Consider the following 121,896-nt stretch of genomic DNA (forward strand, 5'->3'; position numbering starts at 1 on the left):
GAGCATACTGAGCTTCTCACTGAGGCCAGTTAGAAAGGGAGAGGGGAGGGCTGCCTGGAGGAGACATCGAGGGAGGAAAAGCAAACCAGACAGACAGGGATGGACAGAGTGGTATGCAGACCTACATGAAGGACAAAGATAGAGGAAGGTCTCCCTAGAGGCCACTCCTTTAGGAGGTACCAGGAACTCTTTCCGGTGTTGTTAAGGCTGCGGAGGGCAGGGTGCTGAGCATGTCAAGTACTGGCAGAAGTGATGAGTGCAGACAGGGCGGAGCCCTGCTGTGCCAGGCTTGGGGCAGAGGCAGTGCTCTCTCCACCTGACCTGCCTGGAGGAACAGCCCTCTCCCTCCCCCCACCCCCACCAATTTTGCTAATTTTCCCCCTTTGGCATTAACCATTTAAAATCAATAAGAAGCTAAAAAAAAAAAAAAAAAAAAAAAAACCTCATCCGGTGTCTGATGTAGCTCCTTCTAAACCGAGGCCTCTTGGTTGGCAAAGCTTGAGCCAAGAAGGAAAGAGAAGAGACGGAGACAGAGAGAGAAAGCAAAGATCTCTACAAGGAAAATATATAATTCGTCTTTAAAAGTGTAAGGCTTTGCTTTAAAATACAGTTGAGAACTGACACGTTAAAGTCTAACAAGACAAACATTAAACTGGTTATTGACTTGCATAAGAAATAAAACAATTGAGGTAATGCATTATGTTTCCATGGGCAACCTTATCTGATTAGAAATAAAACACTTCCTCCTCATCCTTGGGGTTAAATCCACTCAGGCACAGAAGAAATACAAAAGACTCGTCCTCCAGTTAATGGGAAGGGCTCGGCTACTAAGAGACAGTTTTCCCTTCAAACAATCAACAGAATGTAAAAAGTCAGTATTTACAGCTTATAGAACTTCTATGTCACTGATCTTCACAGTGATGAAAGACACCTGCCCTCGCCCTCCGCTACTTCCTGCTTCTGCCTCAAACGCTCCGGTGGGCAGACTTGCCCTGCTTTGCTTTCCACCCAACGACTTTTCTTCGCTGTGCTTATAAGCTCCTTCCCTAGCTAGTGAGGGAGACCTTACTGTGCCCTCAAACAAAAACTGCATTCTTACTAGGCAGCAGCCCTGACTCCTGTCCCCACTTTGATCCAACTCTTGAAAACATTTCTAGCTGTGCCCCGGGAGACACCTGCGTGGGGCTGTGACTCCCTCCACATGGCCATGTATCCACTTGTCTGTGAGAGTGTCGATGTATGTGTTATCATGGGCATGTGTGGTTAGCTGTGTATGTATGCATGCGTGGACACATGACTGCTAGTGGCATGAGTGTGTCTGGGCATTGACAGGGGAGTGGCGTGTGTGTGTGTGTGTGTGAGTGTGTGTGTGTGTGAGTGTGTGTGTGTGTGTGTGTGTGTGTGTGTGTGTGTGATGCTGAGTGCTCAGCTGGCAGGGGGAGCACAAGTCCTCCAGTTTCACCCAGTGGCAATAGAACACTGCTGCAAGGCTGCTGGATTACAAGTTTTAGTTAACCAGAGTTTCCAGTACCCGACTTGCTGGTTTGTAAGGAAACAGATCATATACATAGCACCATGTCCTAGCTCTGCAACAGAAGACCACTCCACCCTCAGTGGTCACAGGCTTGCAGAGTTCCCAGGAAGTGGGACGCCACCTGGGGCAGAGGACCTCTGGGTCCAATCCTTAGTTAGGGTGGGAGGTTAGAAGGCATTTCACAGGTCCTTCCTCCCCACAGGGGAGCAGGAGGAGCACGGGACAGTTGCTGGAGTCAGGTGAGTCTGCTGTGTCCCACACTGACCTAATTGCACAGGAGGTGGGTGGTGGGCGTTAGAAAAGACTGTGGGTCACTCATGAGTAAGCACACCTGGATGAGGTTCCAGGCAATAGTCCTGTCCCTTGCTGGCCTACCTGGTTCACCCGAGCCCAGGTGTGCAAAGAGCGCAGGAGGCGGCGGTGGGCCTCGAGCAAGGCTGGGTCCCACAGGCTCACCCAGCTCACAGCGTGCTCAGGTGTGGCAGCGAGTCCAGATGCCCAGTGCGGCCCCTCGCAGCTGCCGCCGACTCCACCCCACGCAGCCACTCGGTGCACTTGCGCACGAGGCCCTCGTCCACCACCTCCACCTCCTCCTCGTACTCCTCATCATCATACTTGTGCTTCTCATTGAGCAGCGACACCTTGAGCACTGGGCGCAGGCTGGAGGGGCGCGGGCTGGGCATAGTGGCCTGCAGACCTCCTGGCAGCAGCGAGGCACGGGGTGGGCGGCTGCTGACAGCCACAGCTAGAGGCGCGTCGGGGACACTGGTGGGACCGCCCCTCCGCAGGGTCGAAGACCTGGTCCGGGGACAGGGGACCAGTGGGCGCCGCGGATCAGCCGAGGGCGCGGGGAAGGGCCTTCGGGGTCGCGCCAGCAACTGCTTCTCCAGGTGGCGCCTCTGGATGACCAGGATGGCTTCTGGGGTGAGGCTCAAGGAGAAGCGTGTGGCGTCCTCGGGCCCAGCCCCCGCCCCCGCCGAGGTCCCCGAGGCGGTGGATCCAGCTGGGATGTGGCTGCAGGCGATCCGCCGGGGCGCGGAGCACGTGGCCGAGGTCCCCCCACGGCCTGGAGAGGGCTGGGGCGGGACGCGTGCGGAGGTAGGGGGCTGCGGGGTGCCGGGACCCAAGCCCGGGCCGCGCCGTGCCGGGGGCCTCTTCAGGGTGGCGGAGGGCCAGGAGCTGGAGAGTAGCATCTCGGGCGGCCTCCTCTTTTTCTCGCCCGCGGCGGCGGCCGCAGGGGCGGGCGGCGAGGCTGCCGGCGGCCCGCAGGGTCTCCGGGATAGCTGGCGTGCGGCGGGCCCCCCCTGGGTTCGGGCGGGCGGTGGTGGTGGCGGCGGCGGAGGCGGCATAGGCGAGAATGACATGACTCTGCCGAGCAAGCGGAGCATCAGTGTCCTGGAAGGAGAGGGGCGGGTCTCAGTCACCGCGAGCGGAGCCGCCCCACTGGCCCGGCGACCCCCGGCGCCTCCCCATCTGTTGCTGATAGCCGCGCGCTCCCCTCACACCCACCTGCCAGCAGCCGCAGCATCTCCCTCTCCCTCCCAGTCTCTGCAAGCGATGGCGCCTCCCGCCCCTCCCTGGACTCCGTAACCCCGGGAGCTCCCTCCGTGTGCTGAGCTGGGTCCTTCGGGCACCGCCAACAGCCGCCCCACTGCTGGAGAATCTGGATGTCGCCCGGTTCGCACCTCCGAGATGCGCCGGGCTGGGCCAGGCCGCAGGAGGAGGAGCGCGCGCTGGCAAGGGCTTGCCAAGTCCCGGGCTGCGCGGGGCTGCCGCTGTCGCCGACTGCTGAACACTGGAGACAAAGTGCCCAACATTCGCAGGGGCGGGAGCTGGTACCCAGTGCTCCTAGGCTCTCCTCTCCGGTTCTCCCATGGCCTGAGAAGTGAAGGATTAATCCATCAAAAGCCAGGAGCTAGGTCTCAAGGGAACCGGTGGCACCAAGTCACTGGTGGAGCCCTCCCTGCACGTTAGACAGAGAATCCTTTGAGATGGCTCAGGAGAGAAATTTGGAGCCAGGCTGGAATCACAGGGAAAGCAGCCAGTACCGGGCAGGCTGTTTCAGGGCTACCTAGGTTTCCTCAGCATTGCTGATGCCACTCCTTGGGAGTTGTTTACACATTAAAACCATTTGTTGTCTATGAATAGGCAAGGCGTTTTGTTATACAATAGCAACATAGGAAACATAAGATGTTCTGTTTTATCAAGTGACTTCCTCCAACGTGATGTGTTGTTATACAGACAAGGGAAGCCGGCTGTAAATACAGGGAAACAACCACTGAAAGATCCAATAAGCCGGCCATCCAACAATTATGAGACAATGCTCCCAGAAGTCAAAGGGTTTTACCAGGCACCTGTTTCACTTAAAGAGGAGCAACAAACAGCTAGAGTTTAAAAACTGCTCCCCAGCACAATGAATAGCTCTGGCCCAGGGCGAGCACGTGGGAAAGTGGGTAAGCCTCTGTGCCCTGTGCCAACAATCACCCCCACCCCCTCTTCTTCTGTTTGTCCTTTCCAGCAGCAACTGGGTAGCCAAGGAAACTTGGGTGGCGGAAGCTTTTCTCATCAGAACAGCCAGGAAGTTGGCATAAGGCCCCACAACCACCGCAGGCATCTTCATTACCTTCTCTCTATGCAAAGGCAGCCAGCTAGAATCCAGAGAGCTGTGAGTGGGGCTGCCAGGGGGCCCAGGGCAGTAGCCTCTGCCTTGAGCTCAGGCCAGAAGCACACAGCTTAGCTCCCAAGACACTGAAGCACGCTTGTGTTGTTTTGGTTCAGGTTCCAGTTTCTAGGTAGTTGTGGGGTAAGCATGGTGCAGGTTGAATATTAAGGGGAAGCAGTCAGGAACCATTTCTGTAGGTACAGCTGGGGAGGTCATCTTTGGAGGAAGAGTAACAAACTGCTGGACACCCAGATGTCCTGTGTGACAGTGGAAATGTGCTATGTCTGGAGGCCACTGCTCCCCCCCCCCCAATCTGTGTGTTCAGATTGCTTCCTAAGACTTCGGGTATTCAGAAGTAATGGTGTGGTTGGGGTGAAGGTCAGAGGTGGGGGTGGTAGGCAGTCTCATAACTTTGAGGGGTGACATATTGATGTACCTGGTCCATTCTACTGTGAAGGGGGTGGCACTTCCAGAGGCTCCAAAATGCAGTGAGAGACAGGACAAGACTCAGCACCTCGTAAAAGTCCAAAGCCAGAATGGACTATTACACTAAAGACAAGGAGGAGTCTGTTGGTTGGGGAACCCTCATAAGTGAACCCCCTTCTCATTGGTAGAGATTGGCATGTTAAAAGCCCAGAGGAGCAAGTGAACCATTACCAGGCTGACAGCTAGGTCCAAACTAGGTACTGGAATGTTCCATGTTACCTTAGCAGCTTGCTCTAGGCCAGGAGCCTTCAACCTGGGAAGCTGAGCACTCCTTCCCAACCCCCACCCTCACCCCCCAAGAACTCAGGAGGAATGGAAGCCGGAAGCCTGAGTCCAGGCATGACCTCAGGGGACTGCATTCCAGGACCTCATGCAAGATGCCTTAGCAGGAGCATTGCTCACTTCTGACTCAGGGAGCAGTGTCTACCCATCAGTGGCACTTGTCTGTCTGCCCCTCTCCCTCTGCTTCTCAAAAGAAGTTAGGAAGACCAGGGCACCTGAGAGGAAGCATGAGATGGGTATCTGTCTACCCTTGACTCAGTCACCACACTGGCTGTTATGGGATCCATTAACATTCCCTTTGGTGGGAGTGTTTGGCAGGTGACAGCTGGAACAATAAGCGACGGTGGTCAAATAAATAGACTTTCAAGGAGGAGTTGCAGAGTCTGGCAAGAGAGGATAAAGACACTTGCTGCCAAGCTTGATGATCTGGGTTCGAGCCCCGGAAGCCACACAATGGAAGAAGAGAACTGGCTCCTGTGAGTTGTTCCCCGAGCTCTATAAATGCACTGTGGCAGGACACAGCCAAATACATACAAAAGTAAATACATGCGAAAACAGTCTAAAGTAGGTTTTCTTTAAAAAACGAGATGCAGGGTTGGGGATTTAGCTCAGTGGTAGAGCGCTTGCCTAGCAAGCACAAGGCCCTGGGTTCAGTCCCCAGCTCCGAAAAAAAGAAAAAAGAAAAAAAAAGTGAGATTCGTGGTATATTGAAGTGATTAATTGACCAGTACACATTTTTACATAGTTTTAAAAATAATCATAATTCACTTGGAATTTCATGTAATATGGGGAGTGACTGAAGGAGCACCAAATCTTGTTACACAGCACACGCACATGCATGCACACACACACGCACACTGAGTGATGGTGTCCCCCCATAGATTTGAGTACCCGGTCCCAGGTAATGGCTGTGTGAGGAGGATTTGGAGGCGTGATCTTGTTGGAGGATGTTGGGAACTCTGAGGTTTCAAAAGACACAGCAGTTCTGAGTCAGCCCCCTGCTCTGTGTGCGGTCTGAGATGTGAGCTCTCAGCAGTTCTCGCTCTGACTCTACCATCAGAAACCCAGCTTTCTGGAACCTTCTGGAAACATACGCTTTTGTTTAGAAGTTCCCTCACTCATGGCGTTTTATCACACCAACAGAAAAGTACCCCGTATGCTCACTGAACTTACTAGCCTGAGGAAGCCATTTCATAGAAAAAAAGCCCAAGTCAGCAAGCCCAAACAGACACATATTTGGCTCAGTCCCAGTTCTTTGTCATCTTACCTTAAAATTAAATTAACTTGTTTTCCAGACTTCAAATATGATAGTCATTAGCACAGTCTTAAAAGTATTTTCAGAAGGAGTTAAGTGATTACATCCCGGTCCCATTGTCATGGCAGGTGTGTTTTGAGTCCACCTGCGGGGGCTTTGGCCTGCCCCCTTTACCCCAGTTTTAAGCAGTCTCTTAAGTCATTTCCCTGTGGGCTAGGGGCAGTGGCACTGCAGGAAGCAGGTCTGGATGGGATAAAGAACATGTTAATAACATCAACAGGCATCCCACCCATCCCGCCCTCTGTGCAACCAGGAAAAATCCAGCAGGAGCCACAGATGCTTTGTACAAGCATTAATATTCCAAAGCACCGCACAAACATCTTTCCTGATAGTTTTACACTTCAAAAGCTGGCTTAGGCAGCATTTAAAGGGAAGAGGTGAGCAGGGTGTGTGTTTGCTTAGGCCACACCAGTGTGGGCAAAGACAAAGCAGTTTGCAAACAGGGCATTGGATGCTTGCCTCTGCCCCACCCTGAGACTGGTCATTTTCGGGATCCTGCCAACATAACTCTTCTGGCTGTTGGAAACCAGTGCTGCCACAGTATAGGTTCCCAGGTCACTGTTGGGGATTATGACACTGGCACTACTTTTGATGGCCCAGGATGAGAAGCTGCCACAAGTCACATTAACCATGACTGTCATTTGCCATCAGTGAACACGACTCCACTGTCTCGTGCTGACAAAGTGGCTCATCTTAAAAGCACTCAGACCCCAGGGCATTGCATCTCAGACTCAGTGGAAAGTAAGAGCGTTCTCTGCCTTTTACCGCAGGCTCCTCCCACAGATGCCTGGGGCCTTTGTGAACGGTCTATGCACTGAGTATTGCCTACCAAGCACCAGCATGCCCTCGGGCCTTCCCGTACAGTAGCAAGCAGAGCCTGTTAACTCTCAGATGAGGAAACTGAGGCTGGGTGGAGGGCTTGCCTAAGCTATGAAGAGCCCACACCTTTGCAATGCTCAAACCTCCACATAATTGTAGTGTGGACATTCTGAGGGAGGGCCCAAATAACCTCTTTAGGACGTCTATGCCCGTTACTATGCATTCTGGAAAGGTAGCGGGAGACTAAAGAAAATACTTTTTTTTTTTTTTTTTTTTTTTTAGTGAGCTATGGGATCTCTGAGGGCCAGTCTGCAATGTCCATTCTCCTGATGTGAGCCCCACCACGGATCCAGGGGTTGGGGGCTCAGATCCTCTCTAGTGTAAAGTGATGTTAGCTGGCCAGCAGCTGGCAGATGCTACTACGTGTGCTACCAGGTGTGACCCTGGCTCATGCTGAGGAACTAGCTACACAACACGTGAGGAAGGCTGCAGGATGCTGGGTGAGAAAAGCAGGAGGGACAGATCATCCCTGCCCAAAGGACTGACCCTGCTGTTCAGAAACCAGACACAAACAAGTCACCAGAGCTCTAACCACACCACCCCACAGCCCGGCTTTAACGGACTACAACTTTCACACTGTAACAGCTGTGCCCTCCCCTCTATTCCCACTGAAGACCCAAACTCAGTCTGTCCTGTTCCTCTCATCAGGAGCCCTGCAAACTCTCCCGTCAGGATCAGGGCTGGAATGGAAAACTAGATTGGCTCGACTACTTCAAGATCAGTGTTCCAGTGCCCCACCTCTGCCTGCCTGCCCTCACACATCAAGTGTGCATGCCCCCTCACACCTCACTCTGCTGCAGGGCCTGTGCTCCCCAAGTTTGAATCCTTCCCAGCACCACCCCATATCTTGCAATGCCCATGCAGACAACACCACTCCTGCCATCTGGCCTGGGTAAGGACCTGTCCTATCTGGGAAGCCCTGAGATACCAGCAAAGGCAAAACCCTGTTGTCCAGGCATCTCTCCACATCAGTGGGCTTAGGATCCCATTTCGCCATCCTAAGGCCATTCTGCTGCCTCTGTGGATGTCATTATTCCAGTTACTCACCTTTCCCTGGGACCTGTACCAGCACTGACACCCCGCACCCCCACCCCGAGGACTGCTTTCTGTGAGCCACCCTGATTCTAGTGCAGGAAGAACTCCAAGGTCTATAGGGTAGGCTACCCAGATTCAGTTCTTCCAAATGGCCTCTGCTTCTTTCTCTCCCATGTTCCGAAAGACCCTTTCCTTGGGACTGGTTATACCCAACCGGGACAGGGTACAAGGTGAGCAGACAGCACCTGGGTTTTGAAGTCTACTTGGAGATATTTTTTGAAGGGGACCCCTCCCTAACCCCAATTGTGCTTTCTTCAGAAGGTATGGCTGACGGCAGCAAGGAAGAACAAGGTGACTCAAAGGTGCACAGCAGGGCGTGGCCCACCAGAATCTGGCCAACTGGACAGGACAGGCACTTGAGAGGAACCAGAAACCTGTGGGGAGCATGGCATGTGACTGTTCTTCCCTGAGCCTGAAATCCAAGCTCTTTCCCTCACTACCGTTGTATGGGAATTCTCTAAAACCTGTCTTCGGCGTTTAATCTGTAGGTGTGAGCCCAGCTGGTGCAGAGCAGAACAGCACATGTGCCACAGGGTGGAACCTCTGTGCATCCCACATTTCCTCACGGTCTCCAGAGCCTCAACTGAGCAAGGGTGTCTGTGTTCTCATCTGCTGCCTAGAGGCTCTAGGGTAGGCAGGTGAAACCCTCAGTCTGCAGGGCTATTTTACAGATTTATTTTTGTGTATAAGAGTGCTTTGTTTACATGTATGTCTGGTCAACGTGTGCATGTGGTACCTCTGGAGGCCAGGAGAGGACTCAGATCCCCTAAAACTGGAGTTAAAAGATGGTTGTGAGCCACTTTACGCGTGCATGCTGGGAATTAAACTGGTTCTCTGGAGAGAAGCAAGCATTCTTAGCGGAGCCATCTCTCCAGCCCCCAAGTCCACAGGGTGTCCCCAGCTGCCTGTCCTCTTCCACCATTTCTGTACTTTGAGACACTGAGTGGTGTGAACTGCCCACAAGCTACACCTTCTCCACCTTATACGGCTGATCCAGAAAATGTTACATTTCCAAGTGTTTATTTCAAAACTGTCAAGATACATATATTACTTTTTATTACACGTAATAAGTAATTTTGGGCTTAAAGTATATAAAGTTTCACATTTTTAAAGTTAAAAAACTCTTTAAAGTTGTGGAGCATTTAAAAAGGCTGAATAAGTGGGATATATCTTACAACACAGGTTTACACCTTAAATATTCACATTTCAGAAGCTGTCTGTAAAGATTAAAAACAGGGTAACAAGTATTTACAAGTGGCAATGATTACGATCTTGTCTTTGGAAGCAGAGGTTAACGGGCAGGGACCGGAGGGCTGCACAGTGAGGTTCAGCGGTCCACGGCACGGCTGAGACTACTGCCATCTCTGGAGTGATCACTGGAGCAGGCACAGCATCAGTTCCCAGTCACTCCTCCTGGGCAGGGACGACCTTCAACTCAGGATGGAGGAGCAGCACTTGAGCACCGCGTCCCTGGGGGAAGAAGAGAAAGGGCCATGGAGGAGCAGTGTGCAGGAGCAGCAGCAGCGTCCCACCGTGCATTAGCAACTTCCACGCAGGGCTGCACGCTGCTGCAGTTTCCAGGGAACCAAGGCTTTGCTGAGAATCACTCAGAACACCAGCAAGTGCCTTTAAAGTATTCTTGCTAATATTTGAAATGGTATTTGTCACAGGAATTTTCACTAGCACATAGCCCTAATTTTAATAAAAGAAACGACTCTCAATAACAAAATAATCCGGGAATTAAGTTTTTATACGATTTCTTTTTTAACTTGCATACCCATGCAATGATCACAACAGCCAAGCTATGGAATCAGCCTACATGTCCAACAGTGAGTGTGAATGGACAAAAATGTGTTTTTTTAAAACACTTTATTTTTGTGTATGTTGTATATGTCTGTGTGTCTGCCATGAATGTAGGTGCCTGCAGAGTCCAGAAAAGGCAAACAGACCCCAGGACAGATGGATGAGGCACCTGACGTGGGTGGTCTGGTCCTCCAGAAGAGCAAGCACTCCTGAGCCATCTTTCCAGCCCCCACAACGGAGTCACAGAAAGAACAGAATCCCGCAGCTTGCAGGAAACCAGGCTGACCTGGCACTGACACTGTCCTGTACACATGAGTCACATGAGTAGGAATCTCAGCTGAGGGGTTGGTGGATCAGACTGGCCTGTGGGCACGTCTGTGGGGATTGTTTTGATTATTAATTGATCAGGCAGGCTCAGCCCACTGTGGACAGTGCCAGTCCCCAGGAAGGGCTCCTCCTGAGCCTCACGGCAAAGCTGGCTACACTAAGTCCCCGAGAAAGGCAGCAAACAGTGATCCTCCATGGTTCCTGCTTGAGTTCCTGCCCTGACTTCTGTCGCTGACGGACCTGGAAACGTGAGCCAGATAAACCCATTTCTGGGTGGCGAGCTTCACTTGTGTTCTCTCTTGTGTGCAATCAGTCTGTGTCCTGGTTATTTAATAGTTGGGATCTGGCCAGAGAGGCAGGACATCATGGTGGCAAAGTGGGAGCAAAGCCGCTCACTCCAGAGTCCAGGAGGCAGACAGTGCATTTCATTGCTGCATCCTAAAAACTCCCAAAACCATGTGATGAACTTCATTCCACTTCCACATTTTCTTTTCTACGATCCAAGCCATCATATAATATGCTTACATTAAAAACAAAAACTCCTACTCAAAACACCCGCTAATAAATCTGAGATGCCTGCTGCCTGCTGCCTGCTGCCTGCTGCCTGCTGCCCTTCTCCTCTCGCCTCTGCCTCATCCACGGCCTCCTTCCCGCAGCCCACATTGCTTTGCTTTTTCTCCTTTTACGTGTTTGTCAGAAATAATCACTCACAATAAAAGATTGAGTAAAAACAATGTCTTCCACTGTTCATATTAGGCGTATTAATTCTGCTGTCTTTAAATATGTAAGGCATCTCCAAATTCCACAGAGACAAAGCCCTACTTCAGCAGAACTGTTTTTTCCAAATCTACCAGGTATAAGGTTGGAATTAACATTTTTCTTCTACAACTAAATCATCGCATTCCTCTAGAAAAGAACAGAGAAACAGCACAGCAGACCACGCTGGCTGCCGTGGGTCTGGACATTCCCCTATCACCCCTGGCTCCCAACCAGCAAAGAGTGAGCATTGTGCTAGCTAGGAACATTAATGTGCTACACCTTGACCCCTGACCCTAACTTCCCTTATCACTTTTCAAAACAGAATTATTCCTGCTGGAGTCTCTGCCTCCTGGGTACTGACCAGAACGATCCAGAAAACTGTTTTCAAATTCCCTGTTAGGGGGCTGGGGATTTAGCTCAGTGGTAGAGCACTTGCCTAGGAAGCGCAAGGCCCTGGGTTCGGTCCCCAGCTCCGAAAAAAAGAACCAAAAAAAAAAAAAAAAAAAAAAAATTCCCTGTTAAGTGTTCGTACAGCAAGGTAGGAGCAGTGCCATGTGCGGCAAGATGTCATTTACCTGAAGGCAGTGTATACACCCAGCTGTGTAGTCGTCCTTAAAAATAACTTTCTTAAAGCAACCAAGTCCACAAAGTCAACTAAAAAGCCTCCTGAGAATGCTATTGTCTCATTACGTAGGCCTGGGTGGCCTGGTACTCACTGTACAGACCAGATGAGCCGTACACTCACCAAGCTGTGCTACCATGCCCAGCCGTACATAGCTTAATATGAGAATTATTTAAACTTATGTCCAGGAGTATAATGGAATCCAGAGCTCACCTTGCATACGGGATGTAGGACAGACTATACCTGCAAAAGAGAGTCAAAGATGTTGACACTTTGTCTACAGCAAGCCCTATGCCCACTGGACACAGTGCCTACTGCAGCCACCTCAGCAGCCGAGCATAGGCCAGGGGTTCTGAGACTGTTAGGCCATCTCAGGCGATAGCACTGACTGGGAACTTGTGAAAGATCCTGACTTTCCAAGACCGACGGCCTCACAGGCAGCCTGTAAACTTTGCTGTACTGGGGATGTAACCTAGGTCCTCTGCCACTGAGCTACAAACACTGATAATATGTTCAGCAAACTTCAGGACTCTGGGGCTGTGCTGAGGCCTGCTGCACAAGTTACTCTCTTATTGTTCCAGCAAAAGCTAACATTACTAAGAATGGTGACAACTTCCTGGAGACAAGCCACCTGGAACACAGTAAAGGAAATGTGAGTCAGCCTACATTCCCATTTCAATGAAAAAGTCAAGTCACCTTTCAGGGTGAGTCTGAAACACACTGATGTATGTGTCGGGGGAAGGTAGAAACAGCCAGAAGAGCCAAGCCCAGCTGGGTGACAGTCAATGGGAAAGACACAAAACAATAAAATTGAGAAAGGCAAGGAATTTGCTCTGTAGTCTGAGGGGAAGCAGGGGAAGGAGTGGCTGGCTGGGGCTTTCCAGGCAGGTGAGTGGAGGCAGAATGAGTCACATGGGGCTGTGAGGAGGATGTGGCACTAGAAAGAAGGCACACAGCAACAGCGGGTGGAATCCCTAGGGGCAGCTGACACCCATGGGTGCACCGTGTGAGCTTCCTCTTGTGGGAATCCAGGTGGGTTTGTCTACATTTCTGATCGGTTCTCTTCCCACAGTAGCCTGCCCCCATAGCCAGTGCACCCTGACACCACAGCTCTCTCTTTCTACTACCAGGAGGCACTGCTCAGAATGGGCCTCACTCTGACTCTGCAGGAATCTGGCTCCAGGAATAGGCCTCTACCCCCCTTTCTAGGGCTCTCCAGAATCTAAATGATGCTTCTAACACCCTAGACAGTCTCCATTCTCTAACTGGTACAAGAAGAGACTTACCAGGTCATTGACAAGAACTGCAATATGCAGAAGAGTAAGGCCAGCCCCTTCTTCCGCCACTGGCAACAAACAACACATTTAGGGTTTTAAAAAGTAGCATTATAAGTCAGGTGAAATTCTTTGCTTTAAAATGGATAGCCTGGGGGTTGGGGATTTAGCTCAGTGCAAGGCCCTGGGCTCGGTCCTCAGCTCCCGGAGTTGGGGGGATGGAGGAATGGGTGGGAATAGCCTATTTATCAATTTTATCCCTATATATTTTAAAACTTTAAATATCACCCATGAAAGTACATTTCCTTTCCAATGCTACTTCTACTATCTTAAATGCTGTAAAACACACAGCATAAGTGACTGCTACAGTTATGCAAAGGCTGGAAATCGGAACTCTTGAAGGTAGCAGCTTGACGTAACTTTGATACTACCAAAGTGATGTAACCTTTCCTAGAATCAGCATTTCAACCCTGTAAAACTCCACAGAATTACTTATCCCGTGTCTCCCCCTGCCCCTTCTCCAGATTTTGTTCTTTGGGGATGTTTCGATACACAGCCCAGACTGGCTCTGAAACTATCGCGATCCTCCTGCCTCAACCTCCCATGTGCTGAGATTATAGCATGCACTATCATGCCTGGCTTCCTGAGGTTTTTGGGTTTGCTTCTTTTTTCTGAGTCAGGGTTTCTCTACGTAGTCCTGGCTGTCCTGGAACTCACTTTGGTATCAAACTTACAGACATTCTCCTGTCTCTGCCTCCTGAGAGCTGGGGTTAAAGGCATGCACCACCATCACCCAGACAGGGGTTTTATTTGCTTGTTGTTTAAGAGGACAATTAGACTACTGCGGTTTCCTGGGATAATATAAAGTTCCTACAATGCTCTAAGATAACTAACGTGAGAATTCTAATCTTGTGGGGGAAAAAGGTGGGCAGGTGCTGAGGGAGGGTCAAAACCAGGACTTGTCTCCAGCCGGACAGATGCTTTCTACCACTGAGCTACACGCCTAGCCCTGCCATTAAAGGAGAGACGAGATGGATCAGTGGGTGAAAGCAATTGTTTGCCAAGCCTGACATCCTGGCACCCACGTTGTGGAAGGAGAGAACTGGCTCTCGCAAATTGTCCTCTGACTTTCATTATAGCACAACCACACATGTATAAAGCCCTCAGCTGACCTGGAAGTTACTATGTAGAGCAGGCTAACCTCAAACTCAAGACAGCTGTCTGTCTCTGCCTCTAGGATGCTGACTAAAGTTATCACCACCACATGTGGTCCTGATGGAGATTCTTTTTAGTCGTGTTTGTTCGTCTGCTTGTTCTCTGGACCACCCTTCTCTGGGAGCTTTTCACACTGCTGCTTCCCCCAAAGTACAGAGTCTGCAGCAGGCAAAGCAGAGGACACCGGCCCAGTCTAGGATGCTGTCAGAGCAGCAACCTGGTCCCTAAGTGTGCTCACAGGGACCTACACTTAACAACAACCTCTGAGTAGGTTGTAGAGAGCAGACTCCACCTTACATCTGTTTCAGGGACACTGACTCTCTGGAAGGCTTCATGAAACTGGCCTCGGTTCTGTTCTCAGACAATGGTGGAGTGGGGACAGTGAGCAGATGTCAGCATAGCTGACATAACTTACCCAGAGAGCAGCACACAGGGTAAACACCAGGCACAACTACAGGGAAGGAAAGAGTGTGTGAAAAACCTGAGGTTCTTCAAGGGCTCATAAGAAACTACAAACTTCTGCACTCACCTGCTTGGATAGCAACAGAATAAACAGACAAATGGGACAGTGGGCTCTGCTGCCACCTTAAAGCCCAGAGAAGCGATACCCGCTGTCCCAGCAAACTGAAGCCCTAAATACTGTGCTGGTCAAGCAAAGGGAAAGACTGGAAAGTAAAGGTTAGAGCAGCAAGAGGCCACCCCTGCGCCTTGTGAATGCTCACAACAGTGCCAACAGCAGCGCCAATAGCGTCAGCATGCTCCACCATGTTTACAGCGTGGACAAGCTTCACACAGGAGACCGCATGAGCTTTACAGGACACTGCATGAGCTTGCTGCACACCCACTTCACCTGGACAGGCCAGGAGAACAGAGTGGGAGTCTAAGCTAGGAAGGCCTACTGTGAGCTCCATCTTGGGAGGGAGGGGGCTGTCTGAGGCTCAGCTTTCCTCTCTCTAACCAGAGAGAGCACCTGCACACTGCTTCATCGGCACTGGGGAAGCAGTTGTCTTCACCATACTGTGAGGCAGAATCTGTGTGTGCTGCAACTTAACATTTCCTGCAAACAGTGTGACTCAACAACCAGCACTGAGTGACAGCCACCGTAAGAGCCTGTTACAGGAAGGGACTCAACTCATAGCACTGCTGAGAAACTGTCCCACGACAACAGGCAAGTCAGCAAACAGCAGGAGACAGAAACCATACAAGTCACAATTCCCATTCTCCCTGAGAAGATTCCTATGAATTCACAAGTACTGCACTTTCACTCCCACGAGGAACAGATGTCCCAACATGTGTAGGCCTTAAAAATGAAATACAACAGCTGATTTTCCTAACTACTTCCAGCTATATAATACACACGCAACAGGAAGCATGTTCCACCCAGCCAATCATATTAGACAATGCTATACAACTCTTCAACGTTCTGTTACTATACACACACACACACACACACACACACACACACACACACAGAGCAATAATGCAGAAAAGGTGTACATTTATAAAATTAACATTATTTACTTACCAGCATAATAATTGTTGCAAGCAATCTTGTTGTTTCAAACATTTTCTTCAGTTGCTTCACAGGTCCCATTAAAAAGCACGTACTATTTGAAACAAAGTAAAAGATGGCTTTAGTAATTTGTCTGGCTATGCAGAAATAAAATTGCTATAAAATAAACTGTGTGAGTTGTTTTACTTTTTGCTTTACTCGTCTGTGGATCTGTTGTCTTTGTGACTGTTTGGGACAAAGCCTAGGCTGGCCTTAAATACCTTATCCTTCTGTACTGGGAACTTCCCCCCTAACTTAGTTTGTTGTTCCTTTGAGACAAGCTCTTTCTATGTGGCTCTGGCTGGCTATACACTCGCAATCCTCCTGCCTGAACTTCTGAGTACTACTGGGCAGTTACTTTCATTTTGTTGATATTTTGACACATGATTTTTCTACTAGCCCAGGCTGGCCTAGACTTTGCGATAGTTCTGTTTTCTCCTCCAGAATACAAGTATCACATGCATGTCCACCATACTTGGTTTTCCCCCTTACCTTAGAAAAGACACTAAAAGATATGCTATTGATTAACATGATATTGGTATGATGGTGTGAAGGGTGAAGAGACCAGACTGCCTCCCACTCTCACATGGGTGGAAGCAAGGCCCTAAGGTGAACCTCCAAACATGGGAGTGCATGCACCTCAGGGATACAGGGTGCAGCTCTCAGCAGACAACTGAGGTGCTGCTCTTGGACTCCCAGCCTGCAGAAACATGTTGTTAAAGCATCACAGGTGGCCTGGATGCTCTACTCATCCCCACAGCAATGCTCTCTCAGAAGATGCCCGGCAGCTCCAGTCCCTGCTGCTCACCAGCTTCCGTTCTCTGCACTGCACCAACACTGTCACATCTGCTCCTAGCTTCCTGTGTGAGCTCTTCCTCATAAAACCTTCACTCCACAAGAGCCAGTACTCAAGGGCGTAACTACACAGCTGGGCTCTGGAGCAGACTCTAGGCCAGGACCTAGCCTCTGTGCTCTGCACACTGCTGACCACTGAGTATCCCCGATACTCAGTCACACAATAGCAGTAATAGCATAAATTTTGCCGCAATATTGATATTATAAACAGTCAACAGAAGCATGCTACTTATAAAGACTTACGAGGAAGAAAATCTGGTACCAACAGCAAATAAGGCCTTTTGAGAAGCCAAAGTATATACATACCTGGCCAATGCAGCAAGGTTTCCAAGGGTATAAAATACTGCAAAGAGCTTCACGCCATTGGGAAGCCATAGCAACCCAGTTCCCTAAAGTAGAAATTATAGTTAGTTAGATAACAATATGATCTTCAGAGCCCAAAATCAGAAAGTTCTACTACAGTGGTTGATACTAAGTACTATACGGTAGTGCTTAAATAAAACTGTGTTAATATAGTCTCTTGTATCAGTGTATACAAATGTGCTCTAACAGAACTGTCTCCACGCTTGTCTGAAACTAAGTATTCATTTAAATGCCAAGTTAAAACAGGCTTACTAAAACACATCTAAATTACCGATTGTCTAGTTTTCTAGAAAAATTGGTGTTTCAAATACAATTTTAACATTTTCTCCAAGTTACCATAACATTAATTTGTTTATTTTTAATCAATCCCTACACATTTATTTAAGGTCACTGTATTCCATCAAAATAATCTAACATTTAGATAAAGCAGGCTATTTCTGCTGGTGCTTAATTAAAATATTCATTTAGAACAATATGACTATTAGAAGAGACAATGCCTTAACTCACAAGGATTGAAAAGAAAATGCCAGCAACAAAGCATATGACAAACCACTTCAACCTGGTGTTGAAACTCAGGGATGAGGCATCCAGGACCTTAGAAAAGAGAGACAGTTAAGAAAGTTAGATCAGTGTGTATACATCTCACTCTATACTACATTAAGCAAGCTTCTTTGTCTTTTGAGACAGGGATTCTCTCCGTATCTCTGGCTGTCCTAGAACTCAGAGATATGCCTGTCTCTGCCTCCTGAGTGCTGGGATCAAGGTGTGTGCCCCCATGCCTGGCAGCATATTGAGAACATGGACCTGACTCTATAATACAGTCACTTCTGTGGTTATAAGAACATCAGCTGACCCTGGCAAAGGGCCCGGTAAGTATAATCACAGTACGTTTTAGGCCTCATCAAGTCCTTGTGTGTTGGGTGCAGTACATGCATGTTTATCTAGGCAGAACAGCACGATGGCAGAAATGCATCTTTAAACCGAGATAAAGCTGTGGGCTGCATGCTGGGAACTGCTGAGGCTGGGTCTGCACACACCTCTCACTTCCGCCCGGCCTGAGGAGTGAGGCAAGGATGATCTCAGTGGAAACCTTTAAGGAAGCAGAGGAACTGGAGAGGGAAATGGAAGGTACCCAGCAAAGGTGTGCTTCACCCAGAGGTGAGCCTGTGTCCTCAGTGAACCACACTGCAATGGATGTCCAGCCTAAAGAGCAAGCTGGCTTCTGGGACCCTTGAAGAAACTAGAAATTTAGCTAGGCATGGCAGTGTGTGCCTATAATCCCAATACTTGGGAAGTAGAGGCAGGAGTTCAAAGGTAGCCTCAACCATACAGCAAGTTCAAAGCTAGAACTAGAATTTAATCCTAATTTTATCCTAAAATTTAAGTTTCTAATGGGCATTACCAAATACACTTTAAAAAAGTAACAACAGCAGCTCAGGACATCTTCAATGTTGAAATCCCAATAGAAATTTGTGGGCATCAGCTTGCAATCAATCCCCTTGGTCTCCACTCCTTACCTCAGCAGATCATCTGGAAATCCTTATGCAGCATGAAAGGCAGAGAAAAGTTGAAGTGTTTCATCAGTGCGACACATCACGTTTAATGTATCTTAGTGTCTTCGCACTTTAACATCCTAATTCCAACAATGCCACCCGCTACAGCCTAACTGAACCTGTGGTTGTAAATTGGGTGAACCCGAAGCCCCTTCTTACAGGGATGCATACACTACATTTTTTTAGTCACCAAATAAAACATCCCAAATGTGCACATCACTTCACAAGTAACCTGCTGTCACACATATCAGAACACCATGCTCTGCCATACATGTATACAATTTTCACTTTCTATTTTCAGGACTTCTTGCCATCACATGAGACAGTAAAGTCTTTGACCAAAGGGCACTGAGAAGACACAGCAAGGAATCAGGACTGAAAGATGAACCACTGTGGCAAGCTCCTCAGCCATACAGGCAGTGAGAACAATGGACACCACACAGTGACCCCTGTACCTGATGAGAGAGAGTAAGGCCCAGAGCCTTACCACCTGCAGGGCCGGGGAGAGCCACAGAGCCCAGAACCCAGTCCTCCAGAATGCTTGCTATGGCTTTCGATTAGCGAAAGCCCTAATTTCTGCATTCCCCTCCATTTCTCTCCCCAGATGACTGCATGTAAAAAGACAACAATCAACAGAGGCTGAAGGTCCTGCTCCTCAGAGCTATTCTTGCCCCCTTTCCTCCTGGGGTTCATATGGTAAAGAGTCACTTTGTCCCCCAATTGCCCCTGACCAGCTTTCAGGACTCCTGGCCACAAGGCCAGTCCCGCTGACATGGTAGGCCTCGCCTGTTCTCCATATTCAACATGGACTGCCCATCCGAATGTTCTTCAACCCATTTCCAGTGGCTTTTCTCTTTCATCCCACCTACTGACATACTGCCAAAGCCGCCTTCTTCCCTGCAATCCCTCTATCTCTGAAATCCTTGTTCAAAAACCCCAGTCTTGGGGCTGGGGTTCAGGAGTTAATAGCACTTTCACATACACTGGACCTGGGTCCAACTCCCAGCATCATTCCCAATTCAAGTTAAAGAGTATCCCATGCTGTTTTCTGGCCTCAGTGGGCATATAGTGCACATACATACACATACATGTAGATAAACAGTCACACAAAAGGAAATTAGTCTTAAAAAAAAAACAAACAACCAATATCCTAGGTTCTGTCTAAGCTCTGCTTCACAGTTACCTGGCAACAGCCAGGTATGCCTGTCACTATAAAAGGGGTTGGTTGTCCGCCCACCCCTGCCCCTACTCTCCTCTCTCTCTTGCCTTCCTGTTCCTGTTCTGTCCTCTTATCCCTTCCCCACCTCCCTCTCCATGTGCTCATGGGCAACCTCTATTTCTCTACTCTCTCTCTTTTTCTCTCTCTGCCCTTTTCTGCCTCTACCACCCTCTTGACTCCCTTCCCCATGCCTTGAATAAACTATTCTATACTATACTGTTGTGTGGCTGGTCCCACAGGGGGAAGGGATGTCTCACCACACCTCCACAGAAATACTCCCTCTCTTTATCTTTTTGTAAAGACATCACTAGGAGCTGCTGTCTCGCCTGCCCCACAGGCCTCTTATCAGGCCCTCAGCTTCTCCTCATTTCAGTGGCAATAATGTTGAGCACCACTCTTGGTCAAGCCTGTTTTCAGTCTCCCCAACCCCAACCTGCCTTCTTATTATAACTTCCTCAAGCCTCCTAGTTCTGCTTCAATGCTTCTCTCTGAACAGACAACTCCACCTACTGACAGCAGAGAAAACTGAAGGCAGCAGTGGGAGCTCAGGCTCCTGTGGTGGTTTGAGTGACTGCAGCCCCCACCAGCTCACTTACTGTTAGTGTTTGGCTCCCCAGTTGGTGGAACTGTTTGGGCAGGATTAAGGTGTATGGCTTTGCTGGGATGGGGGTGGCCTTTGAGGTTTTGAAGCCCCATGCCATTCCCAGTTAGCTCTCTGCCTCATATTGTGTCTCAAGATGTGAGCTCTCAGCTACTGCTCCAGAGCCATGCCCACCTACATGGTGTCATGCTCCTTACCATGATGGTCATGGACTCACACTCCAAAACTATAAGCCTCAAATAAACTCTTCTGTAAGCTGCCTTGGTCATGATGTCTTATCACAGCAACAGAAAAAAGTACCTAAGACATCCACTTACCAGAGCACCCAGGCCCCTGCTCTGGCTCCCAGGAAGGGACTCTTCCTACCTGTCCCAGGGAAGTACACACTGGTACACACACTAGCTGCTTTAGGGCCCCACCCCTCAGGCCTGCTGCAGGAACTACCTTGAAACAAAATCTCAAAAGATGTCTCTCTCCAGCCTCCACAGCCAGCCAGCCGGCCAGCCACTCCCTGATACTGAGAGCAACTATGTGTGCTTCTAAGAACTTAGGTGAGGGGCTCAGCTCCTGGTTACAAACAAACACTATATGCTGATCAGGCATGGTGGTACCTGTCTTTAATCCTAGCCCACGGGAGGCAGAGGCAGGAGGAACTCATGAGTTCAAGACCACCCTTGTCTACATAGTGAGTTCCAAGCCAGCCAGAACCACATAGACACTTTGTCTAACAAACAAACAAACAAACAAACAAACAAACAAACTAGTATGCCAGTACGCTGTAACAAAACACCACCATCACCACCATCTCCATGACTTCAACCACCATCACCACCTCTTCCTCATCTTCCTTCTCCTCCTCTCTCTCCTCCTCTTCCTCCTCCTGATTCTGGAAACTGTGAGCCTAAGATCAAGTGTCAGGAGACATGGTGTCTGCTGCCTCTGCACAGGATAGAAGGGACAAATGGTCTCCCTGGGATAACTTTTAAGGACACCCTCTCTTAAGACTATCATGCTGGGAGTCAGGCCTTAGTATATGGATTTGGGGAGAGTTCAGAATGCAGCACTGGATCTGACTGTTCGGGCATGACTATGAGCAGAGACATAGCCTCCTTGGGAAGCTGCCATTCCACATGGTCCTGGAGCACCATGGGCTCTGAAGGGAGCTGTAGTCCTGATCTTTTTCTGTGACTGTTCTAACCCTGCAACTACTTAGAGGCCCCAGCCACTAGGCAGCTCAAGAGCATACAGATGCAACTCAGAGACCACATGAATTTTTGGAGTTATGTGACCAAAAAAAGGTAACTGTCTTAGGTTAGGGTTTTACTGCTGTGAACAGACACCATGATCAAGGCAACTCTTATACGGACAACATTTAATTGGGGCTGGCTTGCAGGTTTAGAGGTTCAGTGTATTATCATAAAGGCAGGAACAGGGCAGCATCTAGGCAGGCACGGTGTAGGAGGGGCTGAGAGTTCCACATCTCCATCTGACGGCTGTTAGCAGAACACTGACTTCCAGGCAGCGAGGATGAGGGTCTTACAGCCCACACCCACGGTGACACACCTATTCCAACAGGGCCATACCCTCTAATAGTGCCATTCCCTGGACCACGCATATACAAACATCACAGTAACTAAATGTTTCACAGTACCTTGGCAGGTCATGTTCAGTCTTCTGAGAGCCACTGCGTGGCTTATGCAACAGGGTTTTTATTAATTACCATCTTCCCTGTGGCGACTTTGAAGGTGGAACATGGCAGTTTCCTTAGTTAACATGGACTAGTCATCCACAAGCAAATGACACACACCATGCTAGAATATGCACGCTGGTGCTCCCTCAAAGTCTAACCTTTCAGAAACTGGTGCTGGACACGGAACCTCGGGGACATGCAGACTGCAGGAACAGAACCTTTGGGAGTGAGATTAGTTTCCTTTCCCAGGGAATTCCCACACCCCTTCCACTGAAACTAGAGTGGTGCATCCATGGGCCAGAAAGTGGCCCTGGAGAGACACAGATTCTGCTTGTGACCATGACCTTGGGGCTGTCAGCCTCTAGAATAGTGAAAAATAAACTTCTGTGGTTTCTACGCTACCTAGTTTTTGAGTTCTGGTCAAAATCTATGAGCACACAGTTCATGGTAGAGACCTGTTAGACTTCAATGACAGGTCGCAAGACAGATGGGTCTTACATGCAAATGGGGAAGTCAACAGTGTTAACAGCAGCCAGAGCAAACAAATAGGAGGGTAACTAGGAACAGGACTGGTCTCTCTGAAGACACTCAATGTTGACTCTACTAGAAGAACCAGGTTGGAGCATTCCAGAAAGAATGACTTTGCTAAAAGACTGCCAAGTTGTACAGATAAGAAAGGACTCAGGCAAGGAAGCTGAGACACCTGAAGCACAGTTAAGTCCTGGCAGGTGGAGGAGGGGCCAGGTATGCACAGGTCTGAGAAGCTAACCTAGGTTTAACTCTAGAAGCACAGTGATGGGAGAGCAGGATGGGCTTCTCTGAGTCCTGCTTCAGGCCTTTCCCTCTAGGAAGATGTTCTAGCCACCTCCTAAGGAGGGCCCAGAACCCTAGCTTCTAGTAAATCCTGGGTCTCAAGCCGCTCAGCAGCAGGATGGGAGTAGCTCAAATTCCAGGGTGCCCAGACACCCTTGTCTAACCCGGTTTCTGGGCAACCATCTACTTAGAGCCCTATTCCATCCTGCAGTTAAGAAGTCACCACTCAGGACACCTTGCTGCCCGCTCACCCTGAGTACCTACAGTTGCAGAACACCTTGAACTCTCACAAACTTTCTGGTCCTCACCATCTTCTAAGCATCTCTCACCTTGTGACACGCGCTCTCCAGACATATCCTACAGGACAAGCAGTGGGCTAAGCACTCTTCCTTCCCTCTGGGCCCATGCTCCTTTCCAGGCACCTTCCACTTCAAGGTCACCATAACACTGTACCCCTGTCCCTCATCACTGTTACACCTCTTACCCTCAGAGAGCAAAATATTATACATATGAAGTAAAAACATATCTTAAAAAAATAAGAAACTTGGAGAACTGGATCAACATAGCTGAGGTTTCCCCATGAACAGGCTCAGGCCCTTACCCCCTTTTCTCAGGGGTGGAACTACTTTGAGAGGTTCTGGAAACTTGATATGCTAAGGCCTACTTGGCAGAAGCCACTCACTAGGGTTGACTCCTTCCTGAGCTGCAAAGCGAATCCCCTCTCATGTATCTATCCCGGAACTGTCCACCATGCCTTCCCCATCATGATGGACTAAAGCTCTGAAACTGAGAACTACAACATACCTCCCTCTTCTTGAGTCGTTTCTGCCAGGTACTGTGGTTAGTGACAGGAAAGTGGCTAATACTGTATCAATCACTCACTGTAAATTGAAACCCTCTCTCCACAGCCTAGGAAATGCAAGGGGACGTAGAGTCTTCCACCTCTTCTTGCCTGTCTTTGTCTCCTACACATGTCCCTCTTTCCCTCTGTCCCAGTCACTGTAACCGTACCTTTGGTTGAGATGTAAATTTTGTGCACCAGAGGCCTCCATCAGTCACTGTTATTACATCGACAGTGACAACTATGTAGAGACCTGAAGGTCTGTTGGATCACCGCCAGAGCCTTTGACCTTTGATTGAACTCTTCTCTACACAACTTTCTCTCCTCCAGAAACTACTTCAAGGAACAAGATCACTTCCTTGTCCCCAGGATTTACAAGAGCACTCCTTGACCACACTCTGGAATCATTCTGTAGGTGCAATCAATGTCTGAACAGTAGCCACTGACCCAAAAAGTGGGTTGTACCACTAAGGAAATAAATTCTAAATTTTAATCTTTAAATTTAAATGGCTACAAGTGATCACAGCTACATCACAGATCTAGAACAAAGAGTGGAGCATGAAACACTTGTTACTATCAAGCTGGTTGGATAAACCATATATACTGCCATTTCTGATGTTACTATGTATAGGCTTTTGTACTGCAATTACAATACAGATTAGAAGCAGGAGGACCTCTGTAGTTCCAGGCTAGCTAGGGCTACACAGTGAGACCTTGTCTCAGAACAAAAACAAAAAGAACAAATAAACAAAACACAATATAGATTTCACTTGTCTTAACACAGGCTACCTCAGTCACGCCAACAAAGAAGTCAGGAAGGAAAAAGGAACAAACAAAACATCTTCATGTAATACAAATTCAAGTCCATGTCTGTGCCAAGGCACACCAAAACGTGCTAGCATGCAAAACACAGAGCAGTTCCTGTTTGCCTATTTTAAATTCTTACTGGAGGAAGTTAAGTCTTTATCAAGTCTCATGTCTGGGTCACATGCAAACAACCAGGGCTCTGTTAAAAAAAAAAAACATGCATTGCTAAGGAGGGCTGACTTCACAGGCAACCTTTGGCATGGTGTAGCTTCAAGTTTATGTCTGAGACCTGGAATGCCCGAGGTGGCCACAGGCAGCCCAGCCCCAAGGCCTGAGCCTCAGAGCTCGCTTCAGGGTCTGCGGAACACGGGTGCAGGTGGGAAGGGCCCAGAGAAAGGCCACCGCAAAGCAGCCGGGGCCGATTCTCCGACGGCGGTTCGCGGCCCCCTCCCACCGTCGCCGCGGCTGGGGACGTTACCTGTGCCGTCAGGCCTTGCTCCTCGTCGTCTTGGCCGCTCAGGACGCGCCGTAGCTTCTCCATGGCCCTGTCCTACGGCCGAGCCTCCGGCCACTTGTTCGTCCGCCCCGCACGCCCACCCGGAAGCCAGGAACCCACACCCTCACGGGTCGGCCGGAAATCCGGGCTTCCGCTTCTTTCGAGCATGCGCACCTCTTCGCTCTTTTGCTGCTGGGGCGGGTTTGAATGCGTCACTTTCGGCGCGCCCACCGGTTCTGCACAGGGCTGTTGAATTGCTTTTTTCACCCTGAAGATCGTTCACACTGCCAGCAGGGAAGGATGCAGAGTTATAGTTGTCTGTCCGGCCTGTTGCAGAGAATCAGTGTTTAGTTGCATAATTCTCTGGTCACTGAATGATAGGTCCTGCCCCGATTGTTTTGTGTTGGAGAGATAGTAGTGAAAAGGTCTTCATTTTAACTACTTCACTAACAACTTCCTCCTCAAAAATTGGATCAAGAAAAAAAAAAGGGTTAATTGTCTATCATACTGCCTTTCGAAAGGCAGTCATTACAGGAACTCTAGAGAAGGAGATCCTGTACTGATGAAACTGCTTCAGCATTCTTAGGGAGTTGGAACTGAATGAAGTATGAAAACCCTGCCCCTTTGCCCTTTGAAAGATTGCAAAGATGATAACGAATGTACAATAAAATCGTCGTTGAATGTACAATAAAGTCGTTTTTTAATATAACGTTTTCCTTTTGAAGTATAGTAACTCTTCTAGATTAAAAACACTGACACCAGTAGAAAAGTCTGTTTTCCAATATATTTGAAATTGCCAGTACTCAACAATATAGTTGAAACCCCAACTTGAAAGAGTCAGTATGTACTTGAAATAATCAGTGGCAGTTCAGGGACAATGCTGACATATACATTGGTGGAAATGTCACAGTGAAACCCATTAATTTGTACAAATGATAGGGTGTCAATTATAATAACAAGAGTAAGCAACTAGATCCTAGAATGTGGTACCGAAAGCTATTTAGTAACCCAGGTTTGCCTGAGACTTAACCTCTAAGTGTTCTGTTTTGATATATAGGTAACCCCCCCTTCTGTCCTTTTTAAAAAACATTTATTTGTATGGATGTTTTTGCTTGCCTGTGTGTCTGTGTACCATATTCATGCACTGCCCATAGATATCAGAAGAAGGTGTCAGAGTCCCTGGAACTGGAATTAGGAAAGGTTGTGTGCTGCTATGTGGTGCTGGGAAACTGACTCCTCTGGAAGAGCAACAGCCAGTGCTCTTAACCGCTGAGCCCATCTCTCCAGCCCCTCTGTCATTCTTAAGACTGAGTAAGATCTTATGTAGAATAGAGATGCTGGACAAGACACATGTCTTGAAGTGTAAATTGCCTGATAAATTTAATTATATAGAACAAAATGTAATTATTAAAAACAAGGACTGAGGGCTGGAGAGATGGATCAGAGGTTAAGAACACTGGATGCTCTTCCAGAGGTCCTGAGTTTGATTCTCAGCACCCACTTGGTGACTCCCAACCATCTACAAAGGGATCTGATGCCCTCTTTTGTCATGTATGCAGGTGTACATGCAAATAGAGCATAATAAATAAATTTATTTATTATTTGTCATTATGTAACATTAATTTATATTATATAAATAAATAGAGCATAAATAAATCTTAAAAACAAAGTCTGAAATAGAGGTGGTGGCACATAGCCTTAGTACCAGAACTCAGGAGGCAGAGGCAGGTGGATCTCGAGTTTGAGGCTAGCCTGGTCTACAAAGTGAGTTCTAGGACAGCCAGGGCTACACAGAGAAAGAAACCCTGTCTCAAAAACCCACAAAACCAACGAAACAAAAGGTTGGTGTATAGGTTTCGTTGCTTTTTGTATCCTAGAAGCCAAACCTGTCTTCTGAACAATGCTACCAAGAATTTATTAGATCTATTGTTGGGATAATAAAATGAATAAAGGCCTAGGATCTGGAGAGAAGCTGTGGGTTAGAATCTTGCCCCACCCCTGTAACCTGGGGACTTGAGATAAATCACCACACACCTTGGTTTCAGATGTAGAAATAAGGAAGGAATAATGGTGCAAGCCTTTAGACCCAGCACTTGAGAGGCAGAGCAGTGGATCTTTATGAATTTAAGCCAGCCTGGTATATATAATGAATAGGAGGGACAGCAAGAGCTACATAGTCAGATCCTGTCTCTAAAACAAACAAACAAACAAGTGTGAAAATAACATCCATTCCTTCCTTACAGAGCTGTTAGGGAGACTAAATGAAAAAAAAAAACCAAAAGCAAAAACACTGAAACCATCCTCATTACCAACAGGTTCTGGGGTTGTAGATGCTACAAGTCACTCAACCCTTGTAGCATTTTCCAGGACATGCAGGTTCGGGGTCAGAGTTTTAGTGAACCTCAAGCCTAGCTGAGACACAGAGAGTGTGGCTGCCTTATTTCAGTTCATATTATAAACAAATTTCCCCTCTGGGCCCATTCAGTGCCCCTGTTTTCACATTGTTGTGCTGTTGTTGTTGTTTTTGGTGGTGGTCACTACTTGATGGGTCAGGGACCATCTGTCCTGCCCAGGCTCCTAAGTGCCTTCTTAGGAAGAGGTTAGAGAAGCCTCAGTCAGGCATAGTGTGGGAGCTGTGCATCCAACCTTAACGAATCTGTGTAATGCAAAGCAATCGAGGTTACATAATGATCAGCTGACAAAGATGTGACCAGGGCTTTTCAAGAACCCGATTGCATGAACTCAAGAAAATCGCTCTGTATACTCTGAGTCAGCACTTGTGGCGACTTTTCTGAACTTAAAGGATCCAAACAGCAAAGACCTTGTGTGGAAACACTCAGAACAGGGCTGGCACTCACTGACTGCTGCACAAACGTTGCTGTTCATCCTCCAGGCACTACTGTTCATCATGTACACCCCCAGCTCTGGATCCCCGTCTCTCTTCTTGTTTTAGTGTATTGCCCAGAAAACTAGAAGAACTTCCAGCTTCCACATTTTCTCTGTTCCCAAACACAGGGTTTCTCCAGGGGCAGAAAAATCCTTTCCAAATGCAAGGCAAGCCACATATAAAATAAGGCTGTAAGTGGAGAGAGGCTGGACCTCTGGAAAATCAAGTCCTTCCGAGGCACTCAGAAACATTCCTGGCTATTAAGCCAGGTTTGGTGGTACATACTTTTAATTCCAGCAGTTGGGAAAGGGAGACAGGTCTTTGTGAGTTCAAGACCACTCTGATCAACATAGCAAGTCCAAGCCCAACCAAGGGTACATAGAAAGCCCCATCTTTGATAAAGGAAAGAAGGAAGGAAGGAAGGAAGGAAGGAAGGAAGGAAGGAAGGAAGGGAGGAAGGGAGGGAGGGAGGGAGGGAGGGAGGATTTAGTCAGGAAAAGACATGGGACTCTTGAATGCAAAAGGCAATATCTATCAAGACTCCATACTGCACGATGTCATGTGGCATTCCAAAAAAAAAATAATATAAAACTAGTTACTGGTTTCTGAGATTGGGGTGTGTGTGTATGTGTGAATGAGTCAAATGGACACAGAGGGCTTCTGGAGCAATGGAACTGCTTCTGGATGTGATGATGGACATGGTGCAGTGGTCTGAATAAAAATGACCCTGTAGGCCCATAGGGAATATCACTATTAGGATTTGTGGTCTTGTTGGAGTAGGTGTGGTTTTGTTGGAGGAGTACGTCACTAGAAGGCAGGCTTTGAGGATTTAGAAGTTCAAGCCTGCCCAGGTTGCCATTGTCACTTCCTGCTTGTTGCTTTTGGGTCCAGATGTAGAACTCTCAGCTGTCTCTCCAGCACCATGTCCGCCTGTGTGCTGCCATGCTTCCATCCATAATGATAATGGACTGAACCTCTGAACCGTAAACCACACCCAATTAAATGTTTGCCTTTATAAAGAATTGCCAAGGTCATGGTGTCTCATCAAAGCAAAACCCTAAGACACATGGCAATATGTATCTGTTCCAGCCCACATCATGTTTAGCACCAAATGTGACTCCTATAATAGGCAATGAACTATAACAGAAACATGCAAGTTGGTTCAGTAGAACACCTATTGTCAGATTTAGGGGGATATTGTGGGGTAGGGCTAAAAGGATATTGAAGGGAAATGTGGAGCCCTTCTGTTTATGCTTCAAACTATTAAAAAAGATAAAGCTGTTAATATGAAGTAGTGATTCCCTATGGGTGTCCATTCCCACTTGCCCACTACAACAGAGCTGATAGCTGAGCCTCAGGGCCCTACAGGAGAGAGCAGCTATGGAAGAGGCTGGTGAGAGGAGCAGGCATGTTCAGAAGGACAGTGTGTGGGCTTTTGTTGGCACTAAGAGAGCTAGGGTGAGGGAGGAGCAAGGGACGAGTCAGGTTGCTGAGGGAGCCATTGAGACCTGTTTCAGGCCCATGTCCTTCACAACAGACAGGAGGACCACTGAGCTATGAGCTTAGGATAGAAGCAGGTTTGCATTCTGGGAAGTTCATTTGGGCTCAGGCAAGGAAGGTAGGTACTGGGCCCAGAAATGGTTGCACTGTGGCCTCTCAGAGGTGGTAGTGGGAGACCAGAGGAGGGCACAGAAGCTGTGGTGGGAACAGCCTGCAGAGGGTAGAAGGAAGCAGATTCTGTAGATAGGAACGGACACTTGGACGCTGTGGAGGTGGTGTGATGATGAGGTTACAGAGGGAAGGGCAGTGCTTGTGTCAGAATGAGTCCAGCGGTTGGCCATTGCACGTGGCCTCCACACACTGATGGTGTGATAGAGACTTGGAAGGCCAAGCTGGCAAGAGGCCTGGAAGTGAAGAACTTCCAGGAGGTTGTGGGTGCAGAAAGGGGCCTTTGGTGTTTGGTCACAAAAAAAACGAGAACAAGGGTGAGAGGGGAGAGGAGGAATGTCTTCAGTAATGCTGGCCTACTGAGGCAAAAGGCTAGGTCTTGTCTCTTTGGGGAGGTCTGTTTTCCAAGGGCCAGTGAGACCTGAAAAGATATAATTGATTTTGACATGACTCAAAGACAGCAGATGCCAGTTCTACTTCAAGGTGCCTGCAGACCATCACTGCTGACAAAAGCCCTGACAGTTTGCTATGTGTGGTGCAGATTGCCTTAGGCTGAACTTCTCTTCCCATTTCCTGAGCAGAAGAGCTGTTGAAGGACAGCAGTCAGCTCTTATAGAAAATATACAGGTCCCGTATTTGCTGATGCACAGCAACCCAAGAAAGACACCACGGTAATTTCTGTGCTCACCTGTGGCCTTTACGGTTTCCTGGGAGATCTGTTTTCATACCTCAAACCCCACTCTAAGAGGAAATGCCTTCCCCAAACCCTGTCCCTGAAAAGCTAGCAGGAAGCACTCTGTGCCTTAATGACAAAGTGCTTCCTTTTCCTTTTCCTTTCTCAGCCATGCTGTATCAAGGCAATCAGAGCCATCCTGTGTCTTGTGGCCGATGCCCTCAGGGACTGTCCAGCTGAAGCCTGCATGAGACTCATTTGCTAAAGCAACAAAGTAACCTTTATTGATTGATGCTTCAAACCCTTAAACCAACTACCAGGTGTGGGATGTGACTTGCTTAAAAAGCAAAAGTAAAATTAATTCCCCAGATCCGTGATTTTTATACATGTCATCAGCTTATAGAAACGTGACCAGCAATACACAGAAGAATTAAAATGTCCGTTTGTAGCCTCTCTGCAGCTACAGGTTCACAGAGAAATAGCAACTGTCAGTTTGTGTCAGGGTAACTTCATTTGACCTGATTAAGGATGACAGAATCCGGCAGGGGTGTAGCTCAGTTGAGTGTTGACCTAGAAGGCGCTAGGCCCTGGGTTCAACCTCTAGCACTACATGAGCCCAAACAAGTACAGGGCCATGTGCTTATAATCCTAGCACTCAGAACATGGAGGCAGGAGGATTTGGAGTTTAACATCATCCTTTGGCCTTGAATGTAGTGAATTCAAAGCCAGCTTGGGGTCCAGGTGTTAGCATATTTATTTCTTTAGCTATTTTATTGAGTCCTATTATTGGTCCACCTTCTAAACCTTATTCCACCTTAATCCCTTCCAACCCCTGGACACTAGGTAGGAGAGAAAGAAGGTTAGAGGAGAGAGGGGGCATAGACCTCTTTAGACTACTTCCTGCTGGTTAGGGGCATTGAGTTCCTCAGGGCTGGTCCAATCGTTATCATCAGGATATCTCCCACTTCTCTCCTGTGGGGCTGCCTGCCCGCCTCACTGCTGGCAATGCTGGGGCAAAGCTGGCACGCTGCTCAGGGAAGGCAGAATGCAGTCCAAGGTAGGGGGTCCCAGACAGTGTTTCCCCGAGTGAGAAACAGCGGGGGCTGGGAAGGATGCTGTGGTTCTCAATCTCCAGATGCTGCTGGGGACCAGAGGAGTTGAGAACAGTGGTCTGAGGCTCTGCCCTCCCCCTTCCTGCCAGGCAGGAAATGGGTGGCTGATTCCCAGACAGGGCAGTATCCAGGTCCAGTTTGGTCTGGAGTGAGTTCTGAGAATACTGAGGGGCTGAAAGAGAGAAGCCTTCTCTGGGAGATTCAGGTGCAGTTCTTTACAATGAACTGTCCCTGCCCTACCCCAGGCAATCCTTGATGAAGGAGATGGTCCTTGCTTGTCTGAACTGCTTTATTTTTATGTGGGATATGAATGCTATGTATGTGACCGAGGGACTAAGTACCTTTTATGGGAAGGGAGGCTCGGGAAGGGAGGCTCATTGCCTGAACACTTGGGGCTCTCTAGATACCTCATTAGCATGGAGAGCTCTAGGTTTTTGTGCAACATGATTGTCATGGTCGTCCCAGTGGTGTGTCATGGTTGTATGTTCCAGGACAAGCAGCACATGTCCCAGGTCCCCTGGGAGCTGGTTCTAGTGCTTGCTGTTCTCAACTATGAGATTTCCTGGGGTTTTTGAACCTGTTTCAGCCATACCTGTTCTTCTGTCTGGTGGCACAGTCCACTTGCCCACACCCTTCCCTCTGCTCATGACCCCTTGACAAACTCCAACAGCAGGGAGCAGGAACAGGGGGAGCAGAAGCTGCCTCAGAGCTTACCCCAGGCCCTCTCGGGGCTCTGGCTCTTATACCCTCTGAAGAATCTCCAGAATTCAAAATGTCAGCTATCTGCAGGTGGCAAAAATCACACTCCTCCCAGAGCACAAGACAACCATACTCAGTGTCTGTGGACAAACTGAAGCAGCCCCACACCAGGAATTAAAACAAAAATATATTCACATAACACAATTAGGTTTTAGTTTTTTTTAAGATTTATTTATTTATTTTGTATATGAGTACACTATAGCTGTCTTCAGACACACCAGAGGAGGGCATCGGATCCCATTACAGATGGTTGTGAGCCACCATGTGGTTGCTGGGATTTGAACTCAGGACATCTGGAAGAGCAGTCGGTGCTCTTAACCACTGAGCCATCTCTCCAGCCCCCACAATTAGGTTTTTTAAGGAAACCGAAGTTCTCACTATACCCAGACTCAAACAAATAGCAAAAAGAACAACAGGTCTTGTCTTTCAGAGTTTGGTCAATTAACGTGTACTTATGCATCCGGGGCTGGACTCAGAGAGGAAAACGATGCTGCCATTGCTCTTGGAGAGTTTATTGACTTGAAAACCTGATGAAAAAGGAACCAGAGTGAGCCTGCTTCCGCAGCCAACACCCCAGCCTTGACAGTGGCCGGCAGACCACCAGACTGGCTAAAATATGCAGCCCCAGGTCCTGCTAACGCCCTGTCAACAAAGGGCTCACGATCCCAGCTCAAGTCAGGGTACTCACAGAAGGTTAGAAGGCTACTAAAACCTCTTTATATCCCAGAGGTACAATAGGGACATGGCTGCCAAGGTTCAAAGACATGTGTGTGCCTTGCTGAGTTTCTCTTCCTTTCCACATGCCTCCTCCACTGAGAAAACCTTGACTTTCTGGGTTTTTGCTGCTCTCTCATTTAGCACTCATTGCCAAAGCACAGGCAAGAAAAGGCTATGACAGCACCTACATAAGCCAAGGCACGAGATGGTCCGGGGAGAGAGGAGAATCTTTGGAAACTCACAGGATAACTAGCATGATATAGGTGGTGATGAACACTAAGAGACACTTCTCACAATCATGTGCTCACATTAACACATGCACACACGTTTAAAGCTAAAAGGAAACCACCTGACCTAGTGGCACATGAAGGTCACATTTCTCTTAACATGGGTGGTCTGTGCTAATTTAACACCGAGATGAGTCTCGGGCTTTGTGCACTGTTCTGGACTGCTGGACTCGTGATCCTGTAAATCTATGAACCCAAGCTGTTGCATTTCCTAAGCTGGCCTTCAGGTGGTGTCCTTCCCATTGTTTTCTCTTCTCAGCACAGTCATGTGATGTAGGCATCCCACAAATATTTTTTGTGCGAATGAACAAGCAAAGCACTGTAATGGCAAAGTCCACTGAAATCATCTTGCAGCCCACATTATTCCTCTGAACAAGCTAAAGGCACAAGGGCTTTGCTAATGACTTTCTCCAAATTGTACAGTGGCTGGGAGCCTACGCTGAAGACCCTCAGATTGACCAGCTGTTTGTAGACAGAGCTTTTTCTTCATGGATGTGGGTGGGAGGCGGCTGAGGACAGGACACACAGCCTCCTTCCCACTACCCCCAGGTCTCATTGTAAACACTAATGGAGACAGGAGGTAAGAAGCACACCTGCCCTGTCCCCTTAAAGCATTAAGAACATGAGGCCACTTGTTAGTCACAGTCAGAGCTGGCTGAAGGCAAGAATGAAGTCCTCTGCTCGTCCCTCTTGCTCTAGTCTACCTGAACTACCTTACTCTAAGAGCTGAGTTTGTCCCAAGCTCTCATATAGGCAGGAAGGACATCCTTGAACGACACAGTTTTTGAAGACTTTCTTTTATGTCCCCTACCACAACTATCAGAGTAAACGATCTATTGTTGGTCACCTCCAAGTTCAAATTTTGCGAGACCACACAGTGGCATAATTTTCCTGCAATAGCTGCAAGCTTTACTGATAGATTTTATGGCAAGCTCAAAGTAATTAATCAAAGGTCGAGCCCCATCTAGCCTAAGCAGAGCCCTGGGAACCCCAATAATGCTGAGAACCCCAGTGTCTTGAAAACAGTCAAGGCAGAGGATGTTGGAAGAGTTTCTGCTGATATGTGACAACGTGTGCTCAAGTCCCAAAAAGGGAAGTCCAGTATACAGATGGAACTATACGGAGGCACACATGCATTCCTGCACACAGGCACACACGCGTGTGCGCGCACACACACGCACACACACACGCACACACACGCACACACACACGGTTACAAAGCCAGACAAGTCAACTCATTCATTCCTGCCTCTGTTCCTCTATCCCTCTTTTCTTTCCTCTCTCCATCTCCATTGCTACTTTTGTCCATGGCCTTGGAGGTCTGCTCAGGGCCTGATATACAGGAGTCCATGTAAAGACAGGGAACAGTGAGTCCCAGGTGCCATGCCTAGCCTGAAGAGATATTCAGGATTGTCTGGAAGGACAGATTCTTGTTAAACTCCAGCCAGACAGGTGCTACTGCTACTGTTGTGAATTGTAAGCTAAATTATTTGATATGTGGGATCTGACCCCAAAGAGGCCATGACCTACGGGTTGAGAAGCCCTCCCCTAATGGAACTGGCGACTTAGGGGAGAATTTTCAGTGGCGGCCAAAAGCTACCATGAGTCAGATGGGTGATCCTCTCAGAGCACTGGGGAATGAATGAGCAGGAAACCAGTGAGGTTTGGTGCCCGCCCGTAGGCCATGGAACATTGGCTAAACTGTTTGAGGTAAGGTGATTGTGAATTGTCTAGGTTTCATAATGAGAGTCAGGGAACACTCAGTCCATTATTGTTACAGGCGGCCTAAGAAGACAGGCAGTGAATCCTCTCCTCCAACGGCCCTTAGGGTAAAGGCAGGTCTGACTTCTAACCTCAATGGCTCCTCTCCATAGACCCCAAGGCCGCTAACTTGCCAGGCCTATTGCAGCTCCTCCGCCCTCACCTGAGATGCTGCAGTCTCGGTGTGTGTCTTCTATGCATGTGACTTTAGTAATCTGATGCAGTGTCAATGTCCCCAGGTCTTATACCAGCTTGTGTCCACGCGGTCATTCACTGTTCCTTGGTAAGCTCCACACGCTGAGCTAGACAACGCCCAAGAAATCTCAGGCAGAAACAGTCAAAGGAGGGTAACTGTGCTCAACTTGAGCACCTGAATGACCACTACCCAGAGTACAGTGTGACAAGGGGCAGAAGAAACCATGAGGAGTGTGAACAAAGAGCCTGCTGAGGTCAGAGAATTATGAAACAAAAGACCATTGATTTCCCCTCCAGTTTCCTCCACAGGAGCCTGGGCCACAGTCCCTCCAGCCCCCCCACAGGGCAGGACTCCCACTGTGTGGGGGGTACCCAATTGTACAAGGTGGTTTCACAATTGTCACCTCTGTCCCAGTACTCACAAGGCAGGCATGCCGCTTGAGATTTGACAACTGGAATCAGTATCCGCTTGTAAGTTAGTCACAATACTCATTTTGTTATTGGAAATGAAAAATACTTGTAGCCCTTAATTTTAGAGACGGGATAAAGTAACATGATTTTAAGTTTGTTTACACACTTTTGGGTGCTCAGTCCGGTTGTCAGTCAGCCTCGCTCAGTTTGCAGTTTATTCCACAGCCATTCTGTAAGGGGAGGGTCTGATACTATAGTCTAGTTCCTTAATTGATTCTTGATTTGTCAATAAAGGTCAGAAGCCGATTGCTGGACGGAAGGTACAGGTGGGACTTCCGGATCCCAATAGGAAAAGGGGAAATAGGGAAGGAGAGAAGGGGCCTTTCTGCCATGATTTTGGAGGAAGGAGGATGCTGCAGTCACTGGGAGAGCTAAGGCCTGCGGCCTGTAGGCCTCCACTACAGGTGGGTAGCCAAAGACGTTTGGCAGGGGCTAATTGGAACAAGCCACTAAGTTTATGGTGGAGGGATGGTGAGAAAAAATCGGTAAGGCACGCGTTTCCAGGCAGGAGATATTTGCACCCAACAATTGTGCCTAGTAGGCAAGTTGTAAAGTAATCGACCTATCTGTGGGTCTGTGTCCATGAATTCAAGGGTCTCAGGTGGGAGTTGGTGGTGAGACATCCCCTGCCCCTGAGCTGAGGTGGGTAGAGAGGCTGGTCCCAGGCAAAGTGGTAGCATGATTTTTAAAACTACATGCAACACCATTCCTTTAATGTCACCCTCTAGTTTCTGACACACACCACAAGGCTGAGGCCACAAGCTGTCCTGAAAAGGTTGGATCTGGATTCTAAGCCTTGAGATATACTCTCTGATCGTTTTAAAAATTAAATCCTATATTTATTTTACCCATTTGTGTGTGTGTGCACTCAGACACACTGAGGCTTGAGTTTGGATGTGGAGAACAATTGGCAGGAGTCAGTTCTCCTTACCTTGTGGGTGTGGGGAAGGTCTCCAGGCTTGACAGCAAGTGTCTTTATGCACTGAGCTCCTCACTGGCAAATAAATCTGTTTTCACTGGACTTCTGGCTCTCGTCTGCTCTTCTGTTGCTGTGTTTATGTAGCTCTGTGTTTTCAGTAGGACTCTTCTCCATGATTAGCTTTGGCAAGCTGCCTAGTCTTAAGTCACAACTTGCCCCAAAGGTTGAAAGAACAAGTCCCAAATCCATACATTTTGTAGGGGGGTGGAGGGAAGGAGGCTCAGCGGTTGAGAGCACTGACTACTCTTCCAGTGGTCCTGAGTTCAATTCCCAGCAACCACATGGTGGCTCCCAACCATCTGTAATGGGATCCGACGCCCTCTTCTGGTGTTTCTGAAGATATCTATCTACAGTGTACTCATATCCAAATATCCATTTGTTATTCTGTAACTGCACTTTAATTATATAAACAAAGCAGAAGAAATTGTTAAGCTCAATGAGATAACCCATGGCTCCCAGTGCTGGCTCTTCGGGTGTCTGAGCTAGGACAGCGGTGGACTGGCACCATTCCCAGTGGGGCTGTCTGAGCTGTGGCTGCAGATGCAGCTTGGCAGGTAGAGCCGCCCCCTCCCTCCCCTCAGGCTTGTGCACGGTTACAGCCAGGCCTGGAGTACTCTGCAAAGGAACAGCCCTCTACAGCTCTCCACTTCTGAGGTCATAGGAACAGTTTCTAGGAGCCCTGGTTTCTCTTGAAACTATTCTTTCAGACAATACTTCTGCAGTTTCCTAACCAACACAGCAAGAGATCCAGTCACACTCAAATAGCAAATATTTAAACCATTTATTGCCATTAAGTTCAGATCTGAATTACATATGGAAAACACCGCTACTTGTTATCACTGGAAATTATGTGTAGACATGTGACCAACTGAGGGTTATACTATAGTCATTAAAGAAAAAGTCAAGAATTTTGAGGACTTAAGTGCTTGTAGTTATAAAGTTTTGTTCCCTTAGATTTTTTATTACACAAATCCCAATAGATAATATACATATTACTACAGATTGCTATAGATAACATCATTCAAAATTATTAAATTAGCTGCATATTTTGAACTACTCCTGATGAAGACAAATAAAGTTTAGCATTGATAAGGCAGCCGAGAGTTGGTTTGGGGATTCTTGGCTATTCAATAATGTTGGCATGGTCATTAAAGATAGTCTTCCGTGTTTTCCCCTCAGCACGACTATTCATGCTGACGTGATCTGTGGCCGCAACAGTGGCTGGAGCACTGTCCCTTTCAAGAGCTGGTCCTTGCACTGCTATGCAGATGGCCGCTTACTCATCCTGGAAATAATTGGAGACAATTTCAATGAGAAACAACGTTTCTTGTCAGCCCCCGCCCCCCAGGCTCTGCATGGTTTTAGAAGACAAGTTTCTACTTCATGTTAATTTTTTATGTTTTTTTAAATTGAATTTCTCACCAATCCCTCAAAGCGATACATTAAAACCTGCTTACTCGTAGTTGATAAGTCGTCCTCCCTGAATGAGCTGAGCGACTTCGTTTGTCACATGGCACGCAAACAGAAGCCAGTTTCGGGGTTGTACCTTGTAGGCAAATCTCATGAATGTCAGAGAATAGCAACAGAGGGCTGTAAAAACACAAAGCACAGAACATGACTATCTAGGCTACCGGGAAACAACAGTCGATACATCTAATGCCACAGGGAAAAAGAACCTTTTCCACCTCTGCACCCCTTAGCAGCCATAGCATGTGCTGAGTTGTACGCAGGGGCTATGTCATGTGTAACACCCTCCTTTTCCTCAACGCGTTCTTACCGAAAGTCATCCGCCCACTGATAATCTCTGGAGATTTCTTCATGTCATTGATAGCAGCAATGGGGAGACCCCAGTTGGCAACTGGGCCCCAGAAGTGCTGCAGTAAAGGAGAGGGGAAGAAGGGCGGGGAAGTTAGAGAGAAACCAAAAACAGCTGCATCCCACCACTTTAAGCAACACAGATGTGTGAGAGGAATCCTCACCCTCAAGTCTTGAGCTAACCGACTTTCGACTTTCGGTTTCCCTGTGAGCCAGTTCTTTCAGGGTGAGCCCAGAGCTAAGAAGGATCCAGCTGTTTGTTCAGGCTCCTTACTAATTTCCACATTACAAGCCAGCAATCTCTCATTACCCACTTAGGGAACTGAAAAATGATACCAACTTCTTACATCATCTATTCCCACATAATTTAAACCTTGTTATAACTATTGTCTTTATGTTTCTATCTGTCAAAATGTGTTTTCCCAAATTTTCATTAAGTTATTAGTAAAATACAGAGCTTAAGTTGGATAACTTTTCTTTCCTTTTTTAAAATTAAGATTTATTTATACATATGAATGCTCTATCTGAATACATGCCAGCATGCCAGAAGAGGGCATTGGATCCCATTACAGATGGTTGTGACCACCATGTGGTTGCTGGGAATTGAACTCAGGACCTCTGGAAGCGCAGCCAGTGCTCTTAACCTCTGAGCCATCTCTCCAGCCCTGGCACTTTTTTCTAAAGAAATGATACATTTTAATTTTTTTAAAGGATACATTTTTAAAGATTGATTAATTTTTTTATTGTTGTTGTTTTCTTTTTCAAGAGCCTGGGCTTCTTCTCTGTGTAGCCCAGGCTGTCCTGCAACTCACTCTGTAGACCAGCTGGCCTCAAACTCAGATCCACCTGCCTCTACCTCCTAAGTGCTGGGAGCAAAGGCATGCTACCCCATCATGATGTGGCTTGATTTTGTTTATTTGAGACATGGTCTTACTATGTAGCACTGGCTAGCCTAGAACTTACTATGTAGACCAGGCTAGCACCAACTCACAGAGAACCCTGTTTCTGCTGGATAAAAGGCACACACCACCATCCTGACTTAAAAGATGTTTTAAAATTTTTGTGTGTGTATTTGTGTGTGTGGGAGGGGTATCTATAGAGCTAAGTGTGGGTGCCCTTGGAGTTCAGAAGAGGGCATCAGACACCCTGGAAACTAGTTACAAGTGGTTGTGGGCTATCCACCATGGACACTGGGAACCAAACTTAGGTCCTATGAAGAACACCTGCCTTTAACTGCTGAACCATCTCTATAGTCCAAGTAAACACATATTTTTTTAGCCTATACATGAACTTGAAAATCTACAGCCAGAGTCCCACACATGAAGACTGTTTGAAAATACTTTTGAAGTAATATTTTTAAAAAAGTATATCACTTTCCATTCTAAAACAAAATTAAGCCATTTAAGAGCAGCCATGCCTAATTTATTTTCATTTCTGAGGAAAGATGTATTAAACCAATGGTTTTTGTCAACAGAATTAAAATTGTTGCATAGAGTTTGAACACATTAAACAGTGAGACTTGCCTTCTGGCTGCCATAGATTGTGACAGATACAGGCTGTGAAATACATTTGCAATCTTAAAAATCCTGCAGGAAGTGGGGAAAAGGGCAATACAAGAAAAACAATTTAGGAGTACATTTAGCATGATACGAGACTACACTGAAAGGTAAGCTAGCATGTTTAAATGTAAGGTCTGAGACTCAGGCATAGCAAGGACTGCCCAACTTTCCTCCTTTCTTTCTCTACTGGGTCTATTTCTATCTCTCTCGTTAATCTCTTTCCACCACTCTGCACTGTATGATGGTCTTGATGTCTACTTTACCATGCACAGATTGTGATCAAAGCCTGTACAGTTATTCTAAGAGGGGCTTACCAGCCCTGACTACCACTAGGTATAACCTGCCTTCTGCCAAAGTAGGGACAGACAATGGCACAGATCTGAAGCCATCTAGAAGCCTGAAGGTTTCCTACTTAAATGAGGGCAAATTCAAGAATAAGAAGTTTTCAATTATATGATGATATAATTTGAATTCTGAAAGCTAAGAAACACCCAGAGAACTTTATCATTGAACTACATTTAAACACATTCCCTAAAAACACAAAGGGTGCTAGGTACGACGGTATATGCCTCTAAATCCAAGCACTCTTGGCATCTACAGCAGAAAGATGGTGAGCTCAAGTCAACGAACCAGGTATGGTAGTGCATACTTAGTCCTGGCTTTGGGAGGCAGAGGGAAGGGGAATTTCAGTTTGAGGCTAGCCTGGTCTACATATAAAGGTCCAGACCAGCCAAGACCAACCGTGTCTCAAATGACTAACTGGACAAACAAGCCGATAAATAATAAGTCAACTTGGTCTACACAGTCAGTCTCTGTTACCAACAAACACACATAAGGCAGAAACTATTTCAAAAATGAAAGCTTACAATGTATATTTGCTTTCTTTCTTTTTTAAGATTTATTTATTTTATGCATGAGTACTCTATCTGCATGTACGTCTGCATGACAGAAGAGGGCATCAGATCCTAGCACCATATGGTTGCTGGGAACTGAGCTTGGGACCCCTGGAAGAGCAGCCAGCATTCCTACCCTCTGAGCTATCTCTTCAGCCCTATAATGTATATTTTCTATCTGGTACAAAATTTTAATTCTCTCTTCCCTGTTCTAAGTAAGTGTCTGGTCTAGGCTGTCAGAGATTAAAGTCAATTTATAGAAAAATAAGGGATTTTTGTCATTAGTATTTATCAATTACATAAAAAATGTTTTTACTTTGCAATTTTTCTTTCTGTATCAGAAAGCAAGCCATGGGAACAAGTTCCCTGCTGTGGAAAGAACCACCTCAGTGTGCTCCTTCTCTGATTGGCTGCCAGTTTCTGAGGTGACTATTGTTAAGGAAGTATTGCAGGCTCCTTTCTAAACACAGGAGAGCTGTGGTCCACAGAGGCGGGACCCAGAAAAGTGCTTCACCTACAGCTTACCATCTACCGTGGGAGTCATCTCTAACTCTATGAAAGCAGAAAGTCCACAAATGCCCAGAATGGCTACAGTTTTCTTACCGTACTATTTTGTGGAGTCGTCAAGGTTCACACAGAAGAGACATGGAGGGAATAAAACAAAAAGAAAAAGAATCAGGCACTTCTAAATCATTCTAGTTCAGTTCAAACTCACATGCACTTAAGTTTTAGTCGCATGCTAGACACAGTTTGTTTTTGTCCGAGAATATAATAAATGATAGTTCACAAGTGTACTATGACACACTAACCCCCACACAAACAGTTTTTTAAAAGGAAACATATGTAATAACAGGAGAAATTAAATTTTATTCTATGAAAATAAGCTTCATCTTTAGATTTAGAAGCATAATAAAAATACAATGTGAATAAACACTTGGGCTGTATATATAATTAAAGTTTTCTGCAAGTCATCTTAACAAGACCAGGGTATGGGGTGCACATCTATAACTCTAGCACTCAGGAGGTTCAGGCAGGAGGATTGTCAATTAGAGATTACTTAAGGATACAAAGCAAGTTTGAGGCTTGAAGTACATAGTGAGACCTGGTGAGAGAGTGTGTGAGGGATACAAATTCTCAGTTATCCTAGTGTGTACACTTTAATCTGAATATGTGTCACCACCAAAATTACAATGAGCTATATACATACTTTTTGTGCTCATTGTTTGAAGTCTAGTGTGAGTCTACACTTCATGAATATCTCAGTTTGGACTTGCCGCCGTTCAAGTGCAGGCCAGTGTGGCCAGCACAGCCTTGGAAACACTGCTGAACTTTTATAGAAATGAACTTTCACTGTCACATATAAAGTTAGTTTCACCAAAGGTCTGTATTCTTCTGACAACTGAAATACCTAAAGTGGCACCTGGTGTGCAAAGCAATTGTTGAATAAATTAGTGAATGCATGAAGCTATGGTGGTATTTTCCTAAATGTTGAATTTTCTATCTTTAAAAAATAAACACAAAACTTATTTTATTTTCTGAGAGACTGGGTTTCTCGCTGTTCTAGAACTTGCTTTATAGATCAGGCTGGCCTCCAACTCAGATATTTGCCTGTCTCTGCCTCCTGAGTGCTGGGATTAAAGGTATGCACTACCACCAGCACCACCACCACCAGCACCACCACCAGCACCACCACCACCACCACCAGCAGCAGCAGCAGCAGCAGCAGCAGCACCACCACCACCACCACCAGCACCACCACCACCACCACCAGCACCACCACCACCACCATCACCATCTTTTAAAAAAAAAAGATTTTTAAAACAAAAGTTTTGTAGGGCTGGAGGACAGATGGCTTAGTTAAGAGCGTCTGCTGTTTTTACAGAGGACCTAGTCCCCAGTACCTGTATACAGGCTGACAACTCTAACTCCAGTTCTAGAGGAGCTATGCCTTCTTGTGGTCTCATGTGGGCACCTGCACACAGGTGCACATAGATCTACTTCTGCGGGCTCACAACCATACACATTTTTAAAAAAAAAACTTAAAAAATAAAACAACAAAAAAATCTGAAAAATGAGGGCCAGAGAGATGACTCAGCTATTCTTCTAGAAACCAGAATAACTAATGTTCTGTAAATCTAGTTCCAGGTGATCTAATACTCTTCTGGACTCTGCAGACACCCACACATTTAGTATACACTCATTATAGACTCACATAAAACAATTTAAAAAGTACATTCTAATGTTCCATCCCTCAGGTACATACACTTTATGCGTTCTGTATATATGAAAAGCATACTTGTCCCTCCGGCCATTATATAACAGTACATGCTCCAGACAAAGATAAATTTATAAGCAACATACACATTACAACTTGACTTCTGTGGAATAGTGGCAACCATGTCTAGTTTCCAAATTATATCTTAGAGCAGTAATGATAATCATGTGGAAAATAAGCTTGAGTTTCCCTTTATTGATCATCTGATTTACTTCAATTGAATATGAAAAAACCGCATTGCTTTCTTGGGTTGACACAGTGAACTCCAACTGTCATTGTAGAGAAACTGTTCTCTGGACTTGGAAGCTCTCTCAGACAATGTCACCAGTAGTTCTTCTGCCCTAAAAATTCTGCACTTTCTTTTTGCCCTTAACTCCTAATCCCTTTCCTGACTCAAATTTTGCCTTTCTCAGAATGTCATGCAATTGAATCCATTCTTGTTTGTTTTTTTGTTGCTGTTACAAAGAACATAGCCAAAAAAAAAAAAAAAAAAAAACAACTTGGAGAGGAGTTTATTCCATATCATGGCCTACAATATACCATGAAGGGAAGTCAGAGCAAAAACTCTGACAGGAACCTAGAGGCAGAAACAGAAGCAGAACCATGGGAACACTGGTTACTGGCTGCCTTCCATAGGTTGCACATTACTCACACAACCTAAGACCATGTGCCCAGGGGTGGCACTGCCCACAGTGGGCTGAGCCCTCCCGTATCAACCGGTAATCAAGAAAATGGACCACAGACCACTCTGATGGAGGAATTCTTCAAATGAGGTCCCCTCTCCCCAGTTGACCCTAGTTTGTGTCATTAGGCCTGAGTAAGGGTTCCCACAGGCCAGATTCAGCTACTTACAGCTCTGAGAGTCAACTAAAGATATGACATGAAACACTTTATTCCATATAGCTGAACAGAGGAACAGGGGACTATCATTTTAAGAGTGGGCAATAGGTTGAAGGTTCTATTGGTGAAGGAATAAAAGCAGAGACAAGATGCATTCATAACAAGCGGATGGTCAGTTGTGTTCTGGTTGATCGTTTTCTCAGGTCTGCCTCTGTATTGTCTTGCCGTGGAAAATTACTGTGGTGGGTGGAGGGTGTTCAGCTCTGGCCATGAACTAATTTCTCCCACTCGAGGGGGTTAGCCTCAGTTCCATCATTGGGTGAACTGTTGTCAAGTCTCATTGTTCCTGAATTTTTGAAAATATCTTAGTTCTCCTGATCTTGGTGTTCTCAAACTTCAGAGGGGAAGAAGAAAGATTAGGTCACTTTAGGATAAACCAGCCTTGTATTACTAGTTTTAGACTAACACTCCTTAAATAATTAACATGTTTACTTGCAGAGCTGGGCAGGAATCTGACCTCAAGTCTAAGGTAGCAAAGAAGATGCATGCAATACCAGGCAAAGATGTATTTCTGTGTGTGCATATACATGTGCACATATATGTACGCCAGAAGACAACTTCAACTATCATTCCTCAGGTGCTCCCCATCTTGGTTTCTTGTTTGCATTGGCACGGAGCTTGCAAAGTGGACCTGGCACACTGGCCAGCGAACCCCAGAAATCTGCCTGTCTCCTGCCCCAGTCTTGCAGTAACAGGGGTGCCACCGTATCCAGGAACCCCCCCCCCTTTTTTTTTTTTTGGTTTTTTTTTTTTCGGAGCTGGGGACCGAACCCAGGGCCTTGTGCTTCCTAGGTAAGCGCTCTACCACTGAGCTAAATCCCCAGCCCCCCAACCCCCTTTCTGAGACGGGATGTCTATGGTAGTTTGAGTATGCTTGGTCCAGCGAGTGGCACCAGCGAGAGGAAGTGTCACTGTAGAGGTGGGCTTTGAGAGCTTCCCACGAGCTGCCTGAGGATGCCAGTCTTTCCCCAGTGGCCTTCAGATAAAGATGTAAAACTCTCAGCTCCCACAGCACTATGCTGCCATGCTTCCCACCACACTGATGACAGACTGAACCTCTGAAACTGTAAGTAAGCCAGCCCCAATTAAATGTTGTCCTTTTTGAGAGTTGCCTTGGTCACGGTGTCTTCAACGGAAACCTTAATTAAGGCTGTCTCATTGTGCACCCTTGGCTAGTCTGGAATTCATAGCTGTTGTATACACCAGGCTATCTCTGAACTTGAAGAGACTCACCTGCCTCTGTAGTACTCCCAAGTACTGGGTTTAAGGAGGTATGCCTTCTACCCAGCTTCACGTCAGCTCTTTTTAATGTTCTAAAGATCAATTTTGTCTTAGTTAGCATTCGTATTACTGTGATAAGTGATAAATCACCATGAATACATGAATACACATCCAGGTAATGGTCCATCGATCCAAGGCAGTCAGGGAAATTCAAGTAAAGCAGGGGTCTTCAGTATAGGGAGGAGCTGGTGCAGAAGCCAGTCATGGAGGGGTGCTGCTTCCTAGCCTGTTACCTCTGGCTTGCTCAGCCTGCTTTCCTTTAGAGCCCAGACCCACCAGCCCACAGGTGGCTCTAGCCACAATAGACTTGGCCCCCCTACATCAATTACCAATTAAGAGAATGCCTTACAGGCTTACTCCAGCTGTGTTACAGAGACATTTTCTCAGTCAGGTTCCCTCCTCCAGCTTCTATTAAGTTAACATAAAAACTAGCCAGCACAAAATTCAACTATCACCCCAGGCGAACGCAACCTTTTATCCTGCTTTCAGTTGCCCACTGGACAGCTATTTGCAGACTAAGAGCTTTCAGCAAAAGCAACCCTAAATCCTGATTACAGACTCATGTATTATTTGCTATTTTCAAATTGACTTACTTCATTTAATAATCTGAGCTTAAATTTCCTACATGTCTTTTTTATTTCACAGCTCATTTCCTTTGGGCAGTAAACAATATTCTACTGTCTGGATGTACCATTAACCACTCACCCACTCCCAACAAGACAAATTGTTTGATGCTCAGTTTGGGCAATTATGCATAAAGCTGCCATAAACAGCCAAATGTAGATCCCAGTGTGAACATAAATCTTAAGTTCTCCATTTATATCAAGGAGTATGATTTCTGATGTACAATTGGAGGTCAAGTTTTTCAAGAAAGGCTGAGCCATCCTCCAGAGCAGCTGTACCATTTGTATTCCCAGGAGTGGTGGAGAGATCTTGTGGCTCCAACACAGCTCCAGGGCTTGCACGGTCAATGGTGAAAGATTGGGCAGCTATTACAGTAAGTGCATTGCCATATTTCAATGCTTTGATGTGCATTTACATGATAGCATGGACTGAGCAGCAACTTTTTGTGTGCTTATGTGCTGCTTTCTGTGCGCCTTTCCATGGTGTCTGTTAAAACATGTAGCCCCTTTCAATATAGTTGTCTTAGGAAGTCCAGATATTTTGGATAACAGTCCTTTATCAGTCTTTTTCAAATACTTGTTTTCTATTTCACATTTTAATTGTTTCCTGACACCGGGTCCCCTCCTGTAGCCCAGGCTCATTTGGAATTCGCAGTCGTCTCACCTCTACATCCCGAGTATGGCATTTACAGGCATGACCTGAGTGTCCAGCTGAGCACTGTAGTCCTAATGAAGGCTGGCCCACCCATTCTTTCTTTTATGGATCATGCCTGTGGCAGTCTATCTAAAGAGTCATTGCCAAATCCAGGTAATTTAAATTCCCTATAGATTTGTATTCTATAGTTTGCGTTTCATGTTTTAACCTATAAGTTGGGTAATTTTTTTGTTTAGGACATAGGATGTGTCTAACTGTTTTGTTTTAACTTGGATGACCAGTTGCTCAGTGACATTTGTTGAAGGTTATCTTTGTTACATTGTTTTGTCTTTGCTCCTTGGTTAATGTTTGGTTGACTGTACTTCTGTGTGCTTACTTATGACGTCTGCTTCTGTGCCACTGACCTGTTTGTCTATTCCAGTGTTAGAAGCACAGACTTGACTTGTACTGCACTGATTCTCTAAGTCAGGAAGAATGGACATCCTGAAAATAAATAGTCTTTCCATCCATGGACATTGAGTAGTTCCTCTCCACTTGATACCTTCGTTAAATAGCTCTTACATATCATTTTGCTAGATTTTTATCTACATCTATTTCATTTAGGGACAAGGTATGTAGCTTAATGGTAGAATGCATGTTTAACATGCACAAGGCCCTGGACTCATCACTCTCCAGCCTTTGAATGTGATAATGTAAATTACATTGTATTTGAACTTGAAATTGCATTTATTAGTTGAAAATATGCAGAAAAGCAATCGATGACTGTTCTGGCCTTCACAGGCACATATACTCAGGCACACGTGAAACACATAAAATAAAATAAAAAAAAAACAAAACAAAAACAAAACCGAGGGCTAAGGGTATATATAATTTGTAGGCCTTGAAAGGCACAGGACCTGAGTGTGAGCCTCAACATTATACAAGAAAGAAAAAGAAAAAGAAAAAAAACTACTAAGAAAACTATTAGAAACCTAGAAAGTTCTTGATTTGAGAGTCTTATCAAAACCAGGTGCAGCAGCATGGTGTGCTAGAAGTTGAAGGTTCAAGCTGAGTCCAAACATGAAGGTAGGTCCCAGGAAAATAGAAGTTCCTCTCAAAGGAAAAGACATACTTACCAAGATGGTGAAGACTGATGGGTAAGACAGTTATAGAAACCCCATGCACTAAATATATACTATTAACTACAATACTACAGTAGACCAGCTGGCCTTGAACTCAAGAGATCCTCCGGCTTCTGCCTCTCTTGTGCTGGGATTAAAGGCATTTGCCACCACTGCCAGGCTCAGTATTGACTACTGAAAAGGAAACTAAAAAGCAGCCCTCCACTTATCTAACTTTAAAAATCCCAAGAAAATAAAAACTATGTTTGGAAATACTGTGATATTTTTTAGTTTTGTGAGATACTTATAATAGAACGAGGCACTGGAAGATTATAACTGAAAAACTCTGGAAAGGGCTTTTTTAATCTCTCAATGTCAAGCTCCTCGGGACACACACCTTGCAAGTAAAAGCCCGCTCTCAGACGCACTGAGTGGTTGTGACTGATCAACAGTGGTCGTCTCGTCCCCCTCCTCCACGCACCCATCAAACGGAATAAATAAATAAATAAATGACCTCGGTGCTGCGAATTCTAGCTCCCATTACCCGGCTCCCGGCACATTCCAGCACCGCTTCCGCCAAGTCTCCGGCCCGTGACGATGGGGAGACGAGGAGGGGGGATGGTAGCACCCAGTGTCCCCACGTCAACCCATACAAGGGCACCCTGCCTGTCTGCCTGCCCAGGAGCGGTATTCGCCGGGTCACGAGCCGCAGCGGCGTCCCTGCAGTCAACACCGCGTCCTTCTGCGTCTGTCAAGGACTGGAACTCCGTTCCCTGTCACCTGCCATTCCCTACGTCGTCCTGCCCAGAAGCGTTGTCCCCTCGGTCACCTGTCGTCCCCTCTGACACGGATTGGGGCGGGGTCCACACAGTCACACCCCGTCTTTCAGTTCGCGGGGCAGAAGCTCTGTACCCTGTCACCTGCCATTCCCTAGGTCGCCTTCCCTAAGAGCACTGTACCCTCAGTCACCTGCTGTCCCCTCTGGCACGGGTGGGAGCACCGTCCCTTCAGTAGCCTAAGTCATGGGTGGAAGCGCCGTCCCTTCGGACACGGGTAGGAGCGCGTTCCGCCGGTGCACGGCTCTCCTTGGCACCTCGCCGCAGGGTTGTCCCACGGCGGGCGTCTCCCCCACAACCTACCCGGACGCTCACCTCATGAGATAGTCCCGGAAGTCCTTGCTCCGGACATAGTCCGCTGCTTTGCGCACCAGAGCTCCAGCCATGGCCGTGCTGTTGGCGGTGAAGCCGCTTCCTAAACGGATGACACCAGGGTCGACCCGGCCAGCTGAGGCCCTCTGCGCTCTCACCCCCGCGCCTGCCTCACGACAACCAGAGAAGCCTTACGGCCGCTCGGCGCTCCGCCAATGAGGACGCGCTAGGCCGCAGCGCGCGGCCATGATTGGCTGGCGCTACCGACACACCCCCCCGCCTGCCCTCGGGGCGGCGCGCGCCGCGGGGCTGCCGTCGTAAAAGGCCCGGGCGGCCAGGACGGCTGGCAGTTGCTAGGGGCTGCAAGGGTGACACTCCTCTGCCTGGGGGCCCTGGGCAGGCAGGCATGCGGGGTTTCTGAGGGGCGCAGCGTGCAGGTCGGGCTCCGGTCACTCCGCGCCGGTCCCTTTGCCCCACGGGCGACTGCACAGTGGCAGTGAGATTCTGCAAACCGGTGGCTACCGACTTGGGAAGAATTCACCGAGTGCAGAGGAGGGAGGCAGTTAAAAATAGCTGGGAACCTCAGTCTCCAGAAGTGTGACTGCCCACGATGTGGAAAGCAGAGGTTACGTAAGTCCCCCGAGCCTGCATACTGCAGGAGCGTTTGCTGGGACACCGGCACAGACTCAGAGCCACGCCCCAGACATGGCGGGGGCCAGAATGCAGAGCGAGTTGAGCTGGAGGAAATGAGAAGGGCCTGGCTACATTTCCTGTCACCACCACCAACCCTGAGGAAAGGAAAAGCAGTCGAATTCCTTGGTTTTTAAATCAGATCGCCAGAAGAACACAACTGCCTTCAATCCTCACTCGGGAGGAAAGCCGCTCTTAGCCACACCTGAGTAGGCCTCCCATACCTGCTCGTTAACCTGTCCCCCTGCAAAAGTCTTTGTTTACCAAAAGCAGACTGAAAAAGACAGCCTCCCCCCTCCCCCTTTTAGGGCTGTACCGCAGGGACTGAAGAGTTCTTGCCAGGTTTGCTCCGGAAGCTCTGGCTAGGTTCCATCCCAAGCACTGCCATAAACCGGGTGGGGTGGTGGGAAGTTCAAGGTCACCACTGAGTCCTTAGGGTGGGGGTTGGGATGAACGCTATTAAGCGAATGGTAATCTGTGGGTTTCCCCCTTTTGCGTAGAACAAATATTTGCAGCTTTTCTCAGATTTCATTTTTGCCGGTTTATTCTAACAACCTTCTGAGAGAGTAGAAGGGGACTCTTAGGAAATCCGAACTTGAAGCTGGACTTGGTGGCACTTGACTTTGATCCCAGCACTGCAGAAGCAGAGGCAGGAGGATTTGAGTTTGAGGCCAGCCTGGTCTATAGATCTAGTTCTGTATCCCTGGCTACTTAGAGAAACCCTGTCTCAAACAAAATTAAAAAAGAACAAAAGCACAATGTGGGATTATGTCCCCAAACAAGGAAACTTGACTAATTAAGAATGCTTGGGGTGGGGGTGGGGGGGGTTTGGGGATTCAGCTCAGTGGTAGAGCGCTTGCCTAGCAAGCACAAGGCCCTGGGTCGGTCCCCAGCTCCGAAAAAAAGAAAAAAAAAAAAAAAAAAAAAGAATGCTTCTGGGGAATATGGACTCTGGAAAGCACTGGCAGAAATGGATATAGGAAGGTAAACCAAGCACTCACGGGAATGCTTAAATATTAATAATGGGCATTCCCTTTGCCCCAGCAATTTCCTTTCGAGAGCTGTCCCAGGATAGACTAGTTTGTGAAGCTTGTTTTAATATGGAAACAATCCTCAAGGGGCTTCAGCTTGTGTGGTGATGTGTAACTCAGCAGTGAGATATGGAGAAAGGAGGACCAGGAGTTCAAGAATGGCCTGGGCTCCATGACATCCTGTCTCAACTAGCTGTAAACTAGTAATAAGCCAGGCTCGGAAGTGCACACTTTTAATCCTAACAGGTGGGAGGCAGAGGCAGGCAGACCTCTATGAATTCTGACGCCAGTCTGGTTTAGATATCGAGTAACCAAGAAAACAGGAGTTATTTATGTTTTGGTGTTAAGTAATTATAGTATTTATTTGCAGGGAAAATGTGGTGGACTGTTGTGTAAAGTATACTATTCATTTGTGCATAGGGATGTCTGTGTGTGCAAAGATATTGGGACAACATTGCAGTGGCTACCCCTAAGTGTAACAGAAGGGATATGAGATGGAGAAAAGTAATTTTTTTCTTACTGTATAGCCCTGGCTGGCCTGGAACTCATGACAATCCTCCTGTCCATCTTCTGAAAAAAGTTTTCTTTACAATCCGGGCATGGTGGAGAACCCCTCTAATCCTAGAACTCAGGAGGCAGATCTCTGAGCTTGAGGCTAGCCTGGTCTACATAGTGAGTTCCAGGACAGCTAGAGCTTCATAGCGAGTATGTATGTATGTATATATGTATGTATCCATCCATCTATCTCTAAATAAATAAAATATATATGTTTCATTGTATGAATAGAATAATGCTTCTGAGTGTTTTCTAGATTTATAAACACATTTGAGAGACTAAGCTGCAAGGATGGGAAGTTAGTTCACACCAGGTCGGGCACAACTGTAAAATTCTAGGTAGCTTAATGTCTGAGTTATGATACCCACAGCAACCAAGAAAGTTCTGCTGTAGCCTATGCCTATACATGTCAATACCCTGGTTGTTGGGAAGCATGAGGGAAGGTACTGGTTGTGGGTGGAGAGAGATGCTCCCAGAGCCATGTGGGTTACCTCCCTGTGAGCTATTGACCCTAGGAGGCCCTAGATGTTCCACAACTGATCAAGGCTATTGCCACTGCTGCTGGTTGCTTGCTAGAGTTAGATAGTAAAGTCCAATTGCTGGAGACACCACACACTTTGGTTGTAAGACTTGGATCTATAAAGCTGGAACTGAACTAGAAATGCTCCCTATCTGCTGACTAGCTTTCACAGTGCTAGAAGGTGTCCTGACCACTGAGGAGATTTATGGTCCAAAGCTCTACTCAGTTGCGGACACTGCATGCTGCACCATGAAAATGCCACACAAGGTATGGCATGTCATAGTGGCACGAATTTTCATGGGCACAACCAACTTTCTGATTGGTCTTGAGGACCGTGTAAGCTCACACAAAAACATATGGCTGGGATCATAGTGTGCTAGGTCACTTTATGTCAACTTGACACAAGCTAAAGTCTGAGAAGGGAGCCTCAACTAAGAAAATGCCTCCTTAAGATTGGGCTGTAGGCACGCCTGCAGGGCACTTATTGGTTATTGGTGGTGGACCATTGTGGGTGGTGCCATCCCTAGGCTTGTTGTCCTGGGTTTTGTAAGAAAGCAGGCTGAGCAAGCCAGTAAGCAGCACCCATCCATGGCCTCTGCATCAGCTCCTGCCCCCAGGCTCCTTGTAGAAATTATTTCATCTCAATCCTGCTTCTACCCTGCCTTTGATCATTCAGTTCCTGGAATGATTCCACACAACTCTTATTATTATATTAAGCCTTAATCAGCACTGGAGCTAGGCAGATATCTACTCTCTATGCTATTAGAATCTATAATCTCATTAATAACCTGGGATTATAATTCACCATGTTTTGTCTGGGCTGCTCAACTTCTATTGGCCAGTCCTTCTTTTATGATTCACCTAACTCATGGTGTCTTCCTCCTCTCCTTCTCCTCATGGTTCTCCTCAGACCCAAGCCCAGGAACCCCAAGCCCTGCCTATCTCAATTCTGCCCAGCTATAGGGTAGAGGCATCTTTATTCACCAATTAGGGATAACTTGGGGGCCAAGATCACTTGGATCTACATGGGAATTCTCTCATCCTTGGGGGCAACCAGGCCTTGGGGGCCAATATTTAGCATTATAGTACATTGCAAAAGACCCAACCTCAACAGCTCCTGACCTGTTTGATTGAGTTCCTGTCTGGTTTCCTTCAGTGATGAACAGTCACGTGGAAATGTAAGCAGAATAAACCATTTTCTTCACAACCTGTCCTGGTGCTTCATCAGTTATGTCTGCTTGCAAGACAACATTGAGAGTGGGCCTGCTGACTGACTGTTTACATTGCCTTAGGGGAGGATGGGATAAAGAAAGTCACTGGAGCCTCGCAGTGGAGACTCCAACTGCTCCTTCCGGTCTTCTTGCAGCCATTTGTATGCAGTTCTGCCTTAACTGGACTTCTCCAGGTCTCAGAATGGGGTGGACTATACAGGCTGGAGAAAGGCAAGTGAAGGAGGACCCCCATCTGTGTCACTGTGGGGAAGCTGTCATCCTCTGATACTGTTTCCTACACTCACCCATGCTTCCTAAGTCCAACAAACTCATTGGTTCCCAGGTTGAACTTCAGTGGAATTATACTTATATTGTCTTTAGGGCCTTATAAGAAGAGGTAGACCTAGTTTATGTCTCCCCAGGAAAGCAATTCTCAAAACACCAGCACTGACCTAACTTCCTTCTAACTGGGTCTTACCCCTTAAAGATTCTACTAACTCCATAGCAGAAAGTTGGGGTCAGAGCTCTCAACACATGGACCTCTGGGGCCTTCCTGACCCACGCAGTTGCAACCAATTCACATTAGAGAATAGAAGACAAGTGCTTAGTGACATTACAGACAGAAAACACCTTTGAGAATGAGTATTGTTGGGGCTGGGAATTTAGCTCAGTGGTAGAGCGCTTGCCTAGGAAGCGCAAGGCCCTGGGTTCGGTCCCCAGCTCCGAAAAAAAAAAAAAAACCAAAAAAAAAAAAAAAGAGAGAGAATGAGTAGTTGACAGGCTTTGATAGAACCACATGCATTTTCTCTAAGCTGTGAAAGTATATGGACATACACTATTGCAAACCTATGATAACACCTACCCCTTGGTATGATGGGGTCAGGTCTATGCAGACTAGGAGGCAAAGGTCCTTGGTTAGTAGTAGTACTTTTGAGACAGGGTCTTAGGCTGACATCCAGTCATGTAACCTAGGACGACCCAGAGCTTCTGAATCTACTGTCTTTATCTCCCAAGTACATGCCTAGTTTATGTAGTGCTGCGGATTAAACCTAGGATTTTGTCCATGCATAGCAAACACTCTACTACTGAGTCACCCCAGTTAGTCCTCCGTCACCAGTGACATTATGAAGAGCGCCTATGTACTTACCAGCATCATGCATGTGAGGTTTCCCCACATCATGACAACTCAGAACATGGCTGTAACCAAGTGCCATGGCTTCTTAAGTAAAACTAAACTTTTATAGGACGAGTGAGGAGATTCCCCTGCAAGGGCTCTTAGACTGACAGCTGCTGGGCTTGAACCCAGGACCCTGTGCATGCTAAATATATACTCTGTCATAAGCTGCACCCCGAACCTCAAAACCTCAGTATATATCTGGTGTTTAAGGACCAGATCAGGATCACTGGTAAATCTGTCACCTCATGCATTCATCAGCTCTATGTGTCAGAGCCTGAAAACATTTCCCTATGTTGTTAAAAATGTTTTTATCCAGGGATCATGGTGCATCCCAGCAGTGGGAAGGCAGAGTCAGACAGAGCTTTAAAATCAAGGTCAACCTGGTCTATATAGTTAGCTTTGGACCAGCCAGGGTTACACAATGGATCCTGTCTCAAAAAAGTGTACTTCGCATAGTGCTGGGAGAGCGCTCAGGGCCTTTGTCGTTGCTATGCCCAGTGTTCATGTCCCCAAAGGGAAGTAACTGTGAAATGACCAGTGTACCTGTGTTGTTTCTGCTTCCTTCAGCTCTTCCATATCTGCTGCAAACCATCTGCTTCGCCCATGAGAACACTTGAGAGCACAGTGTGGCCTGAAGGATCCCAGACTAGAAAATAAGGCCACTTAAAATGGGGGGCGGTAAGTTGCTTGTGCCCTGGTGAATTATTGCACACACACTTGCCTTCCTTCTCTGTCTCTGTCCCAGGTTCTGGTTCTTACCCCACAGACAAGTCACGAAAGAAGGCTTTCTCAGGCAGGCAGCTTTGTGAATGAATGGCAGAGAGACAAAAGACCCCCAAGCACTCCCAGTCCACGGTCACTATGGAGGAACTTATGTACTAGTCAGTAAATGCTAAAAATCCCCCATTGAGAACTCAGGGGGACTAGATCATGGCACAGTGCAGGCCTCTCATCCAAGCCCCGTAGTCCACTTTAGTTCCCACCCAGACACAGCCAGTGTCCTCAGGAGCTCAGGCAGAAAGGGGAGCTTCCCGATCATGTATGTAGGAAGCCTGCTTGCATCAGAATGTTTGTTAGTGAAGTTTCTCCAGGAGACTCGGTGATCTGAGGGGCTGAGAACAGTCTGCATCCAAACTCCCCTAACCCCAGAGCCAGTCTGCAGAGAACTTCTTATAGGTTGGGGTTAGTGATCCTGTCTCGACCATTTGAGCTTCCTGAATGGGGGCAACCCGGAACGCTCAGAGTTGCCCGCAAGTGGAAGCCAATAAATCCTATGGGGCCTCGTTTTCCTAATCTACGAAATGGGCACAGTAACTCTTATGTTAGGCCCTATGGGTTATTGAATTCTTAAGAAAATACATAGGGCTCTCGGTCTTAGCGCCATCTTCCTTGAGACTCCTGTGCCACGAGAGCGAAGTGGCGGAAGGAGAGAATGCGCAGGCTGAAGCGCAAGAGAAGAAAGATGAGGCAGAGAGGTTCAAGTAAACCATCCTGTGCACCCACGAAGCCTGTGGGAGCAGAAGTAAGGGATGCTGAAGCCTGGAACGCTGGAACGAGTAGTTGGACTGTATGCTGCTGTCGGTAATAAGTCTCAATAGACCCAGAACGTCACCTCGCCGAGATCACTACCTTCCTCACAACCAAAAAGTCCCGCTGGCCCTCTGCCCTGGACCTTTGGCATTCTAGACTAGTTCTGTTCTCTCTTGTGGCCAAGTGTAACTCGTGTACAATAAACCCTCTTGCTGTCAGCTGAAGAAACAAACAAACAAACAAACAAAAACCAACATAGGGATAACATCCACGACGAATAGAAAACCAATGATAGAGCATGTGCTTATGGTGAATTGGAACCCAGTTTGGTTCCCAGTACCAACTGGACAGACAGAAAAGGAACAAGGGCTTGGTGCTGTCATATACAGCACACTATCCCCCTGCCCCTTCCCTCCTCTCTAAGGAACCTCAGGCCACTGTACCTGCTATCCTCCTCTGGTTAATAAGCTGGGTCACAGCCCTCAGATGCTGCATGCATTAGCTGTCCTCTCATAGGGCAAAGGGCTATGGATGGTGTCCCTGGTGATTCCTGACCTTGGGGAAGGTCGGGGCTGTGGCTACTCTTGCTGTTTGTCCTGCTCTGCATGATTGCGTCTCTTGCACAATCCCCTGTTTCCATGCAGGTGACAACCAAGTTCCAGGGAAGCCAGATAAACAGCAAGTGACATGTCTCTGCTCACAGAGCTTCCATGAGGGGGCAGAGCCCCCTGGCCACAGCCAGCAGGAGCAGGGTCTGTGGTTGTCAGAGTGCCAGACATTCCCCCAGTCTGCTCAGCATACTGACTGGAATTCTACCAGTAGCAACAGAGCAAGCAGGACGCCATCTTTTAGGGGTTCCCAGTGGCCACACATAGGAGAACGTGAATATTGAAAAGAATATTGAAGCACTGACATAAAATTCTGTGAATTCCTGGGCCTCAAAGGGAAGAATAACAAGACTGTAGGAGGGGAGACAATGTTTTCAGGTCACCTATCTGTTAAGGGATCCATATCTAAAATGCACAAGGAGCTCAAGAGTGAGGCAACCCGTCAAATAATAGCAGAGGGCATGGAGGCCTTCCTCCAGAGTAAGCCAGTGAGCACAGGAAGGTGTGGGTGCTCAGGGCACCAGGGAGCTGAATTGAACTTTATTTTCCTTTTGTCCTATAGTTTACATACATGACTCAATCCAGATGCTAAATCTTAACTGACAAAACTTGATCTGAGAAGTCTTTCAGAACGGAACCTAGCCATAAAAGCATCCGGTGCAGTCACATCGACAGTCTTCTTTAGGAGAATTGATACGCTTTGAAGCAAACATGAGAGTTTTAAAGTCACAGCACTTCATGTCAATCCTTACCTTCTGTCCCCTCCTCTCCCTGTCCTCCCCCTCCTCCTCTCCCTGTCCTCCTCCTCTCCCTGTCCTCCTCCTCCTCTCCCTGTCCTCCTCCTCCTCCTCTCCCTGTCCTCCTCCTCCTCCTCTCCCTGTCCTCCTCCTCTCTCTGTCCTCCTTCTCCTCTCCCTGTCCTCCTCCTTTCCCTCTCCATGTCCTCCTCCTTTCTCTCTCCATGTCCTCCTCCTCTCCCTGTCCTCCTCCTTTCCCTCTCCCTGTCCTCCTCCTCTATTTCTCCCTCCTCCCTTCCCTCTCTCTCCTCCCCTCCTTCTCTCTCCTCCTCTCCCTCTCCCTCCTCCTCTCCCTCTCCCTCCTCCTCTCCCTCCCCACAGGGTTTCACTTCTCACCACATAGCCCAAGCTGGCCTGGAACTCATGATCCCCTGTGCCTGCTTCCCCAGTCCTGGGATCACAGGCCTGCACCGTCACATCCATCCGCTCTCACAGCAGCTCAGCTGCATCAACATGAAATCCACGGACTATTACACAGCTGAAGACCAGCTCTTCAGTCTGGGGACCAGTTTGAGTGTCTAATGCACACAGTGCTGTCTACCACAGTTAAAGCCTGTGCTCATGCTGGGGTATGTGAAGCTGCTCTTACTGACTTGTGTCCCAGCAGTCTTAGTGGCAAAGGCATCCTCATAGCTAACTCGGTCCTAAATGAGCTTTCTCGGGACACCCTGTACTCCTGTTCAGTCTTTCCTGTGTTCGGGGATTTGGTAGGCAAACGTCGCTGCCATTGTCACCTTTGATTTCTTGTATTTGTCAAACATTTCATTGCAGAAATTCTAGAATTAGACTCAGAATAAATCCTTATAAAGCTCTGGGACAGGCCCAGGTCTTAGCACTTCTGACTCCATGGTGGAAGCAACCTTCAGGCCATAGAACTCAGCATACGGTAGCACCACCTGCCGAAATGAACACAAAGACCTAATCCATCAAAGCCCATGATTCTGGGAACGTGTCTACCTTGCTCTTTGGCTTCTGTAGGTCTGCTTCCGGAAACTGTTCTTGGTAGCCGAGGGATGTCAACCCAGAACATGGTTTTGTGTTTAAAAGCTCACCCTGAGAAAGGCTTGGTGCTACACTGGGGTACCGAACACCCAGTGTTGTTGCTGGTTAATAAAGACTATCTATTGGCTTAAATTCCCAGCCCAACGGTGGCCTTCTTGGGCGACCCATATCAAGCTCATTAACCAGTACAATGGCCACATTTCCCCCAGGGCTCCCGGCACAGCTGACAGTCAGCACTGGCCCCCAGAGACATTACTCCTTTAGCGTGTATCCTCACTGTGGGGTTTCAGGGAAGTCCAGGGTGTCAACGCAGCAGGGCACCTCTGTTGGGACAGAATCAGTCTGTCCACCTGTAGCTGATGTGCTGGAAGGTCCCAGTGTCTGTGCTCTGTTAGGCTGTCTTCAGCAAGGTTTCTGTCCATGCCAGAGAGCCAGCGTACACCTGGAGTGTGCTGGCCTCAAGTCTCCATTATCCAATTCAGATTTAAGTGGCGTAGTTTAGGCACGTTTGGGATGTTGATGCTCCAAGCCATATTCAAGAAAGTTACCAAACTCCAGAGGCATAGAGGCTAGGCTCCCTCTCCTGCAGTGCTGGCCCCTTAATCAGAGGCTTCAGCCTCTGCTCTGCAGGGCACCCGGCAGAGCATGCTGGTCTTGGCACAGTCTGGCTTCAGCTATGATCCTCCTGTCTCCTGTTCCCAAATGTAGGCACGTTCCACCACACCTGGAATTCTCTAGGAATTTCTTCTTATCACGGTAATTGTATCTTCCTCCCCCTGCTCAGATTTGCCTTGGTTGAAGCCTTTTGCATTGTTCAAGATGGCACCGTGCCCCTTTAGCAGGAAGCCACAGAGCCGCCTTCGGTTCTGAGGACTCAGCCTCTGTGGGTCAGTTTTCTAAGGGTAACAAAATCAAGGATGCCGACATTTCCAGCCGGACTCAGTGTGATGTAGGAGGACCTGACCACCTGACCCTGTGTCTGGAGGCTGAACCCGGAGGAGCGCAGCACCATCCACAGTGAGCCACATACTTGGGAGTGTGGCGGTCTCACCTGCTCCCCAAAAACAGGTCGAAGTCTGACTGGGTTAGCTTAGCTTACTCAACTTCAAAGGCACTTCCGCCTGGAAGGCAGCCCTGATGACCAGGGCGGCTTATCTGCAAGCTAATATTTGCTGTGTGCTCATCAGCTGTCCGAAGGGGAGCTGAGAGACGGCAGCCACATTCCAACATCCCACTAGTGAAGAGTGCTGCCCGTGCCCTCCCCGTCCGTCCCCTGGACCCCTTAGCTCTGAGAGAGCCATGTGACCGCATGTCACAGCCCTCCTCCCAAAAGCACCTGGGACAGGAGTTCATCCCCACAAGGCTTAGAGCCGCCGCTTTAGCCTGAGATACCAGCCCAAGCACACATGTTTTCCCTCCACACGACTGATGCCAGGTGTCCATGTTAGGTTTCTCGGGGACTCTGCGGGGACTGAGACAGGAGCAGAAGGCAGGGGAGTCTTTCCTAACACATTAACTTCAGATCAGACCCGTATATGGCAGATCCTTGTCTGATTTTTTTTTTTTTTTGGTTCTTTTTTTCGGAGCTGGGGACCGAACCCAGGGCCTTACGCTTCCTAGGTAAGCACTCTACCACTGAGCTAAATCCCCAGCCCCCCTTGTCTGATTTTTTATCTCCCCCATTCACATTTAATCCTCCCTCTGCCTACAAGTGTCATCAGACATCAAAGACTGGTGCCAGGTGGCATTGCAGCCAACACATAGATAAAGGTTCTTCAGTGCTCACACCCCAACAGAAACAGAGAAGCTGAAGGGGGAGGGGTGCATCCATCCCAGGGTCTGCTGCACACTGGGGATGAGGAATGACGTAAAAGAGACTCATGGGAGGTAGACAGGACAATCAGCATGCTTCTTTGAGAACGTGAGGCTCAAACCTTGAGGAACAGTGCTCAGAGTCATGGGAAGTGGTGTTAAGTAGCTGGCGGAGCCATGGGGCCACAGGGACAGGCATCTCACCACAGGGAGGGACATGCTACGAGGGCTCCAGTCAGGGATTCAGGACAAGCAAGCACAGAGCAAGCTGGCAGGAGCTCTGGTACCTACAGGACAGCGCTGCTACAAGTCTCTCTTTGGGTCAATCAGCCCCAAAGGCTTCATAAAACACCCTTCAGCAAGTAAAAACTCATGGTGTATGCCCCTTATACACAGCGCTATTACATAAAGGCCATTTTTCTACAGATTTATATTGTACATTACGTAGATTCCTTCCATGGCTCCCTACTCTCTCCCCTTTCTGTTTTTGAGAACTAGCTTCTGGATTTTCCCCAGGTCCCGGATGACTCTGGAAACACAGTGGTTGTGCTTTTAGACCCAGCCTGACAGTTCACAAAATGCAGCAAGTGCACTTGGGTTTGCATGTGCCCAGCGGGGGTGCCTTATGACTGGGGTGTGGATATCTTGGCTTCCAGCTGGCCAAGTCTCCAAGTAGAGCTTCCTGATGTGAGAAACAGCCTGCGCCCTGGGGAAGCTGCCTACAGGCCTTTTCCCTGAGGCCTCAGGAGGTGGGAGCATGCTCTGACAAGGAAGCTGGGTCTGTAGCCAGCTCTGCATAGTGAGCATCCCAAGGTGCTCCCCACTGGGCTCCTCCACAGTGGAAAAGGGTAGAGGACTCTCCCTGACCTGCCTTGCCTGGTAGTAACTTACCATCAGAGACATCTACAATGCCACGCACAGGAAATGGAAAATCACAAGGAACGTTTCTGCTATCTTAGGGATCTGGAATTTCCCCCAAAGACTGACACATAATAAAGGCTTTTAGTGCTTACTTTGGAGCTCTGGGGAGGCTATGGAGGGTTTAGGAAGTGGGGTGGAGATGGGAGGTTATTGGAAGCATGCTCTGAAAAAGGGTTATGAGATTCACAGCCCTTCTTTTTCTCAAGTTCTAACTGTGAGATTTCTGAACCACACAAACCCACTGTCGTGTGCTATGCTCAGAGCAGTGGGACCAGTCAGCTATAGACTGAATCCTCTACAACAAAGCCTTTCCTGGTTTGGGGGTGTTTGTTTGTTTGTTTTTTGTTTGGTAGTTTGGTTTTGGTTTGGTTTTTTGAGAAAGGGTGTAGCCCTGGCTGTCCTGGAATGTGCTCTGTAGACCAGGCTGGCCTCGAACTCAGAGATCTTCCTGCCTCTGCTGGGGCTAAAGGCATGTGCCACCACTGCCTGACATTTCCTGTCTTTAATATGTCGGTTTCTGTTATTTTGTCATAGTCACAGGATGCTAACACAACTCCCAAACAGGTCGAGTGACAGATGGGAAAAGGACACAGGACACGACACTGTTCAACTGGGAATACCAGTGGGCCCTGGGACTTATTTAGGGGATGAGGACCATGTATGGAGCCGTATGAGAGATTTCTAGGACTGTTACAACAAACTCCCACGAGTGGATGGCTTAAATAGACAGACACATTTCTCACAGTCGGGGAGGCTAGAAGTCTACAGTCAAGATGTCAGCTGGAATATTACTTACTTCTCTCAACTCATTCATGATACTGAAAGACCCCCTCCCAGAAAGGGAATTGTACAAGCCCAAGGCCCTCAACTATAGAAGTAAGAAGTAAGTTTTTAGATACACAGACTCAGAACTAAAATAAGCCTGGGAAAGTTCAGATGTGTCCAGGCTTTGTGGGACAAGCTGACCCATCATTTAGACGAAACAGACCATAAAAGAAAACAAAATACAGAAACCAGTCTAAATTATTAGTATTGCTTTATGGGCCGCCTAACAAGAGATAAGCCCCTAGCCCCTGACATTCCGGACACCCCAACCTGCACATATTCTCTTGCTGTGTGGCAACCGCATTTGAATAGCCAATTGGGTGTAACCATACATCTGTGCCTCACTTGAATCCACCAACCATGCATCTGCTTCTGCTCCCCAATACCCTATAAAAACCCGTCCCTGGTTCTGCTAGGCGCGCCAGTCCTCTCGAGCTGACTGGGACGCCCGCAGGTACCTGTGTACCCCAAAATAAACCCTCTTGCAGATTGCAGCCTGTGGACTCGGACTGGTCATTGGGCTTGAGGCTCTCCCTCCTGAGAGGAAGATTCTCTCTGAGGGTCTTTCAATACCTAAGAGAAACAAGGAGGGACAGCTCAATTTAGCTCATGGTTCAGCCTGAGGGGCTCGACCACAGAGACAGGAGAATGGAGCGAGATGACTCATGTCACATCAGACCCGGAAAGAGCGAGACAGGCCAGATCCCAGAATAGGTGTCACCAAAGTCCTGCCTCATGTCACCTGCTTTAACCAGACGGCATTGCCAACTGGGAACAAAGCAGGAAGCCGTGAAGGACATTTCAGAGTCAAACCATTAAGAGCAGCAGGGCTGGGTCCTCCAAAGCTCCTTCCTTGTCTTTGCTACTCTACACAGCATAAACTGTATAAACGTATCTGTATAAGCTGTCTCTGTGTCCAAACTTCCTCTAAAAACAATCCTTAGATATGTATTTATTTAATATTTATATTTATTTGTATGTGTGTATGTGTACTTGTGCATGCAGGTGTGGGTACCTTTACTGTTCTGAGAGGCCCGGACTGAAGTGGGCAGTAGCCACATGTGGGGATGTCATCTGCTCGCACTGGATAGAGACCACGGTTCTGTCAGAGTACTGAAGCAGATACGACCAGTGAGGCCATGCGGATGGGAACTGAGCGGTTCACAGAGTGCAGAGTCCTATAGGCTGAGCCTCAGGTAACACTAGTTCTTTACAGCCACACGGCCCCGGGCCAGATTTCCTGCCTTCTGAAAGTTTTACAAGCCACTTGTACTCTTTCATTGTTCCTCTTCTGAGAACTGCTGGAGCCGTCCCTGCCCTGTAAACCCTGAACCAGAAGATTGGGCAGCGCATGAGCCACCTGCCACCCTGGGGGCGGGGACTGAACTCTCACCATCCATGCTGTCTACAACAGTGGCCACAGGCCTGAGGTGAATAAGCATTGGAATGGGTCTGGGTAGCCATGAAAATAAAATTGGAATCGCATTTAAGAAATTTCGATGTCAACATCCACAGGTGGCACACGCGGACTGTGTGGGCTGCCAAACATGAGCACTGAAGCACAGAGTCGCAGTGGACAGCCTTAGTGAGGACTGGACAAGGTCACAGGTAGACCAGGAGCCTGGACCTTGTCCAGGATGAGAGCCGTTGAGGGCTGGGCAGAGCCGTTTCAGTGGAATGCTGAGTTGGTTATGGAGTAAGTTTGAGGAGACCCAGGTAAGGCTGCTGGCAACACACACAGGCAGGGGCGGTAGGGCAGAGGCACGACCCAGTGACCCAGGTCAGGAGTTACCAGGACACCTTAAGGCAAATCAAGGTGTCTTGACCCACAACAGAGTGCCCCTGCTATTGAGTAAGGGGCCATTCTTGTCACAGACCAAGGGTACCCAAGAAGGGAGGAGGAGACCTGTTCAAGGATGGATTGTGGCTGTCAATTTGAGTGATCTTGACTTAATTGTTTTTTATTTAAAAAGCAAGCAAACAAGGGGTTGGGGATTTGGCTCAGTGGCAGAGCGCTTGCTTAGGAAGCGCAAGACCCTGGGTTCGGTCCCCAGCTCCGGGGGGGGGGGGGGGGGGGGGGCGGGGGGAAGCAAACAAACAAAGGGGAGAAGGGTATCTCAGGACTGACAGACACTACTGTGTCTTGGTGGTTGAGTTCCAAAAAGGCTAGCAGAAACCAAAATCTTTTCAATCTCTCCAAAAAAAAAAAAAAAAAAAAGTGGTGTTCAGGGACTGGAGAGCTGGCTCAGCGGTTAAGAGCACTGGCTGCTCTTCCAGAGGTCCTGGGTTCAATTCCCAGCAACCACATGGTGGCTCACACTTGCCTGTAATACCAGTTCCAGGTGATCCAACGCCCTCACAAATGACCAGCCCTTGGTGGGTGTTGAGACCAAGGGAGGGGAGATGGCTCAGCAGTCAAGCCTGGGGACCTGCTGTGATCCCAGGAACCCACGTGAAAATCTGTATGTGGCAGCACCCATTTGAAATCCTGGCCTGCCTACCAAGGTGAAAGGTGGAGACAGGAGAAGGTGCCAGAGTCACATAAGCTGAATTGCAGCAGAAACAAGATAGATCCTGCCTCAAAAACAAGGCTGAAGAAGAACTGGCTGACTTTGGGCGCAGGCACGCGCGTGCGCACAGACACAGACACACACACACACACACACACACACACACACACACAAATGCTCCTTTGGCTTAAAAGCAAACATATTTATTACAGGGCTTGGAAAATGTCTCTAATCCAGTTCTCAGGAGGCTGCGGCAGAAGTTCAAGGCTAGCCTGTGTTACTCAGTGAAGGAGATCCTGTTTCAACAAAAAACAAGAAACAGAATAAAACAACTCTCCTCTCAAGCTTCCCTGAAGTCCTTATACAGCAGCTTGCCTGTTAAAGAAGGCATCTAATCCCTCCCAACCAAGGCACAAGCAGCGTTAACGCCTTGGGTTCCAACGATGCTACCGCCACACACTGATCATCTCAACATTTTTCACCTGTGCAGGTCTATCAAGCGATCTATGATTCTTAGCTTCTCCCAGTACGGACCATCAGAGTACAAAGTCCATGTTCTGTTCAGATCTGAGGGCCAGCAGTAGCCTGTCCAGGCTGTAGAAGGAACCAGAAGCAAACGCTGGCTGGCAGTGTCCCTGGGGGCTCTGTCTGGCACAGTGCCCTTCTTCTGAGAGAGCTATTAAAGGCTCCTGAAGGCTATATAAAATACCAGCAGGTCTGAGCAGGCAAGCGCTGCTCTGTGGACGTGGACTTAGCGCCCTCAAGTGGCAGATTTAAATTGCAAACACACAGAGGCATGGTCAAGTTCCAGAAAGATCCACCAGACAAAGTCCAAGAAGGTCACTTTATGCTCCTGAAAACATCAAAGCCCCACTTAGAACTTGTGTAGCTAATGGTCAGGGACAGGAGGTCAATGGGAGACACCCACTCCATGTCTCTTCTGTACACATGTGGGCTCTGGTGCTCAGATTGAATTCCAATCACCATTCCCACAACCCGGAAGTTTCCAGGTTCCTCCTACTGAAATAATGATGAAGGGAGAGAGGGAGGGAGGGACGGACGGACAGACGGACAGACAGGCACAGACAGAGAGTCAGACAGAGAGCCAGACAGACAAGGACACACACACACACGGTGGAGTTATAGCTGTACCATTATAGATCTTGTTGGATGCCTCTGTATTCCAGGATTTTATGAAGTTAAACAGCACAGGTACAAGCATCGTGTACTGTGTTGTCTGAGGTGGAATCCTATACTCCTGTGAGTAAAACTCCTGTGAGTTTCTGTAGGAAACATGAACATGCGGGTTCCTATGATGACCAAGGACAAAGACCACCAGCTACCCTGTCACTCGGTCAATCTTGCTGTTGTAATGTACATTGTATTGGTAAACTATCATAAGCTATTAAAAGTTGTTGAAAGTGGACTTTTGTCCCTATAACCAACCCCTCCTGTCCGGAGCCAGGCTGCCTGGGGGAGGTCAAACCAGCAAGCAGTAAAGAGCATGGAAGACAGTGAGTCCTCGAGACCATTGAGGACACAGACTTTTTCCTGCAGGGTTTACCGTGCTATAAAATGCCTACATCACATGACTGTGCTGAGAAGAGAAAACAATGGGAAGGACACCACCTGAAGGCCAGCTTAGGAAATGCAACAGCTTGGATTCATAGATGTACAGGATCACGAGTCCAGCAGTCCAGAACAGTGCACACAGCCCGAGACTCATCCGGGTGTTAAATTAGCACAGACCACCCATGTTAAGAGAAATGTGTGCTAAATGAGAGAGCAGCAAGAGCCCAGAAAGTCAAGGTTTTCTCCGTGGAGGAGGTGTGGGGAGAGGGGGGGGGAACTCAGCAAGGCACACATATGTCTTTGAACCTTGGCAGCCATGTCCCTATTGTACCTCTGGGATATAAAGAGGTTTTAGTAGCCTTCTAACCTTCTGTGAGTACCCTGACTTGAGCTGGGATCGTGAGCCCTTTGTTGACAGGGCGTTAGCAGGACCTGGGGCTGCATATTTTAGCCAGTCTGGTGGTCTGCCGGCCACTGTCAAGGCTGGGGTGTTGGCTGCGGAAGCAGGCTCACTCTGGTTCCTTTTTCATCAGGTTTTCAAGCCAATAAACTCTCCAAGAGCAATGGCAGCATCGTTTTCCTCTCTGAGTCCAGCCCCGGATGCATAAGTACAGGTTAATCAACCAATCTCTGAAAGACAAGACCTGTTGTTCTTTTTGCTATTTGTTTAAGCCTGGGCGTAGTGAGAATTTTGGTTTCCCTAAAAACCCAGTTATGTTATGTGAATATATTTTTGTTTTAATTCCTGGTGTGGGGCTGCTTCAGTTTGTCCACAGACACTGAGTATGGTTGTCTTGTGCTCTGGGAGAAGTGTGATTTTTGCCACCTGCAGATAGCTGACATTTTGAATTCTGGGGACTCTTCAGAGGGTATAAGAGCCAGAGCCCCGAGAGGGCCTGGGGTAAGCTCTGAGGCAGCTTCTGCTCCCCCTGTTCCTGCTCCCTGCTGTTGGAGTTTGTCAAGGGGTCATGAGCAGAGAGAAGGGTGTGGGCAAGTGGACTGTGCCACCAGACAGAAGAACAGGTATGGCTGAAACAGGTTCAAAAACCCCAGGAAATCTCATAGTTGAGAACAGCAAGCACTAGAACCAGCTCCCAGGGGACCTGGGACATGTGCTGCCTGTCCTGGAACATACAGCCATGACACACCACTGGGATGACCATGACAATCATGTTGCACAAAAACCTAGAGCTCTCCATGCTAATGAGGTATCTAGAGAGCCCCAAGTGTTCAGGCAATGAGCCTCCCTTCCCGAGCCTCCCTTCCCATAAAAGGTACTTAGTCCCTCGGTCACATACATAGCATTCATATCCCACATAAAAATAAAGCAGTTCAGACAAGCAAGGACCATCTCCTTCATCAAGGATTGCCTGGGGTAGGGCAGGGACAGTTCATTGTAAAGAACTGCACCTGTATCTCCCAGAGAAGGCTTCTCTCTTTCAGCCCCTCAGTATTCTCAGAACTCACTCCAGACCAAACTGGACCTGGATACTGCCCTGTCCGGGAATCAGCCACCCATTTCCTGCCTGGCAGGAAGGGGGAGGGCAGAGCCTCAGACCACTGTTCTCAACTCCTCTGGTCCCCAGCAGCATCTGGAGATTGAGAACCACAGCATCCTTCCCAGCCCCCGCTGTTTCTCACTCGGGGAAACACTGTCTGGGACCCCCTATCTTGGACTGCATTCTGCAGCGTGCCAGCTTTGCCCCAGCATTGCCAGCGGTGAGGTGGGCAGGCAGCCCCACAGGAGAGAAGTGGGAGATATCCTGATGATGACGATTGGACCAGCCCTGAGGAACTCAATGCCCCTAACCAGCAGGAAGTAGTCTAAAGAGGTCTATGCCCCCTCTCTCCTCTAACCTTCTTTTTCTCCTACCTAGTGTCCAGGGGTTGGAAGGGATTAAGGTGGAATAAGGTTTAGAAGGTGGACCAATAATAGGACTCAATAAAATAGCTAAAGAAATAAATATGCTAACACCTGGATCCCAAGCTGGCTTTGAATTCACTACATTCAAGGCCAAAGGATGATGTTAAACTCCAAATCCTCCTGCCTCCATGTTCTGAGTGCTAGGATTATAAGCACATGGCCCTGTACTTGTTTGGGCTCATGTAGTGCTAGAGGTTGAACCCAGGGCCTAGCGCCTTCTAGGTCAACACTCAACTGAGCTACACCCCTGCTGGATTCTGTCATCCTTAATCAGGTCAAATGAAGTTACCCTGACACAAACTGACAGTTGCCATTTCTCTGGGAACCTGTAGCTGCAGAGAGGCTACAAACGGACATTTTAATTCTTCTGTGTATTGCTGGTCACGTTTCTATAAGCTGACGACATGTATAAAAACACAGTGTCCCCGGCAGCGGGGACCCAGTTATTCAGGGTCCTGAAGAGGTTTTCTACCTGTGGGCCAAATGGGGGTGAAGAGAAGAAGGAGACCAAGCAAAAGTTCTGTTGTCAAGGTCTTGTTTATTGGGATGAACATTACAGCTTTTAAGGCTTTCAGGTAGGGGGAGTGTCCTTTGTGAAACACAGAGGAGGGGAAGATGAGGGTATAGGCAGTGATAGCTGGAGGCAAAGAGGTCAGGCGGTAGACGATGAGGTCAGGTGGTAGACACCAGGTGTTGACTCAGGAGATAACTGGTATCTGCTCGAGCTGAGGCATCCCTTGAATCTTATCTTCCTGTGCCGTAAATTCATGGGAGAGTCCTCTGTCCAACAACCTTAAGACTTATGGCAGTCATCTTAGGGGTGAATATCTGTGGCCAAACGGCCCAGAGTCACCTAGCCACTTTGAGCCATGCAGTCAAAAAGCGGCTAGGCCCAAATCCAATATGGCTCCCTACACACAGGATCTGGGGAATTAATTTTACTTTTGCTTTTTAAGCAAGTCACATCCCACACCTGGTAGTTGGTTTAAGGGTTTGAAGTATCAATCAATAAAGGTTACTTTGTTGCTTTAGCAAATGAGTCTCATGCAGGCTTCAGCTGGGCAGTCCCTGAGGGCATCGGCCACAAGACACAGCATGGCTCTGATTGCCATGACACAGCATGGCTCAGAAAGGAAAAGGAAAAGGAAGCACTTTGTCATTAAGGCACAGAGTGCTTCCTGCTAGCTTTTCAGGAACAGGATTTGGGGAAGGCATTTCTTCTTAGAGTGGGGTTTGAGGTATGAAAACAGATCTCCCAGGAAACCGTAAAGGCCACAGGTGAGCACAGAAATTACCGAGGTGTCTTTTCTTTCATTGCAGGTCTGCAGCCCTGGGTATGCTCAGGCTACAGAGGAGGCTTGCTTCTAGTGTCCTCTGCTGTGCTAAAACGAAGATCTGGTTGGACCCCAATGAGACCAAGGAAATTGCCAATGCCAACTTCCGTCAGCAGATCAAGAAGCTGATCAAAGATGGGCTGATCATTCGGAAGACTGTGATTGGCCATTCACAGGCTCACTGCCAGAAAAACACCTTGACTGGATGGAAGGGTGGGCATATGGGCATAGGGAAGCGGAAGGGTACCGCAATGCTCGGATGCCGGAGAAGGGGGACCGGATGAGGAGGATGAGGATCCTCCGCCGGCTTCTCAGGAGATACCGGGAATCTAAGGAGACTGATTGACCGCCATATGTATCTCAGCCTATACCTGAAGGTCAAAGGGAATCTATTCAAAAACAAGCAGATTCTCACAGAGCAGACCCACAAACTGAAGGCAGACGAGGCCCACAGAAGCGACTGGCTGACCAGGCTGAGGCTCACAGGTCTAAGACCAAGGAAGCACGAAAGCACCAGGAGGAGCGCCTCCAGGCCAAGAAGGAAGAGATCATTCAGACTCTGTCCAAGGAGGAAGAGACCAAGACATAAAACTTCCCTCATGTTTGTGCGTAGTGGCCCGGCTGTGGCCTCACGTGGTTCAGTCACTAAAATAAAACAGGCTTTTAAAAATGCCCACAGGGGGCTGGAGAGATAACTCAGCGGTTAAGAGCAGTGACACCTCTTGCAGAGGTCCTGAGTTGAATTCCCCCACAACCACATGGTGGCTCACAACCATCTGTAATGGGGTCCAGTGCTCTTTTCTGGTGTGTCTGAAGATAGCAACAGTGGACTCGCATCCATAAAATAAATAAATCTTTAAAAGAAAATGCTTGCAGAGGGGACAAGAAGCAGAGAGAAAGACCTCAAGTGGGAGCACCAGCCAAGCCTCAACCTCGCAGGCGGTTTCTGCGAGTGCCTGTAAGTTTCCGACTCGATGATGTCACCTGTTTCCTCTCCGTCTCTGTCCTCTGGTTAACTGTGTTGTGTGTCATTAGCACCCGCGTTGATGATGTCTTTCCATCTGTCTGTTGCTTCTCTCAGTTAACTGTTGAGAGGCAGAGAAGACACACGTGTGACGGTTGATGAGGTACATTCTCAGCCTGAGTCAGGGCCGTCTGGGCGATGTTGAGGAGAGGGTACTCCTGTGCATTGATGGGGCAGCTGCAGGAAGACGTCACAGAGCAGCTCAAATCTCCAAACTGCTCCTTGTCCTGACTCCAGGTCCCAGTAGACCTCCGAAGCTTTTCCCATCATCCTCTTGGATGCCCTACCCTATAGTCCTGTGGGAGCTAATTCTCCACCATCTCATGAGTTGGTGTGACTGTGATCACATGACTGAGTCATTTTTGCAAACCTGAGACAATAAAGTTTGTGGAAAAGGGAAGCTGAGATGAATTGCCTTTTGGGAGGTTTCTTTTATTGGGGGAGTTTTAGGCTCATGCCACAGGAGGCTGTGATGTTGAAGACTGTTAGGAGAAACAGACACTGTGAATAGCATGAAGGCGGTCCTCAAGTCAGAGAGCCTTCAAATCCCTTTAGTTTTGGGTTATCAAGGAGAATTACAGGTTCAGATCCTAAAGGGCGTTAGGAGACCCATCACCATCAGGGAACAAAGCAGGTCGCCTGCTTTTAAAGAATGTTCTGTTGCAGAAGATACGATCTATACCACAAGACCAAGCCTACATGCTTGCTGTCAGGAAGCCACTAGTAAGGGCTGATATGACTCTGGACTGACTCGTGTTTGGGCAGTAGGGAGGGAGGCCAGAAGGGAGGTGGAGAGACTTCAACGGAGCATAGAGCAGCAGGGTTTACTCACTCATTTGTGTGCCTTGAGTTTTGAGCGAGGGGAGCTTGAGTTAAGTGGGCCTGTGAGCTAACAGGAGAGGCAGGACAAGAGCCCCTGTTCAATGCCCCTGCTGCTCTCTGTCTCAGTCTGACCATTCAGCAGGCCACCCGTGTGTTCCGGGTGGAATGTCTGCATGGAGTCCTCATTTTCTCAATCCCTTCTCACTCTCCTCACAAGCAGCCATTCTCACACACTTAACCTCCCTCTATGCAAGGTGCCTCTCCCCAGCGCTCCGCCAGCGCCAGCGCTGTCTGGCACAGAATGTGCACGGTTCCACAGCTGCCCTGCCTTTCTCTCACCATACAGAGCACACGGGTGCCAGAGCAAAGACCGCAGGTTACCCGCTTGCAGCCACTGACGGAGGGTGAGAGCTGGCTGTCTATGGGAGAGGCAGAATTTGCCCCTGTTCTGCAGGAAAACTCAAGGGATCTGCTGTTAACATTAATTACTCCGTGCCCTTTCCTCTGTCTCCATCCCTTTACTCAGCCAATTTCCCAGAATGCTGTGATATCTGGGATGGGACCCTGAGGATGTGTCCTACCAGAGATGGGGTGGTGTCTGAGACAGAGGTCACCCGGAACCCCAGAGGGCAGTACCACCCCAGCCTTGCTGTTGTCCTTCCCAACAGAGAGATGGAAACTATCCAGCGCTCCTGTTTTAGGCTTTCTGCTGCTTGCAGGCCTGAGTACCTCAGCCACTGTACTTTGTAGTGCTCTCTCTTACCCAAAGGACCCTAACAGACATGAAGCCAATGCTGTAAGTTCTGAAACAGCCTTCCTCGGGGCAATGAAAACTGACTACCGAGTGGTCTCTGACTGAAAGAGGAAACACTCCCATGGACAAGTGTGACCACTGGCAGCCCACAGGAGAATCTGGTAGGCGTCCCTGGTCCCCATGGCATGAAGGTATTGAGGACTGGCAGAGTGCTGAGGATGGCCCACCTTAGCAGCAGATGGAGGAAGATGGGGAACATTAAGTGTGTGGGGATGGCTGCTTGTGAGGAGAAGGAGATGCTGGAGGTGAGAAAAATGCAGACTCAGCACACAGACACTCAAGTGCCACAGACAGAGGCTGCCACTCTCCGTGTGACTTTCCTAAGAGACTCGCTGACAGTAAAGAACAAGTCTGGAATTCAGTCAGAGACTGAGTCTGCGGGTGGACGTCAAAGAAGCTCAGGGTACCTCACTGTGGCTAGTCCCTTCCTGGGGAGTCAGAGGTTGCAGATGCAGAGTGTCTCCTGTGCACACGAGGCCCAGGTTTGTACCCAGCCCTGCAATAGGAGAAGGGGGGAGATGAAGAGTTGGGGTGCTGGTTTGTGGAGTATAGGGCCCCGCAGTACAGCACCAATCCCTGGTGATGTGGCTGTACAGACCCCTCCATGGCAGTGGGTCTATGCAGCCTTCCAGGGGGCACTAGAGAACACATTGCTGACCTCATCACAGTCCGTGACGGTCTTAGGGTCAGAGCAGAAGAGCGATGAGTATTTTTTAGTTTTATCGTTTGCTGTTATGTTTTGATATAGAGTCTTACTGTGTAGCATAGGTTAACTTGGAACTACTGGTGATTCTCCTGCCTCAGGTTTACAAGTTGCTGGGACTACGGGCAGGTGCTAGTATGCTCCTTTCTTCTTCTTCTTCTTCTTCTTCTTCTTCTTCTTCTTCTTCTTCTTCTTCTTCTTCTTCTTCTTCTTCTTCTTCTTCTTCTTCTCCTCCTCCTCCTCCTTCCTCCTCCTCCTCTTCCTCCTCCTCCTCCTCCTCCTCCTCCTCCTCCTCCTCCTCCTCTTCTTCTTCTTCTTCTTCTTCTTCTTCTTCTTCTTCTTCTTCTTCTTCTTCTTCTTCTTCTTCATCTTCTTCTTCATCTTCTTCTTCTTCATCTTCTTCTTCTTCTTCTTCTTCTTCTTCTTCTTCTTCTTCTTCTTCTTCTCCTCCTCCTCTTCCTCCTCCTCCTCCTCCTCTTCTTCTTCTTCTTCTTCTTCTTCTTCTTCTTCTTCATCTTCTTCTTCATCTTCTTCTTCTTCATCTTCATCTTCTTCTTCTTCTTCTTCTTCTTCTCCTCCTCCTCCTCCTTCCTCCTCCTTCTCTTCCTCTTCCTCCTCTTCCTCCTCTTCCTCCTCTTCCTCCTCTTCCTCCTCTTCCTCCTCTTCCTCTTCCTCTTCCTCTTCCTCTTCTTCTTCTTCTTCTTCTTCTTCTTCTTCTTCTTCTTCTCCTCCTCCTCCTCCTCCTCCTCCTCCTCCTTCTCCTCCTCATCCTCCTCCTCCTTCTTCTTCTTCTCTCTCTCTCTGTCTTTGTCTCATTTTCTCTCTGTCTCTGCTTTTCTCTCTCTGTCTCTGTTTTTCTCTCTCTGTCTCTGTCTTTCTGTCTTTCTTTCTTTCTTATCTTAGATCGTGGTTTCTAGTCATGAAGGGGGCAGGTAGATAAGAGGATAACGGTGCTGAGTTAGCTGTTGGAAGAGCAGGACCAGGGTGTGGTTTGGGCCCTGGTTCCTCAGCTCCCACAATACCCAGCAGCTCCCTCTGCTTTCCTCTGAGATGCCTCAGCAAGGAAATCTGTCCTTCTCACCTTCGTGAACACTTAGACTTGAAGTAAAACAAACAAACAACAACAACAAAATGAGGGCTGAATGCTGTGGGCAACTGACAGAGGGATCCATGCCCAGGAGGTCATCAGAGGATTTAAGGATGGTGGACTCTGTCACCCAAGGGTGATCCACTTCCTTTTCTAGTTATCTAATGAGAAACAAAATAATTAATACCTAAAACTAAAATGATTTCATAGTCATTTCAGCCTTGAAACAAAGCACTTTCCATTGAGAAAAATACAAATATTGCTTCAAGGACACCATGTGTGTCTGTCAGTTTGAACTGTTGTCCCAACAGAACCTAGGATCACCCAGGCAGAGCATTAGTGAGGAGTTACCTAGATGGGGTTGGCCTGAGGGTGTGTGTGTGTGTGTGTGTGTGTGTGTGTGTGTGTGTGTGCGGTTAGTTAGGTGTGAAGACCCGTCCTGAATGTGGGTGGCAGCATTTCATGAATGGGCAGAGCTGTGTAAGAAAAGTAAGAAAGCAGTCAGCGGCAGGGCTTTGTGCATCCCTCTCCCTCTGCTCCTGGCTGAGGCTCTGGTTCTCCTTTCCTGACTTCCCTGCCACAATAACGGGCGGGGACCTAAGACTGCAAACTGAAACGATCTCTTCTTCCCAAAGTTGCTGTTGGTCCCTCTGGGTGTTTTACTGCAGCAACAGAAATTAAACCAGGACACCATGAAAACTGGGGTTGGGGGGCACAGTCTGTTCCCCGTTTTCTTAATGGTTTTTAAAGCAAGACAAATAAAAAGACTCGGAGTTATTAAGGCTTGTACATAAGTTTATATTTTAATGTGGGAAAAGGCGGGAGTACGCTAAAGACTTATGTTTCCAATGCTGGCTGGGGAGATGGCTGAGGCAGCAAAGCACTTGGCTTGCGAGCACAAAGACCAGCTCGATGCCTAGAATCTACGTAACAACAGAGAAAGAAAAACCGCTGGTGGTGGTGCATCCTTTGAATCCCAGTGCTAGCAACAGTAAGTAGACCAGGCTCCTCTGACCTGCCAGTCTAGCTACGCACACACGCACGCTCACACACGTGCATACACTCACTCACTTACTCACTCACTGTAGATGGCAACGAAGGCGTTCCGACAGTTCACTAACCATCCAGCTTCCAAACCGTGCATCAGAATAGATCACGTCAGTATCCTGGCACTCACAGCAGCCATTTTTGTAATGAGATTTGTGTTTCCGCATCTCCAGTCATATTGGCCATCTGCTCACACATCCCTTTAAGAACTAGAGTACCATGAAACCTGGTTTTATGACTCACTATGACTTCGGGAAGAGTTGCCTTAAGACCAGTCTGAGAGCCAGCATGGTGGCACAGGCCTGTAATCCTAGCTATTTGAAGAGCTGAGGCTCTGGGATGGCCAAGTTCAAGACCTGCCTGGACACCTTAGCGGGTCCCTATCTCTCTCTAAACGAAAGATGCAAAAAGGCACTGGAGTATGGCACAGTGGTAGCACAATTGCAAAACATTATGTGAAACCCTAGGTTCGATTTCCAATTTACATAACTAAAAAAAAAAATTCCACTCGGTCTCGGAGGCCAGCATGCTTCCTACTGTTCTTGAAGCTTGGAGTAACTTGAAGCTCTCGGTGACCAGGATCTTCACTTCCATCTCAGAACCGGAAGAAAAGCACTTTCAACTACAGACAAGCCAGGTTTACTCCCCACAACCTCCCATCCCATGGGATGAATGGTAAACTGTGCGAGAGTCTGCTAAACCCAGAGCCCAGCCCTGAGCAGTATACTCGCTTGCTTCCCCAGACTCCGCCCACCTCAGAGGGGAAAGGGGAACCACAGAGAACGCTTCCATTTGTAGAAGCAAGCTCACGTGCCAGTAGCAAGCCCAGGCACCCCACTTCCTCCTTGGTTCGTGCCCCCCCCCAGGTTGATGCTCCAGTTTGTGGATGTTTGTCCCCCCCCCCCCCTTCCTCCTCCACAGCCTAGTGCTTGCTAAGAAGATAAAAGGGAACTGGGTACGGGATCTTTGACTTGCCATCTGCCTGATATGAGTTACGGGGTGGGGGGTGGGGACGGGGTTGGGGGGGGACTTTTGTTGATTTCCCAAGGAACATCCTTGTTTTGTACTAGGGGCACTAGGGGTCACTGGGTCTGTGATCCCCTTCATGAACCTTTTGGAGTATGTTTCCGTTCATAAACACTTGGCAGTAATCCAGCAGTTCCCACGTCTTATTTTGTGAAATGCCAACCCCGGGGAGCTACAATGTTTCTTGTCAACCACACCTGGGAGAACTTGACTGACAGCGCCACGGACCGGTTCTGATCTTGCAGGAAGTCTTTGCTGCATTTCCATAGTTACTGTATATATTTGGATATGGTTTCTTTTACTTTCTTTTTTTTTTCTCTCTTTTTCTCTCTCTTTTTTATTTTTTCACATGTAATAGCAAGTTTCACAAAGGCTTTCGGGGCATGCTGCTTTGTGCTCTCGTGTTACATGGTAAAGGACGATGCGTTGTCATTTTCTACAGTCTCACTGGTCTGCCTGGAGATGTAGCTTTCTGAGTAAACCCGGGCACAGAAGAAGGTAGGCACCTTGCTCTTCCTCCTCATACACCACACATCCTTCATGATCTTCATGAAGTAGCTTCTGAATTTCTGTCCAATGAAGGCATACAACACGGGGTTGAGACAGCAGTGCAGGAAAGCCAGGACCTCAGCCACATTCCTGGCGTAGGCGAGGGCTTTCTCGGCGCTGCAGCTGCGGCCCATTTTGCCCGTGTTGGCTGCAGTCACGAGGAGGACCATGTTGTGAGGGATCTGACAAGCCAGGAACACGAGAACCACAGCAATCACGACTCGGATGGCTCTGTGCCTCTTGGAATTCTGGGCCTGCACCAAGGTCTTGATGATGAACAGGTAACAGAACACCATAAACAGCAAAGGGATGAAGAAGCCAAAGAGCAGCTCGAGTCCCATGCCCAGCAGTTTCCACGTGATGGGCTCCGAGACGAGCTTGTACTGAGGCTCGCAGACATCACGGCCCTGCAGCTTGTATTGCTTGTTGAAGAAGAATGTGGGGCTTGAGATGATGATGGAAACGAACCACACCGTCAGACAGATGACCTTACTGTGCGTCAGTGTTCTGGAGCGTACCCGGAAAGATTTGGTCGCCTGGACGATGGCAATGTACCGGTCCATGCTGATACAGGCCAGGAGCAGCATCCCACAGTTAAAGTTGACCGCATACGTGCCTTTCATCAGTTTACACATCGTGTTGCCAAAGATCCAAGTGTCAGTGGCATGAGTAACTGCCCAGAATGGTAGGGTGAGGACAAAGAGTATGTCTGTGATGGCCATGTTCAATAGGTAGACGTCAGTCATGGACCTGGCTTTCTTGTAGAAGGCAAAGGTTATCACCACCATAATATTGCCAAGGAGGCCAAAGACACAGATTAAGGAGTAGGCGATTGGCACGAACACCTTGGTGAAGTCTCTGACCTCTTGCAGAGAGCATGGCTCGGTCTCTGGAAACATAGAGTAATCTGAGCCAGTATAATCTTCCATTCCGTAGTTGGCCTCGGTGAAATTCATCGTTTCCTGGAAGGCAATAGAAATCGTGACGGCACATTTCCAAGCAACCATACATAGCCAAGCTCATGGTCCCTGCCAAAATAAAGTAGATGCTCGCTGCAGGTAGGAATGGTTCTCTGAGTGGGCGGGAGAGCCAGCTCTGATGTGGAAAGTGAAGCGGGCAGTTCAGCCACAAGCTCGCTAGCACAGATGTTAGGAGAGCAGAGGTGAAGCTAGGGAGGAGGAAAGTCAAGGTGTGCAGTCATGCTGTGTTCTGGAACATTCTACCCCATCAGAACACACCGCAATGGACGTTGCTTGATGTGAAAACATCCACTTGACAGGCTTTTCCGGTCCTTACTGGGAAAAGCCTGAGAGAAAACACTGTGGGCTCTGTCTCAGTGACTCGGGCCAGCTTTGGTGGTTCAGAAACAGCCATAAAGAACACGCAAATGAATGAGCCTGACCGGAATTGGTTAGCTATAGACTGTGAATTGCCAGTCTATAATCTTTGGCTTAGGAAAAGTCATAACAGGAAAAAAAATTGATCTGCATAAAAGTCTTCACCCAAAATTCCAGTTAATTGTATACAAGAAACTGTCACAGAACAAAAACTATAGTTATCTAGATGTGAATAGAAGCTCGTGATTTGAAGACTAGAGAGATGGCTCAGTGGTTAAGAACACCTGCTGCTCTTCTGGAGGACCTGGGTTTGATTCCCAGCACCCAACCACATAGTACCCTGTCAGGGGCTCTTAGTAATAACTCCAGTTCTAGGAGACATGGTGCCCTCTTCTGGCCTCTGAAGGAATCTGCATGCATGTGGCATAAGCTTACTAGGATGGACATCCTGAGTAGACACAGGCCTTGTGGATCAAGCCATTAGGATCCTGCCCTAGCAAGAAGATTTAGAAACTGAAAGCTGGAAGCCAATGTGGTGATGCATGACTGTAACCTTAGCACTCAGGAGGCTAAGGCAGGAGGATAGTGAGTTCAGAACCAGGCTGGAATACAGTGAGACTGTCTTGACAAACCAAGACAAATAGCAAAAGATAAATTAAGATCCAGAGGGAGAAGAAGAGAGCAGAAAGGATGGAGAGAGAATAGGTGGGAGGGAGGAAAGGAGAGAGGTCAGGAGGGAGGAAAGGAGGGCAAAAGGGAAGGAAAGCAGGAAGGGGAAGGAGAGGGAGGGAGGACAGGAGAGAAAGGAGGGGAAGGCAGGAAGAGGGAGGGAAGGATGGAGGAAGGGATTAAAAAGAACCCCAGAATATTCACGAACAAGATTTATATGTTGAAAATTTTAATAGCTGAGAGAAGAGTGCACAGATTTAAGAGAGAGATGTCTAGCATTAGACTGAATGGCTCTCTATTCCAATGCATTTCTTCACAAGTGAGTGTGTAAGCGCAACACAAACTGTCAAAGCTCTGGAGGTGTTTACATAGAGCAGCTGGCAAACTGATTCTGATTCTATGGCGAATTCAAGAGAGAAAACAATTCAAGACTTGGAGGATTCACACGGCCTCCTTATAAAACTTAGGCTGTCTCAGTGTTAGGGTCAGGGGATGTTGACGAAGGAGAAGGCAGGAGCCAGAATCCATGGGACAAACACAAAGCCCATACATGAGCTATATATAAACAGTCAGCTGGTTTTGAACGAAGTACCAAGGTAAGTCCGTGGTGGAAAAACTACCTTGAAATAACAGTACTGGTATAGCTGGATATTATGTGAAGAAGCTGTGTCTCACCCCACCCCTCCCACCACAAGAAAAGTAAACTCAAACTGGTTGTAGCTAAATGCAAGAGCAGAGACAGACGACATCTAGAGGAAAATATAAGAAAACCTTTGTGACCTGAGGAACAGAAGAATCTTCTCACATAAATTTTGAAAAGCGGGGTCTGAAGAGATGGCTCAGTGGTTAAGAGCACTGGTTACTCTTCCAGAGGAACTGAGTTCAATTCCCAGCATCCACATAGCAGCTCACAACTGTCTGTAACCCCAGTTCCAGAGGATCAGACATCCTCACACAGACTTACATGCAGGCAAAACACCAATGCACATGACATAAAAATAAATTATTTTAAAAAGTGGGGAGAGCACATATTGTAAAGTAATGATAATACTTTGTACTTAATCTGCTCTTTGCAAAATACTTGAAATAGTTGAATTGGAAAATAGCATTTGCAAGCCAATATCTGGTCACATCTTTATGAAGAATCCCAACTACTCCACACATGAAAGACACTAGAGACAATATGGGATGGTCAATCTACACACAAGACGTTGGCTATATTCATTATTGGGGAATACCAAGTCACAACCCCCTGACATACCACTGAATGGATGCTCACAAAGATGGCCATAGAAGGCAAGGGTGTCTGCAAAGACATGGTGCAGCTGCAGATATCATCCTGACTGGATTCAGGGGCACACGAGGTCACACAAACATATGGACCAAAGAGTGTTCATCTTATGTAACACTGGCTGTGTGCATTGGCTGCACGAACCACTGACTGGCTCCTAGCATTCACCCAGGCAAGCGGTGAAAATGCTAACTAACTTGACTTTTTAGAGAAGGTCCTTGTAATAGCTTTAAACTGGGAAGAACCTAAAGATCGAGGGGAACCTGAGTGACTCATGTGTTCCCACACAGTAGAACGGTCTGCTTCAACAACTGTGTGTCATTATGCCCAAGTAACGGTACTTTGAAAACAATCGGGTGTTCTTTTACACAAATGTCCTTTCACCGACAGGTAGTGGTAGAGAAGCTCAAAGGACAGCTACAGAAAGTGTGTGGGCCAATAGGATGAAGGTGGCCCGGAAGGGGGGGATTGGTATAGATTTTGGGAGGGTAGGGGCTCCAGGTGATAGGAAGCACTGTAGGAGGCTTGGTGGTTCAGGGTAGTGCAGAGGTGGTTATGGGGCAGTACTGTTGGGGAGAGTTAGTGAGACCAAAGCAGGAGAGTGGTCAGGTTGGCTCCTTAGTTGGAAGGGTTTGGGTAGAGATGGAACATGGTGATTTCTCCCCATGTACTTTGCATTGGTGGGGAAAACTGTTGGAATGAAAGACTACGAGGGTCAGCCAACCACACTGTGTATCATGCCTAGCTAGCCTCTGCATGTAAGAAAAATATTTACCTGCACTATGATAAGTCACAGTTTCTGAATTCAAGTATAACCAGTTGGAGAATGGAAGCTTTAAAAAGTCTCCTGAGGCTAGGCACTGACCCACGACATAGAGTAAAGATGAGCCTGAAGGCAGTCAGGAAGGTACCAGGCAATCGCAACCACAGTGTAACTCAGGCCTGTACAGCTAGCTCCTGACAGCTCCTGCTGAAGGGATGGCCAGTGACGGCCATGGCAGTTCCTCATGGTCAGGAGGATCACGGGGTCTTACCACATGCAAACTATACATATGACATCCGATTCGCAACATGTGCTGTGGTTGTCCTTGGTGTTTAAATGTTCCTAAGCCAGCAGTTCTCAAACAAGTATGTATAGAAAGAGTCTAAAGAACAAATTGTTATTAAAAGAATCTATGGCTGGTTCCCAAGCCAGGCCCAAGGGCATCAGTAACAGAGGCAGACAATTGTTCAGATGCACATTATATTCAAGAGAGGGTGTCTTAACTTGTTTTCACTGATTAGAAAGGCAAAACAAGTCCAACAGACCCAGGATTTGTAAGTTCGCCCCCATCTCGGCTCAACGCTGTGAGTGTACTGGGCCAGCACCCTGGAAGGCCGAATAACGCTGATCTCAGCACTGCTGGATTGGCAATCAGCACTCTTGGAGAGAAAGATAACTGTCATGTTTACTTGAATGCCAGACTCTCACAGTACCTGGAAATGAATCAGTCTGTCAAACCAACCACTACGGTTACCACAAGAATGGTGCATGCTGTTGCTAGGAAATTGCACTGGTTGCGGATTGGTATCTGGGCCACCACAGCATGTAGAGTCCAGATCACAATCCACCCCCATACCTTGATCTGAGCAGTACTGCGTTCGCTGAAGACGGTACTCCCTTTTCTGTTAGAAGACTTGGTGTTTGAGGATGAAAAGATGTTGGTGAATTCTTAACTCAATGTTTCTTTCTGTCCTTTAGAGAATTGAGAGCAAAACAGACTGTCAAGATAGGAAGAAGAGGGGTTGGGGATTTAGCTCAGTGGTAGAGCACTTGCCTAGCAAGCACAAGGCCCTGGGTTTGGTCCCCAGCTCTGAAAAAAAGAAAAGGAAAAAAAAAAAGATAGCAAGAAGAGAGCTGCTGGAAGCCCAGATCCTTCAGCCTATTCTTCTGTGAACCTATAAACAACAGTAGTCAGGCTGCCCACAGCAATACCTCTCTGGGTTGTTTCTCAGGCTTAGAGCGTCCTCTTTCACACATCCACTCACGGGGTCTTACCACATGCAAACTATACGTATGACATCCGATTCGCAACATGTGCTGTGGTTGTCCTTGGTTTTTAAATGTTCCTAAGCCAGCAGTTCTCAAACAAGTATGTATAGAAAGAGTCTAAAGAACAAATTGTTATTAAAAGAATCTATGAAAAACTGCCCCATGTTATCTTTTGGAGAGAAACCTTGGGGTTTTTTCAATGAGAGTACCGTTAAAAGTCACAGCACTTTGCCCGCTGTCAGCCACCTTGAGTAAAGTGTCATTGTTTACCACACTCTGCCTGCCTCTTCTTGGCCTTCCCCTCTCCAGGTACTGGGGTCCTTCCTGGGACACAGTGTGGCCCCTACAGTGTGTGCCAGTGAAAATATCAAAGTGCTTTAACACCCCAAAGATTCTTCCTCATCACCAAGTCTCCTCGAAGTTTATTATATCTTCAAAACATGAAGGGAAAGTTTCTCAGATTGCATTTTCTTCTGGTCTTCTCTTTAAAAATCGTCTCACAGACACCCAGAGAACATTTTTCTTAGGCTGCCCACTCTGTGAGATGTCAGGGAAGGCTCAATTGCTGTCAAAAGATTCAAAAGTCAAGGCTTAAGAGATGGCTTCGGGGTTGGGGATTTAGCTCAGTGGTAGAGCGCTTGCCTAGCAAGCGCAAGGCCCTGGGTTCAGTCCCCAGCTCTGAAAAAAAAAAAAAAAAAAAAAAAAAAAAAGAGATGACTTCACCATGAAGCAAGAGGACGAGAGTTTGGATCTCCAAATCCCTTATAAATGCCAGGTAGGTATGGGACCTACTTACTGTAACTTCAGCCTCCAGGGGAGAGAGCGAAGCCCCAGAGCGACTGGCTAGTGAGACTAACCGGCTCCAAGTTTGAGAGACTCTGCCTTAAGGAGAAGATGGAATAGCAGCTGAAGAAGATTCATGACATCAGGCTTGGGCCTGCACACACATGTGCCCACACACGTGACTACACATATGTACCTGCTCCACACATGTGAAAAAGTAGGATAAAAGCCTTACAATTTATCTGAAGACACAGAAAAGGTAAGAGTCACCACTGAGCATGGAGTCAGGACTCATGCAAGCCTATCATGACAGAGTCTCAGGCGCCAGGCTTGATGGTCACCACACCACATGTCTGCTGACTTGTAACCATCAAGCTGGTCCCAAGCCTTGGGTAGTCGTGGTCACAAGACGACAGATAAAGGGAAGTGTGACAGACTTTGCAAATCTATGACTAAATCTGAGATTTGAAAGCTATCAAGAGAAGGAAGCATAGTCTGTTGTGATGGCACAAAGAGATGGATGGGCCACCAGCTGGGCAGTGGGATGGGCCGCCGCTCTGTGAGTGTGGTGAGGATCCCCGTGGAACCTGTTCCCAGGGGCAGACCCTGGCTGACATCGAAGCCATCAGCCGAGAGCTTCTCATCCCCCACATCAAGTGTAAGAACAAAGAGAGGAAGCGCATTCACTGTGTCTGAAAACGTCAAGAATCTAAAAACATAATAAGGCGGACACCGAAATCAACGTACAACTAATGTGGGCCGAATCAAACAGTGCCTTTGTTGGATCTAAAGTGCACGATTCAGTTGTGGAAGAAGCAGAGAAGACTCTGCAACTAAGCCATCTCTGCTGCCCTCCCGCATGACATTTAAACAGCTAACAGCTCTGAAAGAGCAGGACATTAGCGTTTATTTGATAGGAAGCCCACCAAGCCTGCTGAGCCCATCCCAGCAGGCACAGCTGACGGGCACAGCCACATCTTCTATGTCCTGATGAGGTTTGTTCTGCTGCTGTGTATTTTAATGCTACATTCTATACCGGAAGTGCAAGTGGATGGGCCACCAGCTGGGTAGTGGGATGGACCACCGAATTTTTGTTGTGTAAACCTCGTTCCTTAATTTAAAGCTATTGGTTAAATAAACATGGTTACAGTCAATTAATGGAGGGATTAGAGGTGGGTGGGTTTTTGAGTTACCTGGTTGGGTGTGACAGGAAGGAGGAGGAGGAGGAAGAGGAGGGGGAGGGGGAGAGGACAGGGGGAGGGGAGGAGAGGGAGAGGGAGGGGAGAAGGCACCATGAGAGGAGAGGAACCATGAGTACACGGCCAGGAGAAACAGCAAGTATCTGGAGTACACTGCTGGGGACGTAGCCAGGCCAGCAGTTAAAAAAAGGTAGATTAGGGATTACTCCCCAGTAATTGTCAAAGCCAAGAAAAATAACCATAGTCTGACTCTCATTCACTTGTAAGCTAGGCAGGCATGTGCTTAAATTGGTTGCACTACATTGTCTCCCTGCACTTCGGCCACTCAGCCTCCACACTTAACACCAGCTCCTCAGAGGCAGTGCTCGGACTCACCAGTAACGCTGTGCTCACAGATCGGAAGAGTCTACTCCTCAGTCTCTGGAACCTGTGAGCACATCAGTTTACCTGGCAAAGCCTGCGTGAATATCCGAATGGGACAGATAGAACTGAGGGTACTTGGCCCTCAAGATTCTCTCGCCTGAGACGGAAGAGAGGGAAGCTTGGGGTAGGAAGCATCTGTGCTGCTTATGTTGAAGGCAGAAGTAAAGCCACAAGCCAAGCGGGTTTCCTGGAGAGGCTAGCAAGGGCCCTCCCTCTCCCACAGCTGTTGTGAAAATAGGAGTCCGGGTCCTGCCACAGGAACTGAGGCCTGCCCACAACAGAATGGGTCAGAGGCGCAGATCCTGCATTAGAAGCCCAGAAGAGAATATGCCCATCTGCCCCACAACTGAGGTTGGTATCAAATCCCTGGCTACAGAACTGAAAGGGAGCTCGGCCACCATGAACTGCCAACTTGGTAGCAGTGATAGGAGACTCCTAGCTCAGCAAAATAAATGTTTGTTTAGCTTTTAGGCAAAAAACCACTGAAACCACCAGGCTCAGAATGAGGTCGGTACCAGATCTGCACCTGGCTCTCTGGCCAGATTTACACCGTGATTAGAGGTTGAGGGAGGAGTGTGGGATCCTTGGTGATTGAGCAAGCCTGATAACGTGTTGTTCAGCGTCAGAAGTGGAGGGTCAGCTAGAGAGGGCATCCGTCATGGCTCAAGAGATGGTGACTTGAAAGAGGGGCTTCTACTCCATGCAAAAGCAGGACTCTACCTGGGATTAGAGATAATGTGAGTGACACGAATAATTTCAGACAGTTCAACCGCAGCAACACAGGCCCCTTGAGACATGGTGACCCCCAGTTTGAGGGGGTAAGTTGAACACAGGATGGGCTGGAACTCTTGGACCAAGAGCCCGAGAGAACAGAGCCTGTAGGAGATGGGTGAGCATGAGTTAGAGCTAAAGGTCCCGAGAGACCCAGGGGTCCTATCTACAGATGCTTATCAGCAGAGTACCCATGAGCCTAGACTTCTTATTGCATGTCTGGAGTTTATGGGTGATCTGAGCGAGGTCTCTTGGAGACGGAAGGTAGTTACAGGGGCATCTATCTGGTGAGGAGTGGGGATAACATGGGTTCCTTTTCATTTCATGAACTCCGTTCATTCCCCATCATCTGTGTGGGGTAGGGGTGGGATTAGAGGGGGTTGGCCCTGCTCTGGTTCCTTTGCTAAGTGCCCACTCATGCCTGTAGGTTACTGGAAAGCCTGCTCTCGTGTGAGGACCGTGCATCCTCTGCATGTTATTTTTTTCCCTTTCAAGCTGCAAGGCATTAATTTTCTAGGCATCTCCACCAGAAATCCATTCACATGAGAAGGACACGTGCTCAACTCTGTGCAGCCCTGGCTTAACTTCATACGATAACTCCATCCAAGACATCGTCAGCGTCACCCCATAATCTCACATATCAAAAGAAGAGGTAGGGGGAGGTGTCTCAACAGTATTTTAGGAGGTACATTGAGGGACACCAAATGGCACATATGACTAATGTCCAGATACTTAAGCATGCATCCTTGGCTGTCTTACTCTCTGTGATCCATAGAGAATCTCCCACCCAGGCCTCCCATGTATCTTACTTCCTAAGATAACTTTAATAAAATCTCCATATCTGTGTCAGATTAGCTATGCCTGAAGTTCTTTTCTGCGTCAAACTCATAAAACTTGATTTGGCATCTGTGGAGGTCCCTAAAAGGTTACAGGCATTCCTTGGACTGCCGAGGGTGACACTATGGAGCTGTGTCTCTGTTCCCTCACCGCTGACCAACCTACTGCCTATGGGACCTTTTCAGTCAGTGTTCTCTGGAGGAATCTTAGAAAATACTGACCTCAAAAGGCAGACACAGAGGCTCCTTAGAGCCTGTCCCTGGGCTATGGACTGCAGTGGCTTTCCATCTCTTTCAGTTGCACCTGATTTGGAAAGGAGAGCTTCACAAGTCACACTGACTACCTCTCTTTGGCATACCGACCCCTGTTACACCCAAGTGGAACCTGTTTCTCTGAACTGGAAAAAATCAACTTCTCCTCAAGCTTTGTTCACTCCCTTGACCAGCTTCTATGGATTGGCTCTAGAATCAGAAAGCAGCCCTGGGGACAGCACGGCTTTGAATGGCTTTTCAGCTCTTTCAGAGGCACCTTCTCCCCTCTTTCTGTTCACCTTCTCTCTGCTCTCTCTTTTCTCTCCTCCCTCTTTCTTCTCTCTGCCTTCTCTCTCTCCTCCCAGCACCCAAATGACTAGGTTAGCTCATGGCTTTCGCATTTAAGGTTTGAAACCACACAGGAACACCTCTTCCCCTTTCTGACGGAAGAAACAGTGTCAGGGTGCCAGAGTGGAATTTGTGCTTATGGCCTGGGCCAACCCTGCTTCTGCTCTGGGTTTTAACACCGCAGAGGTAAAATTTTAACCTCATAGAAAAAGAAACTGCTACTCGAGGGAAAATTGAACACCAGTAGTACTTTCAACACAGTGTAAAACTAATCTTTAACAGACTGTAATATGGTTCCCTAGAACTGTTTTCATCATGGATTCTCTGCAAAGAAACTTTCTAAAGGTGACTTGCATCCCACTGTCAGGTCCATTAGAGCCTCAGCTGGCACCAGAGAATGGAATGATAATCCTGGGAGAATGGTTACAACTGGCTTTGAGATGGGACAGAAAAAGGCAGTCCAGAAAGAGGGTGAGGAAGAGGGAGAGGGAGAGGAAGGGAGAGGGATGGGGAGAAGGGGGTGGAGGGAAAGAGTGTGTTGCATGTGCCCAGATCTGTATGTGTGTGCATGTCTGTTTATGTGTATATGTGCATATGTGTAGATGCATTGATGTTCATGTGTACAGGTATGTAGGCATGGATATTTGTGCATGCATGCATGAATCTTCATGCATGTGTCTATAGGCCTGTATGTGATGTCTATACATGAGCATTTCTACTGATGTGTATGGATAGGTGCATGTCTGTACATATGAATATATATGCACACATGTACTATACTGACCTAGGACTGTATGAATGAGTGCCTATGCAGAAGTGTGCCAAAGAGTATGCATAGACAAGGTGTGTGTGTGTGTGTGTGTGTGTGTGTGTGTGTGTGTTCAGCTGTGCACAGACTGCAAACCAAATTCAAGTCATATGTGGGGCATCGAGATCACTGCTTTCTGTCTGTTACTGCTGCAACCTTACTCTTTCAAGCCAGTAGTATGTTAGTGTCACAGTAGATAGGTCATGGCCCATCTGAGACTATGAGCTATGTTTAACCCCAACCCCCACCCCTACCCCCATCACCCCGTCACCTACGATCTGGGTCACTTTGCCATGCAATTCCTACAAGAGCTTCGTTCTGTCATAAGTTTTCTTACTACAATGCTGGGTATTTGGTGTGTGCATTGAAAGTTCACTGGAATCACCAGCATGCTGGCTTCTCTGTTCTCTACACCTCAGTGCAGCTCACACTCTACACTGCTTTCTTCTGCTTTCGAGCTGGTTAGGAGGAACCCAGAAGGTATTTTCCAATGATTTGCTTCCTTATCTGGCAGCTACTTTCATACTCTACATTTTGTTTGCTTTGTCTTTTGAGGTAAAGTCTCACTGTTTGACACAAGATGGAGTTATACCCACAATTCTTTGTCTTTGTCTCCTGAATTCTGGGAGTACAGACTGATGTTATATGCACAGCTAATAATTCCTTTATTTATTTGCAGGATTTAAATCTTTAACTACTTCAAGAATAGCTGGAATGTAGGTTTTGTATCTGTTTTATATTTAGGGGGTTGTGGTCTCCACAGTGCCCCATGATACACAGACTTGCATTGCCTAAAGCTCCCACTGCCTCTGTGTCTTAGGGTTTGGTCTCAAATCTCTCTGTGTACTGAGTTAAATAAAGAATTGCATTCTTAGGGGCCTAGAGAGATGACTTCATTACTAAGAGCAAGTATTGCTCTTCCAGAGGACTAGAGTCCATTCCCAGCACAGGTTTGGCAGATCTTGACAACCTGTAATTCCATCTCCTGTGGGATTTGCTGCCTTTGGCTTCTATGGACACACACAAATGCGGTCATGTCCCCGCCCACATACACACATAACAAAAAATAAATAACAAGTCATAAGGAAAACATTACATTGCTGGGACAAAGTGCAGCTAGGGTAGGGCTGTTGTCTAATCTTCCTGAGGCCTGTGCTTCACTCCCAGCATGACAAAAACAATAAGCTGTTCCTGGTGGCGCTTTGCTGTGATCCTAGGTCCTCAGGAGGGTAAGGCAGGAGAATAGCCTGGGCTACAATGTGAATTTGAAGTCAGGCTATACACCCTAGTGAGACCCTGTCTCAAAATAAAGCAAAACTATATCTAGGAATATAGCTCACTGGTGGAATACATGTCTGGCATGCATAATACCCTAGATTCCATTCCTAGTAACACACAGACACAGACACACACTCACATACATGCACACACGTGCATATACCACACACACATCATACCATACCACATACACATATACATATACATACCATATATACACACATACACGACATATGCATATACACACACCACACATACCACACACCAAACATACACTGAACATACATAAATCATACACCATACACACACCATGTACTCACATATATACACCACACACACAAAACACATACCACATACACACACACCATACACAAACCACATACACACACACACCACACACATCATACACATATACACCACACACCAAACATACACCATACACACACCATGTATACACACATATATACACCACACACACACACACACCACATACACACGCACACACCACACATATCACATGCCACACACCTACACACCCTTCCTCTCCAGGCTGATGTCTCTCAGATACTTCCTAAAGAAACCAGCAGTAACCACACCATCTCCAAAGCTCTGGTGTGAGGCAGTGAGAGTAAACTTCCCAGCAAGCCATACGGAAAGAGCCAGTTTCTGGGAAACATACTCCTCTCCTAAAACCACCCAACAGAACCATAGGGACAGAAGCTTGGTGTGCCCACATCCCGTAGGAAAGCATCCTTGCCATTGGTGAGAATGTCTGAGAAGCTAAGACATGTCTGCAAAACGTTGGGAAGGGTTGCATGCTCACCCAAGGAAACGCTGAGCTCCGAAGTGGGCTGGCCAGGTACCCCCGCCTTAGTGCTTGTCCAGGCTCCAGTCCTAAGTGTGAGAGGACTATTCTGTTGACAGGCACAACCAGCGGTGCTCATTGAGAGACGGGTAGTGAGATGCTAGAATTGCCAGAAGAAAGTCACCAACTCACCACTTCCTATTTAAAAGCAACGCCTATCTGCCTGAATGCAAATGGTTAACCATGTACAGCCTGTAAGTTGGAAAAGAATTATTAAATACCATCACCGTTACCATCACCATCATCATCACCTGACCAGGAGTTGTCAAACCAGTGCGGAAAAAGAGGAGAGAAGAATTTGGTTTTGTGGTTTCACAAGGAAGAGAGCCTTTGTGCTGTTTTCCACCTGAGGTGTTGGAGTCCCTATCAAAGTCTCCTGGAACTGAGAATGCTGGAGCCGCCTGGAGGCAGTGTAAGCATTTGCAATGTTCAGAGGCTGAAGATAGGGTTTAGAGCCTGGGTTGTGTCCTGCTGTGCCCCCAGCAGTCCTGCAGCCACAAGAAAGATGGTGCTTCACGCTACAGCCAGCTCCCACAGTGGCGCCTACCTCAAGCACTGAAGAGAGTGGTAGAAGGGTTTGCACAGAGAGATGGAGGGACAGTCGTGCAGTGAGATTGAAAATCGGGATCCCTAAAGCAGAGCCTCCTGTCTGCACGAAATGCCTGGTGAGGGTTCCCATGACTGCCCTGTCCTTAGCCAGATCTTGGGAAGCAACAGGTGAGGGCTCACCTTAGGAAACTCACTTTCAGGTGTGTTTGCCATGGAGCTAGATCCTCTGAATTGAGGCACTCCCTCCTGGAGGGGAGAGGGAGGATCAAAAGATTCAAAAGTAGACAAAGTTTACAGTTGAGGAAATTCCTGAAATTTACAGGATTCATAAGAACCCTCTCCAAGGTTATGTGCAGAGTGACAATTGCTGGAGGGAGGACACTCCTGGCTGGGAGCTCCAAGGCCATCCATGCCTCAAGGGAGGCCCCGGGTACAGTTATCCTTGAGCCACATAGCCCTTCTTTTAAAAAGCTTGTTTTTATGTGTATGTGAGTACTCTGCTTGCATGTGTGTCTACATACCGCATGTGCATCTGGCGCTCAAAGAGGTCAGAAGAGGGCATCTGCAGACCCCTTGGAACTGAAGATATGGACAGAGGTGAGCTGCCATGTGGGCACCGGGGATCAAATCCCAGGGGTCCTCTGCAAGAACAAGTGCTTTTAACCACTGAGCCATCTCTCCAGCTCCACAGGGTAAAGAGATTTTTTCTTCGTGTCTCCAGTAGTTTAAATACAAGAGAAGCACAGACTCACAGAACTGTGAAGTTGTTCACACCTCAGTGGCCAGGAAGCAAGTCCCAGGAAACGCTGAACATAGCACAGGGGAGACACAGCGGTCAGTTCTGAGCAGGGCTGGCTGACCCCTACTCTCACTTCCTAGAGAGGCTGACCACGTGGCCTCGCCACACATGGTCCGACTGGCTCAGTCTGGATACACTTCATTTTATACCTTTCTGCACCACAGAGCCCTGAACTCGGATTGAACGTGAGAGGAAAACTAGAACCTTGCTCTGCCCTGCTCCACTCCTCCAAGGAACTGGCTGTCACCATGGGATCTTTGCCCACCCAGGGTCCTGCTCACTGCCAGCACTGCCAAGCTTTTCCACTGAAGACTTCATGGAAGCCTTGCCTTTGCCTGCAGGAAGTCTGCTTGCCTGCTCTTGGCTCTCCATGGGAGGTGAAGGGTCTGCAGACCTTGTGAACACAGCTGTCCCCTGTTCTTTGGACAGACACCCTCTTTTCTGATTTCCTGTCCTCTGGCAAAGCCAGGGAGTACTCCAAGTGGCCTGGGCCTCTTGCCTGTAGGAGGCCTGTGCTGTGCCTGTGTCCTTCCATACCTTGAACTATTATACATCCCTCCCCCCATAGGAAGGAAAGCTAAAAGCCCCTCCCTCTGCCCTCATTCTTCCCCCAGCTACGGCACCCCTGGGACATCTGCTTCTTTCTGGAGTAGAAGCAGGTCTCATTACCCCTCAGGGAATTCACGGGGCTGCACGGAGGAAGAAGCCAGGCTCCTAGGATTCTTGGGGATGTGTGAACCTGGCCTGTCTTTCCTCCCAGTCCTCCCCATTCTTTTCATGACCTTGTTTGTCATGGAGGTGAGACAGGATCTCACCCTGTAGCCTTGACTGTCCTGGAATTCACTGTGTAGAGCAGAGATCTGCCCGTGTCTGCCTCCTGACAGGATCAAAGGTGTGCACCCTATACCTGGCTGAATAGGCTTGGCTGAAAGAAATAAAAATCAATAAAACAGATGTAACTTTGCTAAGGACCAAAAAGAAAGAATATTAAACAGAAATCCTTCATTTGGGGGGCCAAAGTAATGTGGTAAAATCACCACGGAAGCCTATCTCTTTCCCTGAAAAGGGGGACTTTTCTGACCTCCCTTCTCCAAGAGAGTAAAGTGAACCACAGAATGCTGCCCCTCCCCCAGCTCCTACTTCCCCCACCCTCACCCAGCTTTCTAGGGCTCTCAACCCACACCAGATGGCCTCTGTTCAAATGGCCTCTGTTCCCTGGCTTCTGTAGATGGTGTAGAGCTGTCTCTCGAGCTCTACGGTGTTTTGTGTGTTCTCTGGCTCAGTAGTTCTTCCACATCGCAAAGAAAAACCCACACTATACATCACCCTGAGAACTGTCAAGTGTGTTTGTTTTTATCTGGGAATGCCCCACGACAAGCTCCACCCACAGATGGGAAATGCCACAGCACCTCTGCGCAGATACTCTAAGGTGCATAGACAGTAAGTCCCTCTGTTGGCAACAGTGCAATGTACAGCAGCACTTTCCAGTCCCTATGGGATGCTGTCAACGTGAACGTTTCATTTGGCACAAAGTCCAGAGACAGCTGGGTGGATTGATGGGTCGCTAGGAAATGTGTTTAAGCTTCCATCTTCCGGTAAGCAGGACAGGAATTGAGTGTCATCTAAGGTTCTCAGGTGGAGGACATCAAAGAATGTGGGCCTGCAGACTCTTGGGCACTCCTGACCCAACTAGGCTCCCAAAGCCAGACACTGGTTGTGTCTTAGGTCTGCCCCAGCATGGGTAAAATAAGGCTGGCATCAGTAAAGACTCAGAGGGACTCGGGTGATATGACACAGCTTTGCAGTTATAACTGAGTCCCATGAGGGGCTACGGGAAGAGAGGGGTGAGAGAGAGAGAGAGAGAGAGACAGAGAGACAGAGAGACAGAGAGACAGAGAGACAGAGAGACAGAGACAAAGAGAAAGAGAGACAGAAAGAGACAGAGACAGAGAGACAGAGAGAGCATGAGGGCCAAAGAGGTACCAACTAAGGTCAAAGGGCAAATCAAAGCAAGGGAAAGGAACCAGAAGTCCAGGTTCCTGGGGTGGGGGTGGGGGATGGGGAAGGCAGGAGAGAAAAGCGGTTAAAGGTGGAGCTGTTCATGAAAGGCAACTGTGTGTCTAATACCTCTGGCCCAGCAGCCGGAGAATCTCGGCTTGCTATGAGTGTGCGTGAGGAAGCTCTACTTCAGGGAAGGAGTGAATGGAAAGGCCAGCAGGGACTCCCAACAGGAGACTGCCACAAGACATTTGTACACTCACTCTTCAGTGTCACCCTGCAATGCCATCTCATGCTTTGTATGGCCTCTCACTTTTCATACGGTCTCCCAACCCGTTCTGGCTTCAGTCTCAGCTGCAGAGGACAGAGATGTAGAGACCATCCAGGAAAGAAAGACACACAGAGACACAGGGAACAGAGATGCAGAGCTCATGGTGTGTGTGTGTGTGTGTGTGTGTGTGTGTGTGTGTGTGCAGAGCTCATGAGACCCTGGGGGATAGGGGCACACAGACTGGGGAGGAGATTGCAGGGAACAAAGGCAAGGAGACCATGGGAATGGTGATAGATAGAGAGACAGTGGGGAGAGAAGCTGAAGAGACCATGGAGAATGAACATAGAGTCCATGGGGACAGCTAAAGGCCTTACTATCCCCTGATGGATATCTGTCATCCAATAGGATGCAACCTTAACCAGTAAGAATGGCGCAGCAATTCCTGATCACCTCCCCTCTGGTTCCCTTTCTGGAAGCTGGCCTCGAGTGACTAACCCTCTGGGTTTCCTGGAACTTCCTGGGATATGTACAGCTCAGTGTTAAAGCCAAGCTGGAAAGGCGGTCCCTTCCGCCTCACAGTGATGTTAGTGTTGAGGACTGGGACTCAGGCAGTCTGCTCCTCTGCAGGTGAGGATACACTTAGTGGGGTGAGGGAGCAGGAGAAGGAAGTCAGACTCCATGGCAGGGGGTAGTGACCATGGAGGAGTGCAACTGTCCTGTATGCGGAGGATAATCCAGCTCCCCACCGCACCTTGGCAAAGCATGGGCCAGTGCCTTCAGATGAGAAAAGACACATCACCTGACACTCAGAAACGGAAGGCACCTCTTTCTCCTGTCAACTGCCACCCACTCAACAGCTGGAGAGGAAGGCCCTGTGGACCTGTGTTCAGAGGGATGGTAAAATAGTCCTGAAAATTACAGTGCTGGAGCTGTGTGGGAGGGTCTGTCTGTGTGGGAGGGTCTGTCTGTGTGGGAGGGGCTATCTGTGGGAGAGGGGCTGTCTGTGGGGGAGGGGCTGTCTGTGGGGGAGGGGCTGTCTGTGGGGGAGGGACTGTGTGGGAGAGGCTGTCTGTGGGAGGGGCTGCCTTGGGGCGGGGCTGTCTGTGTGGGAGGGGCTATCTGTGGGAGAGGGGCTGTCTGTGTGGGAGGGGCTATCTGTGGGAGAGGGGCTGTCTGTGGGGGAGGGGCTGCCTTGGGGCGGGGCTGTCTTGGGGGAGGGGCTATCTGTGGGAGAGGGGCTGTCTGTGGGAGGGGCTGCCTTGGGGCGGGGCTGTCTGTGGTGCTGCAGTGCAGGTGTTCCTTGAGAGACAGAGCAGGTTTGGCATCCTTTCTTCTGATCACAGGAGCTTCCCTTTTGTGGAGCTGTTCTGAAAACTTAGAGAGACACCATGCTTATGGCTGTTGTCCTGCACTGGGTGGGACCTGGCACTGGGTGGGCCCTATCTGGTCACCGTTTCCCAAGCATGATCTCCATCAAACCAATAGTTGGTTGCTCTTTATTGAATAGGACATTTTGATTTGATCATGTAAAAATACCAAAGCCTTTGAAAACAGTTTTTCGACGTCCTGAAATTAAACTACTCTGACTGGAGTGTCAAACATACAGCTTAATTCTCACTTAAGTCTACAAGTAAATGTAGAAACTGATAAGCCACACCCAGATGGACATCCGCCAGGAGTAAGCGCAGGACCATGATGAGAGAGTTTGGGGTAGTCTAGGTCCTTAAGAGCAGCTTGGTGTCTACATCTCTACTTCCTGGATGTCCCTGGATGAGACTAGTCAGTCACACAGTGAGCCAGTTGTCAGAACTGTGAAACGCCTAGGTTTTTGTACACCAACACCCACTGCTGGAAACAGTACTCACTTAGGAAACCTCCTCACTTAGAAAAGTTAGCTGAGCAAAGGGTCTGGGTCTTCCAGTGGTTTGCTGCAGGGCTCACTGACCCAGATTTAGGGCCTTCAACTCCATTCTGCTTGCCGGGAAAAGCCACCCTGACTTACAGAGATGGGTGGCCCCCCACTTCAGCATCGAAGGGCAAAAATATCATAGCAGCTGCCCTGGCTGCTGCCAAGCATCACAGACCCTGTGGACTGAGACACTCGCTCCAGCGAGGGCTGGCTACCCAGATGCGCCCATGGATGCATTTCTGTGGTGATGACACCAAAATGTACGTGCTGGGCTAGGAGGCCTGGAGAGAGGCAGGAACGGCCCACGCCTGCCCTTCCATCCTTACTCCCTCTAGCCCTGTTGGGCTAAGTGGTAGGCCCTACCGAAGCACAAGGTCGCAGTTATCAAATGTCCTACTAACTCCTAAAGACAGAGCTCCTGGCCTAGGGCCTCAGAGTCAGACGCAGGGAGCAGAGCAAATGTGAGTCCTGTTTCTGTGCCCCATGGAAGGGAAGGAGCTGAAAGGAAATACAGAAGTGGCCACAGGGGCAGCCCACACTAAATACTAGGTCCCCTTGTCCCCAGGGCTGTGGGGAGCCATTTTTAGCAGTGTGGCTGTTTGCTGTGGTGAGTTTGCCCAGCCCTACCCTGGTCCTGGATGGCTATTCTGTCCTACCCATGAATGTCTTAGAACACCACCCCTAGATTTCTCCTTTGCTTTTAATGTAGAAATTTCTTCTTCTACCTGCCTTTCATTTTTCTTCTTGGTTTCCCCTCTCTGCTTGGTCATCTGTAGGGTTTTTACTGCTTGTCATATAGAAACATTTTTAACAAGTAAGAGGAAATGTACGGTTGGTGAGATTCATTCCTTGGCCGTGGAGTGTTCTTTACATTTCGTTTGCTTTGAGACAGGGTCCCTTGTGGTCTAACCTAATCTCTAGCCGGCTGTGTAGCTGAGGGTGACCCTTCTTCTGATCCTCTGGTCTTCGCTTCTGGAGTGCTAGCATTACAGGTGTGTGCTATCAAATCCAGTTTCGTACAGTGCTGGAGACCAAACCCAGGGCCTCTGCCCCGCCCTTCCTTAGATTCTGAATTCAATCTCTCCCTTTCCCTCTCTCTTCCTCCCTCCCTCCATCCCACCCTTCCTCTTTCTGTCTGTCTGTCTGTCTTTGCTTTTCAAGACAGGGTTTCTTTGTGTAGCTCTGTCCGTCCTGGAGCTAACTCTGCCTCTACTTTTCAAGTGCTGGGATTAAAGGCGCGAACCACCACTACCTGGCCTGAACTCAGTTTCTTACCATCGACCACTGAGCTCTGAACCACTCGCTGGGAGCTTGCTGCATTGTATTTGGCAGCACCAGTGATGACTGCTGGTCCCTGCAGACATCTGTTCCTACCTCACTGTCAGTGAAGGCTACCCATTTGAGCATCTTACACCTGGCCGTGAAGCCCCCCCCCCACAAGGGAAAACCTTGTGTAACGTAACACCCGACTCAGTTCCTTCTAGCCTTGTCTTGCCTTCCTTGGCCTTCGCTCACAGGCCAAGGACGGGTGAGCATCTTTTCTGCAGCTTTGAAGAAGCTTCAAGCTCCCAGGACTGTGAGTCTGACGCAGTGGCCCTGTGTGAGTGTGTGGAGTTGGCGTGCCTGTGTTAGCAGGTTTCTGTCGGCCTTTGCCAGTAACTCAGGGTCTCTCTTGCCTCATTACTTGGCATTCCCATGAACTCTTTACTTCTTGAAGTTCCAAGATGAGACATTGGACAGTCCTATTTATCAGAACTGTGCCTAAAATAAGTCAGTATAGATGAAGGTGCATGTCCCCTGGGAGAAGCGCCCGGGCTGAGGGCAGGAGCTTGCGGTATCTATTTTGGCTACGATCTCTCTTTTTCTGCTCATTTCCTCTTTCTGGGACTGACTTAGAAGATATTATTAGGTAGGAGGTCTCCAGGTAAGCCAGGGCTCGGGAGGCCTCAGCAGGGACATCCGATGCTGTCATGGCCACAGCACAACACCGTCTTTAAATGACACTAACCCAGAGCACCAAGAAACCCACAAGTTTGTCACTTTCACTTGGAAGTCGACGTTATCGGAAGAATGTCTTCTGACCAATCATGCCATCCTGACTTCTCCTGAGAGTTGCACAGAAGTGTTCGGTGGATTTGTGCATTCTATTTGGTGGGCTCCAGGCTCACCAGCTGCTTTCTCTGTCGTCAGCCTGAGACACAGGCCTCTCCTCTGTCCTGGCTTTGCCCCTCTGCCTCAACCTTTCCCTCCTCTTCTGGGTCCATTTCCTCTACTGAGCTTCATCCACTTTCGGGGACCACCCTGCGGCGGCTCACCCTGCTGCCCAGTACAGCCCTGGGTAACAAGGACCCCAGAGTTTGGGTTTGTGGAATCTGCACTTCCTGTCCTTGTTACAGACAGTGCTTCTCCAGAGGGGTCTCTCGAATTGCAAGTGTTCCCATGCTTTTTGGCCAAGTGCTGACTGCCTTACAGTAGGGCTGTGGTGACTCAAGTGCTGTATTCTAGGCGTGCCTGTGTCAGCAGTTTCTGTCAGCCTTTCCCAGGAACTCAGAGTCTCTCTTGCCTCATTGGTTGGCATTCCCATGGACTTCTTGCTTCTAGAAGAAGTTCCAGGCTGAGAAATCGGACAGCCCTGTTTATCAGAACTGTGCGTAAACTAAGAGTCAGTATAGATGAAGGCAGACCTGAGCATCTCCCCTGGAGAAGCATCCAGGCTGAGGGCAGTACAGCAAGCTCCCAATAAGTCATCCAGAGCTCAGTAGTCGACGGTAAGAAACTGAAGTCAGGCCAGGCAGCGGTGGTTCACACCTTCAATTCCAGCGCTTGGGAGGCAGAGGCAGAACTAACTCCTGGACAGCCAGAGCTATACGAAGAAACCCTGCCTTGAAAAATGAAGAAAGAAGGAAAGAAAGAAAGGAAGGAAGGAAGGAAGGAAGGAAGAATGGAAGGAAGGAGGCAGGGGAGAGAAGAGGAGAGGAGAGGAGAGGAGAGGAGAGGAGAGGAGAGGAGAGGAGAGGAGAGGAGAGGAGAGAGAGGCAAAGGCAAGGTAGAGCTCTTGCCTAGTGGCTCAGTTCCCAGCAGCTCAGAAAACCTGGTACGGGGTACATGCTGGTAACCTCAGCATTTAGGAGATAGTGGCGGAGGATCAGGGTTATCCTTGGCTACATTGCAAGGTCAAGGCCAGCCTGGGATATCTGAGACCTTGTCTAAAAATCTAACCAAACAAAAATACATCCTATTCTATCTCCTTGTGGGGTAGAAAGGGCAGAGACCCTAACACCTGAACAACTGAGACTCAGACTCCTTTCCTGCAGCATCCAAGGGCATGGCTCCTTCCCAACCCTAGACATGGTTGGAGTAACATTTGACGTTCTAAGCCCCATAGAGTACTCACGGCACCCAAGCGAGCACCTGTCTTTCATCTCAACAGGACTGAAGGAACCCAAGTTCATAAGCACCCAGGACGTGGTAATGTGACCACCACAATATTCTTCTGCCTTCAAAGCCTACCATTTACAACAACAGCAGAAACCTAGTGTTTCCCAGAGTCCAAGATGAAACAAAACTTACCAATAATGTTCCGGCCCACAAACCAACAGCTGCAGTTTCTCTCTTAAAATTCAGATTGCTTAGATCTTTGCTTCCTCTCGCAGGTGTGAAGACCCTGACCCTAGTCACAGGGGGATTGAAAGTGATGACTTCAAACTGCAGGTGGCCAGAACAGTGTCTGCCCTTGCAGTTCTGCTTGGGGCTGGACTCTTCAAAGCAGTGTGTGGCTTGTTCTTCGCCCTCCCGGGGGTGGGTGTCTTACCACAAGTGTTCTGTCTTCAATACACTGCAGACCATGTGAAGCTAGCCAAGGTGGAGGCAGGAAGGCACCTTATGTAACTAGGTCAATGATTTCACTGTGACATGCAAATTTTTTTGTCTCAGAATTATTAGTCTGTGGAATACTTCTTGATTCTTGGAAATTACATATCATCTAGATAATTGCAATGTTCTTTGAAAGGGGGTCCTGTCCACCTAGTGGACTTTAGTCAGCTACCCACATTTTTGCTACTGGAGGAAGGAAGTATGAAAACCTCAGCGCCCCCAGGACAGTCTTTGTTTGGCCCTTGGTGGAAAACACCAGTGATTTCTGGTAAGCAAGGTGAGTGACAACCCAGGGCTCTGGCACCCATGCCTCTCCTGTCCTTGTCTCAGCAACATCGTAAAAGGCCACCAATGATTGTGTGGCACAAAGCAAGGCCACTTTCCATTTACTCCCGACAGATAATCTTTTTAACCATCTTTTTTTTTTTTTTTTTTTTTTTTTTTTTTTTGGAGCTGGGGACCGAACCATCACCAGACATTCATTCCGGGCCCAGGCTGTGCAGCAGTGTTTCAGGAATAGGAGAGAGAGCAGAGAGAGAGGCAGATGGAGAGAGAGAGAGAGAGAGAGAGAGAGAGAGAGAGAGAGAGAGAGAGGAACCAAACAAAGTCCTTGACCTTGAAGGATTTACATGCTGATCAAAGGATGACTAGCATGGTGAAATCAAGTGAAATCAACCCAGTATGGCGGCCTTGGCTGTGATGTAGCTAGCTAATGGACTGTGTTATATACAGTACCATATGTGAGAGGGTCTCTGATGGAGGAGAAGGAAGTGGTTTTCAGGATGGGGGATCTGAAAGAGAACTCTGGCCTTGGAGCCTAGAGTGATGTTAGAAAGCTGGGACAGAAGCAAGGCAGTAGCAGGAACGGGGCCCTGGACACTTCCCATCTCTACACAGATGCAGGAGACTGCCCTTCCCTAGAAAGGAACTGTGGGTTCGCGCTGCTTTTGAAGCACCTTGAATTCACATGCAGCTGGGGGAGACTTTCGGTTCTCATTGTGCCGGCTTGCTTGAGTTTCTATCATCTGGGATACTTCATCATCTGGGTACATGGAAACGAACTGAACTGGCCGAGGTGGGATGTCCCTGGCATCACGCAGACAGCCCTGGCTCCTCACTGCTTATAGGACTACAGAAGTCACTCTTGCCTTCTGATCCACGTGGCTCAGAGGAGGGAATAAATGATACAGCCTCAGGTTGGCCTGAGTTCTAGATGATCCCAGATCCCACATCTGGAATTGATTCATAATCATGAAGAAGACTGAGCTTATCCACCTCTGACTTCGACATGGCATATCTGATGCCCTTATTTCCATTGGTTTATATCCGATGGTCTCATTCCCATTGGCTTATATCTGATGGCCTCATTCCCATTGGCTTATATCTGATGGCCTCATTCCCATTGGCTTATATCTGATGGCCTCATTCCCATTGGCTTATATCTGATGGTCTCATTCCCATTGGCTTATATCCGATGGTCTCATTCCCATTGGCTTATATCTGATGGCCTCATTCCCATTGGCTTATATCCGATGGTCTCATTCCCATTGGCTTATATCCGATGGTCTCATTCCCATTGGCTTATATCCGATAGTCTCATTCCCATTGGCTAATATCCAAAGGTCTCATTCCCATTGGTTTATATCTGATGGTCTCATTCACATTGGCTTAGGGAGAGCCTGATAAGAGGCCAGCCTTGAGTGGCTGACACAAAATAAATAAGACTTTCCATAGTTGTCTAAGTTCAAGCTTGCACAGTTTGTCTCTGAGGCTCAATGGCAAGCTACCTGGGGCTCCATGAACCTCCTGTTTTCAGGGCCTCTCAAAGGCCCTGGTCAGGAAATCACAGTCCAGGTCTACAGATGATGGGGTCGAGCTTTTGCTGATATTTATAGCCTGTCCACTGACGATCAACAACTGTGAACCTGAACCCCATTAAACACACCTTGTTACCACATAACCATGGGGTCTCAGGGTTGCCACACCCAACACCACTTCCTCATTCATTAAAAGCGGCCTGCTCAAGCTGCTTTGGAAGCATCAGTAAGTCACCCACGGTATGACTCTTACATCTAGCGTGTTTTCCTCTAGCTCAACCCCAGCTCACAGTTTCAGGGAAGTTCCTGGGGGCGATGGACATGGTGGGACGGCTATGGCGTATCACACAAGTAGCACTGTTCCGGCAGAACCGGAAGCAACTTTAGCAATCCAAGAGCATCTAAGGTAGAACACGGGCACGGAGTCAGCTAAGGTGACATGGCCCACCGTCAGGGAAGGACCTCAGGGCAAGGACTGCTCAGGGATGATGGAGAAGAGTGACCTTGTGGGCCATAGGAACCCTAGCGTTCAGTAGCACCCTTCAGGAAGCCCCGAGCAGTCAGACCGAAGTACCTGCTCTAGGGGTGGCCAGTCCGTCCCATCTGCCCCACAAAGGCCAGTGACTCGATGTAAAAGAAAGGATAAGGTGGTCTTGGGCTCAACAACACAGACATCTCAGTATGGACGTTGGTTAACATTTCCGCCCAGTTTGTCATACCTGAGCCCCATGTGGTATAGTGGCTTGGGAAATCCCAGACGCAGCCACTTAGATCTGGGTTCAGACGCGAAGAGACGTAGCTTATGACTTCTGTTTCTCTGTTGGTTTTCTCCCTGCTGTTTTCATCCAGAGTTCTGTCAGCTTGACCGTCTCTCACTTACCGAGAAACCCAACTCAGTATGAGAAGAGGGAGCCCAGCAAAGCGGGAGTCGCCAGTCTCACAGTGCACCAACTCGGCGCAAGCAGCTGCTGCAGAGCCGGCTAGAAAATGGCAGTGGTTTCACCAGCCAGACATGCCGGCTTCTATCTCAGGGGCTCACGGAGGCACCCCAGCCTACTCACACACAGGATAGCTGTGGGCTGCAGGACTTGCTCTCCACAAACAGAACTGTGGGGACCGTGAGTAGAACCTTGAGGGGTTCACTGCGGCACTGCTACGGGAGATAATTTCAACCTCGTTAGCTTGCCGGACACCTGACAGAGACTGTCTCTTTAGACGATTAGACAAAGTTGACATTATTGGTCCTGACCCTCTGGGACTGGTGTCCTTGTTAGAAAGGCAGTGGTAGCTCTGAGGTGGCAGCACAGCCAACGAAGGCAGTTGCTCGACAGACATGACAGTCTGATACTCAGATGCGATTTTCTGACAGCCAACATATGCCCTGGTATGGGTGTGCCCAATAAATAAATGTTAAAGGAAGAAAAACAAAGAGGAGGAGGTAGCTGGAGAGGTGGCTCAGTGGTTGAGAACAGTTCCACAGGTCTTCCAGACGACCTGGGTTCTATTCTCAGCACCCACATAGGGGCTCACGTTTGCTTGTAACTCCAGTTCCAAGAGATCAGTACGTCCTCTTCTGGCCTCCACAGGCACCAGGGACGTACACAGTGCACAGATACACGTGCTCATAAAACACTCATACTCATAAATCGAAAACAAAGATGGTGGCATGTTGCTGCGTCCTGTCCTTACACAATATAAGGTTATAAGGAACTTTCTGGGCCCCCCTTTAATAGGAACTTACCCCATTCGTGAGGCCCTACTTTTTTGATTTAGTCACACCTCATGTGAGTAACTTCCTAAGCCTTGGGGGTGAGGACTTCAATACCTGAGTTTGGGGGACACGACTAGTAAAACCATAGCATTTGTGTGGCAGTTTCGTACGGCATGAGGATGAAGGTTTAGCCTCCCAACAGGCAAAAGCCCCTGACCTGCCTCCTCCCAACACGTTGACCGAGGACCAGAGGAACAGAAACTTGTCGGCAACTACAGAACCGTAGTGACATCCTGCCCTGCCTGCCCAAGCTGCTGGCATGGGGCCAGCAGCTCCAAGTGTGTGAATGTCCCTTACTCCTCATCAAAGAACCGAGAGGGGCCTCTGTCCTTCGATGTAGGTGGGCTCTGGACAGAGGAGGAGAAAGGCAGCTTCAGCCGCTAAGAATTGAGCAACCCTAACTACTTCTGGTACATACAGCTCCATGCACACACCTCCCAAGGTCATTGTTCACAGTCCAAGCAATATGGTGTCTTCACCACCTGCACAGACTACCATCAGACGTCACATCCCTCCCGACACCTGCTGTGCCTTTAAGGGAACATTGTACATCCTCAATTCTTTGTCCCAGGAACGCTTTCGCACGCTGGTGTGTAGGCATAAACTTTTTGCAACTTATATTTAATAAGGGTTCAACCTCTTCTCTAGCTCACTGCCACCCAGCAGCGGTCATTAGGATAAGAGGGGACTGGACCTGTTCAGCAATAGTTCTTTGGGAGCGAGCTTGATCTTGGGCAGCAGTTAGTTCAGTCCTGGAGCAAACACCAAATACGATTCAGCAACCTCTAGGCAGGCAGACACCAGGCACAAACCAACAACTATATATAGTTCAATCCTGAAGAAATCTCTGGGCTGGCCAACCAGCCTGAGGCAAGGCTGTTGAAGCAGCAAGCGGCCGCAGGAACCTCACAAGCAGTTCTTGGGGAGTTTCTTCTCTCCATGGCAGTGTTATCACAAGTTGAGCTCAACAATGCTATGTAAGGCGAACCAATACATGTGCATCTGTAGTGAAGAACGGCGAAGCGGAGCAAACCAAACCAACGCTCAGTGCTGTCTCCCACTGTCCGTGGGGTCATATTTATACTCCTTCATCAAGGGTCCTTTCACATGTGTGCTGCATCCAAACATCCTTTCCCCTGTGTCTGCTTCAGGAAAACAGTTGTTTATGTGTTTCCTTTAGCAAGACAGCCTTTACCTGTGTGCCCCAGCAAGCCATCATTTGACATAACCAACTTTCCAAAGAATGAGCTTCCACGTCTCTGGTGTTAGCTGATGGTGTGGGAAATCTACAGCACGGATGAGGACAGTGTAATAGTGCCTGCTGTTTGAACGTGTTCTTTAAACATCTGTGCGTCAGAAAATTCAAACCAACAGTGTCGTACTGCGGTACTTGGATGGAGGTAGAGCCTTTGAGGGTAAACGGGAGGGCGACCTGCCCCAACCATGCTTTACAACAGAGTGGAGATATGACAGTGCAATTCACATTTTATTATTAAGAAAACGGCAAACATAAAAAAAACCAGATCATTTGCCCTGGAATCCCCATCCCTGAAAAGTTTGAATTTGTGTAGTGCATAGATTCTCCTTCTGGGGAGATATAAAAGTGTTTTTTTCATGGTCGTACGTTTATAGATTAAAAGCTTATTTTAACAGTTTCTGAGAAGGTTTGCTGTCGGTAAGGATGCTAAAAGGTGTCGCAGAGACCCATAGCAGAGAATTCAGTCATGGTACCCGCTTGGTGGAAGAATAAAGATGGTTCCCACCAGGTGTCCTGCACTGACCAGTGACAAGAGGGGGAACCTAGAGAAAAAAAGGTTCTTTCTATTGCCTTCTTCGTTTCCCTGAATTTTCAAACAGATGCTGAAAATGGTCCCTTCACTCCCCCTATGCCATTGAGATGCTCATCCAGGCAGCCAGCTTCTGACCTCAGTCATCCTGTCTCCCATCTCCAGGACTATGGCACAGGAGCCTGCTGCCAAGTGCTATGGTGGGCTGTGCTAGAGACCACAGAGTATCCCCTCTGGGTGCTTGATGGGCACTGGCATAAATCCCCCTTCTCTCTCCTTTTGTGGTTCCAAAACTTGGCTGGGTTCCCTGGACTAGCTAGTGAGCCTTGCTGAATGGCACTCTTAAAGAGTCACACACTTCCCTGATCTCCTCCCTGATCCCTGAATACCTGCCCAGTAAGGATCTTGCTGTCCAATGCCAGGAGCTGTTTCTAGGCAACCTGTAACCAAGACAAAATGCCGGAGATCTGTAAACACTGTTTCATCCTGGAGTAGCGTCGGTCCTTTTTATTGTTCTAATATGTATACTAAAAATGCATATAACAAGGGTCTACAATGAACATTTGCTTTGATTTGCTGGAATGAGCAGCAGTTGAGAGTCCGATTCCTTCCTGCTTGCTAGAGAAATTCATAGATTTAGAAGGAACAAAGTATCGCCAGAAAGAACCAAAGTTTCCACCAGAAGGAACTTTTTTTGTGGTGTAGCTCAGCCCTAGCATACATTTTTAATCCAAGAGCTAAATAAAGGTAACCCTAGGTCAAGAGGCGGAGCAAGTCCCAGCCGACAGGGAGTGAACATAAGTAAACACTGCGTTGAAGGGTGTTTAAGACAGCGTGGAGGAGGAAAAGCTTTATTTCTTCTGGGACGTCAGTGGAGTAAGAAGGTCAGCTGAGTGCTTTCTCTGCCTCTCTGAGCTAGCAGGCTTTCACCACAGCGTCTGGCCCTGAGTCTTCAATTGGTCAGATCAAATGGTTGGGACTTTTGTTTCTGAAACAACAGTGACTTCCTAACAAAAAACAGTTCTAATGATCAGAATAGAAAGGTTTTACCGTCCATCCACTCTTTCTTCTGTCTGCTAACAAAAGGCATGGATTAAAGACTTAAACTCCTTGAGCTGGATGCCGCCATTTCTGTCCCCAGATGAAATCCCATTCTTTTTCAGAATTAAGTTTTTGAACCACGCTTACCTTAAGCCATTCAGATAAAAGGTCTTCTGAGCCAGTCTTTGGTATGCTCCAGGAAGAAAAAAAAACAACCCTATAAATTCAAATAGAATGGAAACCTAGTAAATACTAACCAGTGGGAGGTTGATCGAGGCTCCAAATATCCAAGGTTATAAGGACAACAATAACAAAATAAAATAATGATTCTCCTGGCACACTCTTGAATCCCTAAACATGTCGGTTTCATTTCTTCTTCTCTATGTGATGGTTTCCTATAAGTCTGCTTTCTGTTCCTCCTTTTTGATGGACATCTTTCCCTGTTTTCTTTCTCACCAGCGTGTCTTACAAGTCCAAATAGATGGGACATACAAGCTCTCTTTGGGAAACTAGTACGTCCTAGCCTGAAAGCTCACGGTTGAACTCATCTGCATCATGGCAGGTTCTGAGAGTGTTCACCCCCTCACAATCTGATCCCAGTGACTGTCAGGTGTGTCAACACCTGCCTCATTGGATCCCCATTGGAAGACACTTCCTACCAGACTCAGAGACAAAACGTAACTCCATCTCCACCCCCACCCCACTCTGATTTTCTGTCTCTCTCTGACCTGTGATCTGTCCAGCTGTGAAGACCACAAAGCAGGAATGTTTCTTGATTATTTTACCCACGGTCTTCACCTCTTCAGGAAACATCATGGTGGGGCGATTGCTTGTTCTTTTAGGTGAGGCACCATGGCTTGTGTTGAACATGATCACTTGATAAAGGTTCAGTGTCTGCCACGCTTCATGGTAATAACAAATATTTTATAGAGAAAAGCATTGGAACGATGAGGCTGTCTCTTTCCTCCTCAAGCTTCCACAAGCCACTCCAGGCACACTTAGATAGTTGTTGATTTTGTGCTACATGGTGGGCACTAGGGGAACCTGGAGTGTTCAGCACAAACATTCCTTAAAGGAAGGTAATACTTGTTATTCACTCAGAAGGCAGGGGCAAACATGTCTAGCTTGGTGATCTTTGCACTATTTCTGTGGCCAGAGACTTTTCTAGCACCAGACCCTTCCCCAGACCCTTATAAGTTGCCCTCCTCCACAGTCAATCTGTAGAAGCCATGTTTATGGACTTTACTGAGTTTCAGTGTCATCATACCTGATCTGTATTTAGCTTGCTGTGTTCCTCAAGGAGAGGAGTTTTCACCAAAAAGTGCTGTGCTTAAATATGTCTAAAATAAACCACTCAGGGTCAGCCTCCATGGCTTGTCTCTCTGCAGCCCTTTAAGGCATCTCCTCCCCAGCCTTCCACAAGGGAGCTCTGAACTCTGGGTCAGAAACCTTCTCTTCTCCTATCTGCCAGAGGGACTCATTTGACTCTGTCTTAATCACTTTAAATTGTCTGTCATCTGTGGGACACTCAGTGCAAATATATAAAGTACAAAAAGGTTAAGGGTAACTTAAGTTCCCCTCATGATAAATCTTGGGCAAAACTAATGGTGTGTCATTGTGTCACACCAAACTCAAGCCTGGAATCAATTCTTCCCTTCCCTTCCCTTCCCTTCCCTTCCCTTCCCTTCCCTTCCCTTCCCTTCCCTTCCCTTCCCTTCCCTTCCCTTCCCTTCCCTTCCCTTCTTCCCTTCCCTTCCCTTCTTCCCTTCCCTTCCCTTCCCTTCCCTTCCCTTCCCTTCCCTTCCCTTCCCTTCCCTTCCCTTCCCTTCCCTTCCCTTCCCTTCCCTTCCCTTCTTGCTCCATTTTCTTTTTTGAGGCAGGGTCTTATTTAGCCCAAGCTGGACTCAAACTTGCTATGTACCCGAGGATGACACTGAACTCCTGCCTTGTCCTCTAAGTGCTCAGATTATAGGCATGTGATACCCAGTTCAGATTTTTTCCCTGCCAAAAAAAATTTAATAATAACCAAGACACTTCCAGAGTGTAGTTTCACATCTGTTTCAGCATCAGGATGGCTCTATGGAGTTACCTGCAGGACAATGTTCCCTTGAGGACCTCCCATTTGCTCCCACGAGTCAGTCACACACAGGGTTCAGGCTCCCACAGCTCCAACAGGATGGGAGGGGCTCAGAGCTAGACCCAAAGGTCCCTAGGTCCCAAACAGAACACGATGAGGAAATGCATGGGCGGTTCTGACTCAGTGCCTAGAAAGGTTTTAGTGCATACTGCAGACTCTGTGGGCTTGTAGCAAAGGTAGGGACTCACCTTTTTGAGTCACCGAGCAGCTGGCTTCCTTCCTGGGTAGCTCTGAGCCTGAGTGCAACGGAGGTAATGTGGTCAGCGTACAGCTCTGTTGCCAAGAAGCACATCTTGATTTTGGTGGACCACTTCAGATTCACTTAATAGCCTCTGGGTAGGGCTAGGAAGATGTCTTATTCGGTAACAAGCCTTCCACACAAGCATTAGTACCTGAGTTTGGCACCCCACACCCATATAAACACTAGGTAGAAACCTACGTAAATGCTGGGTGCAGCAGCCTGGACTTGGAGTTGGAGTGAGCACAGAGATACATTCTAGGAGCAACTTGGCCAGCCGGCCAGCCAAGACAATTGTTAATATACAGGTTCAGTGAGAGACTGTGTCTCAAAAAAATAAGGTGGAAAATGGTTGGGAAAGACACTGGCTACACACACACACACACACACACACACACACACACACACACCCCTCTTGGGCAGAATGGTAGCTCTCATGAGGGAGGGTCTTTGGTGCTGATTAAGCTCTCTCACACTGATACCAGCTCTCATACTCGGGGGAGGCTGAGGCTGGGAACCTGGGTCTCATTCTTTATACCATGCCTCAATCAGAACACGTCGGGCTAGGCTGGACTCCTTGGGCCTGCCATAGGAAAAACTGTGAAGCCTCACTCCCAAAGCACAGGGATGCTGGACCCTATTCATCATCATCACCAGGACTGGGGAGGGCCAGACCTGGGGAGTGAGCATCTACTGATTTCTTTACTGATCAGAAAATAAACTGGCCATGGGCTAGCATAGACCAGGGCTGCCTCAGAGGGTGGTCTGCATGCTCAGTCCTTTGGTCTGAAATGAGTACACTCGGTCTCCAAACTAGAAAGGTGGGGGCATCCTGGAAGCTGTGATGAGGTTTATAGAGTTGTTTTGGGGGAAGAAAACAGCCTGCTCTCACTTCCCCTAGTATGTCTAAGGGTTGTATACCAGGAACTGAGCCGGGCATGAGGCAAACAGAGGAGAGGCAGGTTTTTCTTTTAGTAGATACAACTTTATTTAGATAGGGGGAGTGGTCCAGTGAATGGAACTGATCGCTAGTGTCTCATATTCAGCTGTCATGGGATAGCTGAACCTGAAAGTGCTTTGGCAGAACACAGGACAAGGGTCCCTCATGTCCCCATTGTGATCACTGTTTGCAGGACACCTAATGTCATGTTACAAACATGAGTTATGGAGAGCTTTAGTGAGAGGTATGTGGCTGGAGGGGCATTCACACAGAGTTTGACTCACATATGCAAGGTTTTGGGTTCTATTCCCAGCACCACACAAAACCTCAAGTCAGAGATATCTAAAAAAAAAAAAAAAAAAATCACCCTCAGGTTTCTAGGTGCTTAGCAAATTGTCCTGTTATGTTGCGGCGTGGAAAAGCACACAATGTCTAAATAGCCCAAGATCACATGAGACACTGGCGCAGACTGGAAGTGAAAGAGGTTGTGGGGTGCTACTCCATGCAGATCACAGAGTTCTCATTGCTGTCAGACCACAAGCCCTGAGAGGACGGCAGTGTGCCCTCAATTCCAGTACACCCACTGGGTGTATGCTGCTAAGTGTTTCCTTCACAGAAAGAAATGACTTGACTTTTGGTTACTGTACTGGCTGGTTTTGTGTGTCAACTTGACACAACTTGGAGTTTTCACAGAGGAAGAGCTTCCGTGAGGAAATGCCTCGGTGAGATCCAGCTGTAAGACATTTTCTCAATTAGTGATCAAGGAGGGAGGGGAGGTCCCAGCCCACTGTGAGTGGGTGCCATCCCTGGGATCTATAAGAGAGCAAGCTGAGCAAGGCAGAGCAAGCAATTCAGTAAGCAGCGCCATCCATGGCCTCTACATCAGCTCCTCCATCCAAGTTTCTGCCTTATGTGAGTTCCTGTCCTGACTTCCCTTGGTAATGAACAGCAATGTGGAAGTGTAAGCTGAATAAACCCTTTCCTCCCCAACTTGCTTCTTGGTCATGATGTTTTGTACAGGAACACAAACCGTGACTAAGACAGTTACTATAAAAACAAACCCTTCAGAGAACCAGGATTAGAAGTCAGCCCGTAAGATGTTGGGTTGTTGGATGTTGGAAAGAGCAGAAACCCAGTCCTGAAGAAATCTACCAGACTCTAGGAACTCGCTGAACTCAGCAAAATGGTGTAGTGATAGAGACAGGAGAGTGTCCAGATAAAGAAGCCATCCTTAGATGCCGAGGACCATCTGATCAATCAGAAGGAGCCTTAGAACAGATGATGGCTGTCAGAAGAAGTGTAAAAATTGTCCTCATAGGCCAGTGAGGAAAGCCAGTTGTCAGGAGGCCTTTGGAGGTGGTCTGGTCAGAGCTGCCTTCTGCTTGACTTTGATTTTGCAAAACCTTCAACCTCTCAGGGGAAGGCAGGAAATTCTGCCCCAATCATGGAGCACCTTTTGAGGGAACTTTATCAGTTCCTGAAGCCGATGGAGGAACTAAGCCAGAGGGAGCGGAGAGGCGGCAGGACTCAGAGGCCTTGGGGAGTTAGGTGAGGTTCAGGTTCCCTGCAGAGACTGCTCAGAGGACTCATGTCACCCAGCCTGAGCCCCTTGGGAGCAGATCTACTTACCCAGTATATCTGAAAAAATATGATGGTACGAGATTCCCACCGAGAGTTCCTCTGCCATGCCTGTTCTTAGGGACACAAAACAGTAGCAATGGAATAGCCTGACTTCCATCCCCTACCTCCTGCCCTCACAGTCAAGCTAGGGGATGGACTGGTGTCTCCTGTCTACATATCTCCAAGCTTCAGTTGACAGGACAAGCCTCAGGGTCCCACTTACAGGGATCTGAGTGTGTGTGGAAGAGTGGGTATGGGCAGGGCGGGAAACAGTGACCATCTGTGGCAGAAGACTGACCAGGAAGTCACTCTGAATATTAGGAGAGACACCAGGATGGACTAAACGCTAAGCTCACTGGCTCTTTAGGGGAAAAGAGCACCAAGCAACAGTACTTGCCCATTTCTGTGGGTTAAGTAACCCACCAAGGACTATCTCAGGCACTTAGCATGATGTTACTGTGATGGGACTCCTCCCCTGCTGGATGGATTCAAGACCACCACCTAGGGACTGACAACCTAGGAGAGGAAGACTCCATGTTCAGAGAGCACGCTCTGAGGATACACCTGACGTGATATTCTGGGGCAACATCCAGAAGACAATACCTGCAAATAGGTCAGCTGCTACTTAAAGTGGGAGGGACAGGAAGGAGCAGGATCTGTGAGATGCTGGGACAGGGGACAGGAAGGTGCAAGGTCTGTGTGACTGTTGGAAAGGGACAGAAAGGTGCAGTGTCTGTGAGACGGGAGGACACAAGGTAGATGGTAGGTTGGAGGCAGGGGCCAGGATTTAAATACTCTTTCTTGATTGTTTTGGTTCTGTTGGCCTGGACTTGTTAAAAGGGTACTGAAACCAGTCCCGAAATGAATGCATTTAGCCGTATGTAAATGATGTCAGGAGATCCGATATTAAAATATATAGCCCCCCCCCCCCAGAGTGAAGACAGTGAGCCGCAGTCTGGTTCTGAGGCCAGGGAGGGCTGACGACTGTAGATCCACCGTGAGGCCTCCATTAGGAAAGCTACAGAGGTTCCTGTCTGTCCTCACTACTCACCTAACTCCCATGGAATGATGGGAGAGAAGAGTCTTGTCAAGGTGCACCACTGTCTTCTTACCTTCCAGCCCTAAATACCAGCACTTAGGGCCCAGGCTGGCAGCGCTTCATCAGAGAAGCACGAGAACCCATTAAGTGGATTCCCTTAACCGAGTGCCCATACCAGGGCTCACAACACAGGTGGAATCTCTGAGGCAAGGAGGGCATAAGGTAGAAATCCAAGGATTAGGATGCAGCATCCATCTGTTCCAAGCAGCTCCTGGGAAGGAGTCCAGGATGGAGACCAGCTCTGCTCCTCTGAGGTGGTGTAAAAGCATCACGCCGGCCTCTGCTGTCTCTGGATGTTTGCCTGTAGGTTTGCTTCTGGAAGGCTGTCTCGCTAACCGTAGCTAACCACACATCCCAAAAGTTTTTTCTGAGGGTCCAGGTGGCCTTGCATTATGGGGAGACATCGCCATCTAATGACACTGTCAGCTGCACATACAGCCTAGATATTCTCTGGCCAAGGGAATAGCCAAGACCCACTCTGAGCGTTCAAAAGAATCCCAGAGGCCTGAAAAACGAACTCGCGGCTTTCTACCTAGGTGAGTTCCTGAAAATCGAGGTGTGTCTAACTCAGCCATAGGTGACCCTGACTGTCTAGATCGGTGGCTCTCAAGCCTCCTAATGCAGTTTAACACAGTTCCTCACATTGTAGTGACCCCCAACCATAAGATTATTTTCACTGCTATATCATAGCCCCAATTTTGGTAGTTATGATTGTAATGTAAATATGTGTTTCCTGATGGTCTCCCTGTGAAAGGATCATTCTACCCTCAAGGGGGTCAGCATTGAGAAATGCTGGTCTAGACAGACACTTCCGAGTCTTCCTTGGATTCTTCTCTTTACATCAGATACAGCACCAAGTCCTGCAAGCTTCCACTCAAGATCCTAATACAGACCTTCCATCCCAAACCTTTTCTCTCTCTTCTGTACCAACCATCTGTACCCTAACTTCTGTCCTCCATACTCAGTCTCTGTCCCTCAGAGAAGGAAGACAGTTTTAATGATATTTGGAGCATGTTTACATTCTGTTCTAGACCAACCAGGACCACCCAAATGCTTCAGAATAAAACCCAGCATGGTCACCAGGACTCACAGGGCTCATAAGGGATTGGCCATGCTCACAGATCTACTTCCTCAAAGTTTCTTCCCTCTTTGTTTTTTCTGCCAGTTGCCTTGGCAACCATGCTATCCCTTGGATGTGCTTCTCCATCTGCCCCACAACCATCACCACAACCACCACCACCACCACTTCAGATGCTCTGCTGGCCCCTCCCTTTCCTCGGCTGTTTCTGACTGCCCTTCTCACAAGAGTTTGGGTTCCCAGGGATTCCTTGGCAACATTTGTTCCCACCTCCTATCTGTCTGATTGCACAAGGTCTAGCCCAGAAGGGCCAGGATCTGTTTTGTCTCCTGCTGTTCCTCTCTTGTTTGGGTCAGGGCCAAGCAAGTGCTAACAGATTTGTTTAGACCGAAATACGTGGTGTGGCGGTTGATGTGATAAACTAGAGTGTGGGTAGTCACAACGCTAATCTCATGTCTGCAACAATCTGTAGACCGGATCTTGTGTCGATCTTGAGTCGATATAGAGATAGATGTCAATCTGGGGCAAACCAGTTTTTTGATTTGTCATCTTCAAAAGGGAAGAGGTTTCAACTCGAAAACAAAAAGCCATAGAAGAGACACAGAGCTTCTGAGTGGAGGCTCCTTCCTTTCCAGCTTCTCCTTGCTGGAGGTCCAGCTCATTTGTCCTAGTATGGACCCTGCAGATACTGCGAACGTCTTGTTAATCACAGCTTCCCAGCTTGGCAAAATCCACAAGGCCATCTCAGCCCTTAGGTTTATCTATCTGAGAATATCCTGGGTCACATCCTAACACTATCACTTCACAAGTTCCTTTCAAAGTGGACATCCCCCCTCTCACTGCACTATTATGGAGTACTGGATCAGTTACTTTTCTTATTTATGAGACCAAATAACTGAAAAGAAACAACCTGAAAGAGGAGAGCTTCTTTGAGTGAGGGATTGAAGGTACAGTCCATCCTAGAGGGAAGATGTAATTGATGACAGGAGTGGCTGTGGTTTGATGACAGGGGTGACTGTGGTTGTGGCCATAGGACCTTGCTCACATCTCAGATCCAGAAGCAGAGAGTGGAGGGCCCTGCTGTTCCCTGTGCTTTCTCATTTTTACCTTTTATTTGGCCTTGGATCCCAGCCCATGTGCAGAGCCACTGAGATCCAGGGTAAGTCTTCTCCTCAGTTGAATTTCTCTGGAAACACTTTCACAAACACACATGTCAGAATAGTGCTAAATGATCTTCCTAGCCAGCTACAGTTCTGGTCATTCCAGACTGTAGCATTGAGTTGATGGTGTGTTCTGGAAGCTCTCTCTCCTGAAAGTTGATGGGGAAAATATATGAATTCAGGCATAAGGTCTGTGGGTGTATCTCTTTGAACTTTTACACTTTGCTTGGCACACAAAATTCCCTAAGTAGACGATGTGGGCTATAGAGAACCAAAAAGAGAAGGAAAGAACAAAACTTCTCTGGAGGCAAAGTGGCTGAGACAGCAGACTTCAATATTCCCTTTGGTTACTTGGCTCTGCTCTAAGAGAAATGAGGGAGGTCCTTCATCCGTTGCTTGGTGGAGGGAAGATGAAGCCATCCATTGCCTTCCTCTGAGTCCCTCTAGGGAGTCAGTACTCACTTCGTCCATCTACACAGATGCCACACTCCCCACCTCCAACCTCATCCATGTGTTCAGTGAATAGGTAGAACCCACCAAAGCCTGCATCTTATGCAAGACTCACCTCCAGACCACTGCTGCAGTGGACCAAGGGCCACCTTCTTCTACTCAGTGTTACAAAATGGAGGATGTAAGAGTTGTGGCAAAAGTCCAACCTGGGTTCCTCAGAAAATTTCTGCTCTGTGGCCTCTAGAAAAGAGGCCAGTAGGTCTTATATTGACCAATGAACCCCACTCATTATATCCAAAAGGGACCCTACAACTCCCATTCTCTCCGTAGGAGATCCTACACTCCCATTGTAGAGTCCCACAGACACTCTACAGCGACCACTCTGGCCACAGAGGACCCTAGAGTTCCTCTTCCTCTTAATGAAGATCACTAAAATCTGGCGTGGACCCAAGACACCAAAGTTCCCAGAGATCCTTGCTTCTTCATGAGGATCATCCCAATAAAACAGTTTCTTAACAGAAAGGGTCTTTGTAGGCTTCTGTCAAGGTTCCAGTGTCTCCTGGTTTGAGTCCAACTCACTGCTCTGTGGCTCTGGCTCGTCTGCTCCTACCCAGCGAAATGAGCACCTCTTGGAAACGGCAGCAATTTCTCACAAGTCTGGGGCCATGAGTCTTCTCCTGTTTCTTCTCCAGGAGTCACTGAAATTGAGGTCAACTTCCTGTTAGCAAAGCCCTCCACAGTGAGGCTGCTCCTTCAACACAGGGGCCTCTCCTAGAAGCCCAGATCTTTCAAGAACAGGACCCAGAAAGTCCAGGATTCTTAGTTTTCAAACAAGTTCTCCCATTTGATTCTGATGTTAGCTCAACTTACATTGTTTTTTCTTCCCTCAAAAAATGAAGTCTCAGTTTGACCATTGGCCTACTTATACAATTAGTGTATAATGTATTTAAGATGCTGGGAGCACACTGATAGCCTCCACCAGATCTGAAACAACCACTTTATGCCTTAAAGCATGATACGACCATAGTAGTTCATTCTCATTTGTACTTCCAGCTCCTCCCTCCCCACAACTTCTGTGCAATTATTTTTATGTATTTCCGTCTAAAGAATGTGATGTCTTAGGCCTATAGTCAAGCAGTTCTCCACTATGTCTCAGCTCCTAGACGTTTCACCCCCTCCTATGAGTGCCACTCAGGGGACCAAACTATGGCATTAGACATACCTTAGTATAGTTTCTGTATGGATGAATGGAGACATAGGTGGAGTTAGATTTGGGGATGTTTGTCAATTATACCTTCAATGCATTGACTTTCTAGCCCCTCAGGGAGAGATTGCTTCTGCCCACAAGTAGCTGAGCTGCAGGAATTTCCCTCCTGCCTGCTGTCTTTGCTCAGGTAAATTCCAGGCTCATTTTGGCCAGACAGCAGCTCTCTACTGACACTGCAGGTTCCCAGGCCTGACGGCAGCTGCCTTCTATGTTACTCACAGACAAGCCTAAAGTTTTGGAAGGAGCCATTTCTGCTGTCCCACATCTTTGGCAAATTTTGAAGGAGTCTTTTATGGCATACCCAAGTCTCCCCTTCCTTGTGTCCATGTTGAATGGGAGAAAGTTGCCTTCCCTGTCATCGGGCAGCCGCAGAGACTGAATTCCTCTTCTCTCAGGAAAGGGCAACCTTTATATCTGGGACACCAGTTACCACCCACAAGCAAGTGTATGCCATAGGAGAAGCCTAGTTCCAAGTCCTTCCTGCAGACCCTAGAGGGCTCTGTGAGAGTGTTCCATGGGAGCATGAGAGGGCTCCGTGTCCCAGCCTCCAAGTTGGAAGCAGGTACAACCTGTGCTCAACTTCCCAGAAGTCTTTGTGCCATGGTTGCTGCGTTCCTACCCAGTGCAGCCGTCATCTATATGTTCTCCCCGGTGCTGTCAAATCCGGAACCAGTCAGACATCTCAGCCACAGCAGGCTCTTCCCTCCCTGTCGCCCCACTGCTCCCTCTGTATTCTCCCCAGGATTCTGCTCTCTCACCCCACCCTCTGCAAGAGGGCATGCAAGAGAAGTTATAGGGCTGCAGCCCCCTGTCCCCACTTCTTGTTAGAAGGAGTAAGGCTGTTTGCTACTTCCTACAGTGTAAGAGGAAGCAGAAGCCTGCGTTTATAGCTAACGGTGAGCATGTGTGAGCCCTCAGGTGTCATAACAAACATGTCCTCTCATGTAAGCCTCTTCCGTCTGGAGGATCTGTCTCACTTCCCACACTCGGGCTGCCAAGTTCAGGAAGGTTGATCTGATGAGTAAAGGTACTACAGTTTAGCAGGCACATGGGATAGGTCTGGGAACAGAAGACACTGGAAAGAAATCCAGAAAACAGAGACCCCCCCTGCAGGTGTTAAGATCCAAGGGAGGGCAGAGATGTTGGGTCCAGGCGCATCCTCGGGGATCTGGAAGCTGAAAGCATGTTCCTGGGTTACCAGGATCAAAAGACCTGACTTATCCCATGAGAATCAAAGTGGAGAGGAAAACAAAGACCCTGTTCTCTCCCACCTCAGGCCCGATCAGGAAGCCAGGCTGCTCTCAGAGGCAGCACACGCTGAAGGGTGCTCAGTCTGGAGACCTGAAACTGAGATAGGTGTAACAGGCCTACTGGAACAAGTGGGGCTTTCCCACAGTGGCAGACAGACAAGAAGTATGTGCTCAGAGGGTGGGACAAGCCCAGTACACATCAGGAGTGTGTTCAGAGCATGGGACAAGCCCAGTACACATCAGGAGTGTGTTCAGAGCATGGGACAAGCCCAGTATACATCAGGAGTGTGCTCAGAGCATGGGACAAACACAGTGCACATCAGGCTCTGAGAGCAGCCAGGCAGAGCTGAGCATTGCTAGTACCACAGCCCCAAGCTCTCTGTCCACTTGGCTCTCTTCTATGAATATGCTGTACATGTGGGGAAATGGAGAAGGCTAAACATCCGGCCAAACTGCATTTTACTCAATATGCACTTTCTAGCCCTCTCCTGATCCTTGGAATTAAAAAAGATCCATTTATCCATCCATCCATCCATCCATCCATCCATCCATCCATCCATCCAACTATCCATCCATCCATCCAGCTATCGGTGTTTTGCCTGCATGCATGTCTTTATGAAGAGCATCAGATTCCTTGGAACTTGAGTTACACAGACTGTTGTGAGCTGCCATGTGGATGCTGGGAATAGAACCTGGGTCCTCTGGAAGAGCAGCCAGAGCTGTTGAGCTACCTCTCCAGCCCCAATCCTTGGAATTTACTCTTCTAGCTACTGGGCTGATTCTGGTCATTCCCGTTATCCCTGGGCCCCTGGAGTCCTGCCTGTATGTGAAGTTCTACACAGGGACTGTCCCTTCCATGGGCCCATGTCATGTGCAGCACCTGAGATGCCAGAGGCTCTTCCTCAGAAAGTGTGTACCTAGGGAAGCTAGGGCAAAGACCATGTCCTAGCGCAGGACTCTCGTGGTCTTAAACACAGGTCCATTCAAAGCCCTGCTGTTGGTACTGTGGATTTCTGGTCCACAGGAGCCTGATGTCCTTTCCCGACATGCTCTATAGCAACATTTCTGCAGCGAACAAAACTCAGCCTCCACTGTCAGGAGCAGCCGCACCTGGGCTCCTCGGGGAAGAGTTTTCTTCAGGCTTCAAGTTCATAGCATTCACTCTTTTTTTTTTTTAAGATTTATTTGTTATTCATGTGCATTTGCTTATGTCTACCAACTGTGCAGGTGTCATCAGAGACTGAAAGGGGGCATCTAATCCCCTCAAACTCAAGTTACAACTGCTCAAAAGGGAACCAAACCCAGGTTCTCTGGAAGAGCAGTCAGTGCTCTTCACCACCGAGCCGTCTCTCCAGCCTCTAAGGATGTATTTCTACTGTTCTTAATTATGATGGTCTATATGTGGCAATGTGCACACCCACATAGACGCCTACAGAGCTGGAATTACGGGTCGTTGTGTGCTACGTGACATGGGTGCTGGGAATCAAGCCTGGGTTCTCTGCAAGAGTCATTTCCGAATATACGCCCTTAACCACCAAGCAGTCTCTCCAGCCTTTCACCAGTCCTATCTTTATTTGGTTTATTATTCTAGGCTATAAATGATTACGTGTTGTTTTGAATTTTCTGAAAATCAGAATGTATTGGCCATCTGACATTTCAGTGCCATAGATACAGAGCGTCAGAGTTAGTCTGTGGTTTTGAGGGATAACCTCTGCTATGGACCTTGTCCATGGATCCAGGCTCATCCAGACCTCTCCAAGTTGGGTCATAGGAACTCCCATTCCCCTCACCTCCTGTCTGCAGAGTCTCAAATGGAAATGACTCTAACCTATGGTGAGATAGCCAGTGGGTAAAGACGCTCGCTAAGCAAGCCTGACAACCTGAGTTCAAGCCTTGGACCCACAGCGGAAAGTCGTCTTCAGATCTCCACATAAATGCTGGTACTCAAACATATAATTCTCCAACATACCCTGTCCAATAGGAAGCCATGAGACTCTCATCAATATAAAGGAGCCCTGGCTCATATCCCAGAGGAAGGCATGCTGGACAGAGTGGCCAAGGATGCTGAGGTTGGACAGGCACTGCTGGGCTTTCCCCACAATCTGACAACATCCCTTCACACCCATCTACTCCATCAGCTTGACACAATCGTCCATCTTCACTCATGCCTGTGTGGTGAAGCCTTCGTGGAAGCTCAAATGACAGGAGTCAGGGATTCTCTGGTCTCACCATGTGGAGCTGGAAGATGGGGCACCCAAGAGGTCATGACAGGTTAGGGCTCATCTCTATTCTTCATCCTGGATGTGGCTTCATGCAAATCACTTGTTCTAGTAATAGTACAGAAATCGTAATAATGGTACGGTCATGCACTCCTGCTTTTCTGAATACTATGAGCACAGCAGCAAAGGAACTGATCCCAGAAAGCAGGTGCTGGAGTCTTCCTGCCTGTCTAAAGCAGTGAGTGCACAAAAAGAAAAAAGAAGCTCCCTCTCCTTTCTCTAATAGAAAAAAAAACCCAATATATTTCTAAAGTCAGAAGCTGATTAAGTGGGTTATGGCCATTTCTGATTTTGAGATGAAGAAACTGAGAAGTGCCTGTATTAACTTTGCTCATTGCTATGACAAACTACCTGACAAAGGCAAGTCGGGGAAAGAGGATTTACTTTGGCTCACAGTGTGAGGGTAGAGTCCATCATGATGGGGATGGCTTGGTGGCAAGAGTGTGAGAGGGCTGGTCATGAAAGCTAGTCTCCAATTCACTTTCTCCTTAGGAAAGTTAGCGTGTGTGTGTGTTTGTGTGACATGTGTAGATACCCAGGAAGGTCAGAAGAGAGTACCAGATGCCTGGGAGCTGGAGTTACAGTGGTTGGAAGCCTCCTGACATGACGTGACGTAACATGACATGGCGTGACGTGACATGACGTGATATGACTTGACGTGCTTTGGGACTCAGATCCTCTGCGAGAGCACTGTGTGCTATTAATGCTGAACCGTCTCTGCAGCCTCTAGTTTGAGATTTTTAAATTGTAATTGTGTATTGAATTTTATCTAAGGAAAGATTTTTCTATCATCTCAAATTGGTCAAATCATGCATTGTTTTTAGGCTATCAGTGTATCAGATCGCGTTGCTTTTCAATATTGAAAACAAAGGGGCCCAGGGTTACCATATAACTTCCTCCACAGTGGGATTTGGGTTGATGGTATTTTCTACATCTATCGTTTTGTTTGTGAAAGACATTGTGTGGCACCTTTGCTTCTGGTTTAGCTGTTGTGGCATCACCGAATCACTCTCATTACAAATGAGCAAAGACCTGTTCACCCTGTATGGCTTGCTCTGTTCTTCAAGTGTTCTGAGGGGGTGATCAGTGATATCATGTAGCACCCACAATTTCTTTGTTGGAAGGTCTTGGATTCAGTTCAGGGTCTCTAGATGGACCCTTAGGTCAAGTATTTGTCATCCTTATTTTCTCTGTTGAGATCTTTCTTCCTTCCTTTCTTTCTTTCCTTTCTCCCTCTCCTATCTATCTGTCTGTCTATCTGTCTATCTATCTATCTATCTATCTATCTATCTATCTATCTATCTATCTATCTATCTATCATCTTAGTAGTAAATCTTGTTGTAATAGTATTTGAGGCAGGACCTGGATGGATGGCCTGGAGCCTACTATGTAGACCAGACCAATCTGTCTTCCAGCTTTGCCATCCTCCTGACTTCGACCTTCCGAGTCTTAGGATTATAGGCATGGATCACTATGATTGGCCCTTCTTTTGTCAGTTTTGAGAGTTTCATGTCCATCAAAGATTTGGTACACTTGGGCTGGAGAGATGGCTCAGTGGTTAAGAGCACTGGCTGCTCCTCCAGGGGTCCTGAGTTCAATTCCCAGCAACCATATGGTGGCTCACAACCATGTGTAATTCGATCCCATGCCCTCTTCTAGTGTGTCTGAAGAGAGTAACAATGTAGTCACATATGGAAAAATAAATAAATCTTAAAAAAAAAGATTTGGTACACTTTAAGCTGTCCCTTCTTGAGGGCAAAGTTGTCTGTGGAATTCTGTGGGTGGGCATGGAGACCCAGAGCTACGCTCACTCACTGTGGGTGTACACGGAGATATGGAGCTTCACTCACTGTGAGCTACTTGCTCCCTTTCCTTTGACTTGTTAGAATGGACAGAACTGTACTATTTTGTAGGATGGATTTTTTGGTGTCATTGGATTCTATAAAGTTTTTTGTGTCTGGTTTCACTGACTTTTAGAGCTCATCAACTTTATATCTTTCTCCTTTTTATAGTTTAATAACAAAAGAAATGTTAGGTTCTTAATATAGCTATTGTATTTTGGCATACAAGAACTTTTGTCAAAATAGGAAGGGCTGGACAACATAATTGTTGTGACACAATCCAAACACATTCGTGTTTACTTTTATTCTCCTGTAATGTGTACTCCCCCAAGTAATTCAGAAAACCAAATCCAGCTGAAATGAAACATTCTACATAAAAACCTATGCATCACTGTGCTTATTGGCTGTTTGTTCCTGTGACAAAATACCAGATAGAAACAACTTAAACAGAGGAGAGGGCTATTGTTGGCTCATAGTTTTAAAGGTGAGACTGGACACCATGGGTAAATGGTGAATGACATTAAGGAGGGTGGCTTTGGATGCAGGCAAGAAATCATTAAACAACCACTTATCAAACAATTGAATTGCATTCCTAAGCACATTATTAATGTTAAAGTTTGCAAAGCCTTCATTTAAAGAGGAAGTTGAGTTGGTGAAAAAGATCACCCATCACTGAGTGGTACTAGGATGTACTAGGAGGGAGACTGGGTCTGGGGAATGAGAACTAAGCTCACCCCTGTTGTATGACAGGACTCACTCTCAGCAGGTACATTACTTCTAAAACCACACAAGTCAAACCGCAGTGGAAAATTCAGCTTATCTGGAAAGTAACAGCAAGATAAATCTTCTGCAAGCCTTCCTATTTGGGCACGAATTTATTGTGGCCTATATTCTCTCTCTCTCTCTCTCTCTCTCTCTCTCTCTCTCTCTCTCTCTCTCTCTCTCTGTGTGTGTGTGTGTGTGTGTGTGTGTGTGTGTACCCACCCATGTATGCATGTGTGAATAATTTTTGTGTGTGTGATGGTACTTTTTGGGGGTGTTGGTGAGCACACACAGACCAGCACGCACAGTGGGGCTTAGAGGACAATCGTGGAGAGTTGGTTCTCTCTTCCACAAGGGGCTCTGGGGGTTAAGCTCTGACCGGCAGGCTTTTCGACCTGCTGAGCCCATCCCACTCCCTTTCCACATTCCTTTTTGTGACAGAAGTTCTTACTAAATATGGAACCTACCATTTGTGGGGTTGATTGGGAAGTTCAAAGGCTCCTCCTGTTTCTGTCTCACTGGAACTGGTATTAGAGATGTCCGCTGCCACACTGAGTTTAATTGCGGGTGTTGAGAATCCAAACGCAGGTCTTCATGCTTGCACTCCTAGCCTCTCCTGCCTGCCTGCTTCTGTCCCAGCAGTCCCTCCTCTGGTCCACATCCACTTCCCCTCTCATCCATACTCACTACAGTGAACCAGGTGAATTCTTATCTGGTCATATAAAACTGCTCAAATGAATTCAGTTTCCATCTCCTGGCCTTTGTTTTCCTTTGCCTTTATCTTTATTTTCATTTTTGTTTGGTAGACTAGGGCTTGAACCCAGGACCCTGCCAGGCATTACTTTCATTACTAAGCTATAGTCCTAGCTGAGAAAAGTCAACTCCTCCAATCTTTCAGAGCCCCCAACTTACATTCAGGAGGGAACAAAAATGTAAAGAAGCCACTGTTTCTTAGGGCTCACTGCCAAATTTTTTAAAGTCCGTGGTGATTTTTGTTTTTCTTTTTCAAAGAAGTGAAAAATCCCTTGAGATAAGCCACCCCCAGGGCCCAGCAGCATGAAAGCGTGCACACGGTAGATGACCTAGTTCCTTTGTCCTCACTATGGGGCATTTGATGTAGGCAATTTTGCTTAGACAAACAAAACCATGAAGTTGTTTTTGAGTAATCTCTGGAGGG

The 121,896-nt window shown here is 47.9% G+C and overlaps 4 protein-coding genes and 1 long non-coding RNA gene across 14 annotated transcripts in view; 1 reads left to right on the forward strand and 4 right to left on the reverse strand.

Moving 5' to 3' along the window:
• Prr18 (proline rich 18) overlaps nucleotides 1-3,568 on the reverse strand; it is a 3,784-nt gene extending 216 nt beyond the window's left edge. Inside the window, exons 1-2 of one of the 2 annotated variants that reach the window (NM_001399593.1) lie at nucleotides 3,220-3,568; nucleotides 1-2,929 (exon numbers count right to left, since the gene is read on the reverse strand). The exon at nucleotides 1-2,929 is cut by the window's left edge and continues 216 nt beyond it. In NM_001399593.1, coding sequence (NP_001386522.1) covers nucleotides 1,996-2,922 — 927 coding nt within the window. In that variant the 5' untranslated portion in view covers nucleotides 2,923-2,929; nucleotides 3,220-3,568 and the 3' untranslated portion in view covers nucleotides 1-1,995. Of the gene's footprint in view, nucleotides 2,930-3,043; nucleotides 3,188-3,219 lie in introns of those variants that run through there. The other variant, NM_001108464.3, reaches the window with a different exon arrangement.
• A 5,688-nt stretch (nucleotides 3,569-9,256) lies between these two features.
• Nucleotides 9,257-25,153, reverse strand: Sft2d1 (SFT2 domain containing 1). Its single transcript, NM_001008302.1, has 8 exons — nucleotides 25,026-25,153; nucleotides 17,531-17,617; nucleotides 16,967-17,049; nucleotides 15,779-15,860; nucleotides 14,669-14,704; nucleotides 13,051-13,109; nucleotides 11,978-12,007; nucleotides 9,257-9,723 (listed from the first exon to the last, which is right to left on the reverse strand). Exons 1-8 carry the CDS (start codon nucleotides 25,086-25,088, stop codon nucleotides 9,684-9,686), a joined length of 480 nt encoding a protein of 159 aa, NP_001008303.1. The 5' UTR covers nucleotides 25,089-25,153; the 3' UTR covers nucleotides 9,257-9,683.
• Nucleotides 25,154-37,314: 12,161 nt separating this feature from the next.
• Mpc1 (mitochondrial pyruvate carrier 1) lies at nucleotides 37,315-48,989 on the reverse strand. 5 transcript variants are annotated; one of them, XM_063274096.1, is made up of 5 exons: nucleotides 48,805-48,989; nucleotides 46,911-46,914; nucleotides 38,330-38,426; nucleotides 38,010-38,142; nucleotides 37,315-37,837 (listed from the first exon to the last, which is right to left on the reverse strand). In XM_063274096.1, the coding sequence occupies exons 1-5, from the start codon at nucleotides 48,873-48,875 to the stop codon at nucleotides 37,813-37,815; spliced, it is 330 nt and encodes a 109-aa protein (XP_063130166.1). In that variant the 5' UTR covers nucleotides 48,876-48,989; the 3' UTR covers nucleotides 37,315-37,812. The 5 variants fall into 5 exon arrangements, with proteins under 5 accessions (XP_063130166.1, XP_063130132.1, XP_038942591.1 ...); NM_133561.2 differs by lacking the exon at nucleotides 46,911-46,914 and adding an exon at nucleotides 41,423-41,426 and having other exon boundaries at nucleotides 37,317-37,837; nucleotides 48,805-48,968; XM_063274062.1 differs by lacking the exons at nucleotides 46,911-46,914; nucleotides 48,805-48,989 and adding an exon at nucleotides 41,423-41,444.
• A 25,057-nt stretch (nucleotides 48,990-74,046) lies between these two features.
• Nucleotides 74,047-107,867, reverse strand: Ccr6 (C-C motif chemokine receptor 6). Of its 5 annotated transcripts, none has more exons than XM_039110679.2 (4): nucleotides 106,688-107,867; nucleotides 105,327-105,500; nucleotides 104,746-104,815; nucleotides 74,047-76,853 (listed from the first exon to the last, which is right to left on the reverse strand). In XM_039110679.2, exon 4 carries the CDS (start codon nucleotides 76,845-76,847, stop codon nucleotides 75,747-75,749), a length of 1,101 nt encoding a protein of 366 aa, XP_038966607.1. In that variant the 5' UTR covers nucleotides 76,848-76,853; nucleotides 104,746-104,815; nucleotides 105,327-105,500; nucleotides 106,688-107,867; the 3' UTR covers nucleotides 74,047-75,746. The 5 variants fall into 5 exon arrangements, with proteins under 5 accessions (XP_038966607.1, XP_038966605.1, XP_008756977.1 ...); XM_039110677.2 differs by having other exon boundaries at nucleotides 105,327-105,666; XM_008758755.4 differs by lacking the exons at nucleotides 104,746-104,815; nucleotides 105,327-105,500; nucleotides 106,688-107,867 and adding an exon at nucleotides 88,742-88,881.
• On the forward strand, nucleotides 79,390-85,245 carry LOC134482722 (uncharacterized). The gene is made up of 2 exons (XR_010059199.1): nucleotides 79,390-83,976; nucleotides 84,914-85,245. It is a non-coding gene; the product is annotated as an uncharacterized LOC134482722 (long non-coding RNA).
• Nucleotides 107,868-121,896: the final 14,029 nt, after the last annotated feature.

Source organism: Rattus norvegicus, chromosome 1 (assembly GCF_036323735.1).
Source record: "Rattus norvegicus strain BN/NHsdMcwi chromosome 1, GRCr8, whole genome shotgun sequence".
NCBI lineage: Eukaryota > Metazoa > Chordata > Mammalia > Rodentia > Muridae > Rattus > Rattus norvegicus.

Coding starts and splice junctions, on each gene's coding strand:
- Sft2d1 (NM_001008302.1), bottom strand. CDS start 25,088: ATGGAGAAGCTACGGCGCGTCCTGAGCGGCCAAGACGACGAGGAGCAA. Junction 15,861..16,966: donor AACCTTGCTGCATTGGCCAG/GTATGTATATAC, acceptor TGTTTCAAATAG/TACGTGCTTTTTAATGGGAC. Junction 9,724..11,977: donor TCCTACATCCCGTATGCAAG/GTGAGCTCTGGA, acceptor TTCTTCCCCCAG/GGACGCGGTGCTCAAGTGCT.
- Mpc1 (XM_063274096.1), bottom strand. CDS start 48,875: ATGGCTGGAGCTCTGGTGCGCAAAGCAGCGGACTATGTCCGGAGCAAG. Junction 38,143..38,329: donor CAGTGGGCGGATGACTTTCG/GTAAGAACGCGT, acceptor GTGTTTTTACAG/CCCTCTGTTGCTATTCTCTG. Junction 37,838..38,009: donor GGACGACTTATCAACTACGA/GTAAGCAGGTTT, acceptor AATTATTTCCAG/GATGAGTAAGCGGCCATCTG.
- Ccr6 (XM_039110679.2), bottom strand. CDS start 76,847: ATGAATTTCACCGAGGCCAACTACGGAATGGAAGATTATACTGGCTCA.